The sequence below is a fragment of the Cynocephalus volans genome, chromosome 13, assembly GCF_027409185.1.
Source record: "Cynocephalus volans isolate mCynVol1 chromosome 13, mCynVol1.pri, whole genome shotgun sequence".
NCBI lineage: Eukaryota > Metazoa > Chordata > Mammalia > Dermoptera > Cynocephalidae > Cynocephalus > Cynocephalus volans.
In genome coordinates this window covers 88638817-88782995 of record NC_084472.1, presented here as the reverse complement: position 1 = coordinate 88782995, position 144179 = coordinate 88638817, and the positions used below count along the sequence as shown (strand labels likewise).

The following is a 144179-nucleotide window of genomic DNA, read 5'->3' as shown; positions in this document are numbered from 1 at the left end:
AACTTGTTCTCACTTTGTACTGTGACTCTGTCCTTGAATTCTTTTCTGTGGTGGAGTCAAGAACTTGCTAGAGGACGGGATGGGTTGAGGCCAGCTATCGGGCCCCTCCAGACCCTCTCCTCTGATATCACTATGTGTCATGTACCATGCTAAGCACATTATGTATATTCATTTATTTAATGTACACAACAACCTTATGGGGTAAATACTGTTGTTATCCTAATTTTACAAATGAGAAATTGCTTCACAGAGAAGTTAAGCAACGTGTGCAGAATCTCAGCTGTTAAGTCACCACTCCAGGATTCGAATCCAGACAGTCTGGGGTCAGAGTCTGTGCTCTTAACACTGTGAGGCCCCCTCCTCTCTTTTCCAGTGAGTGGGTAATCATCTTGTCATCACAGCCACACATGTATGAATCACTTACTTTGAGGGTATTGGCTATCTTTTGTGGCTGAGAATTAATCTGATATTGAAAACACTGCAAAATTACATCCCATACCTCACTTCTGCCCACAACTTGCCAAAGACATTTACTTTAGTCAAGATCCTATATTGATCTTCCTTACAGGGAAGACTGTTTGCACCGAGACTTTCTCAGTATGGCTCAAAGTGCTCCTGGATGCTGTTCTGTCTGTTCTGATGCCTCACTTGTTTTACCCCCAGAGAATTAATCTTTCCTACAACAAAGTTCAATATTGCCACTATAGTGAAAGCCTCAGATGGCCTAAAAATTAACTCTAGATGATTCCTGAGATGTTTCTGAATAATGCCTCTGTTGACATTCACACAGCCACGACCCCTCTCCTCTCTAGCCTGCATATGGGACTGGCCCTCGCACATCAATTACAATGGCAGAAACTGATGGAGTCCAAAACCAAATTTCATAAAGCACAGTGCAAAATATATTTTTCTCTGTCTTACATTTCTATTAGTGACTTGTTCATGTTTAATTCCTGTACCTGTGCACAGAAGCAATTAAGAGGAGAAAGCAGCCTAGAGTAATACTTTTCCCCATTAAAATATTTTATTCTTTTCCTACCTGTTATTGTAGACCTAACCCAGATTTCATGCTAAACTCATGTTTATTAGAACAAAAATTCCACCAGCCAAATGAAATTATCGAAATGTTTTACTGTACTGGATGTCCACATACTTAACATGCATGCCTCAGGCTTTAACCGAACCGAAAGTTACTTTAGTAATCGGAAATTACTAATCTTGCTCTCACTCACCAACAGTCACGTATCAAACAGCTATTCTGTTGTAGACAGTGTGCTGAGTTCTAGATATAGAGAAATAAATATGACATGGCCCTTATTTGGGGAGAGCTTGCAGTTTATAAGAGCAGACAGACAAGCAATCTCCCCAAAATGAAATTATGCCTAATTGGCACAATGGCAGCAGCACATGCATACTACAGAGGAGCAGAAAAGAGTGGGGAGATAAAAGGAAGGAGTGGTTCATTATCAATGGGTAATATTTGGAACGAGAGAAAAATTCATACAGTGGATAATATCCAGCTAAACAAAAGAAAAGTGCATACCGTATGATGTCAATGTATTGAATACAGCTCTTTCCAACGTAATGGTCTTAATCCACTGCTGAGTCTCTATCACTGGGAAGTGTATCCTAAGAAAATGGTTATTAACAACAGAGTATCAGTTTGGGATTGATTCCTTTTTATTTATTTTTAAATTAGGGTAGGTTCAAAGTTCCTCCAATAATAATTTTACTCTCATTTCTTTGCATACTGCTAGGCTTTCTTAGGTAAGAAAGAAAGGGGTGGACTTACAGCTGCTCTGTCAGGATTTTTGAATTTCACTGGTACTCTCCAGGGGGTTGTGTCCTTCATGTAAATGTCTTTCCCCACGAGGGCTAAGGTGAAGATAAAACACATGACAAACTGCTGCTATAATACATACTACACTGTCATTATTTTCATAAGTATAGATGGACATATATAATACCTTGTTGCTACTTCATTTTAAATAACCATAGTTGATATTAATAACAAAGTTGAATGATAAAACAAACACAATTTTTATGTATTTTCTTCTACTCACTAGAGTAGCAGCAGTTCATTATCTGTTGATTTTTTCTAAAAATGTAATTGCCAAGTTCTACTCTTGATTGTGTCTCCCCCTAAAAAGGAAGTAAATACTCAGTGTTTGAGATCTCCAACAGTGGAAATTATAACTTGCCAGGACCCTGCCATCTTGCCCTAAGTACATATTCTCCAGTAAACAGGCCCTCCCTGCTCTGACATCACTGCAGATGGCAGATTTCCAAAAGGAAGAAAAAGGACAGCTAAAAATAGACAGTTTTAGGAAAACGCTATGGTTAATCAGATAACTCTTGTCTGAAACATGCAGATATCAAAACATTTTAAAAGGCAGAAACATAGCCTTTCATAAGAGAATGCACAGTGAGCGAATTCGTATTATATTTATGGAAAATTGGAACTTCAAAATCCTTTCTTATGGGGCATTCAATTATAATTGGAATTAGATGTTTTTGCTGTTTTACACTTAATGATTTTAGATGTGACTGACCAAAGAGTTTAGAAAAATATTATATGCAGTTGGTTTTCCTGGTGATTCAAGCTAAAGTCATTAACTTGACATTTATCCAGTTATTTTAAATTAAAAACTATACATGTCTACTTTTTCAAAAAAAATTATTTGTAAATTGTTTACATTTTCTTTATACTATTAATGGAGTTTTTTTTGCTAATTCAGAAGTGCAGAATAAGTGGTACATAAACAAGACCTGTCTACCATCTGTGATAGCCATTGCAAATCTTGGTGGTTTTTCAGCTCATCATTCTCAATTTGTTCTTTTATCCTGCTTAAATATTTTGAAAAGTAGAAATAAAATTTGAAAAAGTAATTAGATAAGCACTCCATGTCTAAAAATTGTATTTCATATCAGAATTAAATATATACATACAGTAAAGACAACATGTTTTCATAGAAAACAAACTCATTATCAAGAAAAAAGCCATTTAGGCCTTCTTCTGCTATGGTTTGAATGTGTCCCTCAAAGTTCATGTATTGGAAACAATCCCTAATGCAACAACATTGAAAGGTGGAATCTTTAAGAGATGATTAGGTTATACAGTCTCTGCCTTCGTGAATGAATTAACGCCATTATCATGGAAGTGGGTTAGTTATGGCAGGAGTGGGTTTCTGATAAAAGGATGAGTTCAGACCCATTCCTCTCTTTCTTTCTCTTTCTTAACCTTCTGCCTTCTGCCATGGGATGACACAGAAAGAAGGCTCTCACCAGATGTGAACCCTTCAATCTTAGACTTCCCAGCCTCCAGAACTGTAGGAAATAAATCTCTGTTTTTTATGAATTACCCAGTCTGTGGTATTCTGTTATAGCAACACAAAATGGACTAAGACACCTTCCATTTCTGGCAATAGAGCACACTAGATATCCCATGAGCACTTAAAAATGATATGTATCAAAAATAATGCCTCTAGCACTGTCCTTATACTTCTAGGTAGGATAGAGTTGCTTATGTAAGACCAATGATTCTTCCAGGAACAACTAGGAAAGGCAGATAAAATATAAACATTGTTTACTTAAAGATATCACATAGTTGCTGAAGCAAAAAGGAAAAAAGGTAATAAAATTTCAGAGAGGAGAACCATGAAGCAGTGATCTGACCTTCTGCACTACTTTTCCTGAAGAAATTGGTTAGTCCTGGTTATAAGCAAGAGGCTGAAAATCCAGGCTTTGCCTGAGTGGAGAGCTGCTTCTGATGGACTGTGAAATCAGCAGACTTTTAAGCAGTTTTATGTAGCTGGAGGGACACAATCGAAAGGCCTCAAACATGGACAGTTTTCTCTTTAAGACAACTGCAAAGGGTGGAGGATAAAAACTCCACTCTAAACCACAGTAAATATTTGGCAGGCTCATGGTAATGAAGAGACAAAGATTATAGTTCATGACCTGCCAGGGATAGGAATCCTCTTGTACACATTAGGTCTTCAGTCAAAAGTCATAGAGCACATCAACATAAGAAAAGGATGAATTAGGTAAACTGAGCTATGTCAAAATTACAGCCTAGACTAGAGTCAGCTCCGTCTCTTATTGAGCAAAAGTGATCAGCCCCCACTCTAGCTGCCAAGCAAGGGAAAAAGTGAGCTTTCTTTGGAAAAAGATAACAGCATCTGGAGCCTCTCCAATATTTTATGTACAATGTCCAGCATTCAGTTAAAAAATCACAAGGCCTGCCAGGAAAGGAATTACATAGAGTCAGCTGAGTCCCTTAGCAAAAAAAATATATATATCAAAACCAGATCCATAGCAGAGAAGAATTCTAAAATAACTAATATATGTTCAAGAAAAATAAAGGAAAAGATTAAGACAAGCAAAACAATAGAGAATTTTACCAGAGAACTAAAATCTAATAATAATAATAATAATAATAATAAAACTCTAGAATGGAAACACAATCTCTGAAATTAGAACTCAGTAGGTGGGTTTAAAATTAGACAATATACAATACAAGAAAGAATGAACTGAAAAAGGTCAATGGGAAATATACAAAATTTAAAGCATAAAGGAAAATAGAAATGGAAAAAAAGCACAAAAATATATGGGATATATTAGAACAGTCTAGTATATGTTTAATTTAAATTCTGTGAAAGAAATATTTGAATAGATAATAAAGAGAATTTTCCAAAGCTGATATTTAACATCATCTCACAGACTTAAGAAGCTCTGCAAACCCCAAGTAGAATGAACACAAAGAAAATCACACTTAATCATATCAAGATAAAACTGCTGAAAACCAAAGACAAAAACAAGATACCAAAGTAGACAGAGGGAAAAAGACACATTACCTTCAAAGATATGCCAATAAGTTATCAAGTTATTTTGCTGACTTCTCAGTAGAAATGATGGAGCTAGAAGACAATGGAATATCTTTTTAAATGCTGAAAGAAAACAACTGCAAACCTAGAATTCTATAGCCAGTGACAATAATCCCCTAAAATGAAGGTGAACTAAAAATGTTTTCAGGCAATCAAAACCACAGTACTGATTTAATAATTGTATGTGATAAGCTGAATAATGGCCCTCCAAATATGTCCGTGCTCTAATCACTGGAACCTGTGAATATGTTACATTACATGGAAAAAGGGACTTTGAAGATGTAATTAAGGTTACTAATCAGTTGACCTTAAAACGGGGAGATTATGCTGGATTATTTGGGTGAACCCAATGTAATCACATAAGCCCCTATAAGCAGAGCCTTCTTCCAGTTGAATACAGAAAAGAGATGTGGCAGAAAGGGAGATTAGAGAGATTTCAAGATTGAGAAGGATTTTATGTATCACTGTTGTTCTAAGGTGTAAACACCATTGTGCAAAAACCAGAGAGAGGCCTCTGGGAGCTAAGGGTGGTCTCCAGTGACAGACAGTAAAGAAACAGAACCTTAGTCCTACAACCAAGTGTTGGGGTGTCTAAGCATGTGCACAGGAGACTTCTAACTGTGAGAAAGAGCTGAGAGTGGGAAGAGAAGGAGAAAGGGCCACGCTGGGAGCAAGGGGCTGCCTGTGAATGTTCTAAGGCAGAAAAAAATTCTGAATTAGAATTAGAATTTACAGGAGATTATAACAGCATATTTGTTGGAAATAAAAAGGTAGACCACAGTAATCAGGATAGTATGACACTAGCATAGGGGCAGACACATAGATCAATGGAAAATTATTAAGAATCCAGAAATAAGTGCTCACATTTATGGTCAACCGATTTTCAATAAAAGTGCCAAAAAATGCAATGAGAAAAAAGTAGTCTTTTCAGTAAACACTGCTGGGACAATGAGATATTCACAAGCAAAAATACCTTACACCATACACAAAAATTAACTTAAAATTGACCATACACCTAAACATAAGACCTAAAACTATAAAAATCTGAGAAGAAGGAATGAGGGTAAATTTTCATGATCTCAAGATAGGCAATGATTTCTTAGAACACCAGGAACACATGCAAATAAGAGAAAAAATTGATAACTTAGACTTGATTTTTTAAAAAAGCTTTTGTATGTCAAAAGACAACATCAAGAAAGTAAAAAGACAACCACAGACTGGGAAAAAATATTTGCAAATCATATATCTGATAAGGAATAGTCTAGAATATATAAAGAACTTTCAAAACTCAACGGTTAAAAGATAATTAGCTTAATTAGAAAGTCAGCATAAGAACAGACATTTCCCTAAAGGGAATATACAGATATCAAACAAGCACATGGAAAGATGTTTAACATTATTAGTCATAAGGGAAATGTAAATTAAAATCACTATGAACTATCATTATACACCTATCAGAATAGCTAAAATAAAAATATTGACAACACCAGATGCTGACAAGAATACAGAGAAATTGGATGACTCATATGTTGCTGGTGGAAATATAAAATGGTACAACCACTCTGGGAAACAGTTTGATGGTTTCATACAAAACTAAACATGTAATTACCATACGACTGAGCAATTGCACGCTTGGGAATTTATCTCAGAGAAATGAAAACTTTGTTCACACAGAAACCTGTACATGAATGTTTGTAGAAGCTTTGTTCACAATAGTCAAAAACTAGAAACAACTCAGACGTCCTTCTGACCCCAATGTCCTTCAGTGGGTGAATGGTTAAACAAACCACAGGACAACCATACCATGAACTACTACTCAGCAATAAAAAGTTATGAACTACAGATACATGTAACAGCTTGGATGAATTGCCAGAGAATTTACTCAAAGTGAAAAAATGCTGGTTTCCAAAGTTTACATGCTCTATGATTCCATTTGTATAACATTCTTGAAATGACAAAATTATAGAAATGGAAAGCAGATGCGTGGTCGTCATAGGTAAGGAACAGCAGGGGTGGAGGGAATGGGGAAGGTATATGGTATGGTTACAAAAGGACAACAGGGGGGATCCTTGCGGGATGAAACTGTTCTGAATCTTGTGGTGGGGGACACGCAAACACACATAGGTGATAAAAATGCATAGACATAAATAGGCACACATGCATGTGTATGCATACACACACACTCAAATGAGCACAGGTAAAACAGGAAAAATCTGAATAAGACTGGTGGATTGTACCAATGTCATTATCTTGGCTGTGATATTATACACTATGTTACCATTGGGCCAGTGCACAAAGGATCTCTCTAAGTTATATCTTACACCTGCATGTGAATTTACAATTACTTCAATATATTTTTCAATTTAAGAAAAGGCAAAGGATTTACATAGACACTTTCCCCAAGTTCTACACATGGCCAACAAGCACATGAAAAGACACTCAACATCATTAGTCACCAGGGAAATGCATACTGACAAAATGACAAAAGCACAATGAGATACCATTTCTTACCTACTAGGATGGTTATAATTTTTAAAAAGGCAGACAATAACAAGTGTCGGCCAGGATGTGGAGAAACTGGAACCCTACTACAGTGCTGGTGGGAATGTGAAATGTTGCAGCCACTTTGGAAAACAGTTTAGCAGTTTCTCAAAATATGAAACACAGACTTGCCATTTGAGCCAGCAATTCCATTTCTAGCTATCTACATAAAAGAAATGAAATGAAATGAAAGCGCATGTACACAAAGACTTGTCAACAATGTTCACACAGCATTATTCACAACAGCCAAAACCGTAGAAACATAAATATCCATGAACTGATGAATGCGAAGCAAATGTTGTTTGTGCATACAGTGGAATACCATTTGGGCAATAAAAAGGAATGAGGTACTAATACATGCCAAAAAGTGGAAGAACCTCAAAAACATGATGCTCAGTGAAGCAAGCCAGAGACCAAAAACCCCATATCGTATAATTCTATTGATGTGAAATGTCCAGAAAAGGCAAATTTATAGAAACTGGGGGTAGATTACTGGTTGTCTGAGGCTGGGGGTGGAAATGGGGAATGACTGCTAGTGGGCAAGAGGTTTGGGGTTTTTTTAAGGTCATGGAAATGTTCCAAACCTAGATTGCGGTAATAATTGTACAACCCTGTAAATATACTAAAATGTTTTGACTTGTACACATAAAAGAAGTGAATGTTATGTTATGAAAATTATTCCTCAATAAAAATGAAAAAAATAAAGACAAAACAAAAAGAAGATAAAATAATGTTCACAGAACATATTTTAACAGTTGGTTAGCTTGATCTATAACTGTTGAATATCTAGACATGTATCATGTGGATCTCCATTTGTATTGGGAACAGTTCATCCACCATGGTCACTAGTGGGACCACAAACAGAGTACTATGTTCACATGAGGAACTGCGCACTGAGAAGTGGGTGGGTGGCAATCTAGAGGACCATGCCAAGGAGAGTGGAGAAAATGCACAAAGGTTTAGAAAAGTTCTAATTATGCTGATGTAGGCTGCATTATGCCTTACCGCTGCAAAATGCTTAGTTATCCTTTACTCAGGGGTTCTGCTAGTCACTTCCCAGCTGAAAGTATAGACTCTAAACTGAGAACATGTTACAATTAATTCACTTTCATATTGCTCCAAACACTGTCTTGAATACTCTCCTAACCCAGTGCTATGGTTTAAATGTGTTCCCTCCAAAATGCAGGTGTTGAAATTTAATGGCCAGTGTAATGGTATTAAGAGTGGGGACTTTAAGAGACAATTGGGCCATGAGGGCTCCTCCCCTTATGAATGGGATTAAGCACCCTTATAAAAGGGCTAGAAAGAGGTAATTCATCCCTCTTGCCCTTCCATTCCCTTCTCCCACGTGGGGACAGTGTTTCTCCTCTCTGGAGGATGAAGCACTCGAGGCACCATCTTGGAAGCAGAGACCAGACTCTCACCAGACAACGAACCTACTGCTGCCTTGATCTTGAACTTTCCAGTCTCCAGAACTGTGAACAATAAATATCTGTTCTTTGTAAATTACCCAGTTCATGGTATTTTGTTATAGTAGCACAAAACAAACTAAAACACCCAGGCTTCAACTGACCTTTCTCGGTGAAGACTGCAGACGGCAGTGTTATTCCCACTGCAGCTGGAATTGATGCTTTCTGTTAAAATTTGGTACTTCTGTTGGTGCACTGCTCTCGTGCTAACTTCTAGAACTCAAATATAGAGATGTGTGGTCCTTTTTATAAATTATTCACCCCTTTAAGTCTATCCTAATCAATTCCATGGATAAAATTAAGGAACAGTATATTGAAAGTAAAAACAAACTCACTTGGTCATAATTTTGGTATAATTCAGCATCATATGGCCAAAAAGCTTGGAATATAAGCAATTATATGCAGTTTCCTAATATCTATGTAATATTACAACATGGTACAAGTTAGGGAAGGAATAACAGCTACACAAAAGCAATTCTGTGGTTCTGAATAGGATGGGACCAGTCCAAGCACTGTATTCCCAGAAAGTGAAGCTGCCTTTGTGCTTTGTCATGCGTTACTTAAGAGCCAAGTGCTCTTTCATGAATCTCTGCTTGGTGGCCCAGGTATCTGAGTGATTCCACCTGGATTTGATGAGTCAGACTCTAAATATTAAAACTTCCCCTCAGGCCACATCTGTTGCCGTTTTGTGGTATCCTGGCTAGTGACTCTAGCAGTTTGGGAGGCTCAGATCCCCAGGTTCTTATTCCTTCTGCCAGCCCTCCTCTTTAAGGGCTCATTCTACACAGTAACAGGAGGTTGCCTCCACCCTAAGACAAAAGCCAGGGAAATCTGCAAGTGTGTGTATTGTGGGGAGACTCTGTCAGAGACTGGAGTCACTGAGGCTGTGGGTAAATTACTTGGCTGGATTTTCTCCATTTCCCCTCCATATTCCCTCTCCATTCTCCGCCTTCCTGCTCTCCATCAGGGAGCCAGACTGCTAAGGACTGCCCCAATGGGCTTTCCTGTTCTCTTACTTCCAGTTTGATCTGCCTGATGGCAGAAGTTGGCAAGGGGTGGGAGGCCACGAGGAGAGGGAGAATGGGGTGTTTATTCCCCCAGCTCTTCCTGGTCAGGCTCCAGGGTTGGCAGTACCAGTGTTCCTCTCCCCAAGGACGTGTTTCCTACCCAGGGCCCTTTTCTACAATGGCTGGTCTTGCTGGGTTGGTGACCACTCTCTCCTTTGCTCCTCCAGACCAAGGAGAATGGTACGGAGGCTGCTGCTGCTGCTGGCCCAGGAAGCATCACTGTCTCTAGTTGGTTTCTCTCAACTCCACCCCCTCTTTTGTAAATAGTCCCTTCATAAAACCTCATTATATCACCTTTTTTCGTGAGTGCCATCTGTTTCCTGCCAAGATCCAAGCAATCAATAGAAGTGACCATTAGTGAGTGGAATTAGGAAGCATTAGTAAAGAACTCAACATTTTATTTTATCCTGCTTTGTATTTTTTTTTTAATATTTAAAAGTGAGTAGATGTTACTTTGGAAATTAAATAAAACATACACACACATTCAGGAAAAAAAAAAAAAAAGCAAAACTAACCTAAAAATAAATCAATAATATTACACATCACTGAATGAATATAGGATATGTACCTATTTTTTGTCACCATGGGAAGAAGTTCAGATAAAGATACAGTAGATTTCTACAGGATGTAAAGATTTGCCTATAAGTCTTATATTGATAAAAATCTGCTTTTAGGTTTCTGAAAATGGAATTCATCACCCACTATGGACTCATGAGCAAAAACAACAACAAAACCCAAAAACTCCATAACAGATGTTAGGAAACAAAGAATTCAACATTGTATTTAAATGACGTAATAGTATATTATTTATTTTGAAAAAAATTCCAAAAAGATGCATTTGCTAGGAATTTAGTGAAGCATTGACATTCAGGTATAACTAAATGAGATATTCTCTCTAAAACCATTCCTGTCTAAAATATACACTTATTTCGAAAGTGATATAGTAATGTTTTCTCAAGTTAATGTTCCTTCTTACTCGCAATCCTAAAACAGTTATGTTTATAAAATTAAATCTGTGACTTTACATTGCTAAGCTTTAAAAAAAAAAAAACGTAAGAATGCCTATGAGGGTGCTTTGAAAGTTCGTGGAAAAATAGAATTAAAAGATAGTATGAACTTTTACATGAACTTTTTGAAGACTCCTTAAATTTTCAATAAAAAGATACTTAATATATGAAAGTATTATTAAGTACTCATTCTCTAAAAGTTAGAAACAACTCAAATGTTCATTAGTAGCCAAATGGCCAAACAAAATATGTTCACACAATGGAATTCTATATAGCAGTTAAAAGGAAAAAAGTAGATTTTTATGTACCATAATGAAAATATCTCAAATTACACGTTGAATGAAAATAGCAAATTCCATAATGGTGTAATTTGCCATTTATGAAAAACAAAATTCACAAACCATAAGTTTTTTGCTTTTTTTTTTTTTTTTTGTCCTTTTCGTGACCGGCACTCAGGCAGTGAGTGCACCCGCCAGTCCTATATAGGATCCGAACCCGCGGTGGGAGCGTCGCAGTGCTCCCAGCGCCGCACTCTACCAAGTGCGCCACGGGCTTGGCGAGTTTTTTGCTTTTTAACAAACACTGTATAGTAGTCATTATGAACCAGGCACTACCCTCCGCACGTGACAGATATTAACTCATATAATTTTCAGAGCAGCTCTGCTGGAGAGGCTCTAACGTTACAGATTTACTATAGATTAACAGATCAAAGTGGGCAGACTCCATGGTCTCTGCTCCTAACTGAACTGCCTCTTATTGTTCTGGAAAAGCTGGATGCTGGCTCCAGGATTTGGGAAATGCTTAAGAAAAATGCTGCATAATCAGCCCACAGCTCTGCTCTCCATCTCTGGATGTCTATTCACAAGCCATTGAGCACTTTCTTCCCTTATCTGGTTATGGGTCTTCTGGGTAAATATTTAGATGTCTTTTCCCTTTGGAAAAGACAAGTAGGACAGTTGGCAAACTCTTACACACTGTAAGAAATAACATCATCCATTCTAAATTTCCATTTATGTGGTTAGTAACTACTGAAGGCTTTGGGAACCTAGATTTCTGTTCTGTTATTGAAGGGGTATATTGCGCTGGAAAGAACACTGAACTTGAAGTCAAAAAGCTAAGGTTGGAGCCTGGCTTCACTGCTTAAAACTTGGTCATGTTGGAAAAGTTACCCAGACTTAGGGATAAAAATGGTTGGCTGAAAACATCTTCCCCAAACCCCACTGAAACTGCAGTAGAGAAGAGGAATAAATAGTCTTTCAGCAGACAGGGAAGAAAGTTGTTGTTTGTTCATTTTAAATAGGGGTCTTTTGACTGGATAAGGAAAATGTGGCATATATGCACAATGGAATAGTACTCAGCCATAAGAAAGAATGAAATACTGCCATTTGCAGCAACATGGATGAGCTTGGAGATAAATACATTACGTGAAATAAGCCAGGCACAGGAAGAGTAATACCACATGTCCTCATTCATAAGTGGTAACTAACTAAATAAATAAAAGATACATCAATCACAACAATTCATTGAACTTTCAAAAGGAGAGAACAGAACTGAGGTTACCAGAGATGGGAAAGGGGGAGGAGGGAGTTTAGGGAGAAATTGGAAAAAGGTTACAAAAAGTGATTGCATTGTGTGATGTCAAATATACCAATTATCCTAATTTGAGCATCACATATTGCACACAGGTATTGATATTCAAGGCTGTACCCCACAGATATGTACAATCAATTATATTTCAATTTTTTTAATTAAAAAAACCCAAAAAACGGGGGTCTTTCCTTAGCGCTCACCAAACAAATGTTTAATGAATGTCTGGCTTGGTTAGAAAAAGAGATTTATATAGACAAGAGATTTGAGACCAATGTACCTATAATAAAAGCAAAAGTTAAAGATGATGACATGGACTTCCTTAATTGTGTGAAAGAGAGTATCATTACTTTGAAATTTCAGGATAAAAGATCAGTGAGGACTAAAGTAGTCAGCAAAAATTTCATGACCAAGAGAAATGTTTGCTGGATGCTGTAGTCAGAATGTTTGTGTTCCCCCCAGGTTTTTTATATTAAAATCCTAACCCCCAAGATGGTAGCATTAGGAGGTGGGGCCTTTGGGAGATGACTGTTATGAGGGTGGAGCCTTCATGAATGGGATTAGTGCCCTCATAAAAGAGGCTTGAGAGAGACCCCTTCCCCCAACCATTATGTGAGGACACAGCCTGAAGACAACTGATTCTGAACCAGAAGGCAGGCCCTCACCAGATACAGAATCTGCCAGCATCTTGATCTTGGACTTCCCGGCCTCCAGAACTGTGAGAAATAAATGTCTGTTGTTTATAAGCCCCCAGTTTATGGTATTTTGTTATAGCAGCCTGAATGGACTAAGACACTGGGTCCTAGGAGATATGGGTAGCCAGGTGGAAAGGGCTAGGTATTTCATCTGGAGGAAATGCAATGAACAGGACATAGCTTGCAGCTGGATCAACGAGGTAGTGAGCTCGCAATGCTGGACAGCAAGCACCTCCCTGAATCTTTATGATATGTGCATCCACCCACCACCAGCACCTAGCAATCCACAGGTCTTAGCTCACGTTTTCCCAAGTGTAACTCAAGACCAGGAATTACATTTGGTGCTATACTGCAGAAGTCCTCAGAAGCCAGGTAGGGGAATTTGGATGTGATTCTTGATGAAATGAATAAATAAATGTCTTGTCAACTAAGGACAGATGGTGTTCGTGACTGCAAAGTAGTCTTTGGAGAAAGTCAGTCCACAATATGTTCACGAGACACACAAGGGACAGGAGAGTCTCAGGCACATGCCATTATAAAAGGAACTGGCTCTGAAGAGACCCCTCTGGATTATACACAAGTGGAAAGGAACAGTGGCCACAACAGCCAAAACAAAAACTATTTTGCACACTTCCACGTCAGTGTTATAAAATCCTCAAGCCAATCTTTCTCCTACTGGCATGAGCAGAAACAAGTTCCTGTCCATGTTCAGAAAATTACCAAAACATTCACCTAATATAAATCATTCCCTGGAGGGAAGAACTGATTATTCAAATTTTTTTAAATCCTCATTTATTGCAGAAATGCTGTACATTTTTCTGATCACTTGGTGCTGAGATTATTGACTACAATTTAGTTGTGCACCAATTCACTACCCTTAATGTGATCATTATGATAATGATAACCTTACACAGAATTTATATCAATTGATTGTTTTTTTACCTTACTATTCAATTTTTATATCATTTAAAAAGCAGAAAAAAATGTGCATCTAGATTACCTCTCTTTTTGTAATATTTTCCACCCAACACATTTGTGAAACCACCATTATCTCTTTTGAGTTAGTCTAAAATCGTGCAAGATTTCGGTCCTTGGTGGCACCCCCACCTCCTCCATTGGAGGAAGTTCTTACCAGCATCTCCCTCCCTGGGAGATTTGAACATCAAGCCTCTGAGTGTCCTTCTCGTTCTGTTTACACTGCCAGGCTCCTTTCTAACAGGCACCTTGTCAGTCAAAGACAAGTCCATGGCAGCAATTTTGCACAGTGCTCCTTCAAAACCTGTAATGCAAGGAGCAAACGGTGCAGGTTGGTGTGCGGTAAATAGTTCCACCCTTGGCAGACCAAGCTCACCTGCTCAAGGATTCCAAAGATGTAAAATTGCTTTATTGTTGCTTTTGCTTTGTCTAGCCAACCATTCATGCTTTAATCAAAAGCACAAGAATAAGCCAAACTTCAGGCCTCAGATTTCAGCTAAAAGCTTAACTTGCAGCCATTATGAGTCTAACCCCACTTAACTAGATTTCAAGGCTGATTTATGACATGCATTTATTTCTGAGAACCTTAGATTCCAGTCTTGTGCTCGGTTGGAGGTCAGTCTGGGCTGCTCTCTGATGGCCCAGTGAACTTGAACTGACCTGTCCCTTCCTTCTGGATTCCAACTGGTAGAAATTCTTCTTACAAGTTCCTTCATTCTCATTGGTATTTTCCTAACTTCTCCAATTTCCATTTTTTCTTTCAAGTTCAGTTTTCCTTCACTAAAAATACTTTCTTCCCAACATTCACGAGGGAGTTTTAAGTGTGATTCCACAATCAGACCAAAAAAGGTATAAATTGATCAAATCTGACATTAGAAATATTGATTGTGTTGTCCCAAGTCAAGACAGTCCTTGACCTACCACAGCCACCCACGTGCACACACATGCTTGTTCCACAAACGCTAGTGTGCAAAACACTTGATGTAAAGCGATGCAATGCCCATTCCAGGAGCATATGGTCTAACCGGGTGAGCAAAACTAAAATATTCTACACATCTATAGCAGGTCTGTATCTCACTGTATTTTTTCTTGCACACGGCGCTGTGTAGGAAATGTAGCTTACTTTTCTTTAACTCGCTTATTTTATCTTTCAAGCCACCATTACACCATTGCCATTGCATCAGAGTGGTAGAAACAAAACCTCATTCAGCCCTTTACACAAGGTTGTATCCAGGTTTGGAGTGGGGGTAGCAGGGTCATGCCAAAGTGACCAGAAGTGGAAGAGAATTCACCAGGCTACTGTTGTCTGTCCACACAGACATCAGCTTAGACATGCGTTGTCCTGCCCGGCCTTTGGTCTACACAGGCCATTGCAGAGATAGTCCCCTTTCATTCCACCTGCTCCTTCAAGGTATAAGGTTCTTCCCCTATGACTGCTGGGCTCCTCATGGGTACCAAGAATCATTGTGCTGTTTCTGTGACATGCTGAGGTGTAGGAAGCTCTTTGCTGCTGAGACCCATCCTTCAGCCATTTCTTCTTCAGGATCTAGTGACATCCCTGGGCACCAGAGGGCAGGGAGCACAAATTCTTGCTGTCCTCAGATACACAAACTTGTCTGGGAGGGCTCTCCTTTTTGGAACCCACCAGCATATACACTCTCACAGCTTTCTATCACTTTTACCCTACTCTTATTAAGGAAATCTTACCTTCTGGGGGATCAAATTGCAATGCTATTTAAATTCCATTGATACATTTAAAGGAGAAATACGTTCACCGTATTTTAAACTCTCAATTTTACAGTGCTGTGGAAATCGAATCTTATGCAACTATTTAAACTTATGATAAAAAATAATTGGGAATATTGACTTGATCATCTGCAAGAGGCCAAACAAAAATCTCTGTTTACCAAAATCTTTTTAGGGGTTGTTTGACTGGAAATTTTTTTCTTTGTTTGTTTGTTTGTTTTTCAGCTGGACAGTCTGGGGATCTAAACCCTTGAGCTCGGTGTTATAATACTGCACTGTAATCAGCTAAGCTAACTGGCCCACCCTGAACAAAAAGTTTGCAGACCAACTACTTACGAAACTAAAAGAAATAATTAATTCTGAGTGGAAGTTAGGGAAGACTTGTATTTGAGATGGACCTTGAAAAGTGAGTCGAACATTGCAGGTTGGACATGACTGGAGAGAGGAGGTGCAGGGGGCCACCCTTTAGAGTTTCAGAGGAATGAAACATCCTGGTGTATTTAGGAATCTAGGTGTAACTATGTGACCAGTGTGCTTGGTGCATGGTACATGGATGGCCAGATTTTGTCTCACTGATGAGTCTGTCTATGTTCCTTCAGCAAAAAGGAGAAATGAACTTATCTAATCTAAATGGATAATCCTTGGCCAACACTAGGAGAACACTGGTTAAAAGTTCTGGAAACTTAAACCTCTTCCTTTGCATACTGGGAGAGACCTGCTCAGGCTCTCCACAGAGTTCTGGCTTATTGACTGATTCAGGTGGTGCTGTCTGTGGCCAAGCCTACTTTCTCTTGTGTTTCTCTGGTGCTTTCTTGCACCTGCTCTCTTGCCGTCTGCGCAGACTACAGCACAGAGCTCAGCAGACTCAACAAGCTCAAGACTGGGTCATTAGCTCTGCAAATATTTCCTTGAGCAACCTTCCAACCTGCTTAAGCCTCGGTCTTAATTGCATTAAAGTCTGTTTCTTCCCTTCCTCCATGCTAGCCAAACTCTCTCCCTTGCCTCTCTCTCTTGAAAAACAAACACCAAAATAAAATAAAAGCAAGCCCTGCTACACTTTATTCCATATGCATTTAAACCTTAACTACACCAAGTTAAAATTCAAATCTTTGCAAGTTCATGGTTTCTGGTTATTCATTCAACAAATGTTATTTATTGCATGTTTACTACTGGCAGGGATTGAGCTTAGTACTGAGAACATAAAGGCTGTTAAGACAAAATTGCAGTCATTGAGAAGTCTATGGTACAGTGAGGGAAACCAACCAACAAACAGGAAACTACAACCCAAAGTGAAAAGTGCAGCTACAGGAGTAAGCAGTGGGTGGGGAGGGGGGCAGGGATTGGGGGTGGGGGACAGCCAACCAAGTTGAAAAGAGGGGAAGAAGAATATTCTAGAAAGAAGAAACAGCAGAGCAGAAGCCTAGAACAGGTGGAGGCAGCTGGAACACAGAGTGGGAGCAGGTTGGTATTCCTGCAGATTCCAGCCTCAGGTGAGAGATAGGAAATGTGGGCTGCCGGGAGCTTCATTTCTGTCCCTCATGTGTTGAGTTCAGCATGAGAGAAACAACCCCTCCTGTGGCGAACTTAACTTCTCAGAAACAGTCGGCCTTCACGTAATTCCATGCCCTTTGCCATCCCTCCTTCCCTGTTATTTTTCCTCTTTCCTTAACACTCAGTGGAATGAAACTGAAAATAATATGCACTGTTTTGAGCACTCAAAAGTGTGATAAAAATAACGGGTGTGAATCATCATAATTAATAATGGAATAGGTTTTGTGTGGGAAAGTGCGGGGTCTGAGGCTTCAGAAATCTTGGGTTCAGTCCCCTTTCTCTGCCTCTGTGACCTGGAGTAACTTCTCACTTCCCTGCAGTGTCACTTGTCACTTTTCCCTGTGGAGCATTTCCTATCCTTTCAGAGAAACGCTCACCCCTGACTATACACAACACAACACACACACACACACACAAATGTACTTATAATAGATCGTGTAAATGTGGGGAAATGTTAAGTTTTTTAATATAAATGTTAGGTAGGTGGGTGATCAGTCTGTTCTTTTAATTTTTGTGAGTGTTTGAAATTTTTCATAATAAAAAATTAGAACACAAAGTTCCGATTCTCTATTGTCCTCAATCTGTGATTTGTAACTTTCCTTCCATTCAAGGCACCCTTTTGGGTGATTTCATACCACCTCTTCCTCCGATATCAAAATCTGCTCAGAAATGGATAGTGACCCATTAACACACCTCCTTAGCATTGGGTATATTTATGCCAAACTCTTACCTTTCTAAGAAGCATTCACATTTTATCACCAACTGTGAGATAAATGTTTTGAGTACTTTTAAATGGATTTCAAGATGAGCAGACAAGAGAGGAATAGAGGGTTTACGGGGATGTCTTCCCAGAGCACCATAAAGCATATCATAGAGGCTATGTCTACTCTGTCTACACCCACGGTTGGACAGCATGGTGAACTTCTTTAAACTACATGTCTCCAATGAGTTCTAATTTAAATTGGCTGCTGTTCTGAGTCCCTTTACCTCTCTAGACCACCCACTACTCATTTCTGAAGTCAGGCCATTGGACCAGCTGGTTACTGGATCAGCTAACCAGGGCTGCATATTAGGCATGTGGATTCCTTTGCCCCACCTCCTGGTGCACGTGGTCGACAAGAGGAGAATCACTAGACTGGGGGACCTCTAGGACTCCCTGAGCTGTGATGTGCCACAAGTTTATGACAAAACAGTGTGGATTGTGTTGTCATGGCAAAGCATCTCTCATGCCTTCTCTCCATTCATACCACCCACGTTCTCTCCTCCCACATCCACCAGTCACAGCCTGAACTGGATCTTGTCATTCCAAAGGGAACAGCTCTCCGAGGCTCTGCTGACATGTGCAGCGAAAGCAAGAGAGATCAGAAGAAAGTGGAGTCGAGGCAGATATTCTAAAATCCAGAAACATTTTTTTGCCCTGCTTTAAAACAAAACAAAATTGCTCATCTCTTTCTCATTTCATTAAAATCTATTTTATATGCTAAACTACCTTAACTGTGGTTTAAGATGCATTTTCTGTCGTTTAGAACAGTTTTTTTGTATGTTTTCTGAGAAAAGCTTTGTAAAAGCATATCTCAGTCTAAAAATATAAATACTTTCCTTTAGGAAGTCACCGCTCCCTTCCCCTCACATGTTTGAGGAAATACTGCAAATCTAACTGTAATGATGTTGGGGGGAAAAAAAAAAAAGGAAACCCAACCACAAAACAAATCCTCCTCCAATGTTTTCATGGGAGCAAATAAGAGCTCATGCAGAAATGGCGTGAGCTGGGTGGGGGCCTCTTTCTCTCCAGTGTTGAACACCACTTCCATTTTCCGTGGGTTGAAAGTTGTTAAATAAGTCTAAATAAAAGTTAACAAAGGGCCTTTTAATTATGGAGGCATGCAAAAACGCAGGATTTAGGCCTGAAGTTTCAAGTCTCTTCTACCTTCCATCAGCTGAATGAACTACAGGAATTCACTAGTAATCCTTTGGAATAATCCTTCTACGTCGCATATCTGAACATGATCACGATCCAGCCAGCTTCGGCCGTGACCCCTCTTTCTTCTCCAACCGTTCCCTTGCCCCGACTTGTCTGGATTATGTGATGATCACGAGACCAGCACAGAGGTGAATCCTTGAAGGAGCTCTGACTGCTTTCTCTTTTCCTCAGCACATTTCAAAGACTTGACAAAAAGCATTTTGGAAAAATTTCAGATTTAGTGGTGCTTAGGCCCCAGGAACACACATCGTGTGGGTACAAACTACCTTGCTCTGACTGTCAAAGGCAGGAAGTCAACATGAGAACTTACAAGGTGCCAGATGAATGGACAACACTATTAGCAGCTGAAGTGAATATGCAAAAAAAAAAAAAATCATATTATCTACCAAAGAGTTTTATATCCAATTAGGGAATATAATTATCAATAGGTACAATGCAATTAAAGGACAAAATGGTAGGAATGCCATAAATTATTAAAATCTGTGATAGCACCAGAAAGGAGAGTTCTGTTTGAATTCAGTGTTTGGGGAAGGCTTTATTCAGAATAAACAAAATAGAGGAGCAGTTAATGCCATGTGCTTTGATTGCAAACTGCCTTGGTCCAGAGCCTGGCTCCAGCATGCATTAGCTGAGGGACCTGGGGCAAAATACTTAACCTATTTCTGCCTCAGTTTCTTCATCTATAAATGGGAGTAATACAAGAACTCCTCTCAGAAAGTTGTTATAAGGAACACACACACATAATCTATTTCCTTACTAGAATGTAAACTACACAACAATACGAAATATTGATTGCTATAACGACTCTGTCCTGTGTCAATCTGGCTAAGCTGGAACTGCTTTCTGGCATTCTCTTCCCTGCGTGTTTCTGGGTTACGGTGACCACAAGAGAACTTTGCATGGTATTTGGAAGACAAAGGCCAAGCCTCTGCCATATCTTTATCCACAAATCGTCACTGAGGGGACACCTGCTGCATGGGCCAGTAGCCAGGCTCGTGCTCCCCAATTCCTACCAGATCACTTCCTTCAGCGTCTCTGAGTCCTGGGCCAGGCATGTGCACAGCTCCACGGTGAAACTCACGCAGCTCCTACAAGTTACCGGCCTTAGAGAGGCTGGAGGTGGTGAAACAGATGTGAGTTCAGCTTTGTTTGGTGGATCCCAGTTATCCTGTGGGTTCGCTTGTTCTCCTGGATCACAGTCTGTCCTTGATGATCCCATTTCATACCTGGCTTTCCCTCCCCCATGTGTCTAGGTAACCTACAGAGACTTCTCCATCACCATACAGACAGGCAACAGCCTTGCAGACTTCCCCAGCAGCTCCCACAGTTATGTAAAATCTAATCCCTAAGAATAAATCCATTATTCTGTATCATGTACAGTGAGTCTGCTTCCCTGACGGAACCTTGACTTGCATGGAAATCAGTACCAGAAATGGTTCCGGAGGATGTGTTCTCTGAACGAGTGCTAGGCTGTCTGAAGTTGATTCTCTGATCTGATTAGATTTAAAGGTATTAATGACCCTGCTTCCACTGGTGAAGAGAATAATGGTTGTGCATGAGATGCAGGGGCGTAAGTTACTTTAATTAGTGTCTGTAATTATGACCTGTAGAAACCTGTGATCAAGTGTCTGTAGAATGCAAGACTTTGGGTGACTAAGGAGTTTCTGCCATAGAACACTTTACATGTAATAGGATTGTTTGGCTATTTCTAAGTGTTCTGCAGTACTTGGAGAAAGAAAACAATGAGTTCAGGGTTTTAAATTCCCCACTCATGGTCTGGCTAAAGGACTAAAAATCTTCTGTGACTGCCCAGCTCCCCTGACCTCCCCGCTGCCCCCCTCAAAACACTTCTTGTGGCTACAGAGCCAAGATTTCTGAAAACCACACCCAAAGTCCAATCCAATTAAGTTCCCAACTTTACAGGATCTCCTTTGCTAGCAGTAAGGCAATGATTAGAAAGGAGTGGGACCCTGAAAATTGGGAAGGGGCATATAGTCATATTCAATGCAGCTGGGGACTTTGAGTCTCCAAATTCTGCCAAGTCCTCTTTGCCAGTAGAAGAAGCCCTTTCTCCTTTGTCTAAGGAGGTTACTGTCCTTATGCCTGAAGATCCTGTACTAGTAGCTTCTGAAGTGGTTGCTTTACATGGCACTGGTGATCTTGCTCAGGTCAGCTCCACTCCCAAGCCTATTTTCCATTGATTCTAGGCCAGATTCAAATCCCAACAGGCCCCAACAGATACAAAAAATGATTTAGGAGGTTTCAGTACATACCAGAAGAACTGCAAGATTGTATCAATTTATATCAACAGATACCAGGGAACCTGTGTGGGAATTCATAAGACGTTGGATCAGAGTGAAAGGAATACAATATTGGATGGGCTGAATTTATGTATATATATATATAAAATGTATGTTACATAATGTAAATTGAAACAGGGATTCATGGTTAAATGTGTTAGCTCAAGTGGCTGGGACGGGCTCTGCTAGTTTCCTTATTTGGTTGACTGAAACTGGACCCAAGGTGGCTACGCTAATACTTTAAGGAAATAGCAAAGAGAAAGCTTCTGGTACAGAATGAACAAAAGATGGGAAAAGATAATTCCAGTTTTAAACATTTTCAGTCTTTAAGAAGGCATGAAAAGAAATGGGTTACTTTCTTACTGGTGTCTGAGAGATTCAGCCCTTATGAAGTTGATCTCACTTTTTCCACTAATTCCAAGTATAAACATCATGGATCATTTTTTCCTGGCCTTGTGCACCATTTGCAATTTTCAAATATTCTTACCTACTAAAGTCTGTGAAAGGGGGATAATTTTAATGAAAGGTTCTAATTCAATCATGTAGCCATTCAAGCTAAATAATCTCCCTCGAGTCTTTCCAGTGGTTCTCTCTCCTTTGAAACCAGTCCCTTGAGTTGAGTCCAATGAACACATCATTATCCCAGTTCTAATAGCTATTGGGCCCACCAATTTTGTGACTTTGCAGCTTATGACCCCAAATTTTCTTCATGTGTTAGGGAAGTTTAAATTTCTTCATCTGCATTGCAGCCTAAATTAACATGGCTGGGGCTGGAATCCAACAGACCACAGGAGTCAACACTAGACAAGAAGGAACAGTCACAGATGCCCGAACTCAGTGCCAGCTCTGGGGGTGTCAGCATTGTCCCTGCCTCTGTCTCCAGAAGCACTCCAGTCCTTCTGAGTTTCACAGAAAAAATCCTCATGAGTCCAAGGAATAGAGTTAGCTCCATGAATTTTTTTTTTTAAAGCAGATTTGGTCCCTGAATACTCTTCAAATTCTTAAATTCTGCTTATTTAAAAAAAAAAATACAAACTCTTTTTTTCACAACTATTCCTTATATAAATATTTAAGCCCTTAAAAGGAAATTTTCAAAAGGAGAACAATTATGAAATAACCTCTTAGGACTCTAAATCTCAATGTGTGACCTATGTGAATGATTTTTCACAATTCTAGGTGTAAGCAGGAAGAGTAAAGTGTTCTGAAAATCACTGCCCAATCACTGTTGCCATGGAACTTGTGTTCCATGTAGGTACTCAGATCATTCAAGGGGAAAGATTTAGTCTCTTTCCCTGAACCTACATGGAACTTGCCAATTTAATTTAATTTTAATTTTTTTTAATCTATAATTTTTATTTAGAAAATTTAATCCATTGTTACACCAATATCGTAGTGGGAGAGTTGGGCTATCACAATGTGAGGCAGTTAATTCAACACCTATTATTTATTTGAAATCTTTAATCAAAAACCTAAGGTTTGGTTAAATGCTCACCATGTAACCCCAATATATTCTAAGTCCAGTTGATCACATTATTAAATTCAGAGCAACTCATTGCAGTTTTGTATTTTCTCATTTGTAAAATTTTTTTAAAGTATATATATAGAGATAGATAGAGAGAGAGAGAGAGAGAGAGAGAGACTGCTTTAACTGCTGTACTAAGAGCATGAACAGTTTGCAGGCACAACCTGCTAGTTAATTGCTTAATAATCTTGTATTGATTCATTCCATAAAAGCTATTTTATGCTGTTTTTGCCAGTATCAAAGCACAGGTGTGGTCATTCTGAAAAAATGACCATTATACCAGTGCAGATTTTAAAAGTTCTGCTTGCCAAAATTTGCAAACTGAGACATACCCTTAAAACAAATGCAAAACATCCTGGGTGGGGGAATATTATATATATATTTATATGTAATCACCTTTCTTTGAGGTTACCTTCATTTTCTTCTATAAATCAGACAATCTTTATAGTAAATACCATTGTATGACTATTATTTACATAGTAAATATTTATAATAATTTCTTATATGCTCAAACAAGCCAGAAAACAAGACCTTTTAAAAGGTCTACACTCTTAAAATTCCCCATAATGTTTTTAATTCAATGGCAAGATCTGTAAAATGTAAACATTAGAAGGATCTTATGAAATAGCCAGTTCTTCTCACTTCTAAACATTTTCTATAATTTTTACAAATTTTTAATAATAGAATTTAAAAGCTATTTCTTTTCTTCCTGGATCTCTCTGCCTTTATGGCTACAAGTAAACTTAAAAAAAAAAAATTAGCATTTAATCAAGAAGTAGTTAGTCTCGGTTAATCATTAAGTGTTTTGATCCACAAAGTATGTAGGGATCCCCATTAATCTCGTTAAAATGTCATCACATGAAATATTTCTTCTCACTTTTGCTGTGGATTGATGCTTTCTGAGACATTTAGTCGAATCATAAGCAAGGTTACCAAATAAAATATTGGATATCCAGTTAAATTTGAATTTCAGAGAAACAATGAAAATATTTCTAGTGTAAATATGTCCCAAATATTGCATGGGATATACTTACACTATTTTTTTCATGATTTATCTAAAATTCAAATTTAATTTCGCAACCTGTATTTTTTTAAATGGCTTTATTAAGATATTCATGTGTCATAAAATTCCACCATTCTAAGTGTATAATATTCAGTGGGTTTTAGTATATTCAGAGACTTGTGCAACCATCACCATAATCTAATTTTAGAGCATTTTTATCACCCCAAAGGAAACCCGGTAAGCATTATCAGCCATGTCCCATCCCTGCCCCTTCATTCTGCAGCCCTGGGTGACCACTAATTTACTTTCTGTCTTTATAGATTTTTCCCATCTGGACATTTCATATGCTGTACAAAGACTCATACAGTATGTGGTCTTTTGTGACTGGCTTCTTTCACTTAACATGTTTTCAAGGTTCATCCATGTTGCAGCGTCAGTGCATCTTGAATTTTCATTTGCTAAATCTGGCAACCCTAACCAGAAGGCAATAGAACCATTTTGCCTAGTAGAAGACCAAGAACTAGTTTTCACTACCACACTCAGATCCAAACTGACCCCTGGAGCTACTCTTTCAGATCTCTTACATCTCCTTTGTACTCTCAGAGTTTGTCATCCTGGATTTGGAGATCTGGGATCAGAACCATCCCCAAGGTAACAGGATTGGGGGGCAGTCAGTGGAGATGTTGTCAGGAGGCAGAGAGCAAGGGGGTAGAAAGAGCTAGTGCCCCAGTTCAGGACCTGAAATAGGCTTGATTAGATGTCTGCCTTCCACTCCTCTCTAGGGTTTTTCGGATATCTTCTGCCTTTCTCTTTTCTTTTAGATCTCCCCCTGGTGTTGTTTGTCACCAGATTTTCCCTCCCTGAAATGTGAGGGAGGAAAGACAAATACACAATGGGATTTTCCCACAATCTGAGTGTGATTTTGCATCCGCCAACCCTGATCTTGATCTTCCTCCTCCTCATCTCAAACCTTCCCCACTCCCCAGCCCAGACCCCCCACCACAGTTACTCCTTCCCTAACTAACTAATGTTAGCTAATCTCAAAGGAATGGCGATTTAAAATCCGAGGTCCTGACTTTGACCCTGATATTTCATCCTGCTCGTGGCCTTGGGAACAACCGTCTATGCACAACAAAGCACTACTGTAATTGCTCCAAGATTTCCCTATTTGACTGTGGAGGAAAAAGCTTTAAACCACAGCAAACAGTTTAGCCAAGTGATTTCTTTCTTTCTTTTCTTTTCTTTTCTTTTTTTTTTTTTTTCTCGTGTGTAACTTTGCCTTCCTCAGAATTTGGGAATTTCACTTTTTTAGTTTGGACAGGAGACGTTACGTGACTTTGCTCCTGAGGAGGCAAGTGAGAGGACCATGCTTGCAAGGGATTTGCATGGAAAGCTCAAGGCTCCCTCTGCCTTGCGTGACAGGATGCTCCGTGCATGCCTGACAGAATCCAGGACACTGTCCCACGCCCTCCACTTGTAAAATATGTATTTCTAACTTGATGTAGCTTTCAGTTTAAGCCTTCATCAAGGCTGTAGCCAGCATCAAGAACTCCCCCAGAGGGCCTCACTCTAGCACTTTTGTCTCCCGCAGAGAAAGGAACCTGCTCTCACCCCAAAGTACATGCTCAGCTGGCGGAGTGAATTTTTATCAAATTAAAGGGGGAAAAAAAGCACCCACTAACCATCGTCCTCCACAAACTCTTGCAGAAAGGTCAGCTTTAATGCAATGCTTATCAACTGCATGTCAAGGGAGCCAGTGCTTGGCTAAATTGTTCCCAAACTTTAGTTTCTGAAGGTGTTCTATTTTTCATGCTCAGTTCACTTCAAATTCCAAGTACTTATGGCTCCAAGACTGGGCTATCATACTTTGCAGCATGGCAGCCCCAGGGCAGCATTCTTACCTGTCAGGATTCTGGAGGGAGATGAAAGAATGATACATAGGATCCACCATAGGTGAGTTTAGGCTTCAGAAAGTTTTGTTCCTTTTCTGCTTATCCTTAAGCCTTCCACGCATCTGAGGTGCACAGGACAGAGAAGCCTCCAGGCCTTTAAGAAAGGTGTTGCTCCCCCATTCTCACCTCTCCCCAGTCACTGAACTCCTCAGCCTACTTCTCAGATTCCTGCCCAGCTAAACGAAGAAAACACTAGCATTTCACAAGTGAGATTTCATCATGTTCACTGCCAACCACAAAACATAGTGGGACTAAGTGCATATTGTTGTATGTGTAAAAACTGAAAAAAAAGGAAAAAAAAAAAGAAAAACCCAAAACTTAAAAAGAGAAAAGCATAAGAAACAAAACACAAGACACTGAACAATCCAGGAGACTTGCTTTCTATTCCTAGCTGCATATATGTGTGTATGTATATATATGCATATATACATACTGGTATATATATATGCATATATACATACACACACATATAATTTTCTCAGTCATTTCTAAACATATTTCCTTCAAGAGGCCTTTGGTAAGGCACAAATTATGATTATTTTTTCTAACCTGTCTATCAAGCATTATACCAGCACACCTACAGTGTGTAAGGCACTATGAAACTATTACCTGAATTAAAAGTACTGAGTGCATTTCTTGGAAGTGCATGTGATTCTAAATTATCTCAAAATAAAAATTTTAACTAGAAATTTTGAATTCCAAAATTTTAAAGAGCCTTGTGGCCTCGTACATAAACAGTGAAATCTCACAGCAAAAATTCCTGAGAAAGATAATGGCTCACTGGTCCCTTCTATTTGGGTTAATGCTATGTCGGGTTTGGCTCATTGAACCAAGCAATAAATTTCAGCTGTGTATCACTTACTGAGCAGGTCTTATGTGGGAGTAAATCTTCACTATGAGATTTATACTATAGCACCTCTGTTCTATATTGTACATATACTGTGTGTGTGTATGTATGTGTATCTATGTGAGTGTGTATATACAACCAATTACAGATCAAAAATATCCAGGAAAAGAAAAACTGCATCCATACTAAACATGTACAGACTTATTTTCTTGTCATTATTTCTTAAACAATTCAGTATTACAACTATGTACATAGTATTTACATTAAGTAATCTAGAGATTATTTAAAGCAACAGGAGGACATGCATAGGTTATATGCAAATACGACACCATTTATATCAGGGACTTGACCACCCATGGAGTTTGGTATCCATGGAGGTCCTGGAACCGATTCCCAATGGATACGGAGAGATGACTGTATACACATATACACCCACACCCACACCAGCACATATGTATGTGTAGACAAATGTCCCTTATCCTGCTCTTCACTAAGATTAATCCATCTAATTTATCTGTAGAGTTCTTTCAACTTGAATTTTCCAGGATTCTGTGTGGTGCTAGTCCAGCTCCCATCTAGTGGGAGGCCTGGGGAGAAAAAGGGGATCTAACAGGGGGAAGAATAAAATGGGGGATGCAAAGGCAGCAGTCATGACTACAATGTTGCCAGAGCTAGGCCTATACCTGCAAAACTGCACTGAACGGTAAAATCCATTAAACATATGCTAATGAGAACAGAGTCTACTGACCCTCTTCTCAGAAGAAATGGCTGCTGGACACAGTGGGGTCAGTATCTGGGCATTCACTGTAATGCTTAGAAGAATCTTCATTTACACAGTTGATTCTTCTCCTACTTGAGAGTTAAACTTTTGACTTCCTCTTTGTTGAATCAGGGCAGAAAAGGAGCCAGAGGTTAATGGACTTGGGAATCTGAGGCTCCATAATATAAGAATTGTACATTCCATTATCACTTGAGCTTCTACACATTATCAGACTAAGTAAACACATTAACACCTCACTCATCTACAATTCAACTCTTTAGCAAATGCATAAGTGGAAATCAGGAAAGCAGAAAAAGGACCTGATGATGGGACAGGAAATACAAGTATTAGCAAAATAGTGTTTGGGTTAAAGAGAGAAGGACAGAGAAAAAGACAGAGAGCTGAGCATCATGTATCCATTATCAAAAAGACAGAAAATAACAAATGCTGGTGAGGATGCAGAGAAAGGGGAAGACCTGTACATTGTTGGTGGGTTGTAAATTAGTACAGCCATCAGGTAAAACAGTATGGAGATTTCTTGAGCACTACAAATAGAACTACCATATAATCCAACAATCCCACTACTGGGTATACACCCAAAGGAATAGAAATCATCATGTTGAAGGGATACCTGAAATCCCATGATCACTGCATCTCTATTTACAATAGACAAGATATGGAACCAGCCTAAACATCCATTGAATAACAATTGGGTAAAGCAAATGGTACATATACACAATGGAATACTACTCAGCCATAAAAAGGGATGAAATTCTCCCATTTGCAGCAGCATGGATGAGCTTGGAGAAAATTCTGTTACATGAAATAAGCCAGGCACAAAAAGAGAAATGCTGCATGTTCTCACTCGTAAGTGGGAGCCAAAAAGAAAAGAAAGAAGGAAGGAGGAAGAAAGAAAGAGACAGAGAAAGAGAGAGAGAGAGAAAAGAAAAAGAAAGAAAGGATTGTAATATGTTGTATTTTCAGAAGGAGAGAACAGAACTGTGGTTACTAGAGGGGGATAGTGAGAGGTTGGTTAATGGATGCAAAACAGCTAGACAAGAAACATAAGTTCTATGGGTGTACAGTCAATCTAGGAATCTATAACTAACAATCATTTACTGCATGTTATCAAATGGCTAGAAGAGAGGAGATCGAATGTCCTCGTCACAAGTAAATCATTAAGTTTTGTAACGATGAATATGTCAATTGCCTTGATTTGATCCTCACACATTGTATACATGTATTGATATTCAACTCCGTATCCCACAAATATGTATAATCAATATGTTTCAATTTTTAAAAAAAGACTTTGCTTTGAACAAGTGCATAAAACTGTGATCAGTGCTAATAGCCTTAAAGGAAATGGAAGGACTCAGGGCAGACTTCTACCCTCCAGAACTGTGAGAGAATGATTTTTCTCTTGTTTAAAGTCACCCGGTTTGTGGTACTTAGCTTTGGCAGACCTAGGAAACTGATACAAGGTCCTACTCTGCCTGGTCAATTAATTCAGACAGCTGCTTTGAATGAATAGATTTTGTTTGTTAAGTGATTACCATCTGCCAGACACCAGTATAAGTATTTGCCATGGGTCAACTCACTTAATCTTTACAATAAACCTCTAGTTGGATATTATTATCATTATCAGATGAGAAAATTTTCACCTATTTTGAAGTTCTGTTGTTGCAGGTGAAAAAAATGAGGCAGATAAAAATTAGGGAGCTTGCTCAAGTTCACTCAACTAGTGAGTGTTGGCATAAGAAATTGGACTTGGGAAGACTGGCTCCAGAATCACACTGTACTGTCCATATGACACAGTTGGGAACCTATCCCAGATGCTGTACCAAGTGTCTGTCATGTCTGCCTTGTCCCCATGCTACTAGGCTCTTCTTTTCTGCACTGAGTCCTTGCTTTTCTTTTAAGGCCATTATCACTGATTACAGCTCTATGCACTTGGTCATAGCCTAAGTCATCTAACCCAGTTGTTTTCACAGAGCAATGATCCAGATAATTCACTTAGCTTCTTGTGGATAATTCAGGTCAAAGGTTAGCACAACAAAATTTAATGCATTTTATGGCTCATTGGTGATTCTCAGCCATCCATCTTCTACTCTAGCAATATGTTCCTCGTCATTCATTCACCGACTAATGCCATACCCTCTCATTCATTGGTGACTGTGGAAGAGTTATTTCTGTCTCCTTACGAATGTTCTTCTTGGTTTTGGCATTTTTTAAATTGTATCTTACCTTTCAGGTCACAGCTCACGTGCAATGGTGTGGTTAAATACGCATCTAGCAGCAGAGCTTCAAACTACATGAAGCAAAAACTGATAGAACTTAAAGGAGACTTGAAAAATCCACAATTATACTTGGAGATGTTAACAATCTTCTCTCAGTAATAGAGACAACCAGTAGACAGAAAATCAAGCAAGAATTTAGAAGAACTGAACAGCACCATCAATTAACTGGACCTGGTTGACATTCATAGAACACTCCACCCACCAACAAAATACACAATCTTTTCAACTGCATATGAAACATTCACCAAGATAGACTATATCCTGGGTCATTAAACAAACCTTTACAATTTAAAAGAATGGAAGGCATAGAAAATATGTTCTTGAAGCATAATGGAATTAAACTAGAAATCAATAATAGAAAGATATCTGGAAAATCCTCAGATGGCTGGACATTAAATGATTCACTTAATCCTTACAATAACCAATTATTATCTTCATTTTACAGATGAGAAAATGAGGCAGAGAGAAATTAAGGTACTTTCCAAGTTCACTCAGCTAGTGAGTATTAGAGTCAAAAATTTATCTTGGGCAGGCTTGCTCCAGAATCACAGTCTGCTCTCTGCATGACACAATTTGGAGCCTAAGTAATCCAAACCAGTGTCTCCACAGGTCAGGTGATCCCGTTTCATTAGCCTCATTTTGGATAACTCAGTATGTTTTTACTGATTATAAAATTCTAGGTTGACAGTTTTTTTTTTTTACCTCCCATAAACACTTTAAAGATGTTTTCCCATTTTCTTCGGCCTCCATTTTTTCTGGTCATTGTTCTATATGTATTGTGCCTTTTTTCTTTGGCTCCCTTATATCTGGTTTTTAGCAGTTTGCTAGTGATTTGCCTAATTGTAGTTTTCTTTGAATTTATCCTGCTTGGAGTTAGCTGAGCTTCTTGGGTCTACAAGTTGAAGTACTTTTTCTTAAATTTGTAAATTTCTCCATCAGTTTCTTCAGATAAATGTTCTGCCACATTCTCTCTTTCCTCTTCTTCTGGGATTCTAATTACATGTCACATATTGTCCCACAATCATTGAAACTCCATTCATTTTTTAAAAAATCTTTTTAATCTATTTTTTTCAGCTTGAATGATTTCTATCCACCTGTCTTCAGATTTACTAGTCCTTTCTTCTACAGTTAAATCTATCCAATAATTTTTAAAATTTCAGATATATATTATTCAACTCTAGAAGATACATTTGGTACTTTTTAAACATCTTCTGAGGGCAAGTCCCTGCCCCCAAGAGGCCTGACCTGCTGAACCTGAGACCTCAAGGCAGTAGCACCAAACTGGCAGCTTCCGTGCCTGAGACCCAGCCCAGACAAGTCCCCACCCCCAAGAGGCCAACCCGCTGACTCCCATGCCCCAAGGCAGCAGTGCCAAATCAGTGGCCCCTGTGGGATCCAGGCCAGACACCATGGTAAAATGAGTGGACTCTGAAACCCTCTGCCACAATGACTAAACATGAACAGAGAGATACCAGAAATATGAAAAACCAAGAAAGTATGACCACACCAAAGGAATATAATAACTCTCAAGTTCTAGATCCTATAGAACATGAAGTCCTTAAAATGACTGACTGGAATTTTGAGCAAAAATTCTAAGGAAACTAAATGAGATATAAGAAGACTCAGTTAGACAACACAATGAAAGAAGAAATGTACAAAGAAATCAATACTCTGAAAAAGAATGTAGCAGAGCTTGTGGAGCTGAAGGATTTATTTAACGAAAAAAAAAAAAACACAACAGAGAACTTAACCAGCAGGCTAGAACAAGCAGAAGAGAGAATTTCTAACTTGAAGACAGCCTGTTCAAAATCACACAGGTGGACAAACAAAGAAAAAAGAATTTAAAAAATTGAAGAAATCTAAGAGACATAACAGACAACCTTAAGCACTCAAATATCCAAATTATGGGTATTCCAGAAAGGGAGTAAAAGAAAATGGCATTGAAAACATATTCAATGAAATAATAGCAAAAAACTTCCCAAGTATAGAGAAAGACACAGATCTTTAGATTCAGGAGGCTCAAAGATCCCCAAACATGTTCAAACCAAAAAGGTCCTCTCTAAGACATGTTATAGTCAAATTGGCAAAATTCAAAGACAAAGAGAGAATCTTAAAAGCTGCAAGACAGAAGCATCAAGTTACATATAAGGGAGCCCCTATCAGACTAACAGCAGACTTTTCATCAGAAACCCTAAAAGCCAGAAGAGAATGGGATGATATATTCAAAATACTAAAAGACAAAAATTGTCAGCCAAGAATACTTTACCCAGCTAAGCTATCCTTCCAAAATGAAGGACAAATAGTATATTTCTCAGAAAAACAAAAACTGTGAGAGTTCCCTACCACACGACCAGCCTTACAAAAAATTCTCAAGGGAGTACTGGGTCTGGTACCTGAAAAACAACCATCACTACAATGAATACTCAAGAAAGAACAAATCCCACTAGTAAAATAAAAATGCTAACAATAAAAAGAAAAAAAGTTTATCTACCATCCCAAGAAACCAACAAACGTAGAAGACAAACAGTAAATCAGAAAGGAACAAAAGATTTAAAACATCCAATCAAAAATCAGTGAAATGCTAGGAGTAAATCAACACCTTTCAATAATAACTCTTAATGTGAGAGGATTAAGTCCCCTACCCAAAAGACACATACTGACTGACTAGGTTAAAAAGATGGACCCAACAATATGCTGCCTTCAAGAGAATCACCTCACCTATAAAGACACACATAGAATAAGAGTGAAAGGATGGAAAAAGATATACCATGCAAATGGAAATGAAAAACCAGCTGGAGTAGCTATTCTTATATCAGATAAAATAAACTTTAAACCAAAAACTATAAAAAGAGATAAAGAAGGCCACTATATAATTGTAAAAGGATCTATCCAACAACAAGACATAACAATCATAAACATATATGCACCCAACAGCGAAGCAGCCAGATACATAAAGCAAACACTATAAGACCTAAAGAAAGAGATAGACACTAATACCATAATCACAGGAACATGAACACCCCACTCTCAACATTGGACAGATAATCTAGGCAAAAAGTCAACAGAGAAACACAAGATCTAGACAACACTTTGCACCAATTGGACTTGACAGATATCTACTGCACATTTCATACAACAACTTCAGAATATTCATTCTTCTCATCAGCATATAGAACATTCTCCAGGACAGACCAATGTTAATCACAAATCAAGTCTCAACAAATTCAAAAATCTTGGAATTATTCCATGTATTTTTTCAGACCACAATGGATTAAAATTAGAAATCAATAAAAAATGAAACTCTGGAAACTGTACAAAACACATGGAAATTAAACAACATTCTACTAATGACACAGGGTCCAAGAAGAAATTAAACAGGAAATCAAAAAATTTATTGATGGTTGTTTTTCAGGTACCAGACCCAGTACTCCCTTGAGAATTTCCTGTAAGGCTGGTCATATGGTAGCAACTTATTTGTGGTAGTCATTATTTTATGAAAATAATGACACATTATACCAAAACCTGTGGGATACTGCAAAAGTAGTACTAAGGGGGAAATTTATCACATTAAATGCTTACTTCAGATGAATGGAAAGATGGCAAGTAAACAACCTAATACTTCACCTTCTAGAACTAGAAAAACAAGAACAATCCAAACCCAAAGTTAGGACAGAAAGAAATAATTAATATCAGAGCAGAACTAAATGAAATAGAAATCCCAAAAATGATACAAAAGATCAATGGAAAAAAGTTGTTTTTTGAAAAGATAAATAAAATTGACAAACCATTAGCAAGGCTAACTAAAAAAAGGAGAGAGAAGGCACAAATAACAAAAATTAGAAATGAAAAAGGTGATATTACAACTGATATCTCAGAAATACAAGGAATCATTAGAGACAACTATAAACAACTATATGCCAACAAATTTGAAAATCTGGAGAAATGGATAAATTTCTGGATACACACAAACTACCAAGACTGAGCCAAGAAAACAAAGAAAATTTGAACAGACCAATAATAATCGAAGAGATTGAAGCTGTTATCAGAAGTCTCCCAACAAAGAAAAGCCCAGGACCAGATGGCTTCAATGCAGAATTCTATCAAACCTTCAATGAAGAATCAGAACCAATTCTCCACAAACTATTCCAAAAAATTGAAACAGAGGCCATTCTCCCAAATTCATTCTATGAGGCAAACATCACTCTAAAACCAAAACCAGACAAAGATACAACAAAAAAGAAAAAACAGGCTAATATCCTTGATGAATATAAATGCAAAACTCCTCAATAAAATACTAGCTAATAAAATATAGAAATACATACACAAAATTATACACCATGATCAAGTGGGGTTCATCCCAGGGATGCAAGTTTGGTTCAACATACACTAATCAATAAATGTGATACACCACATCAACAAAATCAAAGACAAAACCATATGATTATCTCTACAGATGCAGAAAAAGCATTTGACAAAATTCAACATTTGTTCATGACAAAGATTCTCTATAAATTGGGTATAGAAGGAAAGTATCTCAACACAATTAAAGCCATATGTGACAAACCAACTGCCAATATCATCCTGAATGGGGAAAAATTGAAAGCTTTATCCCCTAAGAAAAGGAATAAGACAAGGATGCTCACTCTCACAACTCTTATTCAACATAGTGTTGGAAATACTAACCAGAGCAATCAGAGAAGAGAAGGAAATAAAGGGCATCCAGATTTGAAAAGATGAAGTCAAACTATCTTTGTTTACAGATTATATGACCCTATATACAGAACAGCTTAACGACTCTACAAAAAGATTCTTAGAGTTGATAAATGATTTCAGCAAAGTTGCTGGATACAAAATAAACGTGCAAAAATCAGTAGCATTTCTATACTCCAACAATGAACTAGCAGAAAAAGAAATCAAGAAAAGCTAGCCCAGATGGTATAATAGACAGTTCCTAGCATCACTCTCTCTCACAAATCAACCAATTTACAACTATAAAAATGTAACATCAGCCAAGCTGGGGCTGCTGGAGCTAAGGGGAAGAGGAGGAGAGATCTATGGAGTTCATGAAGGCAGGAGAAACCATGAAAGGAGAAAGAAAAAACTGCTCTGTTTTGAGCCATGACCACTTTAAGGCTGGAGCTGATGAGTGCATGGAGCAGGAGCCAGCAGAAGCCGCAGCTATGCCCTTCAGATGGAGTTACTGGGAGGCAGCAGGGGAGAAGAGGGCCTTGGCAGCCCCCAGGACAGCAAGACCACTAACAGGGTTCCTGTGGATCCATGCAGGAGTAAGGAGCCAGAACAACTGAAAAAAGGGAGCCATTCAGAGGCTGGTGAGTCATCGCAAGGGACCAGCACAGGGCCATCCCGTGGGAAGTGTTTGGAGCTTGGGTGGTGGGGGAGACAGGCCCACTGGGGAGAACACTGGGACACCGCAAGGACAGCCAATCCGCCCCCCAATCAGCATAGGACCACTCAAAGGGGACTGGTCGGGAATGCAAAATTGCATGGGGTACAGTTTAATGAAAAAACTCAGGCCCAGATCAGAGTTTCTACACAACCCAGATCCACCAGGTCTCTGGAGAGCAGGAAGTACCAATAAGGTCAACAGTTAAACCCTGAGCTTCACAAAAAGCCTTCCCTAGGGAAACAGCAGCAAAGCAGCAATTTAGCTCAACCACACAGCTCAAGTACTGGTTCCCACAGGAAGTTCCCCCATTTTAGAAGTAAGCAAAGGACAACAAATTAGTTCCGGCCCAGGCACACCACCAGTGCCTTGGGGCCTGCCTGGGAACCAAAGGCTTGGAGCCAGGGACCAGACCCCACTCCTACAACCAGGCATACTGTACCAGCACCTCAGTGCCTGCCCAGGGACCTGAGGCATGGAGAAGGGGACCAGACCCACTCCCACATCCAGGCACACCATCAGTGCCTTGGGACCCTGACTGGGGACCTAGGGTCTGGAGCCAGGGACCACACTCCTCTGCCACAACCAGGCACACCACACCAGTGACTTGGGGCCCACCCAGGGACATGAGGCTTCGAGCCAGGGTCCAGACACACCCCACAGCCAGACACCCTGCCAGCACCAAGGAGCAGGCCAAAAACATCACCTCCATGTGGGTGGCCCACCACAGCCACCACAATAACCATGGCTGCCACAAAAGTGGCTAGATGCCCCAACCATTACACAGATGGTCCTCCAACCATGGGAGTGCATTGACACAAGGAGAGTCACCAGCAGAGATAAAGAAAAGAAGAGGATCTCTCTCTCCACAAAACCCATTTCAGAGTGACAGAAGAAGCATCTGGTCTATGATAATATTGGGGGACCTGATCACACTTCTCAGCATTGGACAGATCATCTAGGCAACAAATCAACAGAGTAACCATTATTCTTTCAGAAGGAGAGAAGAAATCTAGGGTAATTAGAGGGGGGATGGGGGAGGGAGAGGGTGATGGGGAGAGATTGGACAAGGGGCATAAAGAATAGTTACAATTTGTAACAATATGTATGTTAGTAATATTGATTTGATCAACATATCTCAATTTGAACCCCCAAAATATGTGTAATCAATTTTGATTTAATAAAAAATTTTATTTAAAAAAAGCAAGCCCACTTACAACAGTCACCAAAGAAATAAAATACCTAGGAATAAAGTTAACCAAGGATGTGGAAAATCTCTACAAAGAGAACTACAAGCCACTGTTGAGAGAAATTAAAGAGGACAGAAGAAGATGGAAAGATATTCTATGCTCTTGGATTAAAAGAGTTAACATTGTGAAAATGTCCATACTACCCAAGGTGATCTACAGATTCAATGCAATCCCCATTAAAATTCCAACGGCATTTTTCTCAGAATTGGAAAAAACAATCCTGACATTCAAATGGAATAACAAAAGACCACAAATAGCCAAAGCAATCCTGAGAAAAAAAATAAAGCTAGAATCATAACATTACGTGGCTTTAAACTATACTACAAAGCTATAGTAACCAAAACAGCATGGTACTGGCATAAAAATAGGTACATGGATCAATGGAACAGAATAGAGAATCCAGAAATTAACCCATAGACCTACAGCCATCTGATCTGCGACAAAGGCACCAAATGTACACACTGGGGAAGAGACTGCCTCTTCAGCAAATGGTTTTGGGAAAATTGGATATTCATATGTGGGAGAATGAAACTAGACCTGTACCTCTCACCATATACCCAACTCAAAATGGATTAAAGGATTAAATATACATCCTCAAACAAAAAAACTCCTTAAAGAAAACTTAGGGGAAACACTACAGGAAGTAGATTGGGTACAGACTTCATGAATATGACCCCCAAAGCACAGGCAACCAAAGAAAAAATAAACATACGGGATTATATCAAATTAAAAACCTTCTACACAGGAAAAGAAACAATTAACAGAGCAAAGAGACAACCAACAAAGTGAGAGAAAATATTTACAAAATATACATCTGACAAGGGATTAATATCCAGAATATACAAGGAACTTAAACAACTTAACAGCAAAAAAACAAGTAAGCCAATTAAAAATGGGCAAAGGAGCTGAACAGGCATTTCTTAAAGGAAGATATACGAATGTTCAAAAACACATGAAGAAATGCTCAATATCACTCAGCATTTGGGAAATGCAAATCAAAACTACTTTAAGATACCATCTCACTCCAGGTATGATGGCTAATATCCAAAAGACTGAGAATGATAAAAGCTGGTGAGGTTGCAGAGAAAAAAGAACCCTCCTACACTGTTGGTGGGACTGCAAAAAAATGGTGCAGCCTTTATGGAAAATGGTATGAAGATTCCTCAAACAATTTCAGGTAGATCTACCATATGACCCAGCTATCCCACTGCTGGGTATATACCCAGAGGAATGGAAATCATCAAGTCGAAGGGATACCTGTACTCCCATGTTTATTGCAGCACTATTTACAATAGCCAAGAGTTCCCATCATCAGATAAGTGGATAAGGAAAATGTGGTATATCTATCTACACAATGGAAAACTACTCTGCTACAAAAAAAAAAAAAAGAAAGAAAGAAAAAAAAAGAAATACTACCATTTGCAGCAACATGGATGAACTTAGAGAAAATTATATTAAGTGAAATAAACCAGGCACAGAAAGAGAAGTATTGCATGTTCTCAATTATTTGTGGGAACTAAAAATAAATAAATTAATAAATATACAAACAAATAAATGGAGGGGGGAGAAGACACAACAATTCCTTGAACTCTTCAAGACAAGTGAACAGATATGATGTTGATGGGGAGAGAGGGGAGAGGGAGGGGGAAAGGAGGAATTGGTAAAGGGACATGAAAATCAACTACATTGTGCGTTTATAAATTAAAACAAACAAAACTTTAGGGCCAGCCTGTGGCTGACTTGGGAGAGTGTGGTGCTGATAACACCAAGGCTAGAGGTTCGGATCCTATATACAGATGGCCGGTTAGCTCATTGGCTGAGCATGGTGCTGACAACACCAAGCCAGTGGTTAAGACCCCCTTACTGGTCATCTTAAAAAATAAATAAATAAAACTTTTAAAAAATCTCCTGATAGACACTAGAATATAATCTCTGTGAGGACAGGACATTTTATCTATTTTGTTTACTGCATTATTTCTATTTCCTACAATTGGCATAATATTTGTTTGTGGACAAACATATGAGTCCATTTCCTTTGCTGTCGCTGATGGGCTACTGAATAAACAGATGTAGTAAAGGTTTGAGAACAAACGAGAGCTGGCATTGTTCTTTTACTGTTCACTCCAATGTCTGACGATGTCAGTCTTCTCCTCCTCATACAGAAACTCTGTATTTAGGATGTTGCCGATTGCCTTAATTTGGGTTCCAAAGAAGCAGACCGTGAGTTCCCTGAGACCCAAATTCAAGTGCAAGTAGTTTATTTTGGAAAGGAGCCCAGGAAATATCTGTAGGTAGGTAGAAAACTGAGAAAGGGAAAAGAAGGCAGCCAATAAAAGGTGTACGATCAAGAGCATCAGTAAGTGAAAAATTGGAGCTGAATCCCATTAGAGAATTCTGGGAATCAGTGCAGGGTTATCCCACCCAAGAGACGAGGGAGCTGTAGCTTCTCATACTGTTACCATTAGTCATTGGTTGAGGGCTGCTAGGGTTGAGGTGAGGGAGTTAATTCTCCGGTGCTTTTAGTTTGCCATACTAGCATTCTTGGGGAGAGCAGGCTCTGGAGACAAAGAATGACTTCAGGCAGTCAGAAGTCCTGCCAAGTGCACTGCGATGGTGAGGCATAAGGAAATTTTGTGCAGTACTTTCATCAGGTGCTGCACGGATTTACTCTGAGACCAAGTATCCAATAAGACAAATACTTAATGCAGTACTAGACCCACATAAATATTAGCCTAATGTAGTAGATAAATTTTGGAGTCAACCCGATTTGAGTTCAGCTATAATACCATCTATTTACCTGCCTCGTGACCCGGAAAAAAATTTACTTTCCTCATTTATAAAAAGGTGTAATGCACAAGATTGATGTAGAGGATAAGTAAGATAGGACCTGGCACACAGTCAGCCCTGGAAAAGAAGTAATTTACATCTCTTCCTTTCTGGCTTTAAGCCAAGGCAATAAATTATGGAATTTCATGCATCAGTGAACCAGGAGGAATTTGTATGAGGGGCATGAGGAAAAGTCAAGACAACTCTCTGTCCTTCCTGAATTACAATGTGAAGGGAACACCTCTTTGCCTTGCTTTCCAGCTTCAAGCTTAAGTGCCCAGGAGTATGGAATACAATTTACAGAAATGGAGAAACTGGGGAGAGAAATTGTTTTGGTGCAAGATGACTAATTAAGCAATTAAGTCAAATATTTGCATAAAGTCCATAAAAGGCCAGAGATCTCAATATTACTCTAGATTTTGACTATATATCAGTTCAAGTTAAGCAATTTTGCAAATGTATTTACACATTGGTATAGATCACTAGGTATGAGTTAGAAAACCTGAGTTTAAACTCCAGCTCTGTTACTTATTAGCTATAAATGGAAAAATCATTTGACTTTGTAGGTCTCCGTAGCCTAATCCACAAAATGAAATTATGCCTGCTCTATCTTATAGAGGGATTAAATGAAAACTCTGTAAACTACAAAGTGCCACCCTAAAATGTGAAAATATTATTTCTACACTGTAAAGACATGAATGTTGTTGTTAATTGTTAATAACATTATTGTTAATAACATTAGAAAATATTTCTGAGCACAATCATTATAAATCCTTCCAAATCCCCACAGCAATAGGATGACAGCATTTAAACAACTCTCAGACAATATTTTCAGTAAAATTAGGTTACAAGTTTTCCCCAGGAACCTCAGAATATTTGTGAGTAGGGCCAAACCACCACTATCAACAAAAACTGCTCACAACCGTTATAGGGTTAGCAGCTGTGTAAAAAATCTGAGGGAAGTGGAAGGGGAGTTTGGATGGTGCTAAGAGCCAGCAATGTGCTCATTAATCAGCTCTTCAAACCAAACAAAACCAAGCTTGACTTGTAGTGTTTGCTGATTTTTGTTGTATAAATACTCCCAACATAGTTAATGTCACTGACTGTAGATTTGAGAAGAGCTGCACACAATCAACTCTTGCAAGCTAGTGTAAACTGAGAGCTTTAGAATCAGCCTTGGAGCCACTGCTGAGAGCCTTAAAATGCAGGCTTTGCCAAAAATCCTCACTCTCACAGGAGAAGACACCACTGTGAGAAAAAACTGGGATCACCTAGTTCCTTGAGGACCTCAGAAATACTCAAGAAAAACTCTGTTCTAGGACGGAAAAACCTACCCCGAATAAAAAACTTCTGTAGTAAAATCTAAATCAACCAGACAAGAGCCCAGAGAGAGAGAGAGAGAGAGATACAAAGGAACAAGATCTCACAGCTGTGCAGGTCGATACACAGAACGGCCATTTGGGGAACACTTTGAAGTAGCAATAGAGAAGTGAGACTCCAAGCCAAAAAGTTACCTTGGTCAGTTTCCTACTTCCTATATGAATATATAGTCCTAAAATTACAGAAAAACCCATCTCACATAAGTATACACATTAGAAAAGAATGTAATAAAACCCCATATAAAGGACATTTTAAGGAAAAAAAGAAAATCTCCTGAATATTATATCACAGATAATAAGGCACAGAAAAGGTCAGAAAAATATGGCCACAAGGCAAATGAAAGGCATCCTAGTATAAAATGAACTAAAAGTAATTTTTAAAACTACAGAAGTTATGGAAAAAGCATATATAAGAAATAGAAAAGTTCAGAAATGAGATAGGTAACCAACAGGAAAATGTTAAATAAGAGCTGAGAGTTCAGAAAAAAATTTAGAAAAAGTATTTTGTAAATTAAGACTAAGCTAGAAGTTACACAACAGAAAATACACATCACAGAAAGCATAGCAAGAGAAATTAAGATTAGAAAGGAGGAAATTTAAAAAAAAAACAAATAAAGAAAAAAAGGATTTAAAAAAAGATAGATATAGAAGACAGGCAAAGAAAATCCAGCAAAGTATAATTGGAGGTCCTGATAAAGAAAACCAAACCAACAAATCAGAACAAATGCTAATTCAAGGAATCTTTTGTAAAATAAAAAGAGTAAAACTACATATTGAAAGAGCACACTAGACACCTAGGAAAATCAACCAGAATGGTCCACATTGAGAAATATTCTTGTTAAACTACTGGGATGGAAGGGGGGGGAAGTCACATGGGTATCCAGATTCCCCCCAAATCAATTATAATGGAGAAATGATCAGATTTGTGTCAGATCTGTTAACAACAATACTGCATAACAGAAGACAATGGAACAATATATTTATAATACTCAAGGGAAGAAAATGTGAGCTACAGATTTTGTCCACCAAACTAACCATCAAGAATAAAGGTCACAAACATGCAAAACCTCATATGTTATTGTTCCACATGCCCTTCCAAGGAATCTATGAAAAAGAGCTTAAGACAACCCTTCAAACTAATCATAAATAATCATACGAAACTTCAGCACAAGGTCTTTGGTGAGCCTTAAATATATTCATCTGTAGAACTAGGACAAAATAATAAGAATAAAATGGAAGAAGTTATGTCAATATTATATGCTCTGACAATATAGCTATAATACAACTGATAAAAAATAGAATTGAATGAATAAAGTACTTGGAATGTAGAATCAATTCAGTTGGTAACTCGTAGATATTAACTGTGAGTAAAAGACTATCACTTTAATTTGGATGCTGGATGAGAGAGAGGAGAGGAAAAAAAGTGGGTATTGGTTAAATTCATTATTATCCATAGTTGGGGACAAGTACACAGTATATAGAAATGAAGGGCCTGAAGGTTTTACAAAAAGATATTAATACAAAGAAGCAATTAGAACAAAAATACAAACCTTCCTAAATACTAAGATATACCAAAAATTTTAAAAATTCATGTTGTGGAAGAATACTTAGAAAGATATGACATCATATATTATAAAGCACTATGGCAGAACTAAGACCTTTGGTGTGAGAACGAGGACATAAATATAATTAGACATTTACTTAAATGTGCAAAACAAAAATCAAGGTATAACCAAAAACTAATAAAAATTGTTACTTATGGGGATGAAGGTTGAATACTATAGACAATTGAAGTTGGAAGCAAGACTTCAGTGAAATTTACCATGTGGTATAATTTAGACTTTAGAAAGGTTAAATGGTTTACATAGTTAAAAAATAAAATAAAATCACAAATTAAAAATAAAGCAAAGCCAAAAACAAAAAACAAATTGCAATATAACTACATATAAAGCTGGTGGCATGACTATGTATAGAGAAAGGTATTATTTAAGTGAAACTATTAAGTGAATTAATAAGGTGAATTAGGTGAATTAATTAAGAAATTAGTTAAGTAAAATTATTAAGTTTAGGAGAATTTTTACTGTATATCCTTAGAGATGTATAATCTAAGGACATAAAGAGCGCCAAAGAAATATGAAAATGCAGTGAACAGCATTTTAGTAGCACTGGCATTTTTATTTTGTAACTGTTGTAGGTACTTTATAGGATAAAGCCAATAACTAATTGTGTTAATGTCATTAGGAACTAAGTTTTTACCATAAAAGAGATCTAAATTTAATTTTTTAAAAAAAGTAAAAACCAAAGGCTATGGATAGCGATGACAGTGTATATTATTGAATATAATATTTATTCTGATTTGAGCATCACATATTGCACATGAGTATTAATATTCAACTCTGTACCCCCCAGATCTGTACAATCAACTGTTACAATTTTTTAAAAAAAGCAAAATCCCTGTAATCTTGAATCCAAATTGGAAATGTCCGGATAATCTATAATTTAAAAATAAATATAAAAATTATTTCTGAAAATTGCTTTGGAATTTTACATAAAAATGTATCACAGACTTAAAAATAAAACAAAAGCTATAAAACTTCTAGAGAGAACATAGGAGAAATCTTCAGGCTCTAGGGCTAGGCAGAGTCGACATTAAACATACAATCCATGAAAAGAAAAACTGATAAATTAGACCTCATCAAAATTAAGCCCTTTGCAAAGACTCTTAAGAGGATAACAGATCAGGCTACAGACAGGGAGAAAATATTTGCAAACATGTCTGACAAAGGACTGGTATCTAGAATATGTAAAGAACTCTCAAAACTCAACAGTTTATAAGTTGCTATTAGAAAATAGGCAAAAGACATGAACAGATACTTTACTGAAGAGGATATATGGATGGCAAATAAGCACATGAGAAGATGTTCCATGCCATTCACTACGGGGGAGTGCTAATTAAAACCACAAGGAGCTATCGCTGCACACTATCAGAATGACTAAAATAAAAAATGGTGACAATACCAAATGCTAGCAAGGATGCAGAGAAACTGAATCGCTCATACATTGCTGGCGGAAATGTAAAATGGTTACATCCACTCTGGAAAACAGTTTGGCAGTTCATTATAAAACTAAATATGTAGTGACCATAAGATCCAGTAATCACACTCTTGGGAATTTATTTCAGGGAAATGAAAACTATGTTCACACAAAAACCTGCACACAGATGTTCACCTCAGCTCTGTTCATAATATTTAAAAACTGACACAACTTAGACGTCCTTCAGTGGGTGGATGATTGGACAAATCATGGTTATCTATCATGTAATAGTAATTAGCAATAAAAAGAAATGGATTATTGATATACCCAACTTCTTGGATGACTCCCTGGGGAATTATGCTGAGTGAAAAATGCTAATCCTCGAAAGTTATATATTGTATTATTCTATTTATATAACATTCTTGAAATGACAAAATTACAGAAATGGAGAACAGATTAATTGTTGCCAGAGATTAGAAGCCACATGGGGGTTGGGAGCTGGATGTAGTTATGAAAAGAGAACGTATGGTATCCTTGGGGAGATCGTCTGGTTTGTAGCTTGACTGTGGTGGCAGAAACACGAACCTACATCAGTGATAAAATTGCCTAGAACTAAATACACACACACACACACACACACACACGTAGGCACATATGAATAAGGTTGGTGGATTGCATCCATATAATATTCTGTTGTGATCTTGTCCTCTAGCTTTCTAAGATGTTACAACGAGAAAACTGGGTAAAAGGTACAAAAGATGTTTCTGTAATATTTCTTACAAATGAATGTGAATCTCTAGTTATCTCAAAATAAAAATTTAATTTTAAAAATGCACTGCTCTGGGCTAACCAATGTTCTTAAATCAATATCCAACATAGGGGAAATTTCACTGATAATGAAGAAGATGATGGTGCTGCTGGTGGTGGTGATGATGGTGATAATGATGCTAATTATCATTTACTGAGCTATCACTGTGGGCTCCAAGACAGCTGAGATCTTGTCTGTATTATTCACTATGGACCCCAAAGACTATACAACCTATTGAACAAATATTTGTTGAATAGTCACTATTGAGCAAATACTTCTTGAACAAATAATTAAACAGTTCTGCAGGATGCCTGTTTTTATTCTCATGTTTCAGATGAGAAAACTGGAACTTGAACAACTTAGGTAATACCCAAAGGCCAAGCAACTTACAAGTAAGAAGACAGGACTGACTAATCACAAAGTCTGTGCTATTAATAATTGCACCACAGGCTCCCAAAATGCTCCCAAGACACTAAGACGAATATCCTTTATTTTAGCAATAATCACTTTAACTGCATTGCATCTCTGAGTAAAGCTAATGACAGTTTTTACTTTAGTTTTTATTTATAGCGATGCGTCCTCAGCCCTCCTCCCATGCCTTATTGTTCTCTGTGCATCATTGTGAGAGATTATTATTAGTACCACTGTATAGAAAAGGAAAAGGAGAAACAGAGTAGTTTCGTGTGTGTTCAGAAAACCTACCAATGACTAAAGCAGTTTTAAAGCATGTTAGGCACTTTGGGAATTTCCATTAATTTCTCAGAACACACTTAGGAATCTTATCCTATGGGTTTATATTATTCCAATTTAATTTGGCCACCTAAATATCTGCAAATGGGTCTACTGTCAGGCATGAGAGATAGTTTGAAAATAATAGCTCTGGTTGTTTTGAGGAAAGATTACTTAGAAAATAAATACTATTGGTGTAAACAATAAAAACTGGAAGGAAATTCTCCAAAATGTTCAAGGTCTTCAACACACAGTAATGAAATTATAAATAATATTCATTTTTTTCTGTGTTTTCCAAATTTTCTGCTATCAATGTATATTATCTCTATAACTAACATAGTAAAAATAAGAAAATGAATAATCTAGGTCAAAAATTTTACAAGCCAATTTTTATTTTTATTATTTTTTTACATTCTAAGATGTTGTGGAGCAGTTGGGAGGGAGGGAGAGAGGAGAAAGGGGAGGAGGATATGGTGAGAGGAGGAGAAAGGAGGGGGGTCATGGTCCAGGTCTGTGGCCCCCCCCTTATTCTGGCAAGGGAGCCTGGGGGGTTTCTGCCAGCTGCCTGGCGGCAGTCGCTGGGCTGGATGTGGACACGGGGGGCTCTGAGGTCCTCAGCCCCTCCCCACCCTGGCTTGGAAGTCTTGGGGGCTTCTAGTCCTTCTAGATTTTATAGGTGTTCTTTGATGGTGTTAAGACCTTTACTGGTTAATATCAGAACTTTGATCTGTGGGTTTTTTACTTTTTCTTTCAGTGCTATGTTGGATTATTTGCTGTTCCCACCACTTAAACTCTGTATTGGGTCTAATTTCTTGTTCTTTGGTTACTTCTAAACTAGGGGAACTTCCTGTGGGGACCAGCACTTGAGCCCTGTGACTGAGCTAAATTGCTGCTTTGCTGCTGATTCTCTGGAGAAGGCTTTTTGTGCAGCTCAGGTTTTAATTGTTGACCTTGTATGTACTTCCACGTCTTGTGAGGTTTGGTACACTGGGGTTGTGTAGAAACTCTGGTCTGGGCCTGAGTCTTTTCAGTAAACTGCACCCCCTTCTGTTCTATATTCCTGACCAGTCTGCACTGAGTGTCCTGTGCTGACTGGGGGACAGATCAGCTGTCTAGGCTGTGCCCCAGTGTTCCCCCAGTGGCCCATCTCCCCCACCACCAATGCTCCAAACACTTCCCATGGGACGGTCCATGTGCTGGTCACTTGCTATGACTCACTGGCCTCTGAGTGGCTCCTTTCTTCAATTGTCTGTGGCCCCTGGCTCCTATGTGGGTCCATGGGAACCCTATTAGCAGTCTTGCTGGCCTGGGGACCAAGACCCACTTCTCCTTTGCTGCCTCCAAGTGACTTCATCCGAAGGGCACAGCTGTGGCTTTTGCTGGCTCTTGCTCCATGAGCTCAGCAGCTCCAGCCTGGATGTGGCCCAGACTCAAAATGTTCAGAGAGGTTTTTTCTTTCTCTCATCATGGCTTCTCCTGCCTTCATGCACTCTGTAGGTCTCTCCTCCTCTTCCCCTGAGCTCTAGTGGCCCCATCTTGGCTGTTGCTTTTTTATAGTTGTAAATTGATTGATTTGAGGGAGAGAGAGACACTGGGGACTGTCTATTCCACCATCTTGACCAGAAGTCACAAACCAATTTTTAGATTAAAAAGTAATTCAAGATATTCTGAAATAAACCTATCTTAGCCCAGGTTCTCTAGAAACCAGAAAGAAGGATGAGACGTCTGTGCTCGTACTTTCCTGGGAGAGCAGCCTATGAACGCAGCAGTGAGCGGAGAAGAGCAGGCGGGGAAGAGGGAGCCACAGGACAGCAACTCCTCACCTCCTTACCTCGGGGGGGTATCTCCAGGAGCCCTGGGAAACCAGGTCCTAAGACAGCAGTGGCAGCCTCCCCTGTCCACCTGCAGCCTTCAGCTTCACGGGCTTGGCCAGGTAAGGCAGAGAGTGAGTGTGGGCTCCAGGAGGTCCAGGGAGTCCCTTGCCTCTGCTGCAGCAGAGAAGCAGCAAGCGGGAGGTGAGAGGCAGGCAGCTGGAGGCCAGGTGCTGTCTGATGGTGCCCAGGGTGCCATCATGGCTGAGTGGCCCAGTGAGCAGAGAGAGCCCCACGTAACAAGTTCAATATGCCTCCCTCCTTCAAAGATGGAAGCTCCTTTTCTGGACATGTAAGTTGTTCAGGAGCCATGGGCAGACAGCTGGCTGGCTCCCCATGCAGTGCTCCTACGGTGAACAGTCAGTACGTCTGTCAACGTCGGTGCCTCTTTAGGGCTTCAAAGGAGTAAGTAATGGAGAGGGTCGGAGGTCCAACGTGCTATGTGTCTGTGACTGACTCATACTTGATCACACCCTTGTGCCTGGTTTTCAATGAGAAAATAAGGTATTGGTTCCTGCAGAGAAAATAGGACAGCAAAATCTTGCAGGTAGCTTTCATCGAGACACAGAAATTCCACTTGGCCAGCAAGGACGTATATGGGGGCTGCTCAGACTCACTGGCACTGGCCTCTGCACATCTAGGGCCACAAAGTTTCAGTGTGAGTGGGGTCGTGTGTCATGGCAGCCCCATCCACGCCTCTTACCCTGCCTTAGACCAATAGAGACGAGTAGGACTCCAAATGCAGAAAGTACAATTTTCTCACAAAATGGAGTTCTGGTGACGCAAACAAGAGAGCAATAGAAAATGAGGGACAGCAGGTTACAACTGTCAGGGCCACTGTCCAGTGACTCCTACAACCATCCTGGGGCTTTAGGCCGTAGGCAGGTGACTTGAGTCCCATTTTTGTGATCAATGAAAATGTCATAAGGTTTTAAAAGAAGTTTCCAAAAAGCAAAAGATTATTATTATCTTCATCATACTTTACTCTGTTTAAAGAGCCCTCCAAAGACACCATTTTCTACTATCTCCAGAAAAAGAGATTACACCTGGAGTTTTCACTGGCACCATGACACAGAAACATGGCTTGGCGAAAGACAAAAGAATTGTTGCAAAGGGAGATAGGGTCAGTCTTCCCTTGGTGTCTGACTTACACAGATAACACAGGTCCATCTGCCTGCAGTATCTGATAAAACTTTTCATTCTCACATTGGTATCCTTAAGGCACATTACCACATGTAACAGTCAATCTCAAATTTACATGGAACTGGCAATGAGAATAAAAGAAATGGTTAGAATCATTGGTGCTTTGGTTTCTGCTTTCAAAAGCCTCAAGACTTCGTTGTGATGGGACTTGGAAGCCTCCAGGTATTGTACATGGCCATGGGCTGTGGTTTTACTTGTCATTCAGATGGGCCAATTTTTAAATAAATGGCTACATTCATAGTGGGTGAAATGGGCATGGGGTGGGGTGAGGGAGAGTTCTGAGGTGCAAATGTGAAAGTGAAAAAAAAAGGAAGAAAAGGAAGAAAGGACAAGAAATAAGAAAGTAAAGGAAAGAGAAATCTGAAAAACTGGCAAATAAATACTTTCCTAAGAATAGATCTGTAGTTTACCTCTATAGGCAATAAATATTTGTTAAGTCTCTTCTAATACGTCTAGGAAAGATTCTAGAAGCTGGAGACAGGAATGAATAAACATTTTTTTTGGCACTTGCATTCTAGTGATTCAGAGGTCAATTTAGGAAGTTGTGATAAGGCTGAACTTCTGTTCAGTTAAGACTTTGAAACTCTTTGGGTCCCTTGACATCATCTTGCAAGTCAAAGACATAAATCTAGACCTGCTTCCTGCAACCTAAAAGCTGAGATGCCTGAGAGTGTCTGCTTTGAGAATTCCTCCTGGCCATATAGGAGTGGAAATTTGAATAGAACTGACTCAGTGAACATGCCAAGCAGCAGACCAGAGTCACCAACATCCTCAGGAACCTTCTGGATGACAGAAAAGCGTCATGGTTATAATCGTAGGGGTGGCTCATCTGCTTCTTCCTTGAGTAGTCAGCCGACAGGAGCAGGTCTTTATCTTACGCAGGGCACAGCCTCACCAGGAATCCACATGGAGTGTTTCTGGTTGGCACACGGTATCACTCAGTGTACCTTTAACAGAAGAGAACATACCCCTTCAATTGAATGGAGTCCAGTGTGTGGTTGCACAAGAAGGCAGGATGAACTACTAACTGGCAAAATGGTTTTCTTAGCACTGGCTGAACTGAAAATGTGCCCTTAAACATTAAATTCTGTTAGGACCCAACCAGGACCTCTGTCACATCTTTTTTATAAATAGGAAAAGGTAAGTTAAATCCTGACCCCATTTCTCATTGCACAGGTTAAATTCCCTCTAGGCAGCACACTCTATAGAATGTGTGGTGAACTAAAAAAAAATGTGCTCTGACGAGGTCAGCTAAATTGTAGTGCCTTGGGAAACTGGGGGTTATTCAGTAGTCATGTCCCATGTCCTGAAAAATTTTATCATAAGGCCATTTTTTACTTAGTAGTAAACATACTGGCATGAGAAGTAATAAAATAACCTAGAATGCTTCTTGTAACACTTATCGTAGATCCCTGAACATAGGATGCAACCTAGTAACAATCTCAAATCTATACATCATGTACAACCAATAGAAAAACTGATGAAATGGTTAGGGGGCCTGTACTCTTCTCTCTCCGTTGTTTCTCCCCTTTCTGTGATTATAAAATGCTGAATTCTGCTGACCTCCTTGGAAACACATTCCAAACCAAATTTGCTGTGTGTCTTCCAGGACTGCAGCTCCTTACATGTGCTCAGATAAACTCCTTGCTATACATATTTGGCCTCAGTTTCTTTTTTAGGTCAACAGTGGCTAATGTTGAACTGTTCTATACATCCTGGGCAGGGTTAGAATAAGGGGGTAAACAAAAGAATGTCTTTCAATGAGGCACTTTTCTTCCCAGGGACAACAGACAGCAGAATGCAAATCAAGACAAATTAACTGGAATTATTGCAATGTTTGTAGAAATTACCCCACACTCCCTAAGAGTTTTGCTGCCTTTTTAACATTAAAAATATTTTATAAAAAAATCAAAGTATACACAAAAGTGCCAATGTGCTCATAACCCAAGTTCAATGATTATTAATTCAAAGGCAATCTTACTTTATTTACCAGTTTATCACTTATCAACAATCTCAGATTATTTCAAAGTAAATAATTTCATATCATCCACAATGTCATTGTCATACCTAAAATAATTGGTAATTCTCTTTAATATTATCGAATAAGCCATTCGGTGTTCACATTTTCCATATTCATAAATGCAGGTCCATACATTACAAGTCCACACACAGCAACTGGTTGGTGTCTCTCAAGTGTCTTTTAATCTATAGATTCCCTCTTCCCCCACTGCTTTCTTTGTTCTTTGAAATTTATTTTTTGAAGCATCGTTTGCCACTTAAAGTTACCCACAGCCTTGATTTTGCTGATTATTTCCTTATAGTGTCATTTAATACTTTCCTGTAAATTGGTAGTTAGATCTAGAAGCGTGATCAGAATCAGATTCAAGTTTTTGGCAAATTACTTCATAGGATTGTGTACACAGGAGGCACACAATGTCAGGTTTTCTCTATCTGTAATATTGACAATTATTAATGACCATTGCCAAGATTCATTATTAGCTGGAATGTTCTCTTAAAGAAAAAATTATTTTATAACTACTTGGTTATACTATGGTACAATTCATTTAGGAATGGCAGGTAAATGCTTGACTTTTTCCCCTTTATTTATCAGTTATGAAAATAATAATAAGGTTCTTTAATATCTTTCGACATGGCCACTGAAGTTTTTTGTTTTGCTTCATTTGAGTGTCATGAATTCATGGATCCATTAGGAACCTCTTCAGTTTGGCTCTCAGGTCATTTTGACATGACTACGGATATATTTAGTAACTTGGTTTCTGGTATGACAGGATACCAGAATTCAAGCTCATCTTTACATATCTTGTCTTCAGATGTGGAATCAGCAATTTCTCCAAGGATGAGCTGCCTTTTAATTCCATTTTTAGCATTCAGGAAGTTCATATTTTAAAATATTCTGCTTGATCAGTGAATAAATCCTTGTTCTTGTTCAGCTCCACCAAGTAACACTATCATTGACAGAACACCCAAATGCATGTCCCATAGATGTCACACGTTCCCAAAGGCAGTCAGCTAGACTTCTGGGTACTCTGGTTGGGAGAGCTTTTCTCCCTACTGAATAAATCAATAAGGCAGCTGACCTTGGTTTTCAGATTTTTTTCTCTTTGTACCTAGTTCTTTTACAGAGTTAACAAGCAATTGGTTGTTAACCATGGTTTTCCATGTAACCGTTCTTAGCAATGTGCAAGGACAGCTGAGGTCATGTACTTCTTATTATCTAAGTTGCCTATCAGCCATTTATGGCTGTGACCAACCCCCTTTGAGCCCTGCACTGGGCACTGGGGAGAAAAGAGGTAAAGCACAAAGCAACCGTCTGAAAAAGCATCCTTTTTTTTTTTTTTAAAGATGACCGGTAAGGGGATCTTAACCCTTGACTTGGTGTTGTCAGCACCACGCTCAGCCAGTGAGCTAACCAGCCATCCCTATACAGGACCTGAACCTGCAGTCTTGGTGTTATCAGCACCGCACTCTCCCAAGTGAGCCACGGGCCGGCCCAAAAGCATCCTTTTAAAAGGCATGAGATGGGCTATACATACAGGGGTGCTAGAGGCCAGAGGACATGGGGCCCTGCAGGCTGGGTGGGGAGGTGGAGATTCAGCTGATCCTCGGAGGGACCATGGCAGAGTCGTGACAGAGATGATGGTGCTCTGTGCCCACCACGCTATTCCCTTTTCTGGGCACCCAGGAAGATGACATTCCCCTGCCTTCTCTGCAGTCCATTCTGGCCACTGGAATGTGGGTGGACATTCTGGGTTTGGCCTTTTAGATGCAATAAATCTTTGCATCTTCTCCTTGTTCTTTTCCCTCCCTCCACATGCTGCCCACCAGTGGCGTCCCCAGCCAGGCCTGCGCCTCTGGGCTGGACGCTTCTCAGGCTGGTCTCTGCACTAATAGCTCATGAGCCAAGTGTTGAGCAGAACTTTCCTTGTCTCAGACACCTGACAATGCTTTCACTCAAAGGGAATTTCAGGGTTACATTTTTAGATATGTAGGATCTTTGACCTTTTCTTAAATTATCTTGCTAGGGGGCCACCTACAACTCTTAAGAGTAAAACTTGTCCAAATAGGAACTTAGTTCACTTTTGGGGACATAAACAGGTTAATTGCAATCCTCGTTTATGCAGATTTCACATACTTTACCTCCTGGGGGATTGTCCTGGGCCACTAAGGAGCAAGTCTGTGCATAGACCCACCTACTGGCTCTCTTCCCACTGGTGATGTGATCTTATGTTCCCTTTAGAAGTAAAAAGTTATCAAGCTTTTTTGTTAGAGAAAAAAACCAAGTTTACTGTAGAAAACGTTTCAGAACAGATAAGTAAAATAAGGGAAATTAAAATCACCTGTAATCCACCAATCCAAAAATAATAGTTTATTCGCTTACTGTATATACCATAAGGTCGCTTTCCTTTGGGTATGTAAGTCCTTTGTGTAGTGTCATATTTGTGTAGTGTCTGTTTTGATTTGCATTACAAAACAAGATCATATCATATATATTGTTTTGTATTTGCTTTTTTTCTTCAACAATATACAGTGACCATTTCCCCATGTTATTTAAATATCTATGACCAGACCTATATATCTGGAATAAAGGTGATTTCACCAGAGAAGAGGGCCCTTCATACAAAGAAAGATGATGTGTCTATCAAAGTTTCAGGCCCCACTGAGAGCTCTGTAATCTGCCAAACCAAACAACAGAAGAGGGAGGGATTTGCGCTCAGAAGCACTTCACATCAGCGGTGCAGACGGCTCGCCCTTCCTGATGGGAAATTCCAGGGGCCCTTGAGTTTGCCCGCGGCCGGTTGCAACCGCTTGCTTCTCTCATCCCCGGCCCCCTTTTCAGATGCTGGTCGTTCTCTTCTTTAAAGCTGAGTTTCTCCGCATTTCTTCCTCTGGGCCTGGGGTGGGGATGTAGGAGAGGAGGCGGAAGTGCAGGAGGCGAGGGTGTTAAGGGTAAACTGGGTGGAGAAACTCGTGCAGCGCAGACCACAGATATCCTCGGATGGTCGGGAGATTCTAAGTTAGACAAATCCTTTCTCTTTCTAGGCCATTTTCCCTTCTGGAAAGAAAACGTAAATGCAATAGCGCTTCACCTGGGGCGGCTTTGCAAAACCCTTACAAGACATTTTGCATAATCCTTAGGAAGTGCAGGAGGTCTCTGGGAGCTGCAGCGGAGTCACTTTCCGGGCCGTCGCTGCAGCATATTTAAGGCTAAGCGGTCACCAGCAGCGTCCCATTTGGCGGCCCAGCCTTCCTGCTGCGAGCGCTCGCTGCAGGCGGGCAGAGGCGCGCTGGGGGTCGTGATCTGGCCTCAGCGACACCCTGGTGGCCCTGGCCACCGCGGAGCCGCGATCCCTTAGCCCGGCGGCGGTGGCGCACGGCCGGCGGGCAGGCCCTGCACAAGCGACACGTGGCGGAGGGAAAATGATCCCCGGATGGCGCAGAGCGGGGGGGGGGGGGGGGGGGACTCACTCGGTCTGCACGAGTTTCTGCAGGCCTTTTCAGCCAAGTACGAGAAGACCTCTTCGTTCGTCACAGCTGGGTTCCTATTTTTAAAACATAAAGGCTCATTGTCCTGAAGCCACCCAGCCTGTCTGACCACTTTGGAAATTTCATCATGCTCGGCCGAGCTGGGAATCAGTCACCCCCGTCGCTCTGGGGAGGGAGACACAGCCTTACCCGTGCACGGGGGCTCGACGCGGCGATCCTCTCCAGAGGCAGCGCCGGTTTGGAGGAAGGCCCCGCTTCCCCAGCACGCCCGGACGCTGCTGACGGTGGGAACAGCAAAGACGCCCCCAGCCGGTGCAGGAGGACGAACGACTAACCCGAGGAAGAAAACGCTGCGGGTGTGGTTGGATCTGTTGGGGGGGTGGGGGGGTGGGGGGAGCAAAAGATCCGGCATTCAGAGAATAGCCGTTTTCAAAGAATTCACACAAAACACATTCACGAAACAGTTTAGTCTTTCCTCCACGTGAGGCTCTTGCACTGATTTCTCGAAGTCATCATTTGCAACATCCATCAATTAATACTGATTTTAAGTATACGGTTGACAAAGGTCTGTGTTTGTAGAGGCTGTTGACTTTATCCTTACAGCTGAGGATTTCTTGTAAGCTTTATTTTTCCAAGCACCTTTGAGACAGGTGGGCATAGACCAAGTTCAGAGGAAGCCAGATGGCAGGGCTGGCTCGCCCTTAGGAAGGTAACAGCCGCTACCAAAAATGCCAGAAAGCCACGGCAGCAGCCTGAGACTCCTGTCCTCCGGCCTTCTCATTTACATGGTTGTTTCATAAGAAACAGAGAAAGTAGAGGACAAGCAAACTCAAATAACATCAGAGAGAGCGAGGGCGCCAACTCCTCAGTCTGAAAATCGTAAAGACGAATAATTAAGTTGTTATTCAAATATTTATTTCCTATAGAAACTGTATTTTAGGGTAATTAAATAGGTCTAGTAGGTGAGGAAAAAATATTTTTATACAGTACAATTCCAGTCAATAAATGCAGTATAGCACTTTAAAATTACATTTTGCAACTTCTAATTAAATAACTGATTCAGACAATTGCCACTGAGGGATGTTTAGCTGAACCTTATAATACAGCGATTAGGTTTCATCCCTCTAAACCCATCGATCAATTCCAGCAACAGTAAAAGTGAGACAACCGGGCATCAAAGAAAGTATAGGAAGTATGACATACCGCCTATGCCATATTCTTATCAAAAAGAAAAAAGGAAAGATGGAAGGAAGGGAGGAAAGAAAAAAAAAAGGAGGGAGGAAGAACAGATGGAGGGAGGGAAGGAAGGAGCAAAGGGTGAATGAGGAGAGAGGTGGAACTTGAACTCAGGGAAGCTTTCAACCCTAACTCCAAGTCCCCCAGAAATACAGGAGGTAGAGGAACAAGTTGCATAAAGAGAAGTAATCCAGGATGTGGGACATTTCTTCGACAAGTCAATGATAAGGGATAAAAAGAAGGGACTGTTTTACACCAGATGAAACTTAAAAGACGACTTGAGACAAAACTAGATGTCATGATGGACCTTGTTAGGATCCTGATTAAAACAAAGCAGCTGTAAGAAGACTGCTTAGTCGGGGAAAACATTTATATATTGTATATTCGACAATTTTAGGGAATTATTGTTAATTTGTTAGAGGTACTGCATTGTGGTTATGTGTTTTTTTTTTAAAGTCCTTTTATTTATGGGTCAAATGATTGAAGAGGAGAATAAATGATAGGCAAAATATTAATTTTGAAGCTGAATACATGCATGGAAGTTCATTATAGTCTCTACATTTGTGCATGTTTGGAAATTTTCACAATAAAAAAATAAAATGGCAATCCAAAGTGAAGAAAATATTGTAAATTAGTCTGACCAACTGGGGGTCATTAACACCTCTGATAAAAAACTATCGGGTATTTGACAAAAAAATAAATTAATTAATTAAATTAGGCTATCATTGAGCTCATCTCATCCTCTGCTTAAATAATTCAGTACTTCTTGAATAGAGAGCTTCCTACTTTTTTCTGTTCAATTTGGCATTTGGAACTCAGTCCTTGTTGTGATAATGGTTGTTGAATTATCACCCAAGAGGAAGTATTTTTCAAACTACAATTCTTCAATCTGATGAACATTACCATAAAGAAGACAAGCTTCATCCAAAAATCCTGGGATTCCAATAGAAAAAGCCCCGCTCTCCCGCAGCAGCGGAGGTGACAGCAGCAAGCCGTTTCAGTTTTGAGTTGCAGCCCCCTCCGGCCGTTCTCTTACCACGGACTGTGAACCTCTGCAGTAGAAACAACGCCAGCTTTGGTGCTGGCAGGGTGGGTGCCAGCTTACCCTTTCATTACCTGGAAAGCTCTTCCTTGATGTTTACTTTACAAACTTTTATATGTCCTCCAAAACTCAGCTCCCACATTATCTGGTCATGGATGATGGAAATACATTCCCGTACAGCAAAACACAGAGTAATTCTATCATGAACATGAAAACAAAAACCACTCCAATGTGGCTTCTTGAGGAAGCCCCACCTCCTGCTGCTTCCTCACTCCCACTCTATAAAGTTAATCGCCTCCCCTGTAGTTCCTTTCTACCTTGTATCTTTTATTATTATTATTTATTTATTTATTTTTTACTGTGGAAATTTTCAGACATCCAAGAGGGTCAATAGTATAATGAGCTCCCAGGTACCCTTCACTCATCTTTAACAATTACCACTTCTCAAATCTTCTTTCATCCACTTCTCCTCCCCCTAGCTTTTTGTTTTCTTGGAGTATTTTAAAGCAAATCCCAGACTTCCCATTAGTTGACTGGTCTTGTACCCACTTCTATTGCATTTATCACATTATACTGAAATTTGTTTACATGGCAGTTTCTCCTGCTGAACCACTGGTCTGCAGGAATAGGGATTCCTTTACGGCTGGGGCAACCGGCACAGAAACTGGCCCACAGTAGGCCCACAATACACTCTTGGAGTTCAATGTGTAATAAAGGGCAACAGATTTACTACCATAGACTTAAGAACACGTCTTAATTAATAGAATGCACAGTGCCTCAGGCATCAAATTCCTGTTTAGCCAAAGACTCATTTATTTAGGACCAAGCACTGGCAGCATCAGAATGTTGGCTGTGTGTGTGGTGGTCAAAGCATGAGGCTCTGCAGGCAGAGTACCTGGATTTCAATCCCAGGTTTTACCACTTGCTATGTCATGAGTATGGCAGACAATATTTTTCAAAGATGGCTGCAATAAAATGTCCTGTCCCACACCCCTTACATCTGGGCGAGCTTGTGACCATGGTGGAAGTGACTTTATGTGATACCAGAGGCAAGGTCAAAAAAAGGCAGACTAGCTTCCCCCTTGCTGGCTCCACTCTCACTGCAGCTCTGTGCTGCCACGTTAGCAGTCCAATAACCCTGAGTCTGCCATGCTGTGAGGAAGCCCAATGACCACATGGAACGGTCCTAAGATTAAAGGAAGTGAGATGCCTGGCTAGCCCCAAGCTGCTTCAGCTCCCCCTGGTTCTCACAATCCCCATTATTCTAACTCCAGCTACTGTCTGAGTACAACTGCATGAGTGACCCCAAGCCAGAACTGCCCATCCCTTTCCAAATTCCTGACCCACAGAAACCATACAAGATGATTGTTGTTTTAAGCCATTAAGCATTGGTATGATAGTTTTGCAGCAAAAGAAAACCAAAACACTGGGCAAGTTACTAACCTCTGCCTCAGTTTCCACATTTTTAAAATTGGGATAAGAGTACACCACAATGGGCTTTTAAGAGCATTAAATGAGATAAAAACATACCCATCTGGCACACTGTAGCACCCCAAAAATGTTAGCAATTATCATTCAGGAAAGACACATAGTTTAGAAATCCTGACCAACCTAACAAAGATATTTGTAAGTTCCCATTTTCTATGCATGCTGGTACATTTGGATAAGGAATTCTATTAATGAAAAAATCACCTTAAAGTTTGCTATGCATTTTGCGTTCTTTCAACGATTGGAGAGAAAACAATTAAAAAACTTGCTTGGGGTATAATTTGCATGGTACATATACCCTGAAATGCAGGAGTACTGGGAAGTTTTTACTTTGGTTCTACTTGCCCCTCTGGTAAAACATGCTTCAGAAAGCAGAAACAGTAAGGCCTTGTGATCACTTTCTCTTTTGTTGTCAGGCATAAGTAAATTGAGTAGAAAGGACGGTTTCCCGTAAATTTGATCTTTGAGGACAATTTAAACACAGTCAGACTATGGATTTCTTTTCTTTTTTTTCAGGAAAACATGGGATTTTGTGCTCATTTATTTTACAGAGCACTTTAGTAGCTATGTCTGAGAATGAAAGAGTTTGCTAAATTAAAGGGTAAGATGATTATGCAGCTCACCAAAGGATGGCATGAGTATCACCTGTTAGAAATCATGGACAACAAAATGAAGTATTAAGCTATTTTCTTACATATCTTAATGCACAAGGTCAATGGCTTTTATTTAGCATTTATTTTGAATTCATATGGCATGAAAAAAGGGAGGGGATATGGTAACATGTACATTTCTATCTGGTATCGTATATTCCCTGGACAATTTCTAACATTAGTATTGCATATAATTGCTTCTTGAAAATGACAGTGACTATTTATTCATTGTACAATTAAATAACACAACCCATCTCTAAGTAGTTTTTAAACTGGGAGTTGGGACATTTTGGGTGGCTTTTCTGGGTTTTAAAGTCAAGAGGGGGAGCTTCAGAAAGGTATTTGCTGAGACTGCATAGACCCTCCCCATTAAGAGAGTGAGCTTAATGATCAAAAAGACATAATAATGCTGGCGAGGATGTGTAGAAAGGGAAACCCTCCTACACTGTTGGTGGGGCTGTAAATTAGCGCAGCCATTATGGAAAATAGTACAGAGGTTCCTCAAACAACTACAGATAGAACTTCTGTGCGATCCAGCAATCCCACTGTTGGATATATACCCAAAGGAATGGAAATAATCATGTCCAAGGGATACCTGCACTCCCATGTTTATCACAGCTCTATTTACAGTAGCCAAAAGCTGGAACCAACCTAAATGTTCATTGACAGATGACTGGATAAGAAAAATGTGGTATATATACTCAATGCAATACTATTCTGCCATAAAAAAGAATGAAATTCTGCCATTCACAGCAACACAAATGAACTATATAAGTGAAATAAGCCAGGTAGAGAAAGAAAAATACCGCATGTCTCTGTAAGAGGGAGGGAGTGAGGGAGAAAGAAGGAAAGAAGGAAGAAGGAAAGAAAGAAAAGAAACAATCACAATGATACATTGAATTTTCAAAAAAATAAAGAGAACAGAACCGTGGTTACTAGAGGTGGGACATGAGGAGGGGAGGTTAGCGAGAAACTAGTTAAGGGTCACAAAAATTCATTACGTTTCGTAAACATGAGTATACTAATTATCTTGATCACCATATTGTACACATGCATTGATATTCAAATCTGTACCCCACAAATATAATCAATTATGTTTCAATTTTAAAAAAACTTAAAAATAATAAAATATATTTTTTAAAAAGTGTGAGTTTAACTTTCCACTTGCTGTGTCATTGCCATGCCAATGTGGAAATTACAATCTCAAAAGTTTTAACAGCTATTATTAGGGAGAATATCAACTGAAAGACTTTATATTCTGGGTGGGCCATATCATACAGGCCATAAATAAATGACTGAATTAAAACAAAAATAAAGAATCTTTCTTTCAAGTAATGTGAGATATTTTTAAAAACTCAATGTAAAAGTCATGCTCTGTAACACCCGTTAATTATTAGAAGAATTCAAGGATAAGGAACCTAAGACCGACCTTACAAGCAAAACTCAGTTGAAGGGAATCAAAGTTGTAAGCTGAACTTTTAGAATCACAAAAACATAAAGTATGAAATTTTTTCCTCCCCCAAACGTTATCATCCTCCTCCTCCTCTTGGTAACACTTGGACTATCCACTGGTACTTACCTTCATGCACAGGAGTCAAACTTTTATACATCTTTCCCCCCAATTTATAATGCTTCATTTAAAAATCTGTATCCCTGAATGGTATATATGCTGGTAGAGAGCAATGTTGAAAACCAAATGGTAACACAGGACGAAGACAGAAAGTTGATATTCTCACGAGGGACGGATGACGTGATTGATGGCACAGAGGCAGGAGGAGAAAGACTGTGAGGTCTTTCTTGACACATGCAACCTCAGTGAATCAACAGCTCCTGCAACACCACGACAGTTTTAAATTCTGAACCTAGGGTAGACCATGACTTCATGCATTTTTGAATTAAAATTTTCCATTTCAAAATAAGTAAACAGAAGATGTTCATGATAGAATTTACGATATGGGAGAATTCCTGGTTGGGAAAGGATTACTCTGTTGCCAACTCTAAGAAAGATCAAGAAAAAACATAGACCTGTTTATTTGGTATATTCACAGTAGTATACACAGTTACACAAATCACACTGACATCAAAAGTAATACTTGTAAAGTGTATGTCAGTAACACATTCGTTCAAACACATACTTCATGTTTGACAATGGCAGCGTTAATACCTGAGGTCTTTATTATGGAGGCACTGCACCAAGCCATCTTAGAATTCAAAGGGACCTTAAAGATTGTTGTTTGGTATTTTTCAAACTGCAGGTTACATCCTATTAGTGGGTCACTAAGTCAATTTATCAGGTTACAAGCAGTTTTTAACAAAACAGAGTAGATAGAAAAGATAAGGATATACAGAATGTATTATTTCATAAAATTTTTGTTTACAGTTTTACATATTTACATATATACACATATGTATATACACATGTATATACTCATGTATGTAGTGTATTATGTAAAACATAGTAACAAATTCTGATAACACGGACCTCTCCATAGATGCAGGAATATTCTCTTCAGCCTTTTCATAAAAAGTTGACACTGGTTGAGCACTTTGGGTCAAGCACTGTTCCAAGCTCTTCTCATATATTAATCTATATTATCCTCATAACAAACCTATGAGATAGGTATTACTATCATTTACTTCTTTTATATGAGAAACCTGAGATCCACAAAGGGTAAATAACTTGAACAAAGTCACGTAGCCAGTAAGCAGCAGAGACTGAGTCAGACTCCAGCCATGCTCCCATGGCTCTACCTGAAAAGTCATGATATAACAGGGGACTCATGCCCTCCCAAGACAGCCTATCCCACTGTCCATGTCTCACCAAAGGTTAGCAGAGCCATTTCTAGAACACAGACATCCCAATTTCCAATCCTATGCTCTCTACGACACCTCATGCAACAGCATTGTTTCATGAAGCTGAAATCAAACAAGCTCAAAATAAATAAAACATACATATAAGGATATTTGAAATATAACATTTATTTACATCACTATTTCCTTTTTACAATGCCTCTATTTTTAAAATAATTTTTCCAGGAAATCACGTAATTTTAAATTATTAAGATACTTTAACAAAGAAAATTTTCACTCTATGATTTTTATTTACATGAATTTTCAAGTTTTCAGTAGTGCTTCTGAAATGGCACAATGTAACTGAAAGCTCTTACTTAGACCTTTCATCTTTTTCAAAAACTCTTAATTTAGAAAATTATGCTTATAATCACATCCTTGCCATTCAGATCCTTTCAGATGAAGATCTTGTTAACATCTTTAGAAATATGAACCTGCTTCATAAATGATTCACATTTTGGCTGCAAGCTGAACCTACTGACACTTTTTGACATATTTTGACACCTTAATTAAATTGCTTCAATTAAAACTTTCTGGAAGTTTTCTGTATCAGTCATAGAGCTGCTTATTTTGCTGTGTATATACTCTGAGCACACGCTGAATGTATGAGGAGGGATTTATCTCCAGTTTGGCTAACTCTGAAAGAGACTCACAGGGGATTCAGAATTTTACTGGGGCATTAACTGGTCCATTCTCCTCTCTTTGTCCAGTCATATTTGGGATGCTTAATTTTCCTCTGATGTTGTATATGCAAATCACTTACTTTTAACAGAATTTACTATTCATAAAATGACTTTCAATAATAACAATGATCTGACATCCTTTCATGTCACACTGACAGATTTCAAATATTTATTAGTGAAACTATAAGAGAAGATAGATTTTCCTAATAACAAGTATGAAATCCTCTGAAGAGTTGGTATACCATCCATTAAAAAATAGAAAAGATTAACTTTTTACCATGATCAAAGCTAAAGTTCACAATGAAACACCTACACAGCTCTGGCTAACTTCTCAGAAGAACAGCCCAGGGTCCGTCTTGAACATCACGCAGCAGCAATAGAAGTATCATCCACAAGTCGACCCTGTGGCTTCAAAGTGCAAAAAACAAAATGGGTTTCCATAATAATAATGACAACAAAGCTCTGTTAATTGAAAGGACTTTGAAATTCTTCGAACTGTTTAACAAAAACAGAATGAATGTGTACAAATATCACAACTTCTGCCAAGCTATCACTCATAGCAACATGACATGGAACCCACCTACCATTCCCGCTTAACTGATCAAGTTTTATTCTCTCTCTTGCTCAGGGCCCTCTTCTGTCTCTACCTTTAGGTAAGCCAAAAATCTGAGCTGATGACAAGTTCCGCTGGGGGATTCAAGGTCTCCCAATCTGTTCGAGAAAAAGTGATTCACAACAAACTCTAGAGTATCTAACAATGCATACTATAAAGACAGAAGCAGCAGATAAAAACAAAAAGTGCCCTTTCTCTAGGGTTGCTGATTGAAAAATTTAAAACGTCACATCAGAAAAGTCAAGGCGAAGAATGAATAAAAGGTATCATAACTGTTTTTAGCTGTGAAATGTCTGATAGGTTAGCAACATCCCTGAGAGTTACCTAGTAGCTAAAAGAATGAAATTCTTGCAAATAATTTTATTTTATTATAAAGAAATACAACAACAGACCTTTGTGGGAAAAGCATGAGGAAGACTGTGCAGGAAATGCAACAGAACACTGTTATAACTTCACAATCAAAAGCCACTTGGTATGCTTTAAGCAGAATGACTCCTGTGGGATCACCTGACGCAGTGAAGAGCATTCCTTCTTTCAGTTTTATTGCTGTTGTGGTTGTATGTGTGTACATATGCATGTATGTGTGCATATGAACATATGCACATAGAAGTACAGGTCTTAGACATTCAAGGTGGGAATGGAATGAGTGACAGAATAGGTTCCCAGTCTTTTATTCTTCACTTAATTTTTTAGTATACTGATGGAGGCTGCTCAATTTTAGAAACAAAATAATGGCTCAACATGGTTAAATCCTTGCCAAACATATTTTTACAAGCAAGGGCAGAAGCCAACCATGCTCTAGGACAGCACTGTCCACTATGGTAGCCAGGGGCTGGCCAGTTAGCTCACTTGGTTAGAGAGTGGTGTTTTAACACCAAGGTCAAGAGTTCAGATCCCTGTACTGGTCAGCTGCCAAAACCACCCCCCGCAACACACAAAACAAACAACCAAAAAAATATGGTAGCCACTAGTCACATGTAGCTATTGAGCCCTTGAGGTGTTGCTAGAGCAACCAAGTCATTTTTAAATTAAATTTTAATTTTAAATCTCAATAGCCACATGTGACTAGCGGCTACCACATTTGACAGCACAGCTCTAAAGTTTAATGAAGGCTCACTGGAAAGTAAATGTTCAGTCAGTGATTGTTCATTAAGAGCGAAAGGGTAATCCTTAGTCACTGTTCTTAGTGTGACAGGTAAAAAATATTTTTTTTCAATTGACAAATAAAAATTGTGTATATTTATGGTGTACAACATGATGCTTTAACATATGTATACGAATACACCGTGGAATGGCAAAAATGTTTAATTATAAGTTTCCCCAACTGATAGTGGCCGGCCTGTGGCTCACTTGGGAGAGTGTGGTGCCGATAAGTTTCCCCAACTGATAAAGGAGCTGGCTCTGAGGATTTCAGTCAACTTTTTGGGCAGCAGTCAGATTACTAGAATGTGATACTTGTATTTAGGGAAGAGATCATGGCAGTTAGAAAAGGGAATGCTAGTTATGTTAAAACTTATAAATTTTTATTTTCTGGAACATTTCTTATGAATTAAAACACTACCCAAAAGAGGTTTGCCATGAAAGAAAATCCAAAGACTGAACTAGCATTAGCTGGGACTAGGCTTGGGTGTACTGGGTGCTACACAGAAAGGAATGAAAGAGATTAATTGACGGAACCAAAATCTCTGTCTCAGAAAGCATCTCAAACAAGCTATTGCTGTAGAGCTAGAATATGATCAAGTCTGCATTGATGCATATGAGGGTACTTCAAAAAGTTCATGGAAAAATAAAATAGAAAGATAATACAAATCTTTCCATGAACTTTTTTGAAGTAACCTCGTATTTCCATAATGCTTAAAGCAGCACTTTTGAGTTTAGAAATAGCAAATTTTAAAAAGTCAAACAGCTATAAGGACATTACAAAGACTGACCCATTCCCTACCACTCTTCCTACCTAGTCATAAGACTTTTCTTCTACAGGGTGACTTCAGACATAAGAGTTGTGACATGACAATGGAAGTGTCTTTAGAATCAGGTGAAAATGTTTTATCAGCACCGCACTCTCCCAAGGTGAAAATGTTTTAAAAGCCTCTGTTTAAACACAAATAGATCTAAAATCATGAGATTTTTCTTTTATTACTAAAAAGTATGGGGTGGCATAGGAGTTTGGAAGAATTAGTAATACTTTTTTGTAGATGCAAAAAAAAGTTGTACAAGTCTGGAAAGATAAAAGCTAGGAAGAATATGGAGGATACATTAACACAGACTAAATTATAGTTTACCAAATCCTGGATTATATAAAGAAAGGACAGTTCCCCAAAACTTGAATAAGACAGACACAAAAAAGGAAGTAACAAAAGCAATGTCACTTGTCTTTCCAAAAGGGGGTAAAAACTTAAAAGAGGGCATACAGGATTCATACATATTCATGTATATGGAGTTACAAAGGGAAATGGGAACTATCTGGAGGGTTGGCCCTGATTTCAGGCATCTGGAAATAACTTCATCAGAGGTGGAATGCTGAGCTAAATAAACCACTTGTCCCACCCAATTCAGTCTCTCACGCATTGACTATGACCATTCTACATATTCTTTTATTGCAGAAACCTGGAAATTGTATAATTTTTAAAAATCAAAGCACTAAACACCAGAGATAATTTCTGATAGACTGATTATAAACTAGTTAGAAACTAGCTTCAATTTTAAAACTAAGCCAAAGTGAAAACATGTTTTTTTTTGTTTTTTTTGTTTTTGTCATTTTTTCGTGACCGGCACTCAGCCAGTGAGTGCACCGGTCATTCCTATACAGGATCCGAACCCGCGGCGGGAGCGTCGCCGCGCTCCCAGCGCAGCACTCTACCGAGTGCGCCACGGGCTCGGCCCAAAGTGAAAACATGTTTAAGGATACTATAAGAATACTATAAAGATACATCATTATTTATCTAAGGGAATAAAAATCTTTGAAATTTCACAGAAATGAACAGCAATATTGTCAAATTCATATAAAAGTCGAAACTATCACTGTTAGTCTCAAAATATTATTTACTAAAGTTTACATAAAAACAAACAAAAAGAAGACATTTTTTAAGACAGTAAATTTACAATGCAGAAAATTTCTAAGACTTACCTTTACAAAAATACTGGTAGGAATAAAACGCTTGAGCAGCTGATTTGTGAAGTTAGGAAATCTAAGCAAGTTGATGTTGAGAGATGGCAGTTGCTGGTATCCAGCCATTAGAGGATAGAAATTATATAACATTTCCTGTTTGGTGCCAGGTAGGATACGTAGTCGAATCTAAATCATAAAGTTATAGAGAAAGATAATTACACACACTTGTAATGTCTATATGTTGTGACCCCTTGATTATTTACAAATGATTGGACTCCCAGTTCTTTCTAGTGAAATATTCACTGTCTCTCATACTCTACCTTCCAGAAAGATTCCATAATGTAGGGCTGAATTAATATGTCTGGTACCAGGCAAATACAAAAAGATCTATGCATGATTTCTCAGTTTCTTCCAAGATCTATACCTTAGACCAGGTAGATTTCACATTCACGGTGTTATAGGATATCTATAGAAAAGAATCTATTTATAGATATTATGTTAACATAAGACAAACTAGATGTTTCTGGTGTTTTCTTTTACCTTCGAGTTAAGGTAAGTAACTTCAGGGAAAAAAAAGATGTTTGAAAATCTTTAATGATACTTTAGAAAAGAACATAAACTGGTAAGATTTTGGCATATTTATATTTATTAATTATCTTTTTATTATTTTTTTGTTTGTTTTTTTCCTAGTCAAGTGTGGTTGTAGGGGGAGACAATAATGAACTATTTATAAGTGAACAAATGGAAAAGATCTGGACACCCAAGAAAACCTTACTCATCTGTAAATGAGAAATGAACACATACATATGTATATGATGTGTCAAGGATAATATATGCATATGTGTGCCAGTATATTATAGCCGGTATTACATTTAATATCATATATTATAAATCTAAAAGAGTACATGGACTTATAGCATATTTCATATATAACTCTACTTTGTATTTAATATAGCACTCAGAGTATGCACAGTACAGCTGATTAGTCAGGGTAGACACTTCCAGGTGTTAAGACATACTTGTTCCTCTAATTATGCCTTTGTTAATAAAAAGATATTTACTGACTATTAAGGGGTGTCTCTGTTATCACTCTGACAGTGGAGGACTTTACTGAAGCATGGTTTTGCCTGACAGTGTTACATTTACTCATTTAAAAACCTGATGAACTTTTCCACTTCTGATTTGACTGAACGATCAAATAATCCGGATAATTTATTTTTAAGTGTAGATACAAAATGGTATCTAAACATACCAAAGACAAATAAATTCTATGCAAGATCAAAATTTCTAAGAAATTTCACTGATAGTGCAGAACAAAAACTGGCTTTTAATATTGGTACAGTCATGCCTCCAGGCCTCAAATTAAGACACACACACTCCAACAAACTCATCAGTAACAAAGAGGAGATTCTGAATTTTTCAGGAATTCTAATATATAATGTAGTCCAAGGATTTGTGAACTTTTGTTTTATAAGGAGTAAGAACCTATGTGTCTGATCTAGATGATATGAAAAGGATAACCCATCTGATTCACCTTGATGGGAAGTTGTACTAAATGTTTAAAAATGTACTATTAATCAAAACAATAGGGATCACAGTCTGCCTTAATCAGGTCATTTATAAAAACTAAATGTATAGCTCTCCATTTCCTAGCCACACTTTTGTGTGTACATAAGCAACTCAATGAGACATGATCTGTACCTGTTTAAGACCTGAGAACATGAAGGCATCACTGGGCTCCACAGAAATTTCCACATCTTGTACTAAGTTAGTCTTATTCTGTAGGTGATACTTGACAGGTAATGATTCTCTGACACGCCCAAATGATGGCAGATCTATACAGAAAGATGGCACATTTCTCTGTTAAAAAAAAAATAGCTCACCATTTACGAGTTCTTTTGTAAATAAATCTCATTCTATAACCACAGGATTATTTAAATGAGTATTACTGCATTCTTGACAAATAAAAAATTATTTGATTGGACAATAGCTGTGGGACTATGATAAAACAGGCTAAGAAAATCAAAGTCTCCTTCTGAAAATGACTTCCTTAGAAAGAGTCCTGGCTATCAGGAGTTGAATAATACTTTAGGAATAATTAAGACAGTAAAAAAATCTACCAAAAAAAAAAATCTATAAAAGATTTCCCCAAATACCAATGTTTCCTAACCTAAAATAAGCAAAGGTATATATTTTCGTGAAAGTATAAGTAAAACTTTCATTCATATATACATACTTCAAAATTATTATAGATATCAGGGTAACCAAATGGTTGATTTAGGGACATTTCTCTAGATAAGAGTATTCCAGTAAAGAAAGAAGAAATAATAGACATTACATGCCTCCTGTTGAGAGCACATAATGTTAACTACAAAGTATTCTTGCCAAAAGTTGAACCTGCATCTGACCGGGCCTACAGATCTAATGACCAATTTATAAGGATTGAGAAACATTTAAATACAACATGCAATCAGCAAATCCAGACTGTTGGAAGCTCTACAGAACAAATGACTTGGTTTCTTCAACATGTGAACAGCAAGGAGAAGAGAGGAGGGTGGGAAAAGCAGAAGTGGTTCAGGAGGGGGTGGTGAAGAAAGGGGTATTGGAAGAGGTGATGGAGAGGAAGAGATGATGTGGGGGAAGGAGCAGGCATCAGCCTTCCTCCAGATCAAAAAAGCATGAGACCTATCCACTGACTGCTGCATACAGACCTTAAAGTAAACTAAAAACCATTCAGGGTCAACTAGGGAAATTGCAACACTAGCATTTGATGATTCTAAAAATCCATTGCTCATTTTTTAAGTCATAATAATAGTATGGTGATTATGTTTAGAAAAACAGCCATTATTTTATAAAGATGCACATTAAAATATTTATAAATAAAATGATATCTGGGATTTGCTTCAAAATAAGGAGGGTAGAAGGAATGTGTAAGAGCAGAGATGAAATAAGTCTGGCCATAATCTACTTTTATAAATGTTGGGCATTTTTCATAACATAAAGTAAAAAACTAAAATCTTAGACACTAAAATGAATATTATTATTGGATCCTTTTTATAAAGTAAAAATTTTAAATCCCACTACCTGCGTTCACATGAAGAGGGATATTTTCTACAATCACATGTGGCAGAGTGATGACAGTACTGATGACAGGAATGTTTTCCATGGCTGAAGTCCTACGGTAGAAAAATGTCATCTTTTAAACTCACACTTTATGTAAGAAATAAATTAAAAACAGGGAACCTGTGTGTTTACCAACTAGGTTCAAAAGAAATATAAACTATTTATCCATTTCCCAAAACTTTATTAATGGAAGTTTTGTGAAGTAAGAGCTTTTAGAATCCCTCTTTTGTTTTGAGTACTTCCCATTAACCAACGCTATCACCCATGGCTGCTGTTCATTCCCAGTGGGGGATAAAGTTGGAAGTTGTGGCAGAATGTCAATCATGAGGCACAACACTTAATAAAATGTTTTCTTTTTCAATGCAGGAAGTAGTATAGTGATTCACATTATGACACAAACTCCTTTTTTCATGGAGGATGGTTCACAGATGGGTCCCAGACCACTTTCAAAGAGCACTGTTATAGTATAAATACATAGTAGAAACTGAAAAATTAAAAAATATTTTAGTATCAATAAACACAGTGGCGTGCCAACATTTACTGAGATAAACTAAATTATGAAACTTAAATATTCTCCCTACATTACTGTTAGGGTGGGAACTATAGTGGTGGCTGGCAGAATCTGACTGTCAGAGAAATCCATTAGGAGGAATCTGCACCTAGGGGCAGAACAGCCGAAATAATGTGCAAACTATCACAGAGCAAAAACAAAAGGAAAAATATCTAAGCCCTCATCATAATAAATAAATTTATCTTTACAGTATTATAGTAGCATGATGAAATAATTAAGCAATGGCTTTAAAATGCTCCTTGAACACCTATAAATATAAGTTAAACTAAATATCAATACGGTAAATTCAGAAGTAGGGAAAAGAAAGACAAACTAGATTAGTTTTTTATTTCTTAACAAAATGACAAATTTTCCCATTCTCATTTTTTAAAAAATTTCTGCTTTAATTTCTAATATGGTAAATACTGAAACATACAGCTCACATAAATTAAAGCTCCTTAGGATTCTCAAAGATTTTTCAAAGTGTGAAAGTGTCCTAAGACCAAAATGTTTGAGAACCACTGGCCTATAGTTTTGTTTTTATCTTCTGTCAGGCTTTGGTATTGTTGCTCTTTATGAAAAGAACCAGGGAACTTTCCCTCTATGCTTTGAAGATAATTTATAATATGAGAATAATAAATAATGATATCATGTAATTATACATACGAAACATATTCTTTGAAGGTTTGAAGGTAACTTGCTGAACTTCCTTCATAGTTACTGTTTTTTTAAATTTAAAAATTTCTCAATTTTGATAATTTATGACCTTTCAGTGAAAGCCATAACACTCATATCTTTTTACTCATTTACTTTGAGCTGCATAAAACATTCCCTTATTATTAATACCTTCTGATTCCTTTTTCATTTTTAAGTAATAAACTTTATTCTGTTTTAGTATGTAAGAAAATAATTAAGCCACACCAAAAGAATAACACATAAAATATCATGTATCTATTTCCCAGTCTAAGAAAGAAAACATAACACAGTTGAATCTTCCTGCATAGCCCTTCTCCCTTGCACCTCCCCACCCTATCCTCCAGAGGTAACCACTATCCTAAATTTGGTTTCTATCATTCTCATGTAGTTCTTTATACTATTCCAAATCATGTATGTAATCCTAAAAAATATACAGTATGTTTTACATGTTTTTCAATGTCATATAAATGTAATTTTTTCACATTCTCATCTGCAGCTTGTCTTGCTCACTTCACATTAAGATGCTGACAGGTATAGCTCTGGTTCACTCATGTTCACTGATATACAGTCTTCCACTGTATGAATGTGCCATCATTTATTTACTTTCCTGTTGATGGGCAGCTAGATTTTTTTTTTCTTCTTACTTTTTACTATTATAATCAGTGCTGTTATGAACATTCTTATACATCTGTATACACAGTTGAGACCTTTTCTAGGTCTGCAGGGTTACAGACATTTTTAACACCTAATAGATTTCCAAATTAACTGTTACAATTTATGCTCTACATCTTTAATAAACTTGGTATGGTTAAACTTTTTTATTTTTCCAAACTAGTTGAATTTGAGCCTCAGTGTGCTTTTTATTTGTCATTCCCTAGTTACTAGTAAGATTGAGCTTTTCTCCTTATGTTTATTGGCCATTTGGATTTCACTGCTTCAACTCCCTACTCAAGTTTTTTGCTCAACTTTCTGTTAGGTGACTTGTTTTTTCTTTATGATTTATATAAGTTCTTGATAAGAATACTAATTTTTGTCAGTTAAACATGCTACAAATATCTTTTTCCCAATTCATATTTTGTCTTTTTGCTTTGTTTATGGTATTTTTTAGTGAACTAAAAAACTTAATTTTAAATCAAATTCATCGATTTTGGTGGCTTGTTACTTTTTGTGCCTTAAACAAATTTTTCTCTACTCCAAAGTCATAAAGCAATTTTCTTATGTTTTCTACTAGAAGTACTAAGTTTTTCTTTTTATAATTAAACCTTTAATATATCTGGAATTAATTTTTATAGTGTACAGTAGAGATCCAATTTTTTCTCAAATGAATATCCAATTGTTCACTACCAATGATAGAACAGTTCTTCCTTTCTCCGTTGATCTGCAATGCTACCTCTGTAAAATATCATTTCCATATATGTGTGGGTCTATGGATCTATTTCTAGACTTTCTCTTCTGTTCTACTGGTTTATTTACATATCCCTGAACCAATACTATAGTGTTGACTACTATAGCTTTACAGTAAGTATTAGAATCCAGAAGAGCAAGTACCACTGCCTAGTTCTTTTTCTGGAGTATCTTGAGTATTTCTGGGGTCCACATAAATTTTAGAATCAAGAGTGTCAAGTTACACAAAAATAAAACAAAACATATGTTGAGATATTAAAGGAACTGCATTGGATCTACAGAACAATTTAAAAGATTAAATCTTATCCAAGATCACTGTGTATCTCTTTCATTTATTTAGGTCTCCCTTTAATGTTTTAAAGTTTTATGATTTTCTCCATTAAAATAATGTACATCTTCTATTAGATATATTCCTAGGTATCTTATATTTTTGTTCCTATGTAAATGATACCTCTTTTAAAAGTAAATTGTCTAAAGGCTCATTACTGATATACAAAAATCCAACTGATTTTTGTACACTGATGTTATATCCAGCAACCTTAGCCGAACCTCATAATTATAATAATTTGATTCCCTTGGGTTTTCTATGTAGACAATCCTATTGACTACAAATGAAGACTGTTTGACCTGATGTCTTTCAACGGTCCTATCTTCAGATTTAGTTTGCTGAAATTTCATTAGCATATAAGTCACAAATTGTTTCAAATACAAATTAAAGTTCAATTATCCTTTTTAGTCTCAGTGTTTTTCACAAATGGTCAGTCATATCCATGTGACTTCTCTTTTGCTCTTCATAACAATAGAAGGTCTCAACTATTAAATGACAATGATAAAGGTATAAAAAAGGCATTGATGAAGACATACAGGGTTGATATAATTTTTACCTCTTCCAGGAGACAATATAATGTCCAGTTGCTACTCCACCTTCAACATTTCCAACAGAAGGGCACCGAAGACAAAAGCATTCACTAGCACTCTCTCCAGTCTGTAAGACAACTACAAGAAATAGTCTTTATTATCCTTATGCAATAGTTTCATATATGAAAGGAGAGTTTCACATCTAAGTAATATAACAAAGAAGGAAAACCTTATCAATTATATATTATTTATAGAGATTTAGAAACTAAGGCTCAGAAAGGTTAAATGATTGTTTCAAGGTCACAAAGTCCAGTGTTTTTGCTAAATATCTATCATTATCTATCAATATTCTACTACAGTAAAAACCAGTGAGGAATCTGTATGTCTCTGACAAAGTCCTATTTGTAATGGGAGAAGCTGGGAAACAGAATATCCTATGGTGATTATTTTTCTTTTTGCAAATTATTTCATGTCTCCAAAGGAAACATTTTGGGGTAGAGAAAAAGAAAAGAGAAAACTTTAGTTATCCTTAAAGTACTCAAAATGTCATTCCACAAAATTCTGGCTTTCACTGAGTAAATACATATTACTGATACTACTCAAATGTAAATACATTGCATATTGCCTCCTTATCACCTAACGCGGCTCCTCAGCTCTTTGTGGAAGGATGCTTTCCTCTTGCTAATTTTATAGTAAATTCCTTGATGACAAGCTAAGTGCTCATCTAAACCAAGTCTTCACTACCTTTCAGCACTTCACAGCCTATAATGTCACTCCTTTAAATGCAAGTGGGCAATGGTGTCTATCGAATACCAATTTTAGCAAATCTGTGAGTGAAACTTTGAAATAATAATAACAACAAAGTCCCTAAACACTAGGTTATTATTTTTATGGTTTTCCAATGAAGAAGGTTGTATTAGATTAATGGAAGTCTGACTATGGATAGATAACAGCAATTAAAGGAAAAAAAGCTGGGTCAACCTTTACTTTAATTAAGTACTTTTAAGTAATTTTAAGGACTAGGAAATTATATTGTAGCCCAGTAAATAAAAAATGCATCAATTCAAATCTCTTGAGATCATTTTTTTAAAAACCTGAGCCATTCATAATTCCAAAGTCCCCCTGATGCTAAGCAGTTAACCAAAATGATCATTATGTTTATTAACAATTAATGTTAGGGTCAATTTGTGACACAGAAATGCTACAATGCTGGTTTTGAAGACGGAAGAAGCCATGAGCCAAGGAATGCAAGTGGTCTCTAGAAGCTGGAAAAGGCAAAAAAAAAAAAAAAAAAAAAACAACCCCCTACTAGCGCCTCCAGAAGGAATGCAGCATGCCAATACCTTGCGTTTAGACTCCTAACCTCCAGAGCTTTAAAACAATAAATCTGTGCTGTTTTAAGCTACTAACTTAACAATCATTTGTTACAGTGGAAATAGGAAACTAATACACTGGAGGTTTAAACCAGAGATTACTCCTAAATTTAATAAACATTTATTAACCAACTACTATGATGCTGGCAATACGAAAATGAATAAGTCACAGGTCTGGCTCTAAAGAAGCACATCATCTAGAAAGGGAGCCATATTTATGAATAAAAACTTGCAACAGAATAAGTATTATAATAGAAATACTTACAAAATACCATGTGAGTAAAGAAGTAAGAGTACTTAGTCCTGCTTGGGAGGATCAGTAAGTCAAAGCTTACATGAGCTCTGAAGAGCAAGCAAAAGTTCAACAGCTTGAAGAAGAGGGGGGAGAGGATTTTAGACAAAAGCCATTATATGTTCAATAGCAGATGGGGCAAGTTTGATGAATTTAAGTCTGCTTTGGTTGAAGTCTGGGAAAGAGCAAAGAAAAGTAGAGAGACTGGTATAGAAGCATCTGAGAAAGTAAGCCAGAGCCAGATTGGGGAAGGTCTAGCGTGTCACCACAGGTTTTTAAGTAGGAATGACAAGTTCAGAATAGTTTTTGAGGAAACAAATTCTAGCAGCAATATGGAAGGCATACTGGGTAGGGAGAGAATGACTGGCAAGGAGGAAAACTTAAGTTAAGAAGCTATTTCTATAGACCAGGTGAGAAACGGTGAAGAGGACAGATGGAGTTGAGAAGCTGAATTCAAGAGATGTTTGGAAGGCAGAACTTGGTGTCGGGCTGGATGTGGGTGTAAAGAAGTGTAGTTTTTCTAGCATGGATTTGGTGTCCAGTGACTCCAATAACTGGGTCTGGGAATACAGGTAGCCTGAGGTTTTGTGGCAGTTGAGACTTGTGGAGAAAGAAAAAGGGAACCAAAGTCAGGACCTTGGAAATGACTAACATTTAAAGGGTAAGAAAAGAAATCAGCAAATGGACAAAAAAACAACCTTTTATTGAACTGTTAGAAGATGAGCACTGAGCTAAGCTATTTCATATTGTCTCATATACGATATTTTGTTATTTCACATACATTATCCTCTTCAACTATGAGAAGTGATGAAACAAAATGAACCATCCTAGTTAGCAAGAGCAAGTAGTAGTGCTGAGAACTGAATCCAGTTCAGTCTGACTCTAAAGTTCTTAATTATTCTAAATTAGCACCGTGAGAAAAAAAGGAGAGGAGAGAACAACAAAGTAGAACCAAAAATAATGATTTCAAAAAACACAAGAAAACCAAGTTTCAAGGAGAAACGAAAAAAACTTATAAAGGCATTCTGAAAGGCAAAATATGTTTTTTATGATTGCTACTTTATAGAATGTGCAAGATATTTTTAGCATTTAAATAGAAACGTTTAGGGACATGTTTGATGTTTATCCACTGATTTTACAAAAAGATTTGATGCCAAGATCTTGTACTAAAATCCAATTATTCTCTCATTCCAAGGGAAAATAGTACCTCCTTTAGGATGAGTTTTCTGAAACACAGAGACATAAGTATGGAGACTGCTTAATCTTTTTAGTGTCTTCTCGAAAGCCTAGCATGATGCCTTATAGTGAAGCACTTGGTAAATATTTGTTGATTATCTATTAATACATATTGAAACTTATTTTTAGGCCAGATGCAAAAATATATTATAATTCTGATAACTGCACATCTAATTTTAATCTGTATTGCAAATCAACAATGACTGAACACTGTAAGTCAGTGTTCAATGACCATAACTTCAAAATAAACTAGTAGATAAAAAAGCAAATAACACAACTCATTTATATTTGATTTGAAAAATACACCATGATTTTTTTCTCACAATATTTACCCTTATATTACAGTTGAGTACAATTTTGCCTGGGTTAACATCCAAATTAATTTTTATTACCTCTAACAGCTCAAGAAGCATACAAGCCTAAGTACGCTGATCTGGAAAGGTGTCTTCCTGGGTTTGAATCTGTTCTATAAATTGGGTTATAAGTTGGGTAGTGTAGAGAATTTATCTTTTACTTTGCTATATTTTCCAAAATTTCTTTAATAAACATCTTTTCCCATTTCAAATTATAAACCATAGTTAACATTAATTAAAAATTAATAAGAAAACAACCTTTAAAAATTCAAATAAGAAAAAAATTCTGAGTTTAATATTTCTGAAAGTGTAACTTCCTTCGAGTAGAAAAAATCTGATCTTTTAAAATAGAGTCAAGCAAATAAATGGTAAATGACACTAATTCTACCTTAATTCTAAATGCATTTGTTTTTGTGAAAGTAAATCTCAATTTCCCTCACTTAGCAAAAAGCTAACTCTTACACTACTAGTTTACACACACACAACTCTTTCTGCTAGGTAAGTGGGAATAATCCAAAGCCTCACCTTTTTCCACCTGGGACTCCAGCTGATCTACTGCAGTCATAGAAGGAGCAAGATGTAGCTCACTGGATACAATAGTGAGGGACCAGGGTGAGGCACTTAAAAGGTCTGTCATCAACAGAAAGGGGATATCAGCATAGACCCTTTCCAGGTGCTCAAACTGTCACAAATGAAGATAAAAGTTCTGTTAGGAATTACATTAATCCATTTTATTTTTCAGTCTATTTCTATAACCTAAATGATGTCCAGTATGCATCACAGGAACATACCTTTGTAGAAACAAATTTAACAGCAACATCAAATGGAAAGACTGTTTCTATTGTTACAGTTTCATCCTGTAAGAAAGTTGAAAGGACACACTCAATAGCTTTTCTAAATCTTTTTCTAGATATAAAGTTTTAAAAATAGAAGGCATATAAATTAAACAGGTAACAATGCAAAAAAAAAAAAAAAAAGGCATACAAAATACAATCTATAACTGATCAATAAATAATCCCAAGTTATATATTAAGAAGTGAGGGCCTTTCTCTTAGATGATATTTGTAAAAATCTATGTAGACAGACCTAACTCCTATTTCTAATAAGTTATCTTATGGTTTTATAACAATTTGCACCACACAGTGCTTTCTTATACATTATTTATCTCACAGTTCTAATGAGGTGGGCAGGGCATGCATCATCATCATCACTTAAAAGAGGAACCAGATGTTAAGAAAGATCCAAGTTACTTGCCATTAGGCCATGTAAGTGGTGCCAAGCCTAGAATCTGGATCTTTCTTTTGGCCAAGTTCTTTGCCTCACTTTATTCAAGATGGCCAAAATAACAATAATGATAATAACAGTAATATAATGACAGATACTGTCATAATCACTATACGAAGGGTCTTCAAAAAGTTCACTGAAAAATTCATATTATCTTTTAATTCCATTTTTCCACGAACTTTCAAAGTACCCTTGTACATGTATTATGCAATGTTCATAATCACTAAAGGAAACAAGTGCTATTATAATTGCTACTTTAAGATGAGGAGGTCACGTAGAAAGCAAGTGACAAAGGCATAAACTGAACCAAATCTGACCCTAGAACCTGTGCTCTTAATGAGCATGCTGTATTTCCTCTCTAAAAGAGTCTGTTTGAAAAAAACCATAGGGTTGTTATATCCCCCCAAACCGGTAACCCATCCTGTTGGTGAGAAACCTTTAAAAAAGGTCGTGTCGGTAAAAGCTCAGGCTGTAATGATCTAGGACACAGTGATGTGACCTTGGGAAAGTTATATGGTCTCATTAAGCTTCAGTTTCATAATACACACAGGTCGTTATGAGAATTCAATGAGATAATGCATACAAAGTACTGAGATTGGCACCCTTATCTCATAACTCACCATCTAGGGCTCAATGTATTACAACAGGCTATATGGAATTTTTGACAATATATTTCATGACTTTCTCCCTCCCACTTGGGAAACTGCTAACTCTTTTGGGATGGTTTTCTCTCCTAGTCACTTGTAAACAGTCCATGACCCAAACTGTGCAATAACCAAACCACAAATTCCCAATTGCTAGGCCTTTTCCTCTACTGTGCTGAGGACCCAATTCCTAAAAAAAAAAAAAAAAATGAGACAACACCACTGCCAGGACCAAGAAGATATTAAATATAATAATTTTCCATTAATAAAAAGGATATAAGCATTACATAGAACATGGTTAAATCTATATAAAAACATACGCCCCCCAAATATCCATAAATAGAAAAGAGACCAAGAAATACATCAGTTAACAGCAGATGCCTTTGAGTTGTTGGACTATAACTGTACAGATACTGTTTTCACTCTCTTATATGTACTTATCAAAAACATTTTCACAAGAATCTTTTTTAATAAAAGAAAAAATACCTCAAAAAAGGAGACTTCCTTTCCTCCAAAACATTCTGCATAAATTTGTAGATTTTACCTATTGTGTGATTTGTTTGAGATCTCAAACCTGCTGATTCTCTGTATGAAAAACCATGTAGGCCAATTTTCTGTCTGTTTGAGCAGTGAATGCCAGCCTAAACAAATCTCAATATAAATGATTAAAAAAAAAAAAAAAAACTGGATATTTAATTTAAATTTATAACAGACTATAAGAACCCAAGCTGCTTATTTTGAACTAAAATAATAAATAGGAGAACACTCCATAAATAATGCTTCGTGAAGCAGTTAAGAAAAAAATACCTTGTGACACTTGCAAACAATTTCCTTTTCTTCAACAGTTGTATCGATCAGATAAGAAACATATACAAGAAACATTCTCGAACCCACTGTTCCACAGCGAACATATAAAGTTTTTTCCAGCTGTAACAAAATGTTATAATTTCATTAATATTACAGAGATTTCCTCCTGATATTCTAGGACCATGTTCCCACTTTCTAGAATTTACTATACCAACTGGCTATGTATTTTATCACTTCCATAAGCTGTTACAGTGTAACTAATCAAAGCTCTCGGTATGGAAGAGAACCCTGAATATACTCCTGCCACAGCATAAGAGTGGGATCATTACTACTTCATCTTTTTTTATTACCATTCTCAATTTCCCAAGAATTTTTTGTATTTGGTTTGGAAACAGAAGTTGACTGAGAGGTTACTGCACTAAGTTACAAACAAAAGTTATTTTATCAGGCAACTAATTCTCCATATCAGGGTCACCTTTTCTAAAATTCCTTGTATAAAAACTGCTAAAGACATTTTTACACATTTAAATACATAAAATCTGTATAAAATGTTCATTAGTTAAATTGCTTTGTTAGTACTAACATAGGCTGTTAAAATACTCTTTAACTCTCTAAAACTCACTGTATATTTAAAACTAGAAACTAACTGATTTTCTCTCCAATCCCAGCTGACCAAGTTCACCTGCTCTCCTGGGTGTAAGTCTCCAGCAGGAATGTCAGTCAGTAAAGCTGGGTAGGACTCATCGCATAGTTCTGTTCCATGAAGAGTCACATGAGTTTTCTGAGTTAAATTGGCATCCTGTCCTAGAAGTGTTAATATTGATGTTTTAAAATATAGAGAATTCAAACATTATCATAACAATCAATACTGTGTGAAGAGCACTATGTCATACCATCTTTTAAGCAAATGTCCTATAGTTGACATCACCATGCTTATTTTATGCTGAATTAATACTGATCAAATTTACAAAACTAATGCTTACCTGGTTTTAAACCAGCAGTGAGCTTCACGTCTCTGATTTGGGTCTTTTCATAAGATTGAACAGTCACAACCAAGCAATACATTTCATTTGTCAGGGCAGGAGGCTCATGTCGCAGATGTACAGAAATGTTTGGAATTCTGGAAATGATCCTTTAACAAGAAACTTTAGCTAAGTTTCTGATTTTGTTTTAAAAAAACAAATTATTTAAACAAAGTATTTAAAAGAGGTAAGAGGACGGACGACCTTTAACAGTCTGTCTGGTAAAGCAAACTTACATTGTGCTTGCCTGAATTATTATGCTGTCCCAGTGAACTTCATTGTCAGGTAGCTTAGGCCGTCTTTTGAAAGAACGTGCTGCCTGTAAGGCTTCTTGGGAGGAAGCGGCATCTCCTCCACCTCCCTGCCAATTTAAAACCACACATCTTCCCGTCTCGTTGCCCAGAACCAGATCCACTGAAGTAATCTAAAAGAAGGTCAGAATTGCCATCTCATACATCCTTGTCACCATCCCCTCTCAACAAAATCACACTGTAGATTGCTAGACTATGGAGTTCATCCACAAAAGACAAGGCAGAACACCTGCTATTAAGTCTTATTCTGACTGAGACACTGACCAACTGTGCTCTGGGTTTCAACTTCTTCACTTTCGAAACAGAGATAAAAACCTGACTTTCTAGCTAAGAAACTGACTGTACAGTACTGTTATGATTTTAGCACCTGGCACAATACCTCATATAACAGATTCCTAATTAGTGGTTGCTGAATGAAATAAACGAATATTTTAATGACCACTGATATATTTATAAGCTAATTTCACAAACAATTTTCATGAAAATATTTATAGAATTATTAATGAAATGCTTTATTAATTGGATAAATGTTCTTTTCAACTAAATCCACTAACAAAAAACTCAAAATAAAATTATTAACTATGATTTACGTCTGGTAGGCTTCCTCAGGCACCATGTAAAAAATAAAACACATAATTAAGGATTCAGTCAAAATCATGAAGGATTTTTTAAAGATGAGTATGCAAAAACCTCTGGATACTGGTTAACAATAAAATCAAAAGGTTCACAGAAATTGTTTTGGGAATATTGGTAGTACAACCTTATGCACCATATAGCAGTGGTCCCAAGTTTATATCAGCTAACCATTCCCATTCAAGTAATGGAAAACAAGTATTGAATGAGTATTTACTATGAACTAATGACTATTCTAAGTAATTAACTAACATTAACTAACTAATATTATCTGTTTGATTTAAACATCATGAAATTGTAAGTAGGTACTATTTTTATTCCTATTTTATAGGTGAATACACTAAGACACAAAGAGGTTAAGTAACTGCCCAGGGTCACAAGCAAGTAAGTTGGCGAGTCAGAATTTAAACCCACATTGTTTGGCTCCAGGGTTTATACTCAATAAAATATTACTTTCATCATATATTACTAAAAGGTATTTTGATTATCTACATTAAATCAATCTTCCAAAACATACACCTTCACTGTTTCCTTAAAAATATGCAATAAGCAATGTTTAAACATCAAAAGATAAAGATATTTAGTATGAATTATATCATATTATACAAAACATATTTTCTACATTATATTATTTATTGTTTAAAACTCTTTAACTGATTATGTAGCCATTAAAAGATAAGATTGATCATATGCACTAATAGGAAAAGATGTCTAATACACAACATTAAGTGAACAAAGCCAGCTACAGAATATTATGTAGAGTGTATTTTCAATTTTTTTAATTGAAAAAAATTTTTGAACTACAAATATGTTCACACAAAAAATGTCTGAAAGAAAACCTATCAAACTATTATGAATGGTTTCCCTTGGGACGTCCAGGTAGAAGATTTTCATCTTTTATTTAATAAACTTCTGTATTATTTGACTTTTTTCCAACATAAACATACTACTATTAAAAACATTTTAAAACAAATTTCATAACTAACCTCAATTTTCTTTCCCACATCTTCAGTTTTTGCCACAAATTTAAATAACAATTTTCTTGTTTTACCAGGAACTAAGCACATCTTTCCTTGAGTCAGATTTTCTAAAACTTCACTTGCTTTGGTGGCTTCTTCTATAATACAGAATTGATTGTATTCCTGAAAAAGAGGTTAGCAATGGTCACAGTTTATTACAAACTCCAAATGTCAGATGTTTAGCTAACACTAAGCACCAAGTGATTTGGAGCTTGTTTAGTTTTAACCGTATACACACTAAAGCATTATGAAGGGTCATTAATAAAAGGAAGTATTTTAATGCCAAATGGAGGCACTTACCCACTCACTGCCGCCAAAAGAGAAAAACAGTTCACTACTCACAAACTGATTTCTGAAAACATTTAGATACTCCTTTTCCAGAAAGAGAGACGAAAGATTTGCTCTTTTTTGCACTGGATGCTTCTGTCTATCATCTTTTCTTGAAGAGCTTTCTTTTTACTTGGCTTCCATGACACTATCTCCCATTTCTCATCCTCCTTGGTTCCTTTCTGCTTTCTCTCAAAAGCCTTTTTTCCTTCTTCTTGTCCCTTTAATCCAGAGGCTCCTCAAGTTTCAGTCCTTGGCTTTCTTTCAGCTCCTCCCTTCTCTTTATGTTCTCTTCATTGGAAAATTTATTCATTTCCATATTCTCTGCACCTTTGTGCTAATATCTCCCACATAGAACTGTCCTACTCTATCCTAATTCCTTAATTACAAGCTATATCCACAACTGCCTAGAGGATAAATCCCCTATCACCTCAAACTCAGCACGTCCTAAACTGAACGTATATCTACCTTTCCAGAAGAGCATACTCATTACAGATGAATAAATGGAGACACCTTTCATGTACATATATATGGAATCACCATTCTCATCTGTTCAATAAATATCAAGAATTTTCCAAGAGCTATCTGCTGTCCCAGCAGATAAATTACCTTCATAGAAAATTCTTATATAGTTCAAGTTTTATGCATTCTCTCTAATTTTCATTTCCATTCCAGGCTTATAAAACCTAAGTACTCTACCTTTTTTCTTGTGATTTGTATCTTGAATTTCAAATAAGAGATATTCAGAATATAATCTAATTTTAAAACTAATTGCTTTATATTCTATTTTAGCATTTTTATTAGTTTTTAATTCCAGAAGTTTATGTTTGAGAAAAAAGAAAATAAAAGAAAAAATGGAATAGAAGGATATTAAGGTAAAAGTAAAATAAGAGTCCCTATATTGCTCTTCTAATTCCAGACTTAAAGTATTTCATGGTGAACAAAAACAAAAACAAAACAAAACAACCTATCCTCGGGGAGCTTACATTCTAGTAAGGAAAACCAGTAATCACACACAGGTGAAACCACAGCTGTGCTATAGAGAGCTACGAAAGCCTGGCTGGGGGAACCACGTAGGTCAGGAGAGGCTTCCCTGAGGAAGTGATGCTTTCAAGTGATAAAAGATGAGGAGGAATTAACTAGTCAAAGAGAGGAGGGCAAACCAATCTAAGCAGAGGAAAGAGCATGTACAAAAGTTCCTGCCTTTTGTTCAACCGATCCCCATTCTTTATCCACTCTATATACTCAGCAACCCAGAGTGATCTATTTTAAAGTGCCTTTTGTATCCCTAAATCTCCATCCCCACCACTAGCATCCTATCCCAAATCCTCATACTTTGGGACCTAAATTAAAATAAAGAGCCTTTAATTGGTTTCCATAATATCATTTCTTTCTCTCTATTGAGCTACTAGAATAAAATTTCCTAAATTTCATGCTCTTGCTTTAAAATTCTCAAACTAGAAAGAATCTTTGGCTAAGAGTTTGAAGTTTTATAAAACATACTGATCTTCAGGCAACCCATGTTCATCTAACCATTTCTGTTACAGGGACATTTCTTGGATTTTATGAATCAGATCCTATTAAAACAGATAATACCCTTTCTTATCCAATAATTACATAGATAAAACATGGATAAAAGAATGAATAGATAAATCTTAAAAGGCTATTTACTAGCCATCTCAACTCTTCAAGGTTCCTTTAAGCCACCGAGCCTACTTCCCACTACCAACCATTATAAACCCTCTGCTTCAGCAAGGCTGTTGTCTTGCCTCACCCATAAACACAGAGTGTGCACGTCTGTTTCCATGCAGTGTTTTCTCATTGCTGAACGTGTTCTTCCCCTTCCATCTTTTTAGACCCACCTTAATTTCATCTTCATTCTTGGAACTTTCTCCTTTCCTTAGCATACCTACTCTAATTGCACTTTTAGACTACACTACACACTTAGTCTTCATTACCTACTCAGACAAACTTTGAGTCAGTCCTGTCCCTTGCCCATAAAATGATTACATTTTAATGGGGTTGACATATGCTATATTCTTTTCTGGTTCAAGATGCTAAGATTATTCAACTCTCAATAAATGCTTGTTTGTTAAAGGCTCTCTATATTCCCTGGGTAACCAGATGATGATTATTTATTAAGTGAGCTTATAACTGAAAAAACTGTAATATAATCAAGCACTTCACTATATCACAACTCGAAAATGTTCAAATGCAGGAAATATAGTATGACCCCAATTCTGCAGCAAAAAAAATTACTTATACATGCACACACAGAAAATGTCTAGACTATTCAGGAAGTGAACAGGGAGAACCTCTGAAATACCACACATTTACATATGTACTTTTCACTTTATATCCACCTATTCCATTTCAATCTTTCAAACCTCAAACATGTATTACTTCTATAATCAAAAACTAATGACATTAATTAATAATGTTAAAACTAGGATGGCCAATTAGCTCGGTTGGTTAGAGCGTGGTTGTTAGAACACCAAGGTCAAGGGTTTGGATCCCTGTACTAGCCAGTCATCAAAAAACACACAGAAAACTAACAAACAAAAAACCCAAAAAACTAATATTTATCATTAAAAACTAATAACATTATTAATGTTAAAACAGAATATAAAGCAAATGATTTAGAAAATTAGATTTCACTCTGAATATATCTTATTTGAAATTCAAGTTATACATTACAAAAAATATATAGACAGAATTCTTAAGATTTTATAAGCATGGACTGAAAACAAAAATTAGAGTAGGAAAAGTATAAAACTTGAGTTGCTAGTATAGTATACTATATATTTATATAGTATATTATATATTCCAATATAAATTATATTATATATTATATATATAGTATTATATATTATTATTTTGTTTTGGCAGCTGGCCATCATGGGGATCCAAACGCTTGACTTTGGTGTTATCAGCACTATGCTCTAATCAAGTGAGCTAACTGGCCAGCCCCAATACAGAAGTCTAGAAATATAACTACATTTATTTTTAAATAGACCTTATCAAAGTTTATTTGTTACTATGAAACCATTAAGACCTAAAATTCACTAAACTCATTTGATCTAGTTTAAAGCAAGCTACAATAAGATACACACATGGTAAAAATAAATTAATGTTACCATTACCTGGTTATTAAAGCTGACACAAAGCTTGGAAAACCTAATGGGATGAGGACAATCAGCCTTCAGATAAATATCAAATTGAACAGGAACATCAACATGAAAACTTGGGGCATGAAACTTGGCTTTGCATTGTACTAGAAAGAAAAAGAGCTCAGTTATACACTACCAGATGCTCAAGACTCACACACACTATTCTGCGAACCACATTTACTCTTCAGAAAAGACCCATCTACATTGGCCATCCTTACTGACTTTTGTACTTAAAGCATTTCAACAGAGATAAATGTAGCTCACTTTTAAAAAGTAGTCAAAATTTAAATAAATTACAGCTTCAAAACTATCTTTAATTTTAAAAACATTTCTCCTGAAATGCAGATGACAAGATTTTAAAGGAAAAAGGACCATTTTTTTTAATCAAGTTTCAAAATTCCTACCTAGACATTAAAGCATAAATCTTTTAAATAACTGTCTTTTCAAATGTGTTTCTAATAACATCTGAACTATAAATGAATAAAGTATATTTTAAGACATAAATTAAGTATTTAAGATCTTGATTTATCTTTATGTCATTGAGGAGAAAGAAAAAATCAGTTTATCAATAAAATGACGGTACTTTGAAAATTCTTTCTTGACTGTTATATTTATTATTCTGCATTTATTATTTTGTAGAAATAAGGATGATTTCTCTACAATAATATTGTAGATATTGGCTACTTACCAAATGGCACAAAGTCCTGTACACCTATCGTGAAAACATTGCTGCCAGCCAGAGAAACTCGATCTGCCCACAGCTTCTGAGCAGTTTTCACAGCTAATATATCACAGTCGGGTTCTGGATCAGGACTTTCATTCTGCACCAACACAGAGTTAAACATTTGATGAGTTGAAAAAAAAAAATTCGTATATAAAAATAAAGATCTAGGTATACATATTCTTACAACATATTTTATATAAAGAATTCTAACCAACCATTAAAACATTTATGAGGTTCTTTTCTATCCGAGATTTCTGGTCATCTTTCAGAGTTGAAGCTAATATGAAGAAAGAAGAAAAAAATTTAAAACTATAAGACAGGCAAGTAAATACACTACCCCAATTTAATGTTTTAAAGATATTTTACAATAAACACCGTTTCTGTGATGACTAAGCATAATAACTTGCAAATAGTAAAAGCACTACTAAATATTTGAGACTGAATTATTCTTCGAATTTTGAAAAGATTAAAGATGCTAAATAATTTTATAGATTAAGAATTTTACTGAAAGAACATAAACTCACCTCTTCCAAGGAGTTCTAGGGAGTAAGTAATGTAATCCTTTAACTGGGCCATGAGGTAGGAACACTTCAGAGCTGTGGTCAGTACAGACGTGAGGAGAGTCCACCACCCTTCACTCCTATAGTCACACATCACATAATCCATCAACCTAAAAGAAGATAAAGTGTAAGACATGCTTAAACAGCTTCAGAAGAAAGGGCTTGAAGAGTTCTTGGAGAAAATAAAATGCTTTCCTCATTTTATATAAACATAAGAAAATCTTCCTGAGAAACATAACAGGCGTTTTCACGTGTAACTAAGCAGGAGGTTGCCTAACACTTTGAAAAGATTGTGCCAGCAGACAGCACTTAAAAAACTATCACAGAAATGGAGTTTAATAGAAATAGAAATAAACATGGAAATAATAAATCCTTCAAATATAAATTTCTATTCCAATTTTACTGTAAGGTAATCAAAAAACTTGTAAAAATGAAAAGTAAGTAGGGCTTACTTCAAAGCTTTGGTATAATCCTTTGCATAATAATATTCTTCTCCCATTTGAACCACTATAAAGGAAAAAAGATTTACGTACAGAATTTAAAATTATTCAAAGATGCATGAAATTGTGGCAGGTTATGGATACATACTTAGGTGACTTTTCATTCTTGGACATTTATACTTCTTGAATTGTGCAACAGCATTGCTCAGAAGAGTTATTATCATTTCCTGTGAGAAAAGACGAAGTGTGAAACACTTCAGTAAAAATAATTGTATATTTTCCTTGAATACTGTAAAAAATGGTTTGTATCAGGAAAAAAAAAACCCAACTTACAGAATGAACAACATTTCTCTCTTTCAGCTGAATGGCAAGAATTCCCACCTTCTCTTTTTCAGGATCAGAAAGATCAAAACCTGTATAAGACAAGACACAACCCATTTTAGATAGCTCATTTGACGTAAATCTTCCCGTGAACATTGTATGTGTACACTCCTTGAATCCTTTAATGTAATGTATTTAAGATTCTTAAACATTCTAGAATCTTGAAGACTCTAAGAGATACCTTTATTAACACGGAAACGTCTCTGTGATCTCTGGTCTGAAGAGAACATTATTGAGCTCAATGTCCTGTTACCTAGTGGAATCAACCATCTGAGAAGTAACATCAGCATCATCCCCCACAGAGAACACACTCTTTGGAGATTAAAATAAAAACTTCTTAATACTTAATGTTAAATTGCCAAGATGTTGCTCGAATTAAATTATATATAAAACACAAGTTGCAGAGAAATTGTTTCTAAGGTGATACAAATTAATGCTATTTTAAAATTTCAAATAAATCATTAAAGTTAACTGGAATTAAAATAATTAAATAGACAACAGTAGCTTGTTAAATGTGTCATATAAGACAACAGATATACAAATGTTTTAATCACATCAACATCTTTAATTATAAAGTTATTCTAAGATGTAGTAATACAAAGCATTCTAAAAACTAAAAAGCTGCAAATCTTAAAAAAAAAACGTTAACAAAGCACACATTTTTACTTCAACATAACTTCTTATGCCTAATATGGCCAATGGAAAAATTATGATAGTCATCTTTGCCTTTTGAGGTTGAGAGAAAACAGTGGAAGGAAAAATTATTTACTTAATATTCCTTGTCGCCATGATCTTTGTCCATAAAAGTCAAGAACACCTGTTTGTGTTTCTAAAGGATCAGGATTGGGATACATTACAGAAGCCTGTAAATTCAAACACAAACCAAAATAACAGTTTACATGACCCATAACAAATCAACTCTTGCCCAATCTTTTAGTGAATAAAAGTTTTCATGAATACAAATACCAAATACACATTCAAATATCAAAGTGTGAATACTTTAACATAAATTTTAACAAAAATCAAACTAAGTTTCATTTAATATTTAGTCTTATAAAAATGAAATTGCATAAATCAGTCTGATTCTGACAAATAATTTCTAAGTAATTAACTTCTTTACAGTTTCAAAATTTCTTTATCTCTTAATAAACCAGTAAAAATACATAACAAATTACGCTTGATATTTATTCCACCTGTATAAGTGTTCTTTGTGTAAATAAAAACAATGTTATAAGGAGTTAAAGAGAAGACACTATTTTCCTTCTTTATCATTTTTGTATTAAGTCCTGGTACTGTAGAGGGGATATTTTTGGCACCAGAATTGACAGATTTACACTAATCTTTCTTCTTTATAATTTTTTCCCTATGAAGCCAAAAATATAATATAAGCAGATTGTTAAAAAATTAGAAAATACTCAAAAAGAAAAAGATAAAAATTTAAATTACAGTCATGTGCCTCATTACAATGTTTCTCAGTCAATAATAAACCACACATACCACAGCAGCTATTTCACAGAGCCTAGGCATTTAGCAAGCTGTACTATCTAGGTCTGTGAAAGTACACTCTGTGATGATGGAACAATAATGAAATGGTTAACAGATCTCTGTTGTTAAGCAACACGTGACTGTCCTTACAAGCTTACTACTACTATTAACAGTGTACACATTATTCTTCCAGATTTTGCATGTGAAAATTTGTCACTGATTGGAATAATTTTTCAGTTTTTTCATTTAAATATATTCTGTACATTTTATTGTATCACTAAATAATCTTAAACATTAGTTTTCATAGCTGCCTGCTTCCATATTTTAACAAATTTCCTACAGTTGTTCATCTTATTTCTTTTTTACATTGCAATTAATAAATCTGTGAGAAAAACTTTATAAACCAATCTTGGTATTTATCTCTTAGGATCTATTATCTGCCTTAGTATTCCTAAAATGAAATTTGGTGTCAAAAGATATGCATGGTTTTAAAGCCTCTCAAATTATTATTTGACAGAAATATTATTTTACATTCTAGCCAATGATATTTGTTAATGCCCAGTTCCTAATATCCTTACAAAATCTACTTTTAATTACCTTTTAAAATACTGTGTTTAAATTACAATATGCCAAACTTTAAAAATACATGTAATAAAGTAATAAATCGTATACAAATTACATGGTAAAAATAGTCATATCATCATTTAAGAGGAAAAATCCATGCATTTCAAGTACTAATATGCAAACTATTTTGTTTTTTGGAACAGTTTAAAAAAAAACATATTTTAAAAAAAGATAATATTCACCTATCTTCAGAGAAGAAAAGTGCAGGTTTTAAGTGCAAATAAACTGATATAACTATATGAATATAAATGTGTATATATATCATGTTCTTATTTCAAAGGTGCTTATGGGGAAACTGGTATCTAAATGTAATCGTCCAAGAGGAAGGCAAAATGAAATATCCAGTTTAAGAAATTACGCAATTAACACTATGCATCAAACAAATTCTTAAGAGTTTCCACAGAGGAAAACTCCAGGAAGAGAAAGAAGTCATCCTCTCCAATGGGTCAAAATAGAGCACATACATTCCTCTAATCTCTTCCAAACTCCTACAGCAGTGATCATAGAAACAAAACAATGGATTTATAATGTGACAAAGATTTAAATGTGGCTTTTATTTTAAAGTAATTTTCATGTGTCTAAATCATTAACTTATTGCTAATCAGAAATCAGTTCTTCAAAGAAAAACTTCTGCTCAATTCATAGGTAAAAATGGAGTACTCAGACTAAAACTGAAAATAATCATAACTCCTGAAACTATAAAAGATAAAAACTTATTACACTCAAAGACTTGGAAAACACTAACAACACCAATCAGTCCTAGCTTCTTTAAAGAGAAGATTAACAAATTTCCTACATGCTAGATAAAACTGGAGTCACAAACTTACGTCATGGTTGCAGAGGGTTTTTGCAAGCTGCTTCTGCTCCTGGGCATAGTATGCTGCCTGCTGGTAATAGAAACCAGGATTCTGAGTTTGAATAGCTGTTAACCCTAACTTAATAGCTTCATCAAATAAATCTCCAAAGGCCTGGAATCTTAAAGAAAAAAATCAAGAAATTAAAACAGAATGAAAAGAAAAAGGAAAGAGAAAGAAGCTTACTTCTAGTAATTATTCATCCTGGAAACCACAACCTCAGCAGACTGTATTAAAATAATGTTATTAACAGTTAACTATTTGTTGTAATTTCTTTGTAAATACTAATACACACTAATTGTAGGTTACAGATAACTTCTGTACTTAACTCATCTCTTCTGTGCTAACAAGTCTTTATAAATATACCATCAAACTAGATTTGATGCAAAGTTCTCACCACTCAAATACATCCAAGTTTCTGGGAACAGTTTCATTTTAGCAATTTTTTTTTTTTTTTTTAAACATCAGGCACAAACAGTAAACTTTATGACAGCAGGAATTTCATTTTGTTCACTGCTATATTCTCAGGACAAACATACCATAGAAACCCAATAAATATATGTTGAACAAAAAAGACACCATAAATTAACTGATTTCCATTAAGGAATCATATGAATCAATATATACAAGGGGTCTTCAAAAAGATCATGAAAAGATTCATATTTTCTTTTAATTATTCTATTTTTCCATAGACTTTTTGAAGTACTATTACCAGAAACATACTTATGCTACACATACTTACTAACCTACTCAGTGACAAAAAAATTAGTTCAGTTTTAGAACCAAAATCCATGCCATTCCATTTTTCCAAATCCCGTGTATGATTAAAAAAAAAAAAAATTCTAAAAGTATAATTTAAAACATACTGTTTAGACATCCATGCAGCATGCTCAAAGGACAATTCCGCACTTCCAATTTTTTTCTTACACAAGTCGATGTGTTTTCGGAACTGAGCAATTGCATCCAATGGGGTGTTGTGTTGAAAACATAGCCTACAGATCTGCAAAATGTAAGATCAACCCCAAAATAAAATTGAAAAAAAAATCAAAGTCAAAAGGCATACTCATTTAAAAATAAGTGAAGTTTGAGAATAAGTTTTTAAAAAGAAATTTCCTTCTCTGAAGTTCTTTGCAATAGAACTGATTTTCTTCATCAGAATGGTTATGCTAAAACCAGAGGTTATGCTAAAACTTTGAGAAATGAAATAAAATGACTCAGAATCTGTACTAGATTTATTCTATAACTTGGACAGATTAACTTTCAGTTTCAGAACTGTCAGAAAGCTAAAGATCTTCTGTAGCATAACTGAGAAACACAGTTACCTCCATAGCAAACAAGGATTACAGAAATTCTCAAAAACTTTTTGTCTGAGATGCTATTTCAAAACAGAAATAATCTATATGTACTTGGGGTAAAAGGAAAAAAAAAAAGAAATGATGCCTAAATTTATTTCCATACATTTGTTACAATTCTCAATTTCATTTTTTAGGTACAAAGGAATACATGAAAAGTAAGGCTTTCATCTACCACTGTCCGTCAGTCATTCAACTTCCCTTTCCAGAGGCAACCAATTTCTAGCATATGCTTCCTGATATAGTCTAAGCTCAGACAAGTATGTGTATACATTTATGTACAAGCTATTATTTTTTAATGCAAATAAAATCACACTAAATATGCTGATTTGTGCCTTACTTTTTTCATGTAACAATATATCCTGGATATCATTCCATACCACTATACAGAGCTGCCTCATTAATAGCTGCATAATGTTCTGCTGTTGAGTTATAATTTATATAACCAATCACTTATTTCTGGGTTGTTTCCAATCTTTTCCTATTAGAAGGCATAATAAATATCTCTCTATATATGGATTTTCAAGTGTTAGTATATATGGCAGATAAATTTCCTGAAATGAAATTCTAGGTTAAAGGGAAAATCCACTTTAAATTTGTACAATCACTGCAAAAATATTCCCTACAGAAGCTATACTAATTTACACTTACACCCACAACTAAGTATCTATTTGCCCACACATCATCAATCCACAGACATCTTTAAAACATGAGTGTGAAAAAATTAAAAGAAAACAAACAGCCCTCACTTGCCTTCTGGGGCATGTTTCTATGACATACAGTCTTAAAATAAAATGCTCAAACAATAGATAGAAAAGTTTTCTCTAAGGTGAATAGATACATCCTTTCTATGGTTGTGACATTAAACTAAAGAAGGCTTATGTTGCATCTTTTAAAATTCAATAATACATCGGGGCATGGAGAAGGGGACCAGACCCCCCTCCCGCAACCAGGCACACCTCACCAGCACCTCGGGTTCTGCCTGGGGACCTGGGGTATGGAGCCAGGGATCGGACACTCTCCACAACCAGGCACACCACCAGCACCAAGGAGCATGCCAAAATCATCTCCTACATATGGGTGGCCCACCACAGCCACCAAGATAACCATGGCTGCCGCAAAGGTGGCTAGACGCCACAACCACCATGCAGATGGTCCGCCAGCCACTGGAGTGCATTGACACAAGAAGAGCCACCAGCAGAGATAAAGAAAGGAAGAGGACGTCTCTCTCCACAGAGCCCATTTCATAGTGACGGAAGAGACATCTGCTCTATGATCGTATTGGGGGATCATTTGGGCAGCAAATCAACAGAGTAAACATTATTCTTTCAGAGGGAGAGAAGAAATCTAGGGTAATTAGAGGGGGAAGGGGAGGGAAAAGAGGATGGGGAGGGATTGGACAAGAGGCATAAAGAATAATTACGATTTGTAACAATATATATGCTAGTAATATTGATTTGATCAACATATCTCAATGTTGAACCCCCAAAATATGTAAAATCAATTTTGATTCAATAAAAATTTTTAAAAAATATATATATAATATAAATATATACACCATGAACTAGCAAAAAAAAAGAAAAAAAAATCAATAATACAGGTAGTTTTCTTCTCACTCCCCCTGCTCCCATTTAAAAATAATCAAACAAAAAAAACCAAAAACCCTCCCAACTCTAAATAATTCTATGACCCATAAACTCAAAAACAAACCATTACAATTATGCTGCTTAGAATAAAGACCCTTCTTGAGAAAAAGGATAAAAAAGAGGAGCGCATAATTAATCAAATACCAACTTTTCAGAGCAAAATTTGATTTTCAAATTTTAAAAATATAATTTAATATTTAAAGACAAATTCTCTTCATTTTGAAGTACAACTATTACCTTGTAGTTTATAAATCCTGCCATAGTCTTAATTTCCAGAATGTTAGTTTCATGGGCTCTCAATTCATGTACAAGATTATAGGCGGTCCTGTAATTCCTAAATAAATATGGGGAGAGTAGTTAATTATGATTTAAATTAATTTAAGAAAAGATTTCTAAGAACAAAATTATTATAAATAAGAAACAATATTTACTCAACATTTCTTAGCCCAATAACAACATATACAAGGGTACTTCAAAAAGTTCATGGAAAAATAGAATTAAAATACGAATCTTTCCATGAACTTTTTGAAGTATCCTCATAAACAGCAATCTCCAATTTCCTGAAAAATTATCTATTGATTAATAATATATGTGGAAGAAATCAATGACAAAGAACAAAACCATCACATGGGCATTGTTCTGTCATTAACATCTGTCAATAACCAATAAAAAACAAGCTCAAAAATAAAAGGAAATTGGACAATTGTCCAGAATTACATTGAAAAAATAGCACTGTTACAAAAATAAGTATTTTTTTTTAAGTACCATTACAAGCTTCTCAAACATATAGAAATTGTATTAGCAAAGGTGACATCAACACAGAGCACATAGGTCAACTTTTTAGCCCAAAGTTCCTCTACAAGGTAAGTGGATATCACTGGTCTCACGTACAGACTGGAGAGTACAGAAAAATACCCTTAGAATGGGACCTATCCTGAAGTAAAAGGTAATGATAAAAACCTCAAAACAGCCTTCTGCACAGAAAAAAAGTTCGTTCTTAACTTCTCCAGGTAAATTTCTCTCTTTCCAGACTTATTTATGAACAGAGCTGGAAATTAAAGGTTTTTAACTAATACCATCCATAAAAATGAACTACATTAAAGCCAGTTATATTCTATGAAGTCATTGTGATTCAGAGAACACAATTTGGTGCTTAGCACCTCAACAACAAAAATATGACATTTCTGCAATATTCCTGTGAATAATAGAATTATTTCTATTTACTTCTACTTTTCTTCCCCTCCTCAATTTTAGGATAAATAGCTGTTTCTATCCCTTTGTCATACTGCTACTATCAATCTTCAGAAACTGAGTTAAAGCAACAAAGAGATCATATTTTATTAATTTGTACTTGGTAAAAGCAAAGGAATAAAATGCTTAACCACTGCCAACACATCTGCAACTAATCTTCAAGGCTCTAAGCAGAGCCTTCAAATGGAAAATGATGCTACTGACACGCATCACAAACTAAAAAAACCAAAAATTAAAAAGAAAATCAGTTGAATTGAATAAAAAGTACTACAAACTTTAAAAAAATCCAGTCTGATTTAGATAATGTTTAATGCATATTATACTTTGGAAATCAGTCTATTAACACAAATACTTTCCTGAATATACAAATAAAAAATAGTCAAGAAGATGAGAAAAATTTTAATATATTTCTTTAGATCATGCAATTTAATTAAGCAGACCAGAAAGCTTTATGATACTATAAAATTTACTTCCAATAAAAAGATGGAAATTTTTTTAAAAACCCAAAATATTATATTCTATTTATCTCTGGACAAACTAACGTAAATATTAAACGGCTGAACCAAACCAACATAAAAACTGTGTAAAAAAACTGTGTGTGTGTGTGTGTGTGTGTGTGTGTGTGTGTGTGTGTGTGTGTGTGTGTGTGTGTGTTTTACAGGGATCAAACCCTGGACCTTGGTGTTATCAGCACCACGCTCTAACCAACTGAGCTAACTGGCCAACCCCAACGGCTGAACCAAACCAACATAAAAACTGTGTAAAAAAACTGTGTGTGTGTGTGTGTGTGTGTGTGTGTGTGTGTGTTAACCCCAACGGCTGAACCAAACCAACATAAAAACTGTGTAAAAAAACTGTGTGTGTGTGTGTGTGTGTGTGTGTGTGTGTGTGTGTGTGTGTGTTTTACAGGGATCAAACCCTGGACCTTGGTGTTATCAGCACCACACTCTAACCAACTGAGCTAACTGGCCAACCCCAACATTTTAGAAGTTTGGATGAGATTCAGAAATTGCCATTAACACGTCATTGTTAACATAAAGATAAAAAATATTTAGCTTGAAAACTGTTAGCAACTTACTTCAGAGCATTTTGTGTATCCTGTTTCAACTCACTGAAGAAGGCTATTTTGAACTGATGTCTAACAAATAAAAGCTAAAAAAGGATAGAAAAAAATCATTATCATTATACATATTCTATTTAAAATGTGAAAATTATAGTAATGGTTACTACAAAGAGAAATAAGAGTATGAAGGAAAATATTCAAAATTAAAACTCAAAAATTATTCCAACAAACAAGGATATAGTTAAGAAGGCCATTAAAAACCTTAATAACTTTGTACTTAATAATTTTAAGAGCACCTCAGGCATGCCCCCCCATCCCCCTACACGTGCAACCAGCCCAGTTATGACCACAAAGCTGCAGCAAGAAGGGCCCCGGGTTCCCTAGCTGGGACGGTGGGGGGGTGAGGGCTTTTCCACACCCCCCTGACATCTGCACCCAGCCCAGCAATGACCAAGGCACCGCTGGAAGCACCCTGTTCTTCCCTGTGGGAATGAGGGGGTGCCACGGGCCTCAATCCCACCCCTCCTCCTCCCTCTTTCTTCCATCCTGTTCCCTTCCCCTGTCCCCTCTCCCCCTCCCTCCCAACTGCTCTGCAACAACATCATAGAATGTAAAAAATAATATTAATAAAATTTCATTTTAAGACCAAACAAAACAAAAACCAAAAATAAACAAAAAATAATAATTTTAAGAGCAAAGATTTTAATTTAAAAATGAAGTAGTTTTTAAAAGCTTTATAAAACTTTAGAAGTACTAAAGTCATTTAAAACATCAAAGTATAAAGACATGTAATAATTGCCTCAAAAATAATCAATAATGGATAATCTGCTCTAGAATGCTTCTATTATTTCAAAAAACATGTACCTGGTGTGTTGTTTTATTCAAAAATTCTTTATGGGATTTCACTCTTCTGATCTCAGTGTAATAGTAAGTCTGTGCATGTTCATAAAAGGCATTTTCTAATCTGAAAGAAAAAAAACCCAACATTCAAATACTGAAGTTATTTTTTAATTTTTGGCAGCTGGCTGATACTGGGATCTAAACCCTTGACCTTGGTGTTATAACACCACTCTGCCAACTGAGCAAACCAGCCAGCTTGAAGTTATTTTAAACCAAACTGTTTTCAAGAGTCATATTTGTGAGACCTGAAAGTAAAATCTGAAGAGATTATGTCTATTTTACCTCATGATTAAGACAAAAAGTGAAGCACAATGCAACCTGAGTTTCTAGATAAAAAGCCTAAACTCAAGACCCCCCCCAAAAGCCATTTAAAATTATTTACAATGCAAGATATAACTAATAAAAATAACTTTTTATAATTCATAAATATTAGGTAATCTCTAAGATTACAGTCATCCTTCAGTATCTGTGAGGGACTGGTTCCAGGACCTTCTCAGGACACCAAAATCCGCAGATACTCAAGTCCCTGATACAAAATGGTGTACTATTTGCATATAAACTATGCACATCCTCTCACATACTTCAGATCATCTCTAGATTACTTATAGTATGTAATACAATGCCTATACATCACTTCACTCTCATGGATTTAACATAGTACTCAGTGCATGGCAAATTCGAGTTTTCTTTTTGGAATTTCATGGATTTTTTTTCCCTGAGTATTTTCAATGTGAGGTTGGCTGAATCCATGGATGTGGAACCCAACTGTACTTTCACCCCTACTATTTCATGACTTTATAAAACATCTGAAGAAAACAAATGTTCAATAATTAGATTTCACTATTCTTTGTGATTTTAATATTTAGGGTTTAAAAGGATGAGAAAACTGAGGAAAGAACCAAAAAAGAGAACTGGCAAATGGGGTGAAAATAACATTTGTATAACTTAAATCCTGCTTCTTTCCATAACTTTGAGATTACACAGGAACAAAGAAAATCTGACCAAAGATGGACAAACTCAAACTCTCATTTATGAAAAGAAGTGCATATCAGGAGTATCTTCCTAGGCATGAAAGAAGGATGAATCATAGTCAGTAAAGGATGAACTTCAAGGTTTCAGAATAAAACAGAATTTTGAACCTATAGTCAAAGGGTTTAAATACATCTAAGGAAAATATGTAAAGAAAAATAAAAGACGATAGATAAGTCAAAATTTTAAAAATCAAATATGTTTTAAACTGGATTTTCTAAGTTAACATTTTCTATTTTCAAAACTATAGTTCCAAGGGCCAGCCCATGGCTCACTTGGAAGAGTGTGGTGCTGATAACACCAAGGCCATGGGTTTGGATCCCAATATAGGGATGGCCGGTTAGCTCACTTGGGAGAGCATGGTGCTGACAACACCAAGTCAAGGGTTAAGATCCCCTTACCGGTCATCTCAAAAAACAAAAACAAAAAAACTATAGTTCTAAAAATGTTAAGATTTGAAAATAATTAAAATTAGATTCTAACCATGAATCAAATAATGTTTGAAGGAAAGTACTGTATTAACCTAACCTGAGGCACTGACTAGAATGTCTAATATTACAGTAGTCAGAAATGTGTCTGTAGGTTATTCTAAATGATTTAAAAAACAAAAAATTCTTCTCAACAGAGAAACTAGTATTACCAATCTAGATTATCTTGGTAAACATCAAAAATAAGCTTGGTTTTACTTTTCGAGTTGGATATGTACTCAGAGATACAACACCTATTAGACAATTAATATAGAGAATTAAGAGCAAGTAGGCCTGATAAGTCCTATTTTTCTTCTAAACTTAGTTATACAGAATCAAATACTTCCCTCCCTTTAAATATAACAGATTAAACAGTTACAGAGATATCCCTGGATTTGGGATAACTGTTGTAAGACTTTCATTTTCAAATTCACACTTCTATATTGAAAGAATTTCTGAGAAAAAACATATAACCAGTTTCAAAAACATAAATAAATGACAGATCTAGTTAGTAAAAAGACCAATTCTTTTAGTAGATATTCAAAAATTCTTTTAAGGTAACATCAAACAATTAAGAATGCTCTTTTGGGGAAACAGACCTTGAATTTCTTTGTTCTGCAACAGAAAATCCAACTAATTCAGTCTTCCCACTTAGTGATTTAAACTGGCTGAATTTTAAATATCCAAGTATTTTTTTATGATGGTCCTCTGCCCCCAAATAACCACTACTTCCTCCCAACTAATCTAAACCTTCAAGCATAGTTTCAGGTCTTCCTCTTTCTTAAAGCCTTCCCAGGCCACATTTACCTATTTGTTCTCTGAAATACTGTAAGACCTACAAACTGTATCACAGAATTTACACCTGCAATGCTCTGTGGTATTTAACATGGATGTTTTCAGTATCAACAATTAAATTAGTTCTTTCATGAAAGCAGGAACCAAATCAACTTGTTTTGAAAAAGAAAAGATACACACACACACACACACTCACAAAAATATACACACAGACATCTACATTTTATTATTTGACCTGTCTCAAAATAGAACTTATCCTACCAGATAATTTGGATTAAAATTTTGATTATAAGCAGTTCCTTATTCTAGCTATTTATCAGAAGACATATTATATTCACTCTTAGCAAAATTCATACAATGATCACCTGGAGTACATTTTCTGCTCCCACTGCACTAGTATATCAAGTAAGCACACTTTTTAGAGTATACACACATATATCTTAGCCACTACAGATGAGCTCTGAAAAAATATCACTCACTCCAGGAAACAGAGCTACCAGTTTTTCACACGAAAAACATTCAAACTTCCAAGCTACAGATGCAAATTTAAGTCTAAAAAGGAAAGAGCCTTTCCTGAATTTTGGAAATTATGTAATAAGCAAAAGTATCCACACAACTTTGGGGAACAAACGGAGGAACTACTATACGCTTAAAAGGAAGTTATTGCTGAAAGTAGATTCTGTGCTAAAGGCTGAAAACAAAGTGACAAGGACAGCATAATCAATGGCAGCGAGTGTATGAACTACTCACATCCTTTTTCCTTTTCCCTACAGTCTTTTCAGGGAAGATGTACAGGAGTGAGAGCCAAATACTGTTTCAGTATTGTCCCGCCCATCAAAATGCTTACAGCAGTCCCAATTCTTAATCGATGGAAAGGCAAAGATTACAGATCCAAAATCTAACCACATGGGTCTGTATAGTTGTACATGTTGTTTTATATTTTTAACAAAAACTAAAACTCTTTGAAATAGTTTTAAACTAGCTAGAATATTATTGCCAGTATTTTCAAGAGTGTAGGTGATAATGATGATGAAAACCATGATGAAAGCAAATACTTACACAGACCACACATTTAAACTAATCTTGGGGAAAAAAAATCATAATGATGAAACATTCCAATCTGCCCTTTTCTGCACATTATCTCTACAACACAACTTTCCTCTGAAAAGCATTTGCTTTCTTACTTATTAAAATGTCACCTTTTGTTTTGAAAGGCAAAGTACAAGAGTGTTTAAAAAAAAAACAAAAAACATTTGCTCATTAGCATGACACTGACAGCCTGTTGTCCTAAAAAAGGAAAGGTCTGAAAATTTGGAACACTCATCTTTTTATAAAAGAAAAATGCTTAACTCATCATAGAGTTTGACAGCTTTTGAAATGATCGGTGTACCTCAGCAATACAAAAGATTTTCACAATCATTTCCTAATGTATTACAGAAGTTTTATAAACATTCTAACACTTTGACACTTTGAAAAAATTAAATCACTGACATCCTGTGGCATGTATATTTAATACATCAAAATGCTCTGAAAGCACATAATGAGTGAGGGTATCAACAGTAATTGTGCTACTTCCCTCCCACATTAATGAATATGAAGATTTCCTAAGATAAAATGTAAATATGAAGAAAGAGTCTAATGTCTTCTCTCATCTCCAATGGACGATCTTATGTACCCCCTGAGCTTACATACACAATTTGGAGGACATGGACCCAGAGAACTTGCTTTTTACATCAGTCATTTTGATACTATACACCTTACTTAAATGTTTCATTATCACCAATAAAACCTTAAGTGGTTAAGGGCAGAAGCCACATCTTCTGTTTCTCTTGTATCCATGACAGCACTAAATTTGAAAGCTGAGGAAGACAGGATTACTAACAGTGAAGGTAGGGTTTCTCAATCTCAGCACTACTGACATTTTGGACCAGGTAATTCCTGGTTGTGCAGGGCTGTCCTGTACATTGTAGGATATGTAGCAACATCCCTGACCTCTACCACCTAGAAGCCAATAGAGCAACCCCCCAAGTTGTGGCAATCATAAATGTCTCCAGGCACTACCAAATGTTTCCTGAGAGTAATATTATCCTGGTTAAGAATTATCAGGTTAAGGTACAGGATAGAGGACAATGGCTTTCTAAAGAAGGCTTCATGTGAACTAAGCCTTACAAGTGGAGTAAGAGAGTCCACAAAAGAGGAGCTAGAAAGCAGGAGCTAGAATGAAAACATAATGACAAGAAACAGCTATATGAACAGAGAAGTAATGAAGTGCAAAATGCAAGGGTGAACTGACAAAGCCTGGAGAGGCTGTCAGAGGCCAACTCTGAGGCTGAGATGAGCCTCAGGAGAAAGAAAAAAAAAGTGGTCTGCATGTGCTATAAGTTCCTACACATTGTCTTTCTCTTCTGTGGTCCATAATAGTCATATGTTTGCATTTAAAAATCAAAACTCTTTCTCTTCCTCTGCATTCTGGGCAATTACGTAAATGTTAACCTCGGCACTAATGATTTGACTTTCTGTGGTGTCAATTCGTTTATTGCTTCCAATGTGGAGATTAATTTTGCTAACTGCACTGAAGTTTTCTTGCAATTCATCTTTTCATTTGATCCTGTTCCTTTGCATGTTCTCTCCTAAATTTATGCTTCTCTTTCTTAGAAGCTATGTCATTTATATACCAATGAGAATGACAGATAACCTCTTGCAGTAAATTATTTTCAGAAGTTTGCTTCTGAAAGAGAGAAACAAATGCAAGAGAAGCAATCATCAAAGATAAACTAAATGGTTCTTGAGTTTAAGGACACTTATGCAGAATAAAAAGAAAAACCATTTTTCTTGTGGCCTCTAACCATCAGTATAGAGTTTCTTTCATTGATGGCAGTCAGAAAACCTTATTTTCATAACATATTACTGTTGATACTTTCTTTAAAGATTCTTTTCATTAAAGATTGTCTTGTGGCATATTTGGCTGGCACCTGGGAGGCTAAGGCTCTTCAATGAATGTAACTGTGTGAACTTGGGCAAGTCACTTAACCTCTTTGTGCTTAAATCTCCCTGTTTTGTAAAATAGGAGTAATACCTACCTAACAAGTTTGTTGTGGGAATTAATTAGAGATAATGTCTATAAAGCATGTAAGGTTCTTGAAGAAGGCACTATATAAATACAAAATAATACCTATTAAAGTTGATTTATTTGTTGGGAAAAAAAATTTTAAAAAGGAAAACCATTTTATAGTAAACATCAATGAAAATATTCACATCTAAATACAGCCTAGCAAAAAATCTTTTTTTTTTTTTTTTTTGGCAGCTGGCTGGTACAGGGATCCGAACCCTTGATCTTGGTGTTCTGAGCACCAGACTCTACCAGTGAACTAACCGGTCAGCCCCCCAACAAAAAATTTAATACTATAAAATTTCTTTGCAACACTACTAGAAAACAATGGTAATGGTCACATAATTTTTGAGATAACATTGTATCCCCAGGTAATTTGCCCTTTATATGTGAAGGATTTATAAAGATATTTAAGATATGACAGAGCTCAGACCCTCCTTAAAAAATTACATAAATAGATACATCAACATACCAAGAATGAAGCAAAAAAAGAGGCCAGAAATGGAGACACTGTCATAGAAAAGAACACATATGTCAGACAAGGACGTGGTAATTACTGGAAAGTACAATAAAAAAACATATAACATTTTTTTAAAAATGAAGTTGACCTAGATGTACACATGGGAAGTGTCAATGAGGTAATGTTAAGTGGAAGACCATTATGTATGTATGATTACATTTACTTTGCATTTCGGTGTGTGTGTATGTACTATAAAGATATACATTTATTTGTCCCTATACAAATAGACCTTTTTTGGAAGTGGTTACATCGGGGAATTGGAAAGGATTAAGGAGTTGACAGAAGGGACTTCTGTTTTACCCTATATCCTCTGTACCATCTGAATTTTTTCCTATGAACATGTTTTTGTTTTTAATAAATGAGTCAAAGTGATCAATTTCTCTATTCCTAATGGACAATCTTAAAAAAAAAAAAGTTTCAAAAGACCTTTATTTACCTTATAATGTAACCCACTAGATGGTCAGTGTGGGGCAGTACAAACAACGACTTTCCTGAGAGTTCACATGCATTACATAAAGCTGCAGCCCTTTCTGAAGCAATGACATCTTCTCCTGTTGATAATCCCCATAAAGAGAGAAATAAAATAATTAATGTATTTTTCTAAACAAATATTTCCCCAAATCTGAACAATTAGGAATAAAAACCCAAACCATGCCAATACCACTCGTAGGCTCCTTTAGAGTTCTGTGGGGTTCTTAGAAGTTATACACTACCGTATATATCTTTCAGGAAAACACTGTGGAACTTTCTACTGAGCCAGGAGAGATAGCCAAGTATTGCCTAATAGGTACACCACATAACTATTTGAAAAAACATAACTAAAAATGGAAGCAATAATTCAAGAAACCATAAAGGATGCTATCAAGTTTCAACATAGAAATAAAAAATTATTTTGGCCTATAAAAGTCTGGGAAGGTAGAAGAAATAAGTATTTGAAATTAAGACATTTTCTGAGAAGAAATTATAGATCCTACAGCATTCTTCTTTGTCCCATAGCAAATTAAGATAAAAATATTACAGAAGGAATATAATTTCAAACAGATCTCAGATAAGTAAATTATATTCTTTTTTTAAAAATCAAGTAAATTAATTGTTTTTTCAATTAAACATGTCCCCCATATGGGGAAACAAGTGGAACTGGGAGAGTAGGACTTACGAAGATTTGCATTCTTTACTGTTTTTAATTTTTTACAATAACCATTTATTCATGCAGTACCAATAGGTACTTTTTAAAGTTGACCTGCTATCAGCCCCATAACTAAATGCATAGAAGATTTAAACATTTAAAAAATCATCCTGCTGGACAAGCCTAGGAAATGAAAAAAAAAACCAAAAAACCCAAAAAAGTACTTCCCAGTAATAAGAATTAGAGATATAAAGCAATTAATTATTAATCTTTTGATACCTGGGGGCAAAGGGGTTTTCTTCTGAATCAGAACCACTGCAACTTTTGTGTTTCTTCCTTGTAAACTTTGCCTACAATGGAAAAATAATAATAAAATTAATTAAATTGTTTTAACCTAAAAAAATAAAGGTATTCAATATAATTTCAAACAGATCTCAGATAAGTAAATTACATTCTTTTTTTACAAAAATCAAGTGAATTAACTATTTTTTCATAAAATACAAACATAAAATACAAACTTCACAATTTAATCAAAGGTACATTTCAACTTAAAAAGCCAAGACTAGTGGAAATCTTTTCCTGTACACAAAGAACATAATGCCACAATGATTTAAAATTTACGTGTATGATTTCACATCAAGCTTCTAATCTTTAAAAATCTGCCTTAAAAGCAAAAGTTTAATATAAATTTTTATAGAAAAGTTATAATACACCTTACTTCTTCATAGTGATACACCACAGAGCAGTCATCCAAAAGAATTAATTATTTTGAAACTGAAATAGTGATAAAGCAAAATTGTTTTATGGAACTAAAGAGTAAATTACTATGTCTCCAAAAAGATCATAAATCCAAGAAAAAACATTTGGAAATTCAGACTAATTTGTCTTCTAAATTTCTTCACATACCCCAGTACTATATACAGTTAATATTTATACTACCTCTTAAGAATTCAACAAGATTCACTGGAGCAATCCCCAAAGAGACCACTGCAGTCTAAACAGTACTAAACTGCCTTCAATAAATGTTAGAAAAATAACAGACATGTGCAAACTAACGTGGCCATGCTGATAATGAAGATCATACCTGACTATTTCCACTCTGGTAGCACACTCAGACTGCTTTTCTTTCCACTGAGGCTCATCCCAGTCCAGTTCATAAAACACAACCACCAGGGCTGGTACTAGATTCAGATGTTTATTCATCCAGCCAGTCTTTAAGATTCCTTTAGGAATGTACCATTCATAAGAAGTTCTCTGCAAACATTGGAAAAAGCTGAAAAGTTACTTGATAGCAGCAACAGAAACCACCTGTTACTGAGTGCCAGGCACCTGTGAATTTATCTCATTCAATATACTCACCACTTTTTTTAAGATGAAAAAATTCAGGCTTACAGAGATTAAATAAGAGCTAGAAAGTGTGGGAGGTAGAATCTCAATCCCAGAGTCACTATACTTCCCATTTAAAGAAGAATAGTCAAAATCAAGAGGTTCTAATGATGTCAAGGTTTTCATATATCCTGTTAAAAAGAAAAGTATCGAGCCCATTTCCAGGTAAATTCTACTTATATTCTTCATCATTTCAGTTTCTGTTCTTATGAAACTGCTCAAATAAAATATTATCTAAAATGCAGTATGGCTTCATTTGTTTCAAAGACAGCATTTCACCTTACTTGTGGATGAAGTTAAAAATAAAGAAAATTCTTAAAAGTATATCAGCAGTCACTTGAGGGTCAGACGCACTAAGTGCCACATAGTGGGAAGAGGATGTGGTAGATTTGTGTATTAGTTCCAAAAAACCCAGTTGAAATCTCAAATTACTTCTGAATCACCTGCACTGACTCAGATTACTCTCATATTGGTCTGATGTCTACCTCAAGGGATGATAGACAAAGACAGTAAGGAAGCCTGTCATAAAATAACATGGGGATGCAGGAAAGAATCAGGAATTGGGAAATGAAAAGCATCCTGAATTGGAGAATTAAGGGAGGAAAAAAGGGGCTAGTTGTCCTGGACCGCCAGCCTCCCTTGACACAAACATCATATTAAAAAAAAGAATGTGTAAGGGCCGGGGCCAGGGCTGCTATTACTTGCACAATTTCAGACAGCTCACGATTTATTGGGCTGGGTATATGAAATGATGTCTCCGGTATGTGGTTCTCAAACACATAAGCAAAATAATCAGCTGGGGGGGGGGGGGGACCAGATCCACAGGTCTTACCCTCCCAGAGATTAACTGAGGAGGCCTGGCATCTACATTTTTAATAAACTCAGGTGGTGATGACATACTTGGTCCAGAGACTACCAAGTTGGAAACACTGCTCTAGGGCAAAACAAAAAACAAAAAACTGCGGGGGGCGGGGGGGGGATGAGGGGGGGTGAGGGGGAAGGGGAGAAAGAAGTGGGGGAATTTATTTTGATTGATATATCTCATCACCTAACTTTGAAACCAACTCCATAAAATTATGACAAAGAACAAATCAATCAATGTACATGAATGGCTTATAACAGTAAATTTCACAAAGTGAGTTCTATATGTGAGCTGCTTTTATTAATACTATCATCATTATAATAATTATTTTCCTAAGGTAAATTAGAGGATGTACTATGTTGTTCACCTTAAAAGTCAGGATTTTTCCCTAGTTCAAAATTTCCTTTAATTCACAGACTGAACCAGCTGAAAATGCATCTTATCTGCCTTGCTGAAATTTTCATCTGAATTACGTACGTGAAATTCCAGTGAAATCAAGCACTGGGAAAATGCTCCAGAAAAGTGAGGAAAAACTTACATAAAAGACAACCATACACCATTCCTATTATTTACTAAAATTTACTGATACAATGCAGTTGAAAGTGCACGTACTATTTACCTTGCTAAAATTTTGCTTTTAAACACACATATAATAACTCACTGGAAAAATGGTCAAGAATCATCAGTAAAAAACTTATAAAGACAACGATATGTCATTTCCAGTTTAGAATTTACTTTAATTCACTGAAATGAAGCTGAGTGAAAGTGAGTCTTTGATCGACCTTGTTAAAATTTTGATTTTAAATGAACATATGAAAACTCTTTGAAAACCAGCATTAAAGAAATGATCAAGGAACATCATTTCAAATCTGTGGTGAAAAAACAATGATACATAATTCCAAGTTGAGAATTTAGTTTAAGTCTCCAAAAAGTCAGTTTAGAACTTAATACCTTTCCTGATTCCACAATCAATAAACTATTTTAGTGTATCTGTAATTCCCCAAGGACAGGGAGCATGTCTTATTTAAATTCAAATCACCAGCTTGTTGCATGGTTCCAGGTACCTAAAACAAAGCAAATGCTCAAAAAATGTGTGTGAAATTGAGCCAAACTGTGAAGACCATGGATTCTATAATGAGATTGCTAATGATGAACAGGGAATATGAGACCTTCCTTTTAGAGATGACTCTGTTAAAACTATGGAGACTTAGGTATTTTTTTCTACAAATGAAAAAAGGAAAACATAGGCTCACAATAGAAAAGCTTTAGAAAATAATTAATACTCTGGGGTTTAAAAAAATAACTATTATTAAACACACACATAGTATGTTACAAGAAAATGCCTAAGGTTTTCTCATGCACCACTATAACCAACCACTGCCCTGCTAAACTCAGGGCTTTTCCGGCACAGACAATAGGAACAAAAAAGATATACACACATACACACACATAGGAAGAGAGGGAGAGAACACATGTAATCATAGTGTCATTACCTTGGGTCTACATTTGGGATACTCATGGTCACCTGGGAGAACCTTGAAAGAAATCGGTACCCGATCAGCTCTCCGATTGGCACAAAAAGCATCCCAGACAGCTCGATGGACAGCATTATAAACTACATCCAGGCCCGTAAGAGTAACAAAAGCCATAGGCCGACAACATAATTCTACAGGGAAGTCCCACTGTGTGGGGCTCATGTTTAAGGTGTCACAAAAAAATCTGAAATACAAACGTTAATACATTCATAATTAACTTTAAAAAAACCCATATCTATATCTAATATACAAATCTCCACCATTTAAAAACATTTTAAAAAGCAAAAGGCTTTGAGTGTCTGCAAACTGTCAAGCAAATATAAGAAAAGAGAGCAAAAGGGAAAATATTTTAATTCCTAAATTGGACCTATTAAAATATAATAATTATTTATACTAAACGTTTAAAAATTCTTTCACATTTTTTCACACTTGTAGTCAACTTTAAGACAAATCGGTATTTTCAGTAAATCTCAAAATGCACACAGAACTTTGGAATGAGCAGAACAAGAAAGCAAGCAGATCAAATTAAAATAAGTCTGCATAACCTATTTCAATTATGAATAATAAAGAAAAAATAATTATTGATTTACATATATAATAAAGTACAACTTTCTCTAATTTACCTAGAATTGCTAATACGTAATTTCTGAATGCCTAGGTATTATCAAATATGTAATTATCTAAATGATAGCTATGTTTCCTCATTTCCCACAATTAATACATAATTTAAAGAAAAACCTATAAGGGCTGAACTAGTAACGAATGGAAACCCCTAGCAGGACACGTTTCTATTATGTCCTTTAGTTGAGGGTTTAGTCCATAATAAATCCAAGTACACACTGACTTCAGAAAAGTAATTATATAAAAATATGTTTATTCCAAACTTATCACTATAGTTTCAAAATAATTTCCAAAAAGATGTATCATGAGGTTTTTTAAAAGGTGATCTCCAACAGTATATTATACAGAATTTAAATATAATATTTGTGAAAAGTGAGGAGCACTTCGGTCAACACTTGATTCCCAAAACGTGGACTATTTTTATCTGAGTATTTAGTAAAGACTATTAGGCTTCTTATAGTACTGAAGGAACAATGGGTACTAAATAAATGATTTCAAAAGTGTCCCAGAAATGATACGTATCTACAACGGATAGAAGTTTTAGAACTGTTTAAACAGACATTTTTAGAACAGGTTTAAGTTATAAATGCAAAGGACAGCATGTTTAGAGAAAGAAATATTCTAGTTCTAGCGAATTTGAGGGTAAAAATAAAAAGAAGGAGGTCAAAACACAAAATTGGTACATTTGCTTAATAGCAAAGAGTCTAGACTAGAGCTTTAAAAGCCTATTTCCCTTCATTAAGGGAAACCCCAGAGACTCAAAAGAAATAGCTGTGGTGTTTGAATATGGAGTGGAAATAAAGGGACCTATAAATGACTTATAAAGCTTTAAATCAGTGCCATCCAAGAGAAATATAATATGAGCCACGTAAATAATTTTAAATTTTCTAGCAGTCACGTTAAAAAGTAAAAAGAAACAGGTGGAATTTGTTTTAATATTATATTTAACCCAGTATCTCCAAAATATTATCATATCAACATGAATGTAAAAGTTGCTAATGAGATATTTTATCTTTTTTGTACTAAGTCTTCAAAAGCTGGTGTGTATTTTACACTCACAGCACATCTTAATTCGGACTAGCCTATTTCAAATGCTCAATGGCCCAGCCTGGGGAAGAGGAATTTCCAGATCTCCTAGAAGATACCAATGGAGCAATCAAAGAAACTATGACATGGGAGGAGGTGCAGCTACAGTAAGTGGACATTCTGGGTGGGTGGTCACGTAGGGCAAAGGAAGTAATCTAGAAGCCGGAGTGCAAGATACAAAGGTGACCCAGTCAAAGCAAGTAAAATAAATGTGGTTACTATCTTTAAATTAACTGAAGGTTCTGGGTGTAGGACACAACGCTAGTTAAGAATAGGATTCAGAGATGTCCAAATACAAAACTCTCAAGAGGAACGACAGTTTGGAGCCAAAATGGTGAAAAAAAAAAAAAAGCTGATGTTGAGATAGTGATGCAACAACCCAACTTCGGAAAAGATGCCTTCCCCATAGCTACAGTATTGCCCTGGTTGCTCCAGGGAGGAAAGGCAGACGAAGAACCCTGCAGCCCGAAATGCAGACTAAATCTTCCTCCTCCCTCCACCACACGCCTCAAACTTGGGACGCGCTAGAAATAGGTGCGTCTTTTCTTTGAGGCTGTAGGAGAAGTGCCAGGATTGCACTCGTTGACGCCTTAGGGAGAAGCAGGCCCCCCAACCAGCAGTGCTAAGAGCTAGCTCCCTTCCTCGGCTGTCTCTCCTGGCCCCTCAGGTCTCCAGGCCCGGACTCACCCAGGCCCCACGCCCGGGACCCGCTGCAGTTGTGGCCGGTCACCGCCAACCGGGAGAGGACGAGGAGAGGCAGACAGGGGTGTCACCAAACGCCAGGGCCAGCCCCTACAGTCACAACCCCACAGCCGGCCCCAGCAGGCGAGACTTCCCTGTTCCCACCTCCACAAACACAGGAAGCACTTTCTGGGCCTGAGTGACAGCGCTCTACACCAATCGCTGTCCAAGGACTTTACGCTGCTTCTCAAGGCGTAAGGAGGGCTCTCCATTTCCTAGAAGAGAAAGAGATGGGGGCGGAGAGAGGAAGGAGCCAATAGGAGAAGTGAAAGGGGGAGAGGGGCGGGGCCTCTGCGGATACCTCCCCCAGCCTCTGCCCAGGCGCTAGGGCGGCCCACTTACCGGGGCGTCGGGCTTCCCGCCCGCATCCCACCTCCCGCGGCCTGGAGCGGCGGAGGACTGGGTGCGCATGCGACTCGCGTCTGTGGGTGCGAAGGGTGCACTCCGGCAGCCAGGCGCGGAAGGCGGGCACCCCAGTCTCGGGGCCACAGCCCTCGCTTTCTTTCTCTTGGTTGTCGCGAACGCTGTCCGCCCGGGAGGTGTCCCGCGACCGGCGCAATGAGCGCCAACGAGGACCAGGAGGTGAGCCCGCCGGGCGGGACGCCCCTTTGCCCTGCGCGGATCCTCAGCCCCGAGGTGGGGCTGCCGAGCAGCGGGAAGCCCTGCATTTGGTGCCTGGACGAGCCTCCTGGCACGTGCCCTTCGCCCCTACGGCCCTCCGAGCCTGACCCGGGTGCCCCAAGTTTGGCGGTGCCCTGCGAGGAGAGGCCAAGCATGCGGGAATGGGTAGGGGTCAGCCTCTGCCTCCCCTCTACTTGCATTTTTTTATTTTTGCGAACCCGAGGATGTCCCCACGTTTCCTTAATAAGGATGAGTGTCCTTGGTGCACGACCCGGGTGCGCTCGGCTCTCCTTAAATCCCTTGTTGGTTAGCGCTTTGTGTACTGAGTTACGATGATTTGGCATACATGCACCATTTGTACTGTGTGATTTATGCTCAGATACTCTGTTGTGAAATGCCATTTTGACATTGAATCACATGTTAGAGTTGGAGGGGATGCTGCAGATCGTTATAGTGGAACCTTTTAACTTTGTAATGTGTGTAGATGAGGAAAAAGGTCTAGAAAGGCAAAGTGATTGCCTCAGGGCTGCACAGTGAGTATGTAGTAGAATCAGGACTAGAACCCAAGTCTTCTTGGGTAAGTAGATAAGTAGTAGTTCACTGTTCATTTAGAATATATTCCTTGAAAGCTAACACTTTTACATGATAAATGTAATAGAATCTCTGCATTGGAAGTTACCATTAAAGGACTGAAAGTCCCACAGGCTAGTTGGTATCTGAATCCCTTCTAAAATATTCTCTTCAGGTGAGTTTCTAAACAAAGGCATTAATATTTCTGTCTTCCTGAAAAGCACAGAGCATATAGTGAAATGTTTCTCAAAATTTGACCCATGGACCTTAGAACCATTTGGGTGAATGTTAGAAAAAACAGATGTCTGTACTCCAGATCAAAAGTTCTGTGGTGAGACAGGAATCTCCATTTTAACCAGAAAGTTCCATTCGTCTTCCACGTGACTGATTTTCAGATCTTTGAAGCCCAGTTTATTGGACCAAGGTCCTCTGCTCAGACAAAATAGTTCCTTCTAGCTTTTCTTCATGTGTTCTTTCTTCTTCGTTCCTTCATTCACCTGGGATCTTGTGTCTGTGGACAGATACTAAGTTTATGTCTCGTTTTAAAATTGTGGCGTCGCATTGCTTTCCACGGTTAGATTTACTGGCAACTAAAACTCCTTAAGTGCTTTATACAATGCAGTTTGTCTTTCATCCTCTACTTGTACATTTAGGTACCTAAGAGTAGAGTGCTACTTACCATGTTAAATTTCATCATTGGCTTGTTTTTCTACGGACTTTTTGGATTGTATTCTGCCACCACCCAGATGATGATTCAGTATCCCATCAAATTATCATTCACAGATTTAATAAACCTGCTTTCTATTTTTGTTTCTGCTTAAGTCATTAATTAAAATATGGGAAAGGATTAAGAACGGAAGGAGTAGCACTAAGTTTGTTGCTTCCAATCTAATCTTCTTAGTTATTCTTGAATCTAGTTTGAATTCCTAATTTTTTTTCTGTAAAGATACCAGAAGGAACCTATACATCCTTGCTATAATCTAGATAGACTGTGTTTTGTGCTTTTCCTTAATGTATCAATCAAGTTACCCTTTCTAAGAAAGGTTATTTAGACACATCTTGTTTTTCATGTGCTCCTTAGGTTTAAGGAACTACTCCTTACTCTCCAAGGTCCTCATCCACTGTTTCTTTAGTAATCTGTTCTAAACTTTTGTTCATGTAGCTCACCGTCTCTAGTTTGTAGAATTCATGATACACATTTTTTTTTTTTTTTGGCGGCTGGCTGGTATGGGTTTCCTTGACCCGTGATATTGCAATACCACACTTGAACTACCTGAGCTAACTGGCCGGCCCAAATATGCATCGTTTAGAAGACTAAAACATGTGCCCAAGTGCAGTGTTTCTTGCTTCTCTTATCAGATATTCATCAGTGATCACTAACAGTGATCCAGACTTATCATTTTTAAGACCGCAATGTTCTAAGAAATAATTCCAGGCCAGGATTGCTAGTTACATTTTCTCTTGCAGTTCTGTCTCCTATCTTTGGTAGATCTTTGTCAACCTTTTCCTTAAACTTCTTTTTATTGCCCTTAAGTATGTGTGTGTGTGTTTTTAAAGCTTTGTTTCATTCTGTGGGAAGGAATACAAATGTAAATAATATATGTAAATCATGGGAAATTATTGTGCTTCATATTTCTCATCTCCAAGTTTAATGCTCTTTCCACCCCAGGCTACTCTTTAGCACAGTGATAGCACATGCTGTGGAGTTGCTTTAAACTGAATCTTATTTTCCTCCCTGGCAGGAAGGAGAAAATGATATCTTCTTCACAGGGTTGATATGTGAATTAAGTGAGATAATACAATGTAAAATGCTTAGCAGTGCCTTGCACATAATTTTAAAGTAAGTATTATTAGTAGTAGTATTGTAATGTGTTGGCACATGCACATATATTATAAGCATCTAAGGCCATATGAGATAGCCAAGTTTTACATAGTTGAGTGGGCTTGAGTCAGAAACTAAAGACCTTCTATTTCTAATGCATTTATATCACTAAACAAAAGTCATTTGATTCTTTTTTTTCAGATGGAACTAGAAGCATTACGTTCTATTTATGAAGGAGATGAAAGTTTCCGGGAATTAAGTCCAGTTTCATTTCAATATAGGGTAAGACATGGCATGAATAGGAGCACTTACTACTTTGCTAGAAAAGACAAAGGGTTGCTAGAAATGCTTATTTTGTTTTTGAAGCTTAGCAGTTGAAATTTATTATGTCTTTGTATTTTCTGGAGCATTTAAAATGGAAACTCATCACCCTGACATCAATCATGTTTAACATATGAAAGCTTAATTTAGAAACTTTTTAAAAATCAAGGTAAACTAGTTTTTATTATAACAGAATCGTAAAATATTAGAAATGGAAGAATCCTTAGAAATTATATGGTTTTATCTTCTTATCTTAAAGATAACTTCTCTCAGACATAACCTCCTAAGCTCTGACAGCTGATATCGATCCATATTAGGATTAAAATCCAGGTCTCTATTCTAAATTTATATTCCTTTTGCTATCTAATGATACAATTAAAAAAGAGTTGATATTTTCTTAATTCCATATTCTGAATATGTGTGGATATTTTTTACATATATGAAACATGGATTTTCCTTTAAAATGGGAGTTGCTCATAACTCTTTCTTCAACATGAAACTATTTTTTTTGTAAATAAAATAAGTCATTTATCTAAATGATTATAAGAGTAGTGGAATGGGAAAGTTTTTTTGTAAAAGATTTATAGTTATCATTAACATTGTCTCCATTTAAAATAAATTTTATGAGAAACAGTCCTTTTACATGATTTATTATAGACTGTCACAGGAGAGAAGTTCTTCAGTTACCTCTTTTATATATTCTCCTCCCTGCTCAGCTCTTCTCAGTTCTTTCAAGCTTAACCTTGCACCTTCTTCATGTACATAACAACCAGGGGATTGTTATGACCAAAGTTAATGATGGAGTTAAGTCCTGTACCCTTTGTACCCTTCTATTTGAATCCAACCACCTCCCCAGACTTTCCCAACCACTGCCACCCTCTCTTTAGCAAATGGGAGGTTGAGAATTTCTCTATACTTTCCTAAATGTCTCTATTAACAACAGCAGTTACTATCGAGCACAGTATGCAGAATGCTGTAGGACACGTATTGTGCTATAGGATGGACATTCTGATGTGACCCATAGGATGATTTCAGAGGAAAGAAACACGAGATTAGGAGACAGTGTGTTCATAGTTAAAGGACTTGGGGTAGAGTCTGCCTTTGTCCTAGTCAGACCGCTCAGTTCTTGTATGGAATAGTTCAGTAGACTCCTAAATGACTTTCCTGCTTTCAGTTCTTTCTTTAGCTTCCCTCTTACGTGCCACCATTAGTCCTGCACCAGACTACTAGTTAGCTCTCTGAAACAGTCTTCCCATTCCCTTGTTTAAAAAGGTTTCTTCACAGGTTCCTCTTGTCTATATATGAGGACGGAACTCCTTAGCTTGATACTCAAAGTCCTTCTGTTTGTTTTGAACTGCCTCTCCAAACTTTCCCGGCCACTGAGATCCGTTAAGCATAATGGATTGGTAAATATTCTCCTGCATTTTTTTTCAGTATGCCTTTGGACACATTGCTGCTTTCCTTACCTCTCATTCATTATCCATCTTGCTTCTCCTTTGAGGCCTCACTCAGGCCTCCTCAGTGACATATTTGGGCCATGTCTACTACCCACACCCTGACTTTGAAGCAGAATTAACTATTCCCCATTTCTTCATACTTCGTTTTGTCACTTTTGAACTGTTATTCATACTGCAGTTTAGTGAGTCATCTAAATGTCTGTCTCCCTTGAAGACAAGAATGGTCTTGCTCTATCTTTGTATCTTTAGTTCCTAGCACAATGGGAGGCATGTTGCAATTTGTTTCTAAATGCACCATCCATTAAGTAAGGACTTAATGATTGCATAAAGCAATCATTTTTTAATTATCACTGTATGTAAAACACAAGTGTAAGTGAGAGACGTCCGTTATGCAGGTAATCAACTTATACAGGCATATTGACAGATCTCTAAACTTATTTGATATGATTTCTGAGCCTTGCCTTTTTTAGATACAGAGTGTGATTGAGGGTAAAGGGATGGAGGTGAAAAATTAGTGGTCATTAAAATAAAGGTGAATTTAGTAATAATTTGGGGTGAAAATATTTTAAGTCTTATTTAAAAGTTGTTTAAAAATAGTATTTTTTTAAAAAGCACATATGCTAAAAATGATACAGAGGAAAGTAGCATAACCCTGTGTAAGGGTGAGATGCTTATTCATGAATCATTCCACAGTTTTATTACAAAATCACCATTTTGCACCTACCAGTTTAGTAATTGATTCCATCAAGGATTATTAATGAATGCTAACACCTTTGGCTGACAGGTTGTTGAGAAACAAGGTATTCAAATGATTATGTACTGTTACCCCACAGATGATTATTTAATTTCAAAATGAAAAGGTACCTTCACATTGAAGTGATCTGGAGAATATCATCTTAACCAAGTGATCAAACTTTGTGTCACCAGTGATGACTCAAAAGATCTTATATGATGCTCTGGGAATATACCACATCACCTACGTGGTATCCTTACCAAAAATATTTAACTGGAATCTGAACAGAAGAAACGGTTAGTCTAGATCTGGGGACATACAGGAAAACTGGGCTGGATTCTTTTTGTCATAAAAGGTATTTAAAAAGTGGAAGAGGGGACTGGGAATGATTTTAAATTAAAGCAAAATAAAGAGACATGACAACACAATGCAATCCATGATCCTTCAATAGATTGTGGATTTATAGGTTGGGGATGATGTCTATTAAAGGACACTTAAGATAAGACTGGAGAATTTTTAATATAGATTATGTATTAGGTACTACTTTTGTATCAGTACTGAATTTCTTGGGTATGATAATAGTTTTATGGTTATAAAGAAGAATGTCCTTATTCTTAGGATACTTTACCCATAAATATTTGAGATGTTTCATTATTTTCAAATGGTTCAACAAAAATTAAAGGGAAAAAAAATCACATGCCTTAGGGGAGTAGAGGTTAATTCTGTGGTGGAGAGGGGGAAAAAATAAATGGGGCAAAAAGTATTTAGTGACTAAGGTAAATTTCAATGAGTGTTCATTGTGCTATTTCAGTTTTTTCTTTAAGATTAATTAAATAAAAAGTTGGGGGAGCAAAAGAAACAAAGCACATCTTTAATTTATTCAGGAATTGCTGTCCTGCCTGCGGCATTCCTTTTCCTTATCCTTTGCCTTTTCCCTTTTTACTCGCAATTTTAAATTTAATTTTCTGGTCTCTTGGGATTGCACTAATGCAAATTGATTTATTTGTTCTTAATGCCTCTTATGATTTAGCAGTTGGAAAACTTAAGACAAAGATGAGGTGTTACAAGTTTGTGAATTATTATTTTTGTCCATTCTCTCTCTGTTCCCCACAGTTGATGTCTTATCTTCGTCCTCAGAAAATTTTGGTGAAAACAGGAAAAATGTGTGAGACATAGCCTTGGTACTGGAAGAACTGGTGGGCTGGTTGGAGAGATGGGCCATGGGCATAAAATAAACCTGCAGGCAGAAAATGAAAAGTCAGGCTGTCTTTATACTCCCCTCACCCCTGCTCAGTCTTAGCCTATACCCCTGAACTTTCAAAATATTACATTTCTGATCTGAGCATGAGTATTGAAAAGAACCCATCATTTTAAAGCTCATACTTTAGTACTCTTTTTATCACTTTTTGCAAGGCTAAGATTTCTCTCTTCTTCAGATAGGTGAGAACGGTGATCCCAAAGCCTTCTTGATAGAGATTTCCTGGACAGAAACATATCCCCAAACACCTCCAATTATATCTATGAACGCTTTTTTTAACAACACCATGTGAGTAGTGTTTCATTTTCATTGTTTTTTCATTTTACTCTGTATTTTACTTTTCCCTCTGCAATATATTTGTTGTGCATTGTAGATCATCAGCTGTAAAGCAGAGTATATTAGCCAAGTTACAGGAAGCAGTGGAAGTTAATCTTGGAACCGCTATGACCTACACATTGTTTGAATATGCCAAGGACAATAAAGAGCAGTTCATGGAGAATCACCATCCCATTAATTCTACAGTGAGTATGTGGTTATTTTTTGCTAGATTGTTTTCTTGTTTTGGTATTGCTCTGCTAGTAGTTAATTTTTACTAGTTAATATTTTTTGAAAATTGGAAGGAGACTTTGGTTAGATTTAAAATGACAGTTACATCTACGTTAAATAAGAAGAGTGAATTTTAGATTTCTTCTGCTTAACCTAGAAAATGAAATTATAGTCTGTAGATTTTCACCCTTCATCAAAAACTGGAATACCTCTTACGCCCACCAAAACCGAGATATTATAGAAACTAGTACTTTTTAAATTTACCTAATGTCTTCATGAAGCTTAGATAGCTAAAGGACTTATGTAGTGCTACAGTATGTATGTAATTGCTTTCTCCATGTGGCTTATTTTGTTGCAAATAGTCTTGCCACAGTTCAATTTAAAGGTATTGCAGCTTACGGAGACTTTATTGAATAGAAAAAGATAATTGATTTATTTCTAGAATAATTTTAGGACGTAATCATCTTTCATGATCTTAAGCATCTATGTGTTACATCTCCTTGCTCTATGTCATGCACTAAAAGACTTTCATTGGTCAATATTAATTGGGTTTGGTGTTCTGATCCAAACTGAAAGCTTTTTTGACAGCAAAGGCCATCTTTTCTATTTGAGTGGTCCTGGCTTTCTATGCACAGCAGTACACAGAAGAACATTGAGTGGCAACTGGAAGAGCAGTAAAGGGTGCTTGCTAAGATCATGGACTGTGAGCCAGGCTGCCTGGGTTCCTATCCTCACTGCACCCTTTATTAACCATGTGACTTTGGGCAAATTTCTCAGTCTTTGTGCTCAAGCCCTTCATCTGTAAAATGGGGATTATAAATAATAGTATCTACCTTACAAGATTGTGGTAAGGATCAAATGAGTGACACATGAGTGTACTTAAAAAAGTTCACGGAAAAATAGAATTGAAAGATGATACGAATCTTTCCATGAACTTTTTGAAATACCTTCATATGTAAAACATTTACAGCAGTGCTTGGCACCTACTAAGCATTTTAAATTTTAGCTATTATAAACACTGAGTACACGAACCTAAGTGTTTTAAAGATTTCCTTCAGGGAACCAGGATGTTCTAGGTAGGTCCGTGTGATTTTCAAAAGATATGTTTAAATTTCTGAAAAATAGCAAGTTAACGGAATTGTAAAACTACCAACATAATGCTGGTAATCTGATCTTTCTTCCCAGGTTTTTGGTTATAACAATTGCACTAATAATATATTCTTCAATGTGAACTTTTAGAAGAATGAAACCAATAATGTGTTAAGGGCACCTGATTTAATAAATGAATAATAATAATATAGGATTCTTTTATTTCATAAGTCCAGAAATTGTCAACCAATTTTAGGATGCAGCTATATTTGGTGTAATTCAGTGAGTTTTAAGGCATGAGTGTAAGAATTATTTTTTTTTCTAGGCATCCATAAGCAATATCATCTCAGCTGAAACTCCTAATATAGCCCTGTCAAGTAAGAAAAAAGACAAAAAAGAACAACTTTCAAAAGCCCAGAAACGTAAGCTGGCAGATAAAACAGGTTTGTGTTTTTTTTTTTTTTTTCTTTTATAACACAGATAAATGGATTGCTTTTTATTGTGTAAGTGCTTACTTAATATATTTAGATTTAGAAGATAAACTTCCTTCTCTTTATACTTGGAAGATTTGAATCAGAGACCTCTTGAGTCACAGGTGTATATTGAAATATTTACAACTACTTCATCACAAGAGACAGTCATCTAAAGGAAGGTAATTGAGTGGCAAAGTGTAAATGAGTCTTGAGATTGAGAAACATTAGAATGTACAAAAACGTATGTCCTACTTGTATGCTTTTGCCTGATTAGGATTTTTAACTCTATGGCGGGTGTGTACATCTCTAAAATTTGTTTGAAATACAGCTTTCATTTAAAATGAAGTCTGGTATACCATTAGGTCTTAGCATGATAAATAATTTAATGTTTTTCTCTGTAGTTAACTATTTATACAACAGTAATATTTAAGAATAGAATTCTTAGGGCTGTCTGGTTAGAGCAGTTGGTTAGAAAATGGTGCTGATAACACCAAGGTCCAAGGTTCAATACCTGTACCAGCCAGTCGCCCAAAAAAAAAAGAAAAAAAAAAAAAATAGAATTCTTACGTGTCCTAAACCAATTCCTTTAGAAGAATATTATAAATTCCAGCTCATATCAACAATAATATTTGATTCCTTTTTTAAATTTAATCTGAAAATTTGCAAATTGGTATCAGTCTGTAAATTTCTTCCCAGTTAGGGAAAATGAGGACATTATCATGTGTGCAGATGCACATTTATACTTACCTATTATGTATTTGCTATTGGTGTAAGGTTTTAAGCTGCCCTTTACTGAGAACTGACTCTTTCATTTTGGTGACGGGGTTTAAAATGCCCTTTCTTTTATAAAAGAACGGTAGTTTTTGGTGGTTTATGTTTTGTTTAATGTCTGTCTGTGGCAGAATAAAAACATAGCAACCCTGTGTTGGTCCCCAAAATGCATTTTTTGAAATTGTAATGGTTTGTGAAATAAACCTAGGGATTCATTATATCTGATGTCAAAGTAGCATTAAAGTATAAACAACTGAAGCAATAAATTGTTAGCCATGGCAGTCTGTTTTCTAGAGTTTTGGTTGATGTCTTTTTGGAATGTTTAAGCATCTGTATCAGTTAGTTACCAGTTGCTTTCATACATAATGACCTATGGTCATTCTCTTTCATTAATATCTCCCTACCTCTGTCTCCTTGGTGATGTTCACCTAAAGTCATTATCTTATAATAACAGTATAGGAATTTGTGACTCACAGCTTTTGTTCTAAATAAAACTTTAATGGGACAGTCATGGAACTGTGGGTAAGTTTTAGTTAACCAAAATTGGTGATTTTATCCCAGTAACTAGTGAGATAAGATTCTTATTGGTATGAAAGACGAACTGGTAGCATCTAAAATTAAGCTCCAGTAATATTGCTTCTCTCCTATAAAGAATCATGGGATTAGTTTCTGTTTCCCCTACTGTAAAATCAATATAATATACTTGTTTTGAATACAGACTTTGAAGATTTCATAAAATGAGATATATGTAGCATACATCAAGCAAAGGAAATCAAGCCATTTTAAATTGAAGAATTTAAAATAATATTTATTAGACTATTCTTTAAAATTGAATATTAAAAGAATGAAAGCACTTTGTAAACTATGAATTCTTATATAAATTCATATGAGCTTGTTTTCAAGCACTCCCAACAGATTAAAGCCTTTTTTAAAGAATGTTAGATTAGATAATGATATTTTATCAGAGCACAGCAATTAATACATGTTTGCCAGAGCTCCTCTTAGTCTTTAAGACAAGCCAAACATTTGTTTGTAAGGCCTTCTGTCTTGAGCCTAGCTTCCTGGTGTGAAGTGCTAACTCACGAAACAGGGAACTAACATAACTTCTTACTTAAATCAGCAGTGACCTTACATGAGGGTACTTGAAAAAGTTCCTGGAAAGATTCACATTATCTTTTAATTCTATTTTTCCACAAACTTTTCGAAGTACCCTCATATAAACCAATAGAATTGTGCAAATGCATTAAACTAATAAATTGATTAACTCTTCTTCCTGGCATTACCAACCTACCTACATATTTTTACCTTTGTATTAGGTTTTGTCTTGAATGGAAATAGTGTAAATGTAAAAATGGAGTATACTTGAAATACTTTTATTGTGGATTGAAAGCACCGTAAGCATCCCTAGAAGAATGGTGCTTTCAATCCACAATGATGATAAACTGTTTTTCCAGATTAGTAATATGTGATTTAAATGTTTTATCTATTTGTTGTATGTAATAGTATGTAATCTTATTTATTAGAATTTTAATTAATACTAGCCTATTGGTCTTAAAATAAAGTTACTATTTTTTATCCTCTAGATCACAAAGGGGAACTTCCTCGAGGCTGGAACTGGGTTGATGTCGTGAAGGTATATAATATTTATATTCTAGTCTTCAACGTTACTATAATTATTGCCATCAAATAATGAAATTTCTATTCTTCATTCCCCCCTCGCAATGTTGGAATTTCCTGGGATGTCTGTTTCCTTTTTTACATTCAGCATGTAAGTATTTTTAAACATCCTTCACATTCTTCTCTTCCCTATAATGTTTTAGATTTTCTTTTTTTAAATAATGAAAAATCTGCAGAAGTAAGTTATAACTACAATACAGTATGACTGTTTATGTAAGTACACCTTAAGAATGGACATGCTGAAATATGACTAAATTATCGATAATGTGGAAACTAAAGTCATGGAAAGGAATGTTTTAATTTTTTAGTAGAAATTACTTTGGTCTTTTTGGGTTTTGTTTTTGTTTTTTTAAAAGAACAGACCTTAAACGTGGTTGCCCATCATTGCCAGGAAAGATTTTCTGTTTTTGTTGTTTAAAATTGTTTATTTTTTATTTTAAATTTTTTCTGCTGACTTCTCTCAGGTTTTTCTTTCATTATCTGTAGTTTCAAATATATTAAACTGATTCTTAACACAGTAAGTTAGGACTTCATGAAATAAGTTTTGCATGCCAATTGGTGCTATAACTGCTGGAAGAAGTGTTTAATATGATTCAAGGGTAGTTAAAGATGAGGGTTTTAGTGAGGACCCACAAATATGGGTAATTTACAAGCAATGTATTCCTAAAGTTTAAAGTCAGCTGTTTGGTCCATGGAATGCATTTTCTATAGTAATTATTCTTTGTGCTTCTAGAATCTTAGTACAAAAATATTACCTGGGATTAGGGAGCAATGAGGTACAATTGGAATAAAGAAACACAGTATTTCTTCCTCCCTTCTTGGCAAGAAGATGACCCTGTACAAGATGTCTGTATGGGTGAAGCTTCTCTGGCATTCTCTCACCTACCCTGACCACTTTCCACTGATGCTTTTTGGATACTTCATGTTGTCCTAGGTTTACCTGCATGTAGCTCACCAGCTAAATCCATTCTTTCCTCAGAATACTCTGTGCTCCAAAATGAGTTGTTTTCTTAGTCAGAATGCTGCTTCTCTCACTGCACTGGATCTCAGCTGAAAGTGAGAACAAAAATAATCTGATCAGTCTAAAGGTGTTGATATTGCTCCTCCTTCCCTAGCTCCAGAAGTTTTTTGCTTGTTTTTGAGTCCCTATTTAAATAAATAGAATTCCAAGTTGTAAACACACAAAAAAAGTAAAATTCAAATAATTCAGTAATCTTGGAAGGTGGGAGAAGATATTCTTAAGGAGTTTACACCTAAACACAGCTTGATGTCAGAATTTATTGCCCTAAGCCAGTGATTTCCAAGTAAGGCCTTTGGACTCCTGGGAGATCCCTGAGACCCTCTCAGTAGGTAAGCAACGTCAAAATTTTTGGCATCATATCACCAAGATGTTGTTTGCCTTTTTTACTTATTTGTCATGAGTATATAGTGGCCTTTTCCAGAGGCCGTATGACATGATGATGCCATCACTAATACTCTATTAAAGCACTAATAGAATGTGTGCTTATATATTCTTGTCTTCTAGAATTTTCTAAGGTGGGTAGGTTTAGGATCTAAGTATGTGCATTACTAACTCGGGTTGTTCTTAGTCCTTCTACTGTGCTCTTGTTGGCTATCTTGTGTTATACCTGCATTACTGTAAAGCAAAGTTGTGAGAATCCAGCTGTCTTTGATAGAGCTAAATAAAAGAGATTTGCAAATATGTAAAACCAGCACCCTCTTCACATTAAGTTTTGTTTCAGAAAATGTAGTTTCATTTCCTTAAAAAAAAGTTATTATCATATAATGGGTTTACTGTTCTTTTTACATGAATTAAATTTCTCAATTTTAATTTCAAATGCAGTATGTATAATCCACATTTTTTAAAAAAGGTTCTTTAGAGACCTCAATTGTTAAAAGTGTGAAGAGGCCCTTGGGCCAAAATGTTTGAGGACCACCACCCTTAGTAGTTTCTGCTTTTCACAGCCTCTGACATTCTCTGGAGGCTCTTGGAGTTGTTGGGTGCAGTGGGAGTTTCTCAGTGGCCGACCATCATTCTGATCAGAATTGCCTTTGTATTATTTATTGTTAGAGAATTTTATCTGCCAACCCTCCCCCCCAACCAAATTTACCAACTTTTGCCTAAGATTTTTATTAGAAAAAATCAATTAAAAATTTTTATTATATTTTCAAAAATATACTTTATGAATTTGCTGTCTGATTAAGATGTTAAATCTCATGTGAAGTGTTTTTTTACCACAATTTAAAAATGTTTTAAATTTTTTCAAAAAATGTATTGTCTGTGATGGAAAACAAAAATAGAAGAATGTTATTCATTTTATAAATAGCACCTTCTATTTGTATATGCTTTGTTCCAGTTTATTACTTGGAAAGCTTCAAGGGATTTTTTTCCCCTTGTTCTGTTTTGGTTACATTTTTGTTGAGGTTTATATTTTTAAACTTGTTTGAAGCAGCTGAGCCTGAAGTTGAAAGGTAGCTACTAATGGTAAACGCTATCGATGGTTTAAGTTATTTGAACCTTGTTGCCCATTGTTTATTTAAGCTTGGTACTGAGTGGAAATAATGACCTTGAATAATATGATCACTTAAACTTGTCGAATATTTTTTTTCTCTTATCTTTTTTTATAGTTAAGCAAAACTGGCTCTAAAGATGATGAATAACGCTTGGAATTTGAGACAAGGAAAGAGCATCCTTTAAAAAAACTAGGTTCAAAATCTGTCGTTACTATTTTCTGGTATTGAGGTAGCTTTTTATAAAACATAATTTTTTGTATGTTTCTTACACAAAAATGTTAGTTGAAAGTTCATGAAGAGATCTGGTTGTATTAAATTATTTTCACAAACTTGCCTTAATAAAAGGTGAAAATGCTACTATTTAGGATACTTTATGAAGCCTGTTGAGCTTTGTAAGTAGACAAATATGGAGAATAATAATCAGTATTAATTTATATGATCTTACTGTAGTGGATGTGATATTTTTGTAAAGACATATGAAGCCCTTTTTAAACTGTCATCCCAGTGGAACAGAACATTGAGTGAACAGTTATCCTACAGTATGAACCATGTTAAATAAAATAAACTCTTCAGCTCTTCTTTTGCTTAATTATTGAAGCATAAGTTGCCTCAGAGAAATTTGGATGCTGGTAATTTGAACTTTATACATGATATTCTTTGTAGTTCCTTTTTATTTTCCAAGGGTGAACTACTTCCCTTTAATAAATTGATATCTATTTATATTTATCTCTTGGTTTGAGTCAAAGTATTTGATCATAAGAATTTTTGATGATATGTGGGATAGGAGAGTATAAAAACAAATCTGCCAGATACGTTAGGAAGCATTTGAATAAGAAGTGCTGGCTCTTATTTAAAATATTTCTCTTTTCTGCATATACCAGGATGGGAGTAAAAGATGCCTTAATATTTAATTTTTGTATTGTTGGAGACAGTGATTTTAATAAATTCCTATTTATCTTATATTGTGTGTTTTTAGTTATTGAATAACTGAGGTCTTCTAAATGGTTCAATATAAAACCACATTTGTTTCTTTTCAGTGTGTCTTTTCAAATATCCAAATGTATTTCTCCATCTGAGCGTCTTTTTAATAATATACATAGAAGTCTTTCAAATGCTGAACTGTTATACGTACTTGATATTTTAAAAAAAATATAAATAGAGGAAACTCTTGGCATCATTTTACCAGGAAAAGATACTGATGTTTATGTGTGATTTACCGTGATTTTGTATATCCTCCCCAGCTTTAAGAACACTTTCTTCAAGATGCTGCTTTATCTTGAAGGATAGATTGTTAGTTCCTCAAGTTATACCGTGTAGCTTGGGTCTGCATTTTTAGAGAGTAATTAACTTTTTAAAGAAGTTACCTTAGCATAAGAGCAGTTTGAGTCGTGTCCATGGTTTTTACTGGGTTAACTTTGGCTTCAGTTAAATTATTTGAAGTACAAAGTAAGTATATTTACAGTGAAAGAGTGTAATCTCATTTTCAAAAGCTGAATCACATTTTATTTCTTGAATTAATATAGAGCAAAACGTATTAAAATCCAGGACCACTGGAATATGCCAACTTTTGTTTCGGGTCTGTGTATGTAATAGCTTTTGTTGTGATTTGTTTGCTTGTCTTTTTGAAGAAACATCTGCTAGAAAAGAAAATACTTTGTTTTGTTCTGAAGATTCTGAAATTGTTCAGGCTAATTGTGATTCATAGATTACAAAGAATAATGCTAGTTAAATGCCAATGAACTATTTTTACTCTTTTTATATGAAATGTACAAATTTCTGGGGGTGACAGTGGCAATGGTGCCTCTTATTACCTTACGTAAGGTAATTGAACATTCTCATCAATATTGCCATCTACTGTTTAACTCTCCCAGTATATTTTCTCAAAGTCTGTTTACTTAAAATTGTGTGGAATGACATAATTAATAAGCAATAAAGTCTGAATTACACATAAGGATTTTTCTACTTGTTTTATTTCAGTCACTGTAGAGAGAATTGTTGATTTTATAAATGTTCACAGACTTATGATTTGAGATGTACGCTCCTACTAGAAACTATTCAAAATGTTGAATTAAGAAAATGTTTTTCAAATGAGCTCACAGGACAGTAAGGAATAACCAGAGTCTAAAAACGTAAATGAAAGCTGGAACCCGGAAGTTAAGGACATCTTTTGTTTTTACAGCTTCAGGGGCCCAGAAGACAGCAGATGAAGTCCAGGGTACAGAGTCACTTATACGTTCACAACCATACACACCCCCATGCCGAGCATTCATTAGGCTGAGATCCATCCCCTGGGGGGACCCCCGAGGAAAAGTCCTGTGTTGAACTTTGGTTCTGGACGGAGGGATAACATGTAAGCATATGGGCGTATATATGTATGTGTATATGCACACACTCTCCTGACAATTTGTACCCACATTTACCTCACACTTGAATTTCAGCCCAAATTCTCCATGTATGGGTGATCTAAACAAAACAAAAAAACCTCAAGCCAAGATTTTAAAGTACCAAGTGGGTAGGGCCTCTAGGCAACAGGTAGAAAGGAATTCAGATCTGCTCTGGAACCCTCCCTTCAACCCAGACCTCCAAAAAAGTCCCACACAAAGAGTTCAGGGAATATGCGCTCAGTCAAAAATCACTCAATACACAGAGCAAGGCATCATGAGAACCTGCCATAAAAAACCTTAGAACCACAAGTATATATTGATATGACATAGACTGTATTTTAAATAAAGAAATAATAGGAAATTGAGTGGGAAGCAAGAAACTTGAAAATCATGCAGATTTGAAAAAGAACCAAATAGAACTCAAAAAATAAAATAATTGAAATTAAAGTTACAGTTATTGCTTGCCGTGTACTTTGGCAAATCTGAAATGTATGTATAAATATCCTATGGAATGAAATTAGTAGTAAACCTGCATTTTGGATTTTCTGTCTTTTTGATTGCAACGTTATAATCTCAGTTGTCCCACATCGTGTTTTTCCAGGCCACAGCATTTTAGATAGTTGGGTGATTCAAGCCTTCACCAAGCTCTGCTTTGTCCTGTAGACAGGCCCAGCCCTGGACCTCGTTTCAGAAGAGAGCAGTTATGGTGAGGATTTGGCCAGTGTCCAGAGGGCTATCTGTGGTAGCTTTAAGAATAATAAATTTAAAAATCATGCTGTGTAATAACAGTAGAGTTTTATTTTTTATTTTTTACCGTTTGATATTCCACAGAGTAAAAATAGAACAAGTGGAATTATCTGGTAATCTGTGATTCAGAATTTCAGTGTTTTCAATTATGTGACAAAATAATAAGTAATTGTGATCCAGAGTGTTTTTCAAACTATAATCTGAAATCCATTAGTGAGGAAATTAATTGAGGGTTTTTACAAGCTTTTTTTAATGGAATGGAAGAGAAAAGAATTGAAAAGAAAATACCAGCATATGCTACCCGTTGTATGGGGTGTTTTTTTTCCTTGTGAAAACTTGCTTAGTTTGGAGTATGTATGTGGGTACTGAGTCACTATGTAAAATTTATTAAAGTGAGTAGTGGTGAGAAAAGAGTTTGAAAGTCACTGATTAGAACATACAAAAGATGGAACAGCTTTTATATGAAGCCTATTAATTTTTGAAAACATAAAATGACCTTTCAAAGAGCTAAGGACTTTTATCATTGATTTTCTATTTTTCCGAAAGACCAATTAAGTAAAGCTTCATTGCACAGCATGAGAGGAGCAAACATTTGATTAGCATGGGATCCTTAGTGACTAAATTTGTGGTAATGAAAATTATTACATGACAGTTTTTGCTTATATGAAGAGCTGAAGAGAGCTTTAAGAGGCAATGCCTGAATAAGTAGATAAATAATTTCAATTCCTTTAAGGTCTTGCTGATGAGAAGCAAAAATAAGAAAATTAGCTTAAGTTTCCCACCATTTCCAAAGGAATGATCATTTGCTTGCTGAGTTTCTTATATAAATTTAGTTTCCAAAATAAATTGTCATAATAGGCTGATGGTGGTGATAAAATAGACAGGAAACATTCCCACCGCTGCCCGTTTTCCGTTTGTTACTGCTGACATCTGGGAAGTTTTAAGTGATCTCGCATGTTTTTCTTCAGCCTTCTGGAGCTATTATATGTCCTTTTCTGTGCCTTCCATGAACATTTGTCCTATCGGGAAACTATTCTTGATATTTTAAGTAACAAACCATCTCTATGCCTTTCTTTTATTAATAAAAGAATGCAATTTAGAAAAGGTGGAAACTGTAGATGGGAGAGGGGAGGATACAGATTTAAAACATTTTGCTTTATAATTATGTGATAAGAAATTAACCTTAATCGTTTAATATGACAATTTTTAGAGTACAGAAAGAGATGAGCAAGGTTTTCATTTAATGTGGATATAGAATCTACTTAGAGGAATTACAAGAGGCTGAGCCTTACGGTGCGTAGACCGAGGATGTTCCTCTCGCATGCTCCAGGGCTTCATTCTCCTGCTCCTACTGCAAGGTGAAGCTGAATGACATGCATTTGTTTTTACGGAGGGCAGTAGGTTTGCTGAGTCCCTTAGGATCCAGTTCATTTGCAAAGGAACATAGTAAGGTTCGGACCCCTGTAGCCTGGAAAGATTGTCATCTTTGAGGCTTCTTCATGGAAGCACACATACTAATTCCCACCTCCTTTTCACTGATTTGTATTCTCAAAATCATACTTTTTTCAAATATCTACCCAATAGTATGATTTTTTTTTAACGTGAAAGAAATTTAAAACTGTTGAAACCTTTTTCTGTTCTATTTTTCTGAAGACCACTACATTTGCAGTTTGTCAGGTTACCATTTCACTTGATAAATGCTGGAGACACTAACAAAATATTCCTTACCTTCCAGGGGCAGCTCAAAGATTAAATTTTAAATTGATGTTATTTCATTGAAAATCCTTATGATGACTGAGAAATCATGGAGTTTTAGTTATAAGAATGTCCATCCATCTGCTAAAAGAAAAGCTTAACTCCCACCACATGCTGGCAAATACCATCTGTTAAATTTTTCCGTTAGCTTCCATATTTTTCTTTTGTATGTCAGTGTTTTAAAATTCCTTATTAAGTTTTTGTTTTTGTGAAAGTCACACCTGTAGTTTTAGAAGTCGAGTAGTTCTTTCTACAAGGCTTTTAATGTAAAAAGATCATTTTCCCTGCCCACACTCCTCCTATCCCATCTCCCACCCCACATAAGTAAATACTTTCAACTATTTTTATTTTATTTATTTTTTTGAAGTTGGCCAGTATGGGGATCCAAACCCTTGACATTGGTGTTATAACACTACTCTCTAACCAACTGAGCTAACTGGCCAGCCCTCAACTACTCCTAGATTAAACTGGCCTATAAGGTACAGGTCTGAGGTCTACTGCTATGTCTGTGACCTCATCTCCTGTTACTCTCTGTCATGTTCCTGCCTTGTGGCCTTTGTTCCGGCTGTTTCCTCTGCATGGGACACTCTCCCAGATAATCATATGGTTAACTTACTTACCTCCAGATCTTCGCTCCAAGTCTTTACTTTTTACCCTGAATGAGGTGGAAAGCCTGTAGAAGGTTTTGAGCAGAGGAGCGAGGTAATCTGAGTTATGTTTGAGCAGTTTATTCTGACTTCTATGTTGAGAGTAGACTAAAGCAAGAGGGAAGGCAGGGAGACCAGTTAGGAAGCTATTGAGGTGGGTGAAAACTGATGAAAGCTTGACTAGGGTGGGAGGTGGAAGTGATGAGAAGTCGGTTTCTGGATCTATCTTGAAGGAATGGCTGACAGGATTTTGCTAACAGATTAGATGAAGGGAGTGGGAGAAAAAGGCACCAAAGATGACTCCAAAGTTTTTAGCATGACCAATTGAAAAAAATCAACTGATAAAGATAGTAATTCCCCCTAAATTATACTATAAATTTAAGGTGATCCCAGTGAAATTGCAACTGGTTTTTTAAAAACAGGAAAAGCTGATTTCAAAATTCTTAAGAAAAACTGAGCATACTAGACTAGTCAGGAAAAATATTGAAAAAGAAGGGTTATGAAGTAAGATTAGTTCTGCCATTTAGTAAAACGTATTTCAAGCAGAATTAAAGTGATACTGTGCTCAAATCAATGAAATAGAATAGAGCCAGAAACAGACCTAAATAGATATGGGAATTTAACAGATATCTCTGTAGAAAATACAATTTCTTCGGTAAGTGTTATAGGACAACTGGATAGCTACCTAGGGGGAAAAAGGAAACGTACTTCTGTCTCACACTTGACATCATAGTAACTTCCAGAGAAATTAAAGAAACAAAAAAACTTTAAAAAGAAAATGCTGGAGATTTTTAAAATATGTAATTTCAGGATGAGACAACCAACCTTCCTTAGATATACAAAATTCCGAAACCATGAAGAAAATGCTAAGTTTGATGACATTTAAATGAAAAAATTGTGCATGGAAAAAATTTGCATAAATAAGATAACAACAAACTAAGAAACAGTAGTTTCAATATACATAGAACATATAAAAAGCATTTAGAAATTAAGAAAAAAGGATAACAATAGAAAAATGAGCAAAGAATGTGACAGTTTCAGAAAAGGAAATTTAAATGACTATTAAACGAAATAATAAAAAATAATTTTAAAAAATGTTAACCCTCATAATAAGAGAAATTAAAACTGCAGTGAGATTCCGTTTTTTCCCTAGGAGATTGGTGAAGATTGAATAGTCTGGTGGCACTGTTTTTGAAGGAGTGATGAAACAGGTTCTCTTACTAAGTTATTCTGAGTGTAAATTGATGCAAACTTTATGAAGGGTAATTCAGTAATATCCATCAAAATCACAAAGAAGTTCCACTGCCAGAAATTGTTCCCACCTGTGTGCTTGTCTATGTGCGAAATGATCCATGTCCAAGGCAAATGTCTTGTATCTTTACTTAACCATAATTATCAGTTAGTATCTTTAAGTGTCTCCTGGGTAAAAGGCACTGGATTAGAGATGAAATCAAGTAAAGGCTTTGTGGTGGACTGAAAAGAGCATTTGCATCAGAAGAAGGCAGATGTATTCGCATGTGTGCCCTGCCACATAACTCGTGTGAATTTAAGAAAATGAGGTCTCTCAGCCCGGGTGCCTCAACTATGAGATGGAGAGTTGTTGGGAGAAGCAGCCCACCATGCCCTAGGATCCTGCGTGTCCTTGCTGGGTGTGCCAGACTGCAAGGACCACCTGTCCTCCACCCTGGAGCTGTCTGTGTAGCTTGTCACATAAGCAACTGCAGCGTAACTGTGCAGCTCGCCCAACAGGAGGGGAGACTGACTTGTTACTACCGCTTGCTATAAAAGGTGTGGAGCCCTCGGTCCTGGGCTCTTCAGCTGTTAACATCTGGCCCTTCCCACGAGACTTGAGGTCGGGGAACTTGCTGTACCGTGCGAAGCTGCTTTCGTTTGCTTTGCTGAAAGTAATAAACTGTCTTTCTCTGATGCACTGAATCACATCTACCGCCAGCCACTGTGGCCTTATGGCAAGTTTGGACTCTTGTTACTTCTTTCCATCCTTTCAGGTTGAGGTTTATCCCCAGACAGGAATGACAGTACCCCAAATTACAAGGTTGTAACAGAGATTAGAGAAGTATTCATAAAGAGCTATACTGTAATGACTACAGAGTACGCAATAAGCAGTAGTTCTATTTTTAAATACCTTTGCCACTTTGTTCTTCAAATCAGATGTTCTTGAATATCAAATGTTTTTCAGTTTATAAAATCTTGGCTGTCATTCTACTACATAGATAACTAAAATAGAGAAAAACACATTTTCTAAAACTGTTTTTCAAACTCATTAATGGATATAAATTCAATTTAATGTTTAATGTTCTCAGCAGCATCTCTTTCAATGAATTGAACAGAAAAGGACAGAATAGAATACAATATGTGTTCTAAGAGTAAAAATTGTCGGGGGCCGGACCGTGGCTCACTTGGGAGAGACTGTGGTGCTGATAACACCAAGGCCACGGGTTCGGATCCCATATAAGGATGGCCGGTTTGCTCACTGGCTGAGCGTGGTGCTGACAACACCAAGTCAAGGGTTAAGATCCCCTTACCGGTCATCTTTAAAAAAAAAAAAAAAGTAGAAAATGTTTTGTGAAACATTTTTGGTATGTTTTAGAATGAGTGTGTGTTTATTTTACTGGATTTTAATACAAAAATCTACTGTGAGTTCTATTAAAATAAATTGAAAACCACTTTTCCAAATCCTGTGTTGCTGCTTGACTTGAACATTTGTGAGAATTTCAATGGAATCGGATCAAAGGTACTTAGATTGGAGCAATGGTGGCAGGAAGTCAGAATTCTAATCAACCAGCCAGCCACAGAGTGGCCAGAGTGCTTTATCCCTGACACCAATCCATCTAACAGGACGAAAGTCCTAGAGAGTTCAGTCTGAGGTTAAAAAAAAGAAAAACAAACAAGAAACCACTTTTCATTGTCAGCGAACGGACTCTTTAAAAATTTCTTTTCAGTGTAGAGCAAAACATGCATTTTATTTAAGCCTCCTGTTTCTTTAATAAACTGCATAACACTGTTTCCCACTTGCGCTGCATTGTCAGTGATTAAAAACAAAAATATACTCAATTTCTGCATCCACTTTGTAATTCTTTTAAGCAAAAGGAGAAACAGACTTCTGAAGCAGTTGATAATCAGTTTAAAATTTCCTCATCTTTCTAAATCTCCCCCTTGAATCATTTCCCTTTTCCACATTCACTGATTTTATTTACAACGGAAAGAAATGCTGAGTGACAGTGTCTGAGTAGGAAAGGCCTGGCAGGCGTCTCCACCTAGACGAGGGGCCCAGGTCTGGCTGCACAGTGAGCACTTGAACCCAGGCCCACATCCAGCCCTGTGGACTCTGTCCTCTTCCTTAGGCCATTAGGCCAAGGCAGCTTCCCTAGCAATTTTCTTACCTCCTCTCCCTGGTGGGAACTACACTTTTTAAAATCTTTGTTGATTGACTCAACAGAATTTGGTTTCTTCAAGGATTTACCATTTACATCAGGAATGGGCTATCTGTGGGCACTGAAGTAAAAGGTTCTGGTGAATATTCATTAACTCAGAACTTTCAGCACTTCCATAGAAAGCCTGACTACAACCACAAAGAGCAAGAACTATATTTCCCACTTCTCTTCTAGTGTCCCTCTTCCCTGTCCCCCTCCCCTGTTCCATAGACACACAGAGCCCATACGCTATCGTAAAACCCCAAAGTTCCCACTTTATGTCCCCATCCTCTTACCTGTCCCTCTCAATCATATCCTAAGTTCCATGTCCCCTTTCCTCATGGAAATCCGTATTAATGCCTCTGACTAAATGCCACACTGTGTCTGGAGGAAAAGTACTTGCTGTAAGTAACTCGTCTTCCCACCACCACAGCTCCCATCCTTAGCCGCAGGTGTACCCGTAGCCACTGCTCTTCCCTGACACATGGTGTAAAATGCCTCTGCTCTTACCTGGGGCCTCTCCGCTTGGGTTCTAAATCCCACTGCCTCTGACATTCTCCAAGACTTCTGCAGGAACCCCTTCTCTCTTGCATTATCAGTTTCTATCTACTGGACCATTCCCTTCAACTAACGAGCATGCTCTCGTATCTTCTCTCAAACAAAAGTGAAGGCCCTTCTTTGATCTCCCACCCATCTTCAGCTTCACCCCATCTTCCTGCTTCCCCACACTGCAAAGCCCCTCCTTCATAAATGACCTTACTGAGCGCTTAGTAAGTGCCAGGACTCTCTAATCTCCGTGTACGGTAGAAACCTGTATTATTCCCATTTTACACAGGATCTATTCATTCCAGATTGCCCTTGACTTGCCCGGGCTGGTGTGTCTTTCCAGCATTACATACTGATAGCATTTTTGTGCCTCTGAATACCTACAATTTCGCTTCCCTGGGGGCTTACTGCACAGTTCTGACAATCAAGTGTCTTCCCCAGGTCAAAACAGACACATTAGCTTTCAGAGTGGGACCTGTACCTGCTGGAAGACTGTACTTCACCGGGGAACACTGGAATACTGTCCTCCCTGCTTCTGGATGTCCCCTGAAGGCTAAAGGCTATCACAGCCCCTAAAGGTGCAGGTAGGTCTGGCTTCTTCAAAGTTCATTTTTTGTTTTGTTTTCTTTGGGAGATCCCTACGACTTGGCATTCAGCAGTCAGAACAGATGGCCTTTATTTCAGCAGACGTTTCTGGCTGACAGCTTGTAGAAGATGGGCGTCCCGAAGAGCATTGGCCTATGTAGAAAGGGGAGAAAGACGTAGCTGCAAACGTCGTAAGGAGTACCAAAGCAGCTGCTTCTCCTTCCTCACAGTCACAGTTTGTTCATCCGCGTTCCACTCCCTCAATGGAAAATACTCATCTAGCTCCTGTGTAACTTCCCCTTCCTCAAAATATGGCTCCAGAACAAGGCCCTCCTGGGGGGGCCTTACTCTCCCTGCCATCTAAACACAAACACAGTAAATGCACTATCCTTCCTCCAAGCCACTGTAATCCTGAGGACATAGAAAAGCGTGAGACTGCAAACAAATGGAAGGGCAGAAACGTGACATTCCTGTGCTGTGCTAGGGGCTGGTTGGGCCTTACTTCGAGCCAGTCGCGTGCAGTGAAATTTGGCAGGACCCTGAGAAAGACTCTTACTTTTTGGCTTGAAGCCAGGAGGCTGTAAGGTTTGAACCTGCTGCTGTTACCTTGTGATCAAAGAAGAGGCAAAAGTGAATAAAGCACATTGGGTTTAGGAAAAACAATAACATGCAACACTAAGGAATGACAGTGTAGGGGATTGAATCATGTCCCCCCAAAGTTTAATGTGTTGGAGGCTGGCTCCCCACTGTGACTGTTTAGAGGGTGCGAGATCCTATTATGGTGGGGCCTTGAAGAAGTGATTAAGTTGGTGGTTTGATGGTGGTCACGGGCGTGGTTCTAAGGGCTTTAAAAGGGGAGCTCATGAGGAGCTACCTCTCTCCCTGCTCGGCCATCTTCTGCCATATGAGACCCCTGCGTTGCTGTAAAGCCACCACCAAAGAAGACTCACCACATGTGTTCCCTAGACTCTGGATTTCTCAGCCTTGGAGAACTGTAAGCAATAAATTCCATTTTCTTACAAAGTACCCAGTTCCAGCTATTTTGTTATAAGCAACAGAAACAGACTAATACAGACAGCTTTCTACTCACCTTCCAAGTCAGCAACAATTGGGGGTGGTGGGGAGTATGTGATGTGTGGAGTTCAAGGTTAGCAGCTGCTATTTGACTTTGGCCTGTTATTGCCATGTGGGTTGAATGTCCCCCAGAAGTTCATGAGTTGGAAACGACCCTCAATGTAAAAGTGATAAGGGAGTGGGAAATTCAATTATGTTGAAAGGAGGGGCCTTTAAGAGGTGATTGAATCTGAGGACCATGTCCTAGTGAATGGATTGATCCATTCATGGGATAATGGGTTGATTGTTTAATGGTGGTCGTGGGCATGGTTATGATGGCTTTATAAGGATCCAATGAGAAGTTTAGCTCTCCCTTGCTCAGCCCATTCTCGCCATGTGACAACTCTGTGTCTCTGTGGAGAGTCACCACCAAAGAAGGCCCTCACCAGATGCGTGCCCTGGACTTTGGACTTCCCAGCCTTCAATACTATAAAAAATAAATATTTGTTCTTATAAATTACTCAGTTTCAGGTATTCTGTTATACGCCACAGAAACTGACAAATACAGCTGGAAGAAGGAAGGTGGAGTAGATCTTTAAAGAGAAGCCAAAAATCTGTATTTTTAAGTATACTCTACTGAATTTTACACATTAGTACTTAAACTGTTTTAAAAACAGGCCTAACCAAATATGGCCATGGACGAGATTAGGCCCCTGAGCCATGAGTTGGTGATCCCAGCAAAGCAGGGCTATTGTGTGTGTGTACCTTGCACAAGGGCCTCAAGGGGGGATAAAATCGTGGCATACATAAATCATTGAGCTGTGCACCAGACTTGAGATGGTCTCCATGTGTCAAGAGGAAAACTTTTTCTTAATTGGTCTGCCAAAATGAGGGGTCTCATTTTCCTAATTTGCATTAATGTGCCTGTATGTACCAGCAGTGTTCCTGCAGCAACGATAAGCCACATAATGGTAAGATACTGACGGGTTTCCTGGGACACAGGACTGATAAAATGGGAAAGTAATCAACAAGTTGGTCACCCGCAATGTGACTGTGCTTAGCTTTGTGATGTTAATTTCTTTGCTTCTAATTATAGCTTTGTTTGTATTAATGTAAGCTTTTTTTATGTTCAAATCTAAGAAGCAGAGTTGCTTAAAATTACAACGCATGGTAAACTTTATGAAGAAAAACACAGGGTTTTATGAGCTAGATTGGCAGGAAGAACCCACTTTTATTTGGCAGTAGCCAGGCGGTGGGGAAAGCACATTCCAGGAAGAGAGAACCATGTGCCCTTAGCCAGCTTCTGGATCAGCCAGCTCTGCTCCAGGAAGGCAGCCTCCTTTGCAGGCCCCTATGGGTGGGTGACACGTCCAGATCAGGTAGAAAGTACAGCTGCTTTTTGATTGCCATTGGTAGGTACTAATGGTTGGCCCAAAGTCCACACTTGCCTACTCAGTCTCTCTCCTTACAGAGAGTTTTGAGTCTGCAGTTTATACATACATATAGGAGCACGTGTGCATATACATATATATCAGTCCTTTTTTCCCAAACAATAATGGGAAGGGTGGAGGGTGGAAATAACCAACTATCCTACCCCTTTAACATCTGTTGCCATATCCGTGACTCCCTAACAATTTTTCCTAGCCTGGAGGTCCTCTCTTCCCTGATGTGGTTCTTCTGTGACATCATACATGAGAGCATCATCAATGAATGTAACGGGTTTTGAACTATTCATGTCACAATTTCAAAACAAATACTCTTTATCTGGCTAAAATTCTTCCTTTCTTATTATATTTTTCCATATGCTAACCTAAAATTTATAACAATATAATGTGGACCCGTGTTTATTGACTCTTTGCCTGAGAGTTAACTCTGTGCTGAGATCTCTGCACAAAACGAAATGAGCTCCCTCCCCCTCTCTGAGTCTCACCTCTCGAGGGGCAGTACAGGTCATCTCTGTCCGCAGCTCTGACTGCCTCCGTTCAACTCCTGGCTCTCAATTTCTAAACCGGTGAGCTTGTGTGCTCCTTGCCATCTCTGTGCCTCAGTTTCTCCATCTGTAAAATGGGGAGAGTAGCCTGAGTCACCATCTGGTGGGGGCTTTGTGTACATCAAATAAGATAAAGGGTGAAAAGTACAGAGAACAGGGTCTGGAACATAGAGATACCAAATACAGAGACATGGTCATGGATGCCTTGCCTTGGATCCACAAAGGACTGTGGCAGATGAAATATGTACAAACAAAAGAAGGTACCAGGACTAGGGAAGTATAGGAAGCATAGAACTAATGGGGATTCATAAAACATAGAGACTTTTCTATAGGATACTATATAGTAATACTATAGTTAGCTAGAAATTTAGCTCTGAGCTTTCTGGAGATCAAAGTAAAAAAGGACACAGTTACATACCTTTAATAGGTTAAAAAGAGAAACAATACAGTCTGTGAGAAAAATCAAAGCTTTATAGCTTTTAACTATAAGAATTTGCTCATATTAAGTTTGACAATGGGAACACAAAGAGATTTAAATCCCCCATGACAAGTATAGTAATGAATTTCCAAGGTTGCTTCACTTATTAATTTACATTTTCAAGTCATTTCAGACCTATAAAAAGTTGAAAAAATAGTACAAAGAAGTCCCTTATGGTCTTTTCCTGATTCCCCTAATGTTACATTTGTTGTATTTTACTGTACTTGCTTTATCATTCTCCCTCTCTGGCTCTCTGGCCTGTTTCTGTCTCTCTCTCTCTCCATCAAACATATATACATATTTTGGAACAATTTGAGAAATACTTGGAGACATTATGCCCCTTTTCTCCTTAATACTTCAGTGTAATATTTCCTAAAAACAAGGATGTCCTTATATAACCACAGTACAATGATCAAAATCAGGAAATTAACATTGATTCAGTACTATTTCCTAATGTGCAGAACTTTTCAGATTTTTAAATGCCAGAACTTTTCAGGCATTGTTCTCAAATGCCCTTTATGTAAAAGAAAAGACTTTTTTTTTTCCTTCTCAAGGATTTTATCTAGGATCCAACTTGCCCTTTTTTTATCATGTCTCTTTGGTCTTTAATCTGGAACACTTTCTTAGTCTGTCTTTGTCTTGCTAGACCTTGACATTTTGAATAGTATTTTGTAGAATGTCCCTCAATCCCAGCTTGTCCAGTGTTTCCTCATGAGTAGACTCAGGTCACGTATTTTCAACAGGAATGTGTTAGAAGCAGTATTATGTCCTCACTGTATCCCATCAGGAGGCACGTGACATTTACTCTTCCCAGGACTGGTGATGTTAACATTGAACACTTGGATAAGGCAGGGTCTGCTAGGTTTCTCCACTGTAAAGTTGCTATTTTTTACCTTTAAAATTAACAAATATTTTTTAAGATATACTTTGATATTATGTACATATCTTGTTTCTCATCCAACCCACTAGTTTCTATTGCTGATCCTTGCTTCAAACAATTGGGACTCTAGTGGTGGCCAGGTGGTGATGTTCTAATTCCATCATGCCTTCTCCATTCATTTGGCATTCTGGGGGTAGGAAAAGCTTTCCATTCTCCTCTATGCACTTACTTACCTCGGTATGGACTCATTTCCCTTCTAGATTAATTCTATAATCCATTTATCATTATTTATTTTGCTGCTCAATTTCTCTCAGATTTGGCCAACAAATGCCCCATCAAACTAGCAGCTATATCCTTTGACAGGTCCCCATCAAAACTGAGTAATTCTTTACTTTCTGGCACAGCAATATTCACAAGGTTATTTCTTAATGAGTTCTTAGACAAAATCCTAAAATATGGCTCAATGCAAGTAGTGCTGTAAAGAGCCAAGGTTCTGTGATCCAGAAACGCTGATGATGGTCTTGCTTGATTCAAGGCTAAAACTCAAAGAAATGGGAATGGGTAACCTTCCATCAATCTTCTGTAAATATTGCTTCTCCTAAACAGGTTTTTGATGAGACTTGGACATCAGACAATTCAAAACTTTATTTCCTGCCAGGGGTCAGCAGCACTGTCCAATATGACTTTCTGTGACAATGGAAGTATCCTATAGCTATGTTACCCAATAAGGCAGCCACTTGCCACTTGTGGCTATTAAGCACTTGAAATGTTGCTAGCATGACTGAGAAACTTAGTTGTTAATTTAAACTAGTTAATTATCATTTTAATTTATATAGCCACATGTGGCCAATGGCTACCTTATTAGGTACCCATATCTAGAGGGAAGGTTTTCTATGGCATTAATAGAAGATGGATTAAAATGCATTAGAGGTGAAATAATAAAATGTAGTCCTAAATGATTAAACAATTAAAGAGTTTTGTGGTGTTATTGAACTCAAACCACTGAAGTAGTTTGTATTTATCACATTATTTAAACAGCAGATAGTAAAATCGCCATGATCCATGGAGACTACTCCTAATTTGTGACATTGTCATCACAGCATCAGCTTATGTGATATTTATCCCTATGTTTTCTTTCTTGCAAGGACCGTGTATGTAGATCATCTAAAAGTTGTTTCAAATCAGTAATTTCTGAGGGCAATGACGAACAAGATGGGGAGGCAAAAAAAAAAAAAAAACAAAGCAAAAACAAAACAAACAAAAAAGACCCAAGTCCAAATACGACTTGTGCAAATAAATGTTCTCTCAGCAATCTAAATTTTTCTTAAGATATGCTTTATTTATCAATTGTCTGTATAATTTGTGGAAAGACAAACAGGATTGTCTGACCCTGGAGACATACGTTGCCTGGCAACAATCTAAATGGGACCAGAGCCCTCTCCCTGTCCCCAGCAGGAGGGGCTGTGTCCGTGCCCAGCTTCCCACAAGGTCAACAGGTGCTGGCAACAGGCCCTCACAACAGCAAACTCCCTGAACAGCTGTCACCTAACCTCAGCCTGCCTGATGCCAAGCAGACAGTTTGTCCCCTCTGGCAAGGCCAGTCTCATGCCTGCTCTATAAAAAGGGAAAGCAACTGAGTGGGGGTGGGGACTTGAGTTCTTCCCTTGGAGTCCAAAGCCCTATGAGTCCAACTTGCCCCACGCACATGTCCCTCCAGAGTGCTGAGAGATGGGGACAGTGTCTGCTGCTCCTCTGCTCCTAAGGTCCAGCATGTACCAAAAGACTCACTGTTGTTTGCCTACACCCTTTTAATGACCCATTTTTAATAAAAACAATCTCTATTTTTCCCAAATAACTGACATCAAGGGAAATCATCATGAAAATCCGATATATGATCACAGAGAAAAGAATGTAGAAATTAACACTGATCCAAAATAATGCAGTAACTATGTTCTCTAAGGCAAGAAAATTAATTTTCTAAGCTTTGTGTGCAAACCTTTACTATGAGCTAATAGTTAATTAGATGTTAGTTAACCAGTGCTTAGAAAAAATTAAGTCAAATTTTTGGAAATGATTGCCAAAGGAAACAGTGTTCCTTTGAAAACAGAAATGGTTATTGTGATGGTTCATTTTATGTGTCAACATGGCGAGGTTGTCAACATGGCTGTGGTGCCCAGTTGTTTGGTCAAACATTAACCTAGATGTTGTGAAGGTGTTTTTAAGATGTGATTAACATTCAAATCAATTGACTAAGTAAAGTGGATTACCCTCCATAATGGGAGTGGGCCTCATCCAACCAATTGAATGCTTTAAGAGTAAAGACTGAGATTTCTTTCTTTATTTTATTTTTTATTTTTTTTATTTTTATTGAATCATAATTGATTATACATATTTTTGGGGTTTAACATTGACATATGTTGATCAAATCAATATTACTTGCATACGTATTTCAACAAATCATACCTATTCTTTATGCCCTTTGTCCAATCTCTTCCCATCCCCCACTCCCTCCCCTCTCCCACCTCTGATAACCCTAGATTTTTTCTCTCCTTCTGAAAGAGTAATGTTTCTTCTGTTGATTTATTGCCTAGATGATCTGTCCAATGCTGAGAGGTGTGTTCAGGTCCCCCCAATATTATCGTAGAGTGATGCTGCTTCTGTCTCTCTGGAATGGGCTTTTTGTTTGGTTTGGTTTGGTTGTCTTTTTCGTGACCGGTAAGGGGATCGCAACCCTTGGCTTGGTGTCGCCCACACTGCGCCCAGCCAGTGAGCGCACTGGCCATCCCTATATAGGATCCAAACCCGCGGCGGGAGTGCTGCTGCGCTCCCAAGCACCGCACTCTCCCGAGTGCACCACGGACCGGCTGGAATGGGCTTTTTGGAGAGAGACATCCTCTACTTTTCCTTGGTCTCTGTTGGGTTCGCAGCCAGCCGACCCGAACAGCCCTAGCCTCGTTCCTTTTGGTGGGCGAGCGAATGGCCCAGATTCCTCTTTCCCTCCTGTCCCCCGTTGGAAGGAGATGGGGGAAGAGAGCCGTGAAGAGAGGTGAGCACAGCCGTGGGCCCCAACCAGCCCGGTTAAAGGACACTCAGACGCGGCGGGGGTTCTGTTGAGCAGTTCCGTTTATTATCACACAAGCACTTGCTTTTATAGGCAGATGGGGAGGGGAGGTTTTAACATAATCCTATCAGCTTAAAGGTCAGGGGCATACACATCCTGTCTCAATGCCTAGCTATTGCAATCAGGCAGTGTTCACGAGCGCGGAAGCACGTATTTGGCCAATAAAGGCTAAGGCAAGGTTCCCGCAGACACTCCCACCCTACTTCCTCCTGGCGCTGTCTTAGGCTGCCACATTAATATGCCCTTGTGGGCCCATAATGGCGCCGCTTGTAATGTCACTTAAGGTGGCATTAGTTTTTAAGGCCCAACAGGTCTCTGCTGGTGACTCCCCTTGTGTCAATGCACTCCAGTAGCTGGCAGACCATCTGCATGGTGGTTGTGGTGTCTAGCTGTTTTTGTGGCAGCTGTGGTTATTGTGGTGGCTGTGGTGGTGGGCCACCCACACAGAGGTGATGTTTTTGGCATGCTCCTTACCTAGTTGCTGGTGGCTCCTGTCTCCATGCCTCGGGACTCTGGGTGGGCCCCATGGCACTGGCAGTGTGCCTGGTTGTGGACAGAGTGTCCAGTCCCCAGCTGCAAGCCTCAGGACCCCAGGCAGACCCCAATGGGTACTCTGTTTTTTCTTTCAGTTCTGTATTGGATTATTTGCTGTTCCCACCACTTAAACTCTGCACTGGAACTAATTTGTTTTTCTTTGCTTACTTCTAAAGTGGGGGAACTTTCTGTGGGGACCAGTAGTTGAGCTCTGTGGTTGAGCTAAATTGCTGCTTTGCTGCTGATTCCCTAGGGAAGGCTTTATGTGCAGCACCAGTTTTAATGGTTGACTTTATAGGTACTTCTGGGTTTAGTGAAATCTGCTGCCCCTGGGTTGTGTAGAAACTGTGATCCGGGCCTGAGTCTTTTCAGCAAAGTGCACCCCATGCAATTCTATATTCCTGACCAGTCTCCTCTGAGTGGTCCTGTGCTGATTGGGGTGCAGATCAGCTGTCCTTGCTGTGCCCCAGTGTTCTCCTAGTGGGCCCATCTCCCCCACCAGCCATGCAGCGAACACTTCCCATGGGACGGGCCATGCACTGGTCCCTTCCAATGACTCACTGGCCTCTGAGTGGCTCCTTTTTTTCATTTGTTGTGGCTCCTCAGTCCTATGTGGGTCTATGGGAACACTATTAGTGGTCTTGATGGCCTGGGTGCCGCCAAGGCCCTCTTCTCCCCTGCTGCCTCCAAGCAACTTTACCCAAAGGGCACAGCTGCAACTTTTGCCAGCTCCTGCTCCATGCGTTCAGCAGCTCCAGCCTGGAAGTGGCCGGGATTCAAAATGGTCAGAACAGTTTTTTCTTTCTCTCATCGTGTCTTCTCCCATCTTCATGAACTCCATAGGTCTCTCCTCCTCTTCCCCTGAGCTCTAGTGGCCCCAGCTTGGCTGTCATTGCTTTTTAATAGTTGTAAATTACTTGATTTGTGGGAGAGAGTGATGCTGGGGACTATCTAGTCTGCCATCTTGACTGGAAGCCCCCTGAGATTTCTTGAAGAAAAAGAAATTCTGCCTAAAGACTGCAATGTAGAAACTCTGCCTGAGTTCCCAGACTGCTTGACTGGCTCTGTAGATTTTGGACTGGAGGCAGCAACATCACTTTTACTTGAATATCCAGCCCACAGGCCTGCCTACAGATTTCAGATTTGTCAGCCTCCACATTCACGAGAGCAATTCCTTGAAATACTTCTCTTTCTCCCTCTCTCTCTCTCCACATATATATTTATTTACCTATTGGTTCTGTTTCTCTGGAGAACCCTGACTAATAGTTATATTCTAAAGTTAAGAACTTTACAGAAAATCATTTGAGCAAGAAATGTTTGTTTTGCTATATTTAGTCTGTAAAAGTCATGAGTCAAGGAAATTTCTTAACTACATGTGGTCACTTGTTCCAGTGTCAAAATATATTTAATGTAATTCTGTTTGAAAGTCTAATCTGACTTTCTATTGTTCAGCTAAACACATTCTCTCTTATTTTCCACTCAATATAAAGATTAAAGTGTTGATCTCTGCGGACTGTAAAATAAAGGAATTAAGCCATCCTTAATTATTTCTTTTCTACCCAGAAGTAAGTATCTTAATTTAATTTGAGGTGATATGAAATTTGAATGATTTTTTAGTTATAAATAAGTCCTATTATTCAAGAGAAAAAGAACATGGTAACAGTCACTGTATTTTTTTCAAATACAAAATTATTTGAAAAAACAAACCAAAACAATGATGAAATCCTTCCTTCCTTCCTTCCTTCCTCCTTCCCTCCTTCCTTCCTTCCTCCTTCCCTCCCTCGCCCCCCTTTACCTTCCCTCCTTCCTACCTTTACAAATCCCAAAGCCATTAGTAAGGGTTTAGTAAGGTAGACATCTGACATCTGAGTGGGGTGTTGTCAGTGGTGTGTGGATAAATGTTTGAAAACAAGCTGGAGTGGGGAGAACCTGATTTGTAATGATTGCCATTTGCTGCAGTGTAAATATTTCCACCATGGCTAATTTCAAGCTACCAATGGGCTCCAAATGCAGATTTGAGAGATGTGCACATTTGGCTAAAGGGAGCCACTACAGCACACCCCTAGGTGGGCTGTGCAGTGTAGAGTGCTGGTGCCAGGTGAGGTGTGGAGGGAGAATGCATGGGGGCAGCAACAGCAGTTATACGAATTGCGGTGGCAGAGACTAGTGTGCTACGGATGGTGTCCGAGCTGCAGTGGGAAGAGTGGTGGCCCTACGTGGGTTGCTGGAGTCCAGTGGAGGTAAGTAGGAAGATGGGGAGGGAGAGAGAAGTAGCAGCCACCCCAGGTTGATGTCAGACCCAAGTAGGTTGAGGAGGACGTCTGCAGGGCTCAACATGCTCAGCATGGGTTGTCAGAGCCTGACAGGGGAAGAGGGCATCCACATGGAGGGGTGGCAGCATGGTGAAGGGTCCATGTGGCCTGGCACAGGTCACTGGAGGCCAAGTGGGGTGAGGAGGGTGTCTGTGTGAAAGATCTGTGGCACTGCTGGGAGACTGAACACATACAAGGAGGATTGGTTCAATAGTTAAGTATATTGAAAATGGTAGGTGTCAGGTTTTTCACTGTTGGAAAAGAGTTACAAATGTGAAAGATGAGGAAACTCATCTGAATCTTATTGTGTTGGATTGGAATTAAAGGTACTGGTGGAGTA

At 37.2% G+C, this 144179-nt stretch overlaps 2 protein-coding genes and 1 pseudogene across 3 annotated transcripts; 2 read left to right on the top strand and 1 right to left on the bottom strand.

Annotated features, from left to right (window-relative positions):
* Positions 1-61705: 61705 nt before the first annotated feature.
* TRAPPC11 (trafficking protein particle complex subunit 11) lies at positions 61706-109592 on the bottom strand. Its single transcript, XM_063076806.1, has 30 exons — positions 109471-109592; positions 107035-107260; positions 104378-104547; positions 103573-103643; positions 102604-102718; positions 96212-96311; positions 95363-95436; positions 93271-93367; positions 90902-91035; positions 90009-90156; positions 87842-87935; positions 87025-87104; positions 86840-86918; positions 86704-86758; positions 86216-86361; positions 85907-85968; positions 85656-85788; positions 84941-85071; positions 81438-81593; positions 79744-79931; positions 79469-79617; positions 79168-79289; positions 78486-78605; positions 76542-76607; positions 76276-76432; positions 72523-72634; positions 68950-69041; positions 67567-67700; positions 65884-66051; positions 61706-62551 (listed from the first exon to the last, which is right to left on the bottom strand). Exons 2-30 carry the CDS (start codon positions 107236-107238, stop codon positions 62507-62509), a joined length of 3402 nt encoding a protein of 1133 aa, XP_062932876.1. The 5' UTR covers positions 107239-107260; positions 109471-109592; the 3' UTR covers positions 61706-62506.
* A 247-nt stretch (positions 109593-109839) lies between these two features.
* Positions 109840-125327, top strand: RWDD4 (RWD domain containing 4). Of its 2 annotated transcripts, XM_063076877.1 has the most exons (7): positions 109840-110106; positions 112739-112819; positions 116485-116594; positions 116680-116827; positions 118267-118384; positions 120769-120818; positions 123491-125327. In XM_063076877.1, exons 1-7 carry the CDS (start codon positions 110083-110085, stop codon positions 123521-123523), a joined length of 564 nt encoding a protein of 187 aa, XP_062932947.1. In that variant the 5' UTR covers positions 109840-110082; the 3' UTR covers positions 123524-125327. The 2 variants fall into 2 exon arrangements, with proteins under 2 accessions (XP_062932947.1, XP_062932948.1); XM_063076878.1 differs by lacking the exon at positions 112739-112819.
* Positions 114912-115012, top strand: LOC134362307 (U6 spliceosomal RNA; annotated as a pseudogene).
* Positions 125328-144179: the final 18852 nt, after the last annotated feature.

What these genes read in the sequence shown, in the direction of transcription:
- TRAPPC11 (XM_063076806.1), bottom strand. Translation starts at nt 107,238, where the DNA reads ATGAGCCCCACACAGTGGGACTTCCCTGTAGAATTATGTTGTCGGCCT. An exon ending in ACCAGAGTGGAAATAGTCAG is followed by an intron (nt 103,644 to 104,377) that starts GTATGATCTTCA and finishes TTTCCATTGTAG; the next exon opens with GCAAAGTTTACAAGGAAGAA. An exon ending in ATGTGGGAAAGAAAATTGAG is followed by an intron (nt 79,932 to 81,437) that starts GTTAGTTATGAA and finishes ACCTTCTTTTAG; the next exon opens with ATTACTTCAGTGGATCTGGT.
- RWDD4 (XM_063076877.1), top strand. Translation starts at nt 110,083, where the DNA reads ATGAGCGCCAACGAGGACCAGGAG. An exon ending in ACCATCCCATTAATTCTACA is followed by an intron (nt 116,828 to 118,266) that starts GTGAGTATGTGG and finishes TTTTTTTTCTAG; the next exon opens with GCATCCATAAGCAATATCAT. An exon ending in ACTGGGTTGATGTCGTGAAG is followed by an intron (nt 120,819 to 123,490) that starts GTATATAATATT and finishes CTTTTTTTATAG; the next exon opens with TTAAGCAAAACTGGCTCTAA.